Genomic DNA, 143,115 nt, shown 5'->3' with positions numbered 1-143,115 from the left:
GATGTTACATTAACATAATTAAGCTGACGTGTGTTGTGCCCTGCCCCTGTCACCCTAGTGGATGATGTTAAAGAATAAACATTGACAGAAAGCCTGCAGTGGGGATTACATAGCGGTGTATATAAAATTAAGTAACCCTGTATAAAGACCAAAAACAGATGTGAAGGGAGGAGGGCAGTTATGGGGCCTTTTCTTGACAGATATTTCCTCTTGTGTTTGTGTCTTACCTTGTTCTTTTTCTCTTCCTCCTCTTTATGCTCAGTGTCTTCCTCTCCTCCCTCATCTTGTAAAATACGGAGAAAGTTTCGTCTTAATGAAATGCAAAAGCCTGGTGATGTGATTCTGGGTGGGCTGTTTGAGGTCCACTTCACCTCTGTCTTCCCTGAGCGAACATTCACCTCAGAGCCACAAGAGCCCAGCTGCAAAGGGTAAGTTACAAAGACATGTAAGAGACAGTATAGATCTGTACAAGTGAAAATTTCTGCTCATAATAATAGTAAATGGTGATTAATATAACTTTCATGAGAGTTTCAGTGATACTTTGATTTTCTTTAGGATGAAGCCGTAAAAAGTAATTTATTACACCTGGATAATGTTATCAATACAGGTTTAGAGTTTAGTTTTTACAGAGCTGCATTGCTGTTAAGTGGTTAGTGTCATTTTGTGTGTTAGCTTTGACACTCTAGGGTTCAGGCATGCCGTGACCATGGCCTTTGCTATTCATGAGATCAACAACAACTCCAATCTGCTTCCAAATGTGACTCTGGGATACAGTCTTTATGATAACTGTGCGGCACTTGTCGTTGGATTCAGTGCTGCATTGTCACTGGCAAGTGGTCGAGAGGAACAGTTTCTGCTTAAAGAGAACTGTTTAGGAGCCCCTCCAGTCCTGGGCATTGTGGGTGATTCCTACTCAACATTTTCTATTGCCATCTCCAATGTATTAGGTTTATACAGAATGCCCATTGTAAGTTTCTTATTAGCATTTGTATTGTATTTTAATATACTGTATTAGAATTAATGTCACCTGTAAAATTCATACATTGTTGAAATATTCAGACAGGGTCTGACTTGCATGTTTTCTTTTATTTTACAGGTGAGTCATTTTGCCACATGTACCTGCCTGAGTGATCGGCAACAGTTTCCATCCTTTTTTAGAACAATCCCAAGTGATGCTTTCCAGGTGAAAGACTATTACAAGTTGAGAACGCCAAATAATGTCTCTTTTAGGCTACACAGAATGCTTATAGAAATTGTCCTTAAATGAAACAAATCATTTTCTTTTCTCTTTAATGGATTAATTAACATTGTGAAACATATGTAAACATACCGTATAATACATAAAAGTTAAAAGAAATGTAAAAGTTAGCTATTTATGATATTTTAGTCTGTGCACCAATCCCTTAACACTAATATATTCACTCAGGTGCGTGCCATGATTCAGATTCTGAAACACTTCGGCTGGACTTGGGTTGGCCTTCTGGTCAGTGATGATGATTATGGACTCCATGTTGCCCGATCCTTTCAGTCTGACCTGGCTCAGTCTGGTGGAGGCTGTTTGGCCTATTTAGAGGTTTTGCCCTGGGACAGCGAATCAAGTGAACTCAGGAAGATTGTACATTTGATAAAGACATCAACGTCTCGTGTAGTCATTGTGTTTGCACATGAGGTTCACATGATTCATCTAATGGAAGAGGTTAGAATTAAAATATTACAATGAAAACCACCCATTATGCATTGAAAAAACAGTTTATTTAACTTTATAGTTACCTTTCATTGCAATTTGCGGACTCAGTGTTAAAGTGGGCATTTTCCACTTAGTAACTTTTGATCATCTGTACTCATATGACAAACAAAGCCAGACAGAGGCTCTGTTGTCGGTAAATCTATATTTGCTACAAAACATAGTGTATTTTTTTTTCAACAGAAGTCTGAAATATATGTTTAATGACATGATACACAGGTGGTGAAGCAGAATGTGACAGGCCAGCAGTGGATAGCAAGTGAAGCCTGGACAGCAGTTTCTGTGCTCCAGACGCCCCGCTTCATGCCATACTTGAGTGGCACACTGGGCATTGCAATCCGTCGAGGAGACATACCTGGGCTCAGGGAATTCCTCTTGCAAATACGTCCTGACCAAAATGACAACAACTATGAAAATAAAATGGTGAGAGTTGATTCTTATGAATTCATTTCAAATTAATTCATTAATTGATAACATGGATTGTTATTTCTATAAATACTGTCTTTTTATTATCTTTAAGGTGAGACAGTTTTGGGAATACACTTTTCAGTGTAAATTTGATCCAGCAGCTGAAGCTGGGGGGGCACCATGCACTGGACAAGAAGATCTAGAGAATGTGGAGACTGAGATTTTAGATCTTTCTAACCTCAGGCCTGAGTACAATATTTACAAAGCTGTGTATGCTCTGGCATATGCTCTTGATGATATGCTGCGCTGTGCGCCTGGGAGAGGGCCTTTCAGTGGGCACAGCTGTGCTACTTTGCAATCAATGGAGCCATGGCAGGTGCGATATCAGCTTACACTCTACCTCTTTATGTTTTGAGAACACCTGCTAAACCTTGAGGTACTTTCTGAATGTAGTTTTGTGAGTAGGCCCATAACATATAAAAATATGTTGAACCCCCCCCCAGAAAATGTATTCGATGCTAGACATAGCAGGAAAAACAAATTCCCATGTAGTTTTGTGTCAGTAATGACTGATTAATGCTATTTAACCAAGTAAGACAAAACAACAGCCTGGTGTCTCAATCCTTAGACTAAATTAACAAAGTTAAAAATGTTTCAAAATTTAAAATTGTCGTTGAAGTGTTGCAAATGATTTGAAAGTATGATAAACCTTTGTTTGGATGGAATTACTCTTTTTCAGTATTTGTTTCGCCTTTTTTTGCAGCTTGTACATTATTTGCAAAAGGTCAACTTCACCACAGCATTTGGTGATGAAGTGTCATTTGATGAGAATGGTGATGCCTTACCAATATATGATATCATGAACTGGCTGTGGCTCCCTAATGGACGAACTAAAGTTCAGAATGTTGGTGAGGTTAAGAGGTTGGCCTTCAAGGGTGAAGAACTCACAATCAATGAAGACAAAATTTTCTGGAACTTTGAATTCAAGGAGGTTATTTCTGCTATCTTCAGACACCTCTACATTTTGCAGGTAAATCTTGACAGTGTATCAAAAATACAATGATGGATACATATCTCTCCTTACAGCCACCCCGCTCAGTGTGCAGTGAGAGCTGTCCTCCAGGTACCCGCATGGCCAGAAAGAAGGGGGAGCCTGAGTGCTGTTTTGACTGCATCCCTTGTTCTGAGGGGAAGGTCAGCAATATGACTGGTTGGTAGTCAGTTTTATACATCACAGTTTGGAAAAATAATATAAACAGGTATCTCAAGATTTTCCCTGTATTCTCAGACTCCATGGAGTGCACCAGCTGTCCAGAGGATTTCTGGTCCAGCCCCCAGGGTGACCACTGTGTTCCCAAGGAAACTGAGTTCCTCTCCTACCATGAGCCTCTGGGTATTTGTTTGACAACTGCCTCATTGCTGGGCACATTTATATGTACTGCTGTCCTGGTAGTCTTCACCTGTCATCAAAGTACACCCATGGTACGCGCCAACAATTCAGAACTGAGTTTCTTACTCTTGGTGTCACTCAAACTATGTTTCCTGTGTTCTTTGTTGTTTATCGGACGTCCCAGGCTGTGGACATGCCAGCTGAGACATGCAGCATTTGGAATCAGCTTTGTGCTTTGTGTATCATGTATCCTGATGAAAACCATGGTGGTTCTGGCTGTGTTTAAGGCCTCCAAGCCAGGAGGTGGAGCCTATCTCAAGTGGTTTGGTGCTGTGCAGCAGAGAGGAACAGTTTTAGCTCTGACCTGCATTCAGGCAGCAATATGCACTGCTTGGATTGTCTTTGCCTCCCCCATGCCTCATAAAAACACTCAGTACCACAATGACAAGATAGTTTATGAGTGTCTAGTTGGCTCCACAGTTGGTTTTGGAGTGTTACTGGGCTATATTGGCTTACTGGCCATCCTCAGCTTCCTGTTAGCCTTCTTGGCAAGGAATCTTCCAGATAACTTTAATGAGGCCAAACTCATCACTTTCAGCATGCTGATCTTCTGTGCAGTATGGGTGGCCTTTGTCCCTGCTTATGTTAACTCTCCAGGAAAATACGCAGATGCAGTTGAGGTATTTGCCATCCTGGCCTCCAGTTTTGGTCTCTTGGTGCCACTGTTTGGACCCAAATGTTACATAATCCTGCTCAGACCAGAGAGGAACACAAAGAAAGCAATCATGGGTCGCGGAACAACTTAGTCATAGAAGTAGCAGTTACAATAAAATTAACTAGTCTGAACCACTATGTGTTTTGTATTCATTCAGTAGTGATCTGCCTGTGAAATAACCAGTATGTAACAAACGAGTAAGGTTTTTTATATTAATTAATTAAGTAATGAATTTGAAACAAGTACATTCACAAGACACTGGAAGCAATAAAAAATGTCTTTGTAGAACACATGCTCTGTTATTGCCTTTTGTTGGCTTAATCCTGCTCCCTACCCATAAGGAACTACTACACATACACATATTGCATTTCCGTATACAGAATCTGTTTACATATGGAGTAAAACCAAATGCAAGACAAAATGCATCTCCACTGATAAAAGCCATCCAGTGGCCAAAGTGAGAGACACAGCTTTGTCTCTTGTTATCCATTTAACACTTAAGTATCTGGGATAAACGTGTATTGAATAATTATGTCAGAAGCTAAGAATCACCCACAATATTAAATACAACATTATGTCTGTAGAGGTTTCATTTGTCCAGGTCACTAGATATATTTTGGTGTTGAGAGGCTTAATCAGTTTGGAACTAATTGATGAAAATGTCCTTAAAACAGTCAAGTTCAGTTACGTTAAATTAAGGACTTGTGACCTGTAAAACTAGAAGGGTTCTTATGCTTCAAGAACATAAGGAGGGTACTCATTTAATTTACCATTATTATTATTACACTGTTTTGAATGTATTACATTGTTAAACATTTTTTATTTGTCTATAATTTAATAATTTTCTTGTAATCAATCAATCAATCAATCAATTTTATTTATAAAGCCCAATATCACAAATCACAATTTGCCTCACAGGGCTTTACAGCATACGACATCCCTCTGTCCTTATGACCCTCGCGGTGGATAAGGAAAAACTCCCCCCAAAAAAAACCCTTTAACGGGGAAAAAAAACGGTAGAAACCTCAGGAAGAGCAACTGAGGAGGGATCCCTCTTCCAGGACGGACAGACGTGCAATAGATGTCGTACAGAACAGATCAGCATAATAAATTAACAGTAATCCGCATGACACAATGAGACAGAGAGACAGACAGAGACAGAGAGAGAGATGCAGGTAATAACAGTAGCTTACAACAACATTATTGAAAGTAATAATATTATAGTTATAGTTCTGGCTACTGTGGTACAATATGTTGAAAGTATGTATTAATATCTGGCAGTATACATGTGTGACAATAGTCATATGTGTATAATAACAGTAGAAGTATGACTAATGACTAATGATGGCAGCAGCAGCAGGAGGCATCTGGCAGGACCACGGCAGCAGCACAACCACACACGTCACGCTGTCCAGGCACCGCTGCGATATGAGTTAATCTGAGAGACAGTGGAGCACAAAGGCTCCGGAGAAGAAGCTGAGTTAGTGACATCCAGAATGGCCGAGTTAGCAAGATGCAGTAATAGAATACGAGAGAGAGAGAGAGAGAGAGAAGGAGAGAAGGTGCCCGGTGTATTATAGGGGGGTCCTCCGGCAGACTAGGCCTAAGTCAGCTTAACTAGGGGCTGGTACAGGGCAAGCCTGAGCCAGCCCTAACTATAAGCTTTATCAAAGAGGAAAGTCTTAAGTCTAGTCTTAAATGTGGAGACGGTGTCTGCCTCCCGGACCGTAACAGGAAGATGATTCCACAGGAGAGGAGCCTGATAGCTGAAGGCTCTAGCTCCTGATCTACTTTTGGAGACTTTAGGGACCACGAGTAACCCTGCATTCTCAGAGCACAGTGTTCTGGTGGGATAATAGGGCACTATGAGCTCACTAAGATATGATGGAGCTTGACCATTTAGAGCTTTATAAGTCAACAGTAGGATTTTAAATTCAATTCTGGATTTTACAGGGAGCCAGTGCAGAGAAGCTAAAACAGGAGAAATATGATCTTGTTTCTTAGTTCCTGTTAGTACACGTGCTGCTGAATTCTGAATTAGCTGGAGAGTTTTTAAGGACTTACTAGAGCTACCTGATAATAGAGAGTTACAGTAATCCAGCCTAGAGGTAACAAAAGTGTGGACCAATTTTTCTGCATCTTTTCGGGTCAGGATAGGCCTAATTTTCGCAATATTACGCAGATGAAAAAATACAGTCCGTGAGGTTTGTTTTAAATGAGAATTAAAAGACAAATCTTGATCAAATATTACTCCGAGGTTTCTTAAGGTAGTGCTAAGGTAATGCCATCTAGAGAAACTATGTCATCAGATAAAGAGTCTCTGAGTCTCTGTTTGGGGCCAAGAACAATAACTTCAGTTTTGTCTGAATTTAACATCAGGAAATTGGTGCTCATCCAAGTTTTTATGTCTTTAAGGCAGTTATGGAGTTTAGTTAATTGATTACTTTCTTCTGGCTTCATCGATAAATACAACTGTGTATCATCCGCATAACAATGGAAATGTAATAACTTATTACATTATGCACGAAACTATTACTACATTATGGGATCATGGTTTTCTTGACTTTACATTATGAGTTTTGATTTCATATAAGTTATTACATTATGCTGCACACAGTAAGGAACAATGTTTGGCTATACAAATAAAATAAAAGATTTCGACAAAAAAGCACAACCTTATCAGGTTGCTCATAAATTGACCTGAAAATCACCTAAAACATGCACAATCCTCCTTTATCATGCAAAGAGTTTGAATTTGAGATAAAATGCAAAGTATCCATCCATCCATCCATCCATCCATCCATTTTCATCGGCTTAACCAGGGACAAGTCGTGGGAGCAGCAGACCAAGCAAAACACCCCATACATCCCTCTCCCCAGCAACAATTTCCAGCTCCCCCTGGGGACCCCATAGGTGTCCCCAGGCCAGTTGAGATCCATAATCCCTCCAGCATCTTCTGGGTCTGCCTTGGGGCCTCCTACCAGTGGGATGTGCCCAGAACACCCCTAACGGGAGGCATCCTGATCAGATGCCCAAAACCACATCAACTGACCTCTTTCAATGCAAAGGAGCAGTGGCTCTATTCCGAGTTCCCTCTGGATGTCCGAGCTCCTTAGCCTATCTTGAAGGATGAGCCCGGTCACCCCATGGAGGAAACTCATTTTGGCCCTCAGGTGAGAGTTGAGATATAGGTGGACCAGTAAATCGAAAGCTTTGCCTTCCGGCTCAGCTCCCTCTTCGCCATGACCAAAGAAGCCGCACCAAACCACCAATCTATCTCACACTCCATTCTAATCTCACTCATGAACAAAACCCAGAGATACTTGAACTCCCTCGCTTGAGACAGTAACTCTCTCCCAACTCCCAAGGAGCAATCCACTGGTTTCTGGGAGAGAACCATGGCCTCAGATTTGGAGGTGCTGACTCTCATCCCGACAGCTTCATACTCGGCTGCAAACCACCCTAATGCATGCTGGAGGTCATGGTGTGATGAAGCCAACAGAACCACATCATCTGCAAAAAGCAGAGATGCAATTCTGTGGTCCCCAAACCACACCCCTTCCTCCTCCCAGCTGCACATCCTGATCCTGTCCATGAATATCACAAACAGCATCGGTGACAAGGGACAACACTGGCGGAGGTCAACACCCACGGAGAATGTGTTTGACTGATATATATATATATATATATATATATATATATATATAGATATATATATATATGTATATATATATATCTATATATATATATATGAGAGAGAGACCTAGATACACATTTTTGATCAAATGATTGATTGAGGAATAAAAGGGAATCACATATACATATATATATATATATATATGTATGTATATAAAACTTGAATTTATACTGTCACAATTAACAACTAGGGGTGTCCCCGACTAAGAATTTTCATAGTCGAATGTGATTTGACGGATTTTTCCTTTAGCCGACTAATCGTTGAATCATGTTGTTTCCCCCCTCATTGATTAATGAGCTCATTTGCATCAGTTTACGCTCCAGAGAAAAGAGCTAAAACACCCAAATAAACAAATTTAATTCTTCAGTTGGCATAATAAGATAATAATAATATAAGTCCACCAATCACCAAATCATCGACTCATCGACTATTTGGGGTCACCTCTGTTAACAACCACAGCTTTAGTCACCCCACTAAAAGACCAGGCACTAACTGAGATGTTAGGAAAAATGGCAGTTGTGATGTCAGCTGAGGGGAGAGCCCTCAAACAAACACTCGAGAGCAGTCAATAGGCTCTTGCTAAAGCAGAAAGCGATATTAGCGAGCTGAAAGCTCGACCTAATACTTCACAAGAGGACGCTGATGGTGCAACTTCAAAAGATGAAGAGAATGCTGAGTTGCAAGGTAATAACGCAGAGTTGGTCAGCCACCTCCATGACCGTGACAGGAAACTATCTGGACCACACAAAGGCTCACAATAGTAACCCAAGAACGTGATGATGCTGAAAACCTCCTCAAGAAAGCCGCCAAGGAAATAAGAGACTTGAAAGCTCAAGTCAAAATCCAGGCTATGTATAAAGATATAGATCAAGAACAGATTAGCGATCTGCGCCAACAACTGGTAGACGCCAAAGACAGAGTTGCTGAGTTGCAACGCCAACAGTTTATCAAAGAAGAAGAACTTGCAGATGCAAAGAGAAAGTTACAGTACTCCTTAGAACAGAGTCAAAGCCACAGAGTCTTATTTGATGACCCCCCCCCCCCCCCTCGAAGCAAAGAGAAATACCAAGTCTCTGAAATCACCTCAAGAACACTTACCCTTGCAATCTTCTCCAATGTTCTCGCTTGAACATGCCTCCCGTTCCCGGGACATTTGGCCCCCAGCTGAGCAAACCGGAGGGGCCTTGACTTGACATCCTGATCCAGCGACTGGCGCTCACTTTGCGCAGGGACCCTCAGATAGATACCTCAATAAAATCGCACGCAACATAACTTGCTTTGAACTCAATCTTGGTGGTTCACAGCACACCAATCTCAGAGATATTGACTTCCATCTACGGAAGTTTCCGAATGCCACAGTCGACGACAAGATTTATCTTATCAAGGTGACCTCTAGTCGAGACATCAGTGCTTTCATTGACCGCCAGCCTGATTATATCAGGACCGACTATACCCTTCTCTGCCAAACACTGCTTGAAGAATTCTCTGACTACCTCTCACAAACTGGTTTGACCTCTGCCATGGCAGTCAAACAGGGAAGAAACCAATCTCCTCAGCAATACTATTATCGCCTGCGTCTCACCTACTTTGGTTCCAGAAATGAACCTGGGATTGATCAGGACCTGCATTTCAAGGCTCTCCTTATCCAGAACCTCCATCCCACTACTAGCGTCCATCTTGGTGTCGCGGCACGGAGAACCCAACACAATCTTGAGTCTCGAGGCTACAACTTTGGAGTTGGAAGGGGTTTCTAATGGCAAACCCTATAACCACCGCACAACCCCTCCCAAAACTCATCAGCCTGGTCGGACAGAAAAACTACCTCCACCTAAACCAGCCCATCAAAGTAATGGCTACTCACGACCACCTTGGTCGGGTCAGAACCAGAAACCAAAGTTTAAGGGGAATCCCCGTTTCCCCAACTACAGATCAGATAAGTTTTCACCAAACAATCAGGAGAACCGTCCGACCCGGGACCGTAAAGAAAGTGACCGATGTAAAGTACAAGACACTTACTTCCAGGACAAACAACCTCTAAAGCAGGATCCGTCTAAAGAAGAAACAAAGAAGGACAATGACTCCAGAAGTAAGTCTCCTCCACATGCCCTGAACCCTCCCCTCAGGTCACTTTGACCCACTCACCTGAGGCAGAGGCTGAAGGCTGTCTCAGTTAACACCTCCCAGTGCTGTCTTGGTGGTTCAGCTGGACTCAAAAGATAATTCTTCCAAGGAGAACCCCCTAACCACACAGGGTGAACCACCCTTCCAACAGTTCTTGTGCCACCTCACAGAGAAAGGGGTCGCTCGTAAATTCTATCTGTCCATGACACTTGAAGACAAACTTGTGCATGAAGCACTCCTTGATACCGCCGCAGATATCACCCTGATGTCGGCGACCCTGTTCAATACACTACGAGCAATAGCACGTCGCTCCAACAAGGAATTGAAACTGCAGGCCTGCTCTCTCGAGGTCCAACCATACGGTCCGCATAGCACCACTTTGAAAGTCATGGCACTGGTGCAGCTTACTATCAGACCAATGACTCTTGTCCACCCTGTGTATGTGCCATGCCTTGACGCCATTCCTCCTCTAGTTGGCAAGGATCTTCTCAATCGGTTTGAACCATTGATTGATTTCAAGCAGCTAAACATCTGGGCACAGGTTCATCAACCTCTGCCTATCTCCCTTCCCCAACACGGTTGGACTCAGTGCTGTGTCCTTGACACCAAGTCAGTGTCACTCAAGGCCCAAGTCGACCCACCAGAGGTCACTAGGGAAGGCGATACGCCAAGCACAACTGCTGAAACCTTGCCGATATCACCATGGCATCATAATGAATTGTTGGCACAACGAGACACCTTCCTGTGTTCATTCACTGATTCCGATGGGGAAAGTGAATACTGCCCAAAAGTGGTAAACAGCATCAAACTTGAAAATGCCAATGTCAATGACGTAACCTTGGCTCTCTGGGTCGACGTATCAGCTATCACCCAAGAACTTTATGAGTCACTTGACACAACAAAATCCCCATGTGCAGCTGTTACAGGGATCCTCTCATTTCTTTCTTTCTTGTCATCCTGAACCTGCAACGTGTGGGCTGCGTTGGCAGTGACATACTGGTATGATTGGATGTTCAGTTGGAAACAGTCAACAACATTCTCTGGTCTCTGACTGGAGTTCAGGATGAACCTGACTCTCCTAAGCCCGAAAACATAAAGTCGAGCCAAACCATCCCTGAAGTTTGCCAGGTGGGTAACGAACAACATGTGGTGGTACCTGTTAACACTAAAGAGGTGCCCCTGCGCTTAAACATTAAGCGAGGTCAAAACCACCCCCACTCTCAGGCATTCTTCCAACCATCTCTTCTTTTTTTTGAACTGGGACTGTCCTTAGAGGCTACCCCTCTAATGGACGTCAGTTCAAGAGCGACCTACCTTCTGGTGCATAACCGCACTAACGAAGACATATTGATCCCCAAATCCCTCCCTTGGGATGGTTCATCAGCACCAAATTCCATGACTTTGAGCTAAGAATTCCGGTAATAGGACACATGCCCTCCGCACTGCTCCTGAATGATCCCGATGGCGAAGTAGTGTACACTAAACCATCAGGGGCCATCATCGTTTTTCCTTCCACAACACTCTACAATGACTGTGTCTGTTGTGTCGACCTTGCAGATGACAAAGAAATGGCTATAACTGTCACTGTTATGTCTGTTGACTCCGCACCAGACTCCTGCCCTGTGTCACCTCATGAAACATGACAGAGGAGTCCACAGGGGCTTTCTCCGATTCGACGATCAAGTCCAAACCAGACTTTGCATCACAAGTTGAATGAGTTTTAGCCGACGCCGAGCAAAAAGCTCCGCGACGTCCCCCTTCATTATCTAACTTTCTTTGCCAAAGACTCTCTTGACTGTGGCCTGACTGCTATTCACTCGGTGCAGATCCCCACACCTCCAAAGGCACCCCCGACATATGTTCGACAATACAAAATTCCTTTGGCATTCTATGAATCTGTACAGGAAATCATAGATGACTTGTTGGAAAAATGGCCCCTGAGCTCAAGTACACAGACTGCAAAAAAGCACTGCTTGCCACAGTGTGGGCTGTTAAGCATTTCTCAAACTATCTTGGTGGCCAGAAAGTGATTGTTGAGACCAACCACCAACCTGCAACTTTCCTTAACAGTCAACAAATTAGAGAAGGTGTGGTGACCAACGCCATGGCTGATGGCTTTCCAGAGCTTTGACATGGAAGTGCATTACAACAAAAACCAAAAGAACTCCTTAGGCACCAAACTCACTGCCTGTCAACGGTGTGCTGACGCCGCGCCTTCAACTTCCATTCTGACTTGTGAGCCTCCTCCGTCTGAACCCTCACATCACCACTACTTCGATCAGAACATCTGCAAAGATGTGATCACGGCATACGTGGATGGGTGCTCCTTTCATCACAAGGCTCAGGTCCTTACTGGTGTTGGTGTGATATGGGTCAACAACATACCGTATGACCCAAAGAAATTCCAATTGGGTCTGCAAACCTCCCAGTATGCCGAAATTGCGGGCATTCTCGTGGTGCAAAATGTCAAAACCTTTTAATCTGTACTGAATCCAGCTACACGCATGTCAGTTTTTCCTGCCATTTGCCGTCATGGAAACACAATGGCTTCATAACGTCAAACAGGAAACCGGTTAGACACAGAGAGCTCTTCATGGCCTGTGATCACTTGGTCGAACCACATGACATGCAGATCTACTGGAAAAAAGTCAAAGGCCATTCCCGTGAGCCTGGCCAAGACAAAGAGCTCAATGACCAAGCTGACTCTCTGGCTAAACAAGGTGCCATTAATGGGATGCCCTGGCAACTCTGCCCAGAAGCTTTCCCCAACCCACCCACCCCTTCTGTTTATGTGGTCACTTGTGCTCAAGCAGCAGCCCTCACTCCGACTACCGCACCTGTGCGCACTCCTCTCGCAGTCACCCCTGCCTTCTCTGACTCTGATCTGGTTTCACTCCTGTCTCTTGATCCTGCCATCAATAAAATGCTACTTTCCTTGACGGATCCTGCTGTCCATACTATCTCCAGCAATGATCTCGAATCCATTCCCAGCCTGCAACACCTGCACAATGCGCATCCCGCGCTACATGTTGTCAACAGCCTTCTGGTGCATGTCTCTAATACACTCGCTTCACCTGCATTTGTAGTGCCTCAGAGCCACAGGGGGGTGATGCTAATGCATGCCCATGACTCCCCATGCACAGGACACAAAGGAACTTAAGCAACATATAATGTTCTCCAGCAGGTGGCATATTGGCCACACATGCAGAAAGATGTGGCAGATTACATCAGAGGCTGCCTGGTCTGCTGCCAGTTTCAACCATCAAGACCGCTCCACAGAGCTCCCTTACAGCAAAGAGGCATGGCTTTCCCATGGTCAGACTTGCAGATTGACTGGGTGGGGCCTCTAACCAAATCAACCCAAGGAAACAAATAATTCCTCACAGTCACTTGCGCTTTCACCAAATGGGTGGAGGGCCTGCCAGCCCTAAATGACACAGCCAAAACCACTGCATACTTACTGATGAACCACATCTTCTCTTGGTTTGGTTTGGTCTGCCCAGTCGTGTCAACTCAGACAGGGGCACACACTTCACCGCTGAAACCATGCAACATCTCTGGGAGATGTTGGACGTGAAGGCCAACTTCCACGTCAGTCATCACCCTCAGGCTTCGGGACAGGTAGAGCAAGCAAACCTAACGATAGTCCACATACTAAAGAAGTATGTAGCATCCAACCACAAAGATTGGGATGTAAAACTGCCTTTGGTCTTGATGGCCATCAGAGCCACTCCCCACCAAACAACAGGAGTTTCTCTCTTCCAAATGATCACGGGTCGACAAATGACCCAGACTTGAACAAACACCTAAAGGCCACATTTGCCTTTGCCCAGAAAAATCTAGAAAACAGCATGGAAGGACGCAAGGCCTACTATGACCAAAAAGCATCCTATGAAGAACTCCAAGTGGGGGACAAGGTCTGGCACTATATCTTTGCCCAACCGACTGGAGCAAGCAACCAGGGCCCAGGAAAACTCACTCGTAAGTTTCTTCCCCGCTGGGAAGGTCCTTACGTGATCACAGAGAAGCTCTCACCTGTCATGTACCAGATCCGAATCAAAAGAGGTCAGAAAGAACCAACTCTCAAATGGGTTCATCGTAACCAGATCAAGCCTCACAAAACGCCAACATCTCTGTTTAGTTTTTGAAAGGAGTAGTCAAACACTTGGGGGTGACAATTACTAGTGGAAAACAAATCGTGAATTGCTAAACAATAAAACAAAGTGTCAGTATTGTGTAACACTGGTATCAAAACTACCTTAACGTTAGGTGTCTCATACTTCAGTTTGCCACCCATGAGTTATTGTCTCTCTCTCTCCAATCCAATCTTATCATTTTGTTATAAGTGGGGGTGACACTATATTTCACCCACTACTGATTCTTTAATCCAATCCACATAGCACAGTCCAAATTTCTGCCTAACCATGAACATTTTCCTCGTTAGGATGATTTGGCTGCTCACCTTCTTGATCCTCAGCCTGATCACCGCACCGGTGCTCCCCGAGATCATAGAACCAGGACCTGACTCTGGGATTGTTCTGAAGGAACAATCCAGGCTGCTGATCACTGACTGTCACCTACACACACAAATGGTGTTTGGTAGGTTGAACCCCCTGGAGGTATGTAAAAACAACGTCCCTGTCACAGCTGAGCTAACCAGTTGGGCTGGCATGAGCCAGAACAGGGAGGTTATACACCACGCTGAGGCAGACACGACCCACATGTTGCAGCAGCTACAGAAGTTCACAATCACCCAATCAGAACTAGGTGGACACAATAAGAGATCCAAACTGTTTATTGGTGGAGTGCTTACCTCATCTGCCGCCGTCGGCTCTCTTTTCAGCATTGGACTCTCCTCAGTCAATGCAGTAAGCCTGTCCACCATTAAGCGCCACATAGGCGAACTCCAGGCCGAAATTCCAGATATCAGAGCACAAATTAACCAACAACAAAGCCAACTTCAAACCACAGGACAGACAGTGCGAGGCACCGTCCTAGTGGTAAACACCCACAGTGAGACATTAAATGAAACGCTGCATGAGGTTAACTCTCTCCTTTTTGTTTTGCAAGTTGATTATGCTCATACGCAGCACGTTAGTGCATTGATGTCAGACATGCTGCGGGATATTGGATCCTCCGTGGACAGCTTAGCTATAGGTAGGATTCCTCCATACCTCATCCCTCTTTCTCTGGTACAGAGTCTCCTAACTGCGGCTACTCGAGGTCTGGTCATTCCCCTTCAAGCCCATTTGGCCTACACTTTAGGTAATGCGGTCCCAATCTACGTCAATCCTGAAGACAGAGAATTGGCTTTTATTATCAATATGCCAATCGTGGCCTCCAAAAACATCTGTCGACTAAAGGATGTAGTAAATGTCGGATTCTGGCAGGGTGATGTGCACGTTAAAGTGCAGACCCCTCCCGTTATTGCTTACCATGATAATAGCCCGGACCTATACCTAGCCCCAAATTTGCGCATGTGCACCCTGACCAAAGATATCCATTACCTATGTCCCAGTAAGCCGTTTATCCGCGATAGCACGGATGGGATATGTGGCCTCAAGTCTATGGCACCGGACGCCCGATGCCCAACAACGGTAACATCCCGATCTCAGGTCACTAACACTCAGGCAGAGATTGTAGGAGGCCGCTGGCTAGTCAACACTCCAGCTAGCACTGCTGTTCTAACATATGACCAACATGACACTGCTACCTGGCATCGCGCTGCCCAGCCAGACGCTGTGGATCACTGTACCAGAGAATGCCACTTTACATACAGAGGACTTAGCTCTTTACCATCTGAACCCTGATCAGTAGCGAGAGCGAGAGAGAGGTATCCGAGTTCTTCAGCCAGCACACCTTGGAGTTAGATCCAGACACAGTAACTCAGGTAAAATATAAAGGCACTCAAACGATTGATGTAACTCCAGTTGATGAAGTGCTCAAGGAGATTGTCTCATCTAGCCAGGTCCCTAGTCCACCCATCAACCATGCATGGTCGACCCCCGACACCATACTTGCCGTCACAATAGCCCTAGGATACTTCCTGACCTTCGGGATAGCTTTCTTCTATATTAAATGCTCCCAAGCTCTACAGTGCAAACTGGAAAAATGTCACAGAGGTCTACAAACCTTAGCCAAATCCAGAAAGTCATGAAAAGACAATCACTCAACTGAATTGCAGGAGGTTGAGGAAGACAGGGACTACAGTGGAGTTGGTACTCCCATGGCCCCGGCCATCCTGCTTTCTAAGTAGTGAACTCTGTATAGGACTTGAGCATCAGCTCACATGCACTAACCCTCAATATGCACCACCTGGGCGATCCAAGGTTCCCAGGATGGTCAACATTGGAATCGAGTGGGGGAATGTAGGGGCATATTGATAAGGCCATCCTCAGCAAGGCCAGATGTTTATGTTTATGCACGCTACCCCTCTCTGAACAAATGCTTCTGTGTGATAAAATTGAAATGTATGTTGCAAGTGAGATTATTCTTCTTGTTCCTCTTTGTTGGCCGTTTGACATGTCTTGACTTGTACACACACGATCATGTTTTTATCTGAATGATACTTTGCTTCAACCCTGTTAAAACAAAAGATTGATAAGTTGCAGAATTCAATATTAGTTTCAACTCTCTAACATGTAGCCATACTGCCATCTTGTGGTGGAGTTAAGAAGAGTTACCGCAAGGAAGTCAACTTTATATATTTTGAATGAAGATATAATTATGGGATTATTAATCAACTTGTTGCATGAATATGTGCTCCTTCATTTTGTTTTCATTATATATTGTCATTGAGTTAATCTAGAGTGTGTGTATTTGACGTAGGCTAGCTGATATCACGGCATAATAAGTGTATTTTGATTTAATGTTAATCTGTATGTTTAATTGGATGTTAAGAGTCAATGTTGACCATAGTGGGAAGAGTACGCGTCCCTCGCGCATAACATATCAAAGTATACAACCTCGTATCAGGAAAGTATTAAAGTTTCCTCTGAATATATCTCATGGTGATATATTTTTTATCACGAGGGAAGCCTCCCTGATCAAGGCCGCCCACTTTTTGGCCAGTCAAATACCCGTGCGCTCGGCGCGGCTCACTCTCTTGTTTTGTTCCTCTCTTGTTGTTTGCGTCCCTTGTTCTTTTCAGTTCATTCTAGCAGTGTCTTTTTCCGTTTTAGTTATCTGCTCTTCTCTTTTTGCCCTATGTCTTTTGTTACTTATTCCCTATTATTCATACTGTGAATAATAATAACTTTGACAGCGATATCGAACGGCCAGCGATGTTGTTGTCATCATTATTATAAGCGAGTAACCAGAACGAAGTAGACCAGCACCTGCCAACCCACCTCTTCGCTCCAGATTCATCGGAACCAGCTGCCAGCCACTTGCCACAGTCATGGGCGCCTAACTTTGTGTAAAAGTGGGGGGGCAAAATATGGATGTGCGAAAAACCAGAAACAAAACATATTCCAATAAATTTATTGATTATGAGTCTCAATGCTATGTCGCAGGACCAATTAATTTAAAGAAATGAGACATTCAAATACCATTTTAACAATTTACAAATTTCATTACAAAGGCAGAGGTTACACATTTTTTTCAACTGTCCAGAGCAATATAATGCTGGAGGGCTCTGCATTAACGCTGCATTGGTCACAACTGTAGGTAGGGTGACTAGGTCCCAATAAACCAAATGTGGGACAAGGAGCAGGTTTGTGAGGGACAATGTGGGACACCCGCCCCAGCGCGAAGTTTAGTCATCAGAGACTAAAGACATTCATCATAAACTATACGTAGTCTACTGTATATTAACCCTGGACTGTTTTGTTTATTGAAATATTTAGCAACACAGAGACTTGTGGTCACTGGGATTTGATGATTCTTTTAATAACATCTGTAGCCTACAGATGTGAAGCTCTGACTGTATCTGACTGAGCCTTAATGAAAGCTGTTGTCTTGTATTTTTTTTCCTGAAAATATGAACCTTACAGTCAAACACAGTTTATTTAGCCAGTGTAGCTGAGGGGACAGGTCAAACTGATATGATGCTGATTTACAGGAGAGTTCATGTCAAATGGAGGATAAACCATAAACATAAACTACAGATCACCTGTAAAGCATTTTAATAAATTAATCTATCATAATTAAAACAACTGGAGACTGAAAACAAACTGATAGATGGGTGTGATCACTTTTTTAATGAATTGACATCATTCCAGACAGGATGTGAGTGTTTCTGTGACTTCCTGTACAGACTGAAGGCTGCTGGAAACTGTCGGGAAACTGTCCGACTTCACCGCAGCTTTTTGTCACTGCCCCCCGCTGCGGCCGCCTGCTCTCGTCTACTTTCCAGGCGAGGCGCAGTTCATCTCTAACGAGCCTAATGACACTCGCGCCGCACCGCGCGAGTGTCACCTGTTGCGATCAAGGAGGTTGAAATAGTTGCTATATGGGGCGGGAGGGGCGAGCCCTATAGGGCTTAAACACACATGCGGTGTTACTATGACAATAAACAGAGAGCCTACGTGGGCTGGCATGAATGCAAGCGCGGGTGACAACCAATCATGGTCTCAATTTGCATGACGCGTGAAAAGAGACAGAAATGTTGTGCAGTCCCGCACAATGCGGGACGTCTGGTCACCTCACATGTTTTTTTCCTTATCTTATTGTTCCATAAGTTATGGATAGTTAGCTCGCGTTTCATGGTTGGTTTTTCATGTACCCTACAGGCACACTGTGCCGGACTGTACAGCTTCTGCTGCAGTATGCGCGTGCAGAGAGCAGCGCCAGATGTCCGGAGTGAAACACGCAATCAGACAAGCTGCTTCTCCACATCTTTCCCGTTTTTATCATTAATGTGTCTTAAACTACAATGGCGAAAACGTGAAATGCATCCACAACTAAGACACGCAAGCTAACTACCAGTATTTGAAAGCAAATTTACAGAAATACAAGCAATCCAAACTCCTTCTAATAAATGGACATGGCAACCATGGTGCACTTGCTTCCTACCTATGGGGTGCAGATTAATTCAAATACGATTATTTAAATGTAAATAAGATTAATTTATTTAATTTTTAATTACAATTTATATTGAAACTATTCAATTAAATATTATGCAACAATGTTTTGACTTAAAAAGAGTTGAAAAAAGCGGGGGGGGTGGGGGGGGGGCAAATATGAGTTTTGCCCCCCCCACCTTGAAAAGTGGAGGGGCATTTGCCTTACTTGCCTATAGGGGTAGGTGCCAGTGACCACAGTGGTCCTCCTGCCAAGCCCAAAGGCCTTCTGCAGCGTGAACCAGCCCATTGGGCACCCACAGGACATCGCAAACTCAACCGCTCCCCCCTGCTGTGAGACAGCCGTGCCATTCTGCTGGAAAGTCCGGGAGCCGTGGAGCGACAGTCCAGGGGCCCTAAAGGAGCTTCGCCTTTGATCCCCGCTGCTGTGAAAGTGAACCGCTGTGCGGTGAAGAGTGAGGTCGAGCAGGAGGCTTAGTTAATTACCCTGATTTTAATTTAGGTTTCATTAGGTCTAAGTGAATGGTTTTGCGCATTCCTGCGTTCCCCATTTATAATATAGGCTATTTTAATATACTCTCCCACTATCGCCAAACTAAGTAAATCACACGAGTGTTACTTCTCATTTCATTCCATTTATATACTGTTAATTTTGTGTTGTGTCATATAATCAGAATTTGCTATTCATTTATTCAGTTGTTACTTATTTAGTAAATAAATCTTCATTTATCACCAAGCCGTTGTCTGTGTATATATCTATTGGACAGGAGCTGAGATCACTGTATAGAGAATTCATAACCCAGATATTGAAATTGATTCATTATTGATAAGCGTGCTGACAAATTAATAAGTGATTTACAGAGTTATTAATTTGATTAGTCGCTTCCCTCATTACGAGGGTGGTGCCCCAAAATTTACTACGAGTGCAAATATTCTCAAAAAGGTATTTCCCCTACATGACAAACGACGGATGCTTCCGCTGCATCAAGCAGTTTCCAAACTAGGAGTACCACTGGCCAAGACCATGATCAAGGCACATATACTGACTGGAGATGACTGCATGAGCAAGGTGGGGACCAAACATGCAGCATTGGCCTCTGACCCAGTGCAGTATCTGACCAACTTTGGGGAGGCGGACACCTTGTCAGAGCAGGACACAGAACTAGCCGAGAAGTACATAGTACGAGTTTGGGCAGGGGCCAGGTCAAGTACGGCTGCTGAGACGTTTGATGACCTCAGGGTAGAGATCTATACTAGTGCCACTGCTGGGATTGACGCTCTCCCTCCTACAGCTAGTGTTATCGGAGGCCATATCCAACGAGGTGCCTTTCTGGTGCACAGGGCATGCAAACTGCTTACAACAGCCAAAGAACGCGGAGAAAGAGAAGAACCTCTGGAACATGGATGGGAGGAGGACTTTGGCACACTCCTGCCATCAAAATGTATGAAGCCCTTACCACCGAGTCTACTCACAACATGCAAATGTGCAGGCAAGTGTGACACCCGGCGCTGTGGCTGCCGTGCTGCAGGAGTTTGCTGCACTATATTCTGCCACAGAAAAATAGACAGTCCATCTTGTAAAAATGTATCACACTAACTTGTACACAATTACAATATAGTGCACTTAATTGACACTTTTGTTTGATTTTGTGTCATAATTTAATTTTATATCACATTTTTCTTTAGATGCTCTTTGCAAAGTTCAACACCTCATTATAATTTTTCACTCTGTTGTCAGTTACACACACATGCACAAACTGGACCTATACATGCACTAAGTGGAGAGATGTCAGAGTGGGCTGCCCATGACAGGTGCTCTGAGCGGTTGGGGGGTTCGGTGCCTTGCTCAGGGGTACCTCGGCAGTGCCCAGGAGGTGAACTGGCACCTCTCCAGCTAGTCCACGCTCCATATTTTGGTCCGGACGGGGACTTGAACAGGCGACCCTCCGGTTCCCAACCCAAGCCCCTATGGACTGAGCTACTGCCGCCCCTATAATTCCCATGTTCATGTCTCTGAGAAATTGTTATGAAAAATGTGAATAAAAGTGAAAGTACAGAACAAAATCTTGATTGATTTATTGACAAATGACATAGGCATGGGCATGTGATGTGAGTATGTCATTTTTATCTTTTTCAAAAATAGGGCTGCCATCTATGAGGTTAGAGGGAGGTTGGTATAGCAGAGGGAGGTCCACATTGTAAAAGTCTTGACTCTAATATGTCAAGATAGAAAACACATTTTCACCTGTCTCTATCCAGTGTTTAGGTCTGTGGAATTTATGCTAATTAGCGCATACTTAATTAGATTATGCACCATTTGCTCTTGTACACAAACAATTTCAAAAAACTTCCAAAACATTTTTTGTTTGTCTGAATGTGAGTTATCAAATTTCATAGTGATATCTGTTTATTACATTTTTTACCCTATTCACCATGGCAGCCATTTTTGTTTTGGCCACTGCGGCCATTTGCCCACTGTGGCGGACAAGCACCTCCGTGATTTTTCATGTCTAGGGACCCCTTGACTTAGTCCAAGTGAGAAATCGTGTCAACCACAAATTCTGCACAGGACGACATGGCAGGTACAGGACTACTGACCCTAGGCGTCACTCTATATTAATCCAACCAGATTCTGCCACAGTGTCTCCCAAACCAATCATATTGTTTCTGTCTTTCTATATGTTAATCAGATGATTCCACCCAATATACGTATTTTGTATGATAGTAAAACTCCTGTTGGTTCTGGCTGTGTTCAAGGCCTTCAAGCCAGAAGGTGGAGCCAGTCTGAAGTGGTTTGGTGCTGTGCAGCAGAAAGGAACACTGCCGGGGTCTCATTTATAAAACAATGCATAGGATCCATACTAAAAAGTGGAGGTATTTGCCATTCTGGCCTTCAGTTTTGGTCTCTTGGTGGCACTGTTTTGACCCAAATGTTACATAATCCTGCCAACACCAGAAATTAATACACACAGTGAGTCATGGAACCACCACACATAAAAGTCCTTGAAGCAATCTTGTGAAGAAAGTGAAAGCAATAAAGATGTTTGTGTGAAACTCTTTCTTAAGTTCTTTATTTTTGCCCGTTTTGCTTCATCATGTTCCCTACTATTTGAGAAACTGATAACTTTCACAGACTTTGCTTCAGTTTTCACCAGAGTAAGACTCAAAGATTAAATCAAACCACTTTTATGTGACAGTTGTATTTGTTCTAGTACCCCACAAAGGATTATTGAAACTTTGAGGAAGCTACTGTCCATCTCCATACAGTGTGAATTGATGAATTTATTCACTGAATACCATTGTTAGTGCTCGCTTCTGCAAGTGATTCATTTGCATAAATGAACAGTAACAGACAGATGGAACAACCTTAATGGGTTCTTGTCTCTGTGGAAAAAAAAAAGAAATGTTATTCCATTTAATTTAGTCCCCTATACAACAACCCATTGGTGCAGAAACAAACATGTGAAGCACTTAATCAAATCCTCTAAGTTTAGGGATCCTGCCTCTCCACCCAAGTCAATAAATTTTCACACTTTGTGACTGAAACTTTGGATATCAACTGAAGTGAATGTAGTTGCGCTCATAATACCATATAGCTACACCATACCATCACTACAAGAATAAATATAATGTCAAAAGACCATAATTCCTGCCCACAACATGAATGAAAAAGGTGTATCATTGTTTTGCCTTAAAGCATTACAAAAAGGCATCAAAGTACCACCCAAACATATGGTACACATTCAGTTGTACTAACAAAATCTAATTATGGGATATGTAATACCAAATGAATAAAAATAAAAGTTAAAAAAAACTGAAAAAGAAAAAAAATTGTTCTCAAAAAAATGGACTCAAACAAGAGACACCTAATCAATACTGTGTAGCCGATTACAAATCCAAGAGACATTTACAGAGTGTATTTAAAAAATAAATAAGATGAGCCTCAATTTTCTACATAAAAAAAGAAAAGGTAAACAATAAATTTGAAAAAAATCTTTAAGATGGTTGATGGCTAATGCTTGCTGAAACACTTGCTGATATGGCGTAGCATTTACATTACGTTTAAAATGTTACATTAACATAATTAAGCTGACATGTGTTGTGCCCTGCCCCTGTCACCCTAGTGGATGATGTTAAAGAATAAACATTGACAGAAAGCCTGCAGTGGTGATTACATAGCGGTGTATATAAAATTAAGTAACCCTGTATAAAGACCAAAAACAGATGTGAAGGGAGGAGGGCAGTTATGGGGCCTTTTCTTGACAGATATTTCCTCTTGTGTTTGTGTCTTACCTTGTTCTTTTTCTCTTCCTCCTCTTTATGCTCAGTGTCTTCCTCTCCTCCCTCATCTTGTAAAATACGGAGAAAGTTTCGTCTTAATGAAATGCACAAGCCTGGTGATGTGATTCTGGGTGGGCTGTTTGAGGTCCACTTCACCTCTGTCTTCCCTGAGCGAACATTCACCTCAGAGCCACAAGAGCCCAGCTGCAAAGGGTAAGTTACAAAGACATGTAAGAGACAGTATAGATCTGTACAAGTGAAAATGTCTGCTCATAATAATAGTAAATGGTGATTAATATAACGTTCATGAGAGTTTCAGTGATACTTTGATTTTCTTTAGGATGAAGCCGTAAAAAGTAATTTATTACACCTGGATAATGTTATCAATACAGGTTTAGAGTTTAGTTTTTACAGAGCTGCATTGCTGTTAAGTGGTTAGTGTCATTTTGTGTGTTAGCTTTGACACTCTAGGGTTCAGGCATGCCATGACCATGGCCTTTGCTATTCATGAGATCAACAACAACTCCAATCTGCTTCCAAATGTGACTCTGGGATACAGTCTTTATGATAACTGTGCGGCACTTGTCGTTGGATTCAGTGCTGCATTGTCACTGGCAAGTGGTCGAGAGGAACAGTTTCTGCTTAAAGAGAACTGTTTAGGAGCCCCTCCAGTCCTGGGCATTGTGGGTGATTCCTACTCAACATTTTCTATTGCCACCTTCAATGTATTAGGTTTATACAGAATGCCCATTGTAAGTTTCCTATTAGCATTTGTATTGTATTTTAATATACTGTATTTGAATTAATGTCACCTGTAAAATTCATACATTGTTGAAATATTCAGACAGGGTCTGACTTGCATGTTTTCTTTTATTTTACAGGTGAGTTATTTTGCCACATGTACCTGCCTGAGTGATCGGCAACAGTTTCCATCCTTTTTTAGAACAATCCCAAGTGATGCTTTCCAGGTGAAAGACTATTACAAGTTGAGAACGCCAAATAATGTCTCTTTTAGGCTACACAGAATGCTTATAGAAATTGTCCTTAAATGAAACAAATCATTTTCTTTTCTCTTTATGGGATTAATTAACATTGTGAAACATATGTAAACATACCGTATAATACATAAAAGTTTTTTTTTTTTTTAAAGTTAGCTATTTATGATATTTTAGTCTGTGCACCAATCCCTTAACACTAATATATTCACTCAGGTGCGTGCCATGATTCAGATTCTGAAACACTTCGGCTGGACTTGGGTTGGCCTTCTGGTCAGTGATGATGATTATGGACTCCATGTTGCCCGATCCTTTCAGTCTGACCTGGCTCAGTCTGGTGGAGGTTGTTTGGCCTATTTAGAGGTTTTGCCCTAGGACAGCGAATCAAGTGAACTCAGGAGGATTGTACATTTGATAAAGACATCAACGTCTCGTGTAGTCATTGTGTTTGCACATGAGTTTCACATGATTCAACTGATGGAAGAGGTTAGAATTAAAATATTACAATTAAAACCACCCATTATGCATTGAAAAAACAGTTTATTTAACTCCCTTTATAGTTACTGTACCTTTCATTGCAATTTGCGTACTCAGTGTTAAAGTGGGCATTTTCCACTTAGTAACTTTTGATCATCTGTGCTCATATGACAAACAAAGCCAGACAGAGTCTCTGTTGTCGGTAAATCTATATTTGCTACAAAACATAATGCATTTTTTTTCAACAGAAGTCTGAAATATATGTTTAATATGATATGATACACAGGTGGTGAAGCAGAACGTGACAGGCCAGCAGTGGATAGCAAGTGAAGCCTGGACAGCATCTGCTGTGCTCCAGACGCCCCGCTTCATGTCATACTTGAGTGGCACACTGGGTATTGCAATTCGTCGAGGAGACATACCTGGGCTCAGGGAATTCCTTTTAGAAATACGTCCTGACCAAAATGACAACAACTATGAAAATAAAATGGTGAGAGTTGATTCTTGTGAATTCATTTCAAATTAATTCATTAATTGATAACATGGATTGTTATTTCTATAAATACTGTCTTTTTTATTATCTTTAAGGTGAGACAGTTTTGGGAATACACTTTTCAGTGTAAATTTGATCCAGCAGCTGAAGCTGGGGGGGCACCATGCACTGGACAAGAAGATCTAGAGAATGTGGAGACTGAGATTTTAGATCTTTCTAACCTCAGGCCTGAGTACAATATTTACAAAGCTGTGTATGCTCTGGCCTATGCTCTTGATGATATGCTGCGCTGTGTGCCTGGGAGAGGGCCTTTCAGTGGGCACAGCTGTGCTACTTTGCAATCAATGGAGCCATGGCAGGTGCGATATCAGCTTACACTTCACCTCTTTATGTTTTGAGAACACCTGCTAAACCTTGAGGTACTTTCTGAATGTAGTTTTGTGAGTAGACCCATAAAACAACAGCCTGCATTTCAGGGTGTCTTAATCCTTAGACTAAATTAACAAAGTTAAAAATGTTTCAAAATTTAAAATTGTCGTTGAAGTGACTTTGTTGAAAATTATTTGAAAGTATGATAAACCTTTGTTTGGATGGAATTACTCCTTTTCAGTATTTGTTTTGTCTTTTTGCAGCTTGTACATTATTTGCAAAAGGTCAACTTCACCACAGCATTTGGTGATCAAGTGTCATTTGATGAGAATGGTGATGCTTTACCAATATATGATATCATGAACTGGTTGTGGCTCCCTGATGGACGAACTAAAGTTCAGAATGTTGGTGAGGTTAAGAGGTTGGCCTTCAAGGGTGAAGAACTCACAATCAATGAAGACAAAATTTTCTGGAACTTTGAATTCAAGGAGGTTATTTCTGCTATCTTCAGACACCTCTACATTTTGCAGGTAAATCTTGACAGTGTATCAAAATACACAATGATGGATACATATCTCTCCTTACAGCCACCCCGCTCAGTGTGCAGTGAGAGCTGTCCTCCAGGTACCCGCATGGCCAGAAAGAAGGGGGAGCCTGAGTGCTGTTTTGACTGCATCCCTTGTTCTGAGGGGAAGGTCAGCAATATGACTGGTTGGTAGTCAGTTTTATACATCACAGTTTGGAAAAATAATATAAACATGTATCTCAAGATTTTCCCTGTATTCTCAGACTCTGTGGAGTGCACCAGCTGTCCAGAGGATTTCTGGTCCAGCCCCCAGGGTGACCACTGTATTCCCAAGGAAACTGAGTTTCTCTCCTACCATGAGCCTCTGGGTATTTGTTTGACAACTGCCTCATTGCTGGGCACATTTATATGTACTGTTGTCCTGGTAGTCTTCACCTGCAATCACAGTACACCCATGGTACGCGCCAACAATTCAGAACTGAGTTTCTTACTCTTGGTGTCACTCAAACTATGTTTCCTGTGTTCTCTGCTGTTTATTGGACGTCCCAGGCTGTGGACATGCCAACTGAGACATGCAGCATTTGGGATCAGCTTTGTGCTTTGTGTATCATGTATCCTGATGAAAACCATGGTGGTTCTGGCTGTGTTCAAGGCCTCCAAGCCAGGAGGTGGAGCCAGCCTGAAATGGTTTGGTGCTGTGCAGCAGAGAGGAACAGTTTTACTTCTGACCTGCATTCAGGCAGCAATCTGCACTGCTTGGCTTGTCTCTTCCTCACCAGCTCCTCATAAAAACACTCAATACCACAATGACAAGATAGTTTATGAGTGTGTAGTTGGGTCCACAATTGGTTTTGCAGTGTTGCTAGGATACATTGGCTTACTGGCCATCCTCAGCTTCCTGTTAGCATTCCTGGCAAGGAATCTTCCAGATAACTTTAATGAGGCCAAACTCATCACTTTCAGCATGCTGATCTTCTGTGCAGTGTGGGTGGCCTTTGTCCCTGCTTATGTCAGTTCACCAGGCAAATATGCAGATGCAGTTGAGGTATTTGCCATCCTGGCCTCAAGTTTTGGCCTCTTGGTGTCACTGTTTGGTCCCAAATGTTACATTATCCTGTTGAGACCAGAGAGGAACACAAAGAAAGCAATCATGGGTCGAGGAAGTAAGTCATAAAATCAGCACTTAAAGTAAATTCATTAAGTCATCTGACTCGCTCTGTATTTTGTATGCAAAAGATGAAATTAGAAGCAATAAAAAAAATGCTAATAAAAATGAGTCTCACATTATTATTATTTAAATTTTGGTCTGTTCGTTAATTTTAACATTCCTTGCGATGCTCCAAATTCCCAGCCACTCCTTCCACCTATGACCATCTTATCAAGACCTTTGACATGTCCTTCCACATCCCAGGAACCCAGGTTTCCAATTTCAAATGAAGCAAAAATGTCCAGAGTGGCTTATTTCACCCCATATATTTTTCTTCGGCCTCAATTTGTATTTGAGTCCTTTCAAATCTATCCAAAACAACATAAATTGTAGATAAGTTTACCATGCATCTCCACAGGACCTACTTTTCACCATGTCAGGCACAGTTGAAACACACTTCTGGTTCCAACACCACCTCATTTCATTTACAAATCTCTCTGCTGCATTCTCAGGCTTCTACTCCATCAGCTGTAGGTGTCACTCTATATTAATCCAACCAGATTCTGCCACAATATCTCCCAAACCAATCATACTGTTTCTGTCTTTCTATATGTCAATCAGAGCCGCTATATTGTGTGATTCCACCCAATATATGTATTTTGTATGATAGTAAAACTCCTGTTGGTTCTGGCTGTGTTCAAGGCCTTCAAGCCAGAAGGTGGAGCCAGTCTGAAGTGGTTTGGTGCTGTGCAGCAGAAAGGAACACTGCTGGGGTCTCATTTATAAAACAATGCATAGGGTCCATACTAAAAAGTGGAGGTATTTGCCATTCTGGCCTTCAGTTTTGGTCTCTTGGCGGCACTGTTTTGACCCAAATGTTACATAATCCTGCCAACACCAGAAATTAATACACACAGTGAGTCATGGAACCACCACACATAAAAGTCCTTGAAGCAACCTTGTGAAGAAAGTGAACGCAATAAAGATGTTTGTGTGAAACTCTTTCTTAAGTTCTTTATTTTTGCCCGTTTTGCTTCATCATGTTCCCTACTATTTGAGAAATGCTGATAACTTTGATAGACTTTGCTTCAGTTTTTACCAGAGCAAGACTCAAAGCAAGAGAATCAAAGATTAAATCAAACCACTTTTATGTAACAGTTTTATTTGTTCTAGTACCCCACAAAGGATTATTGAAACTTTGAGAAAGCTACTGTCCATCTCCATACAGTGTGAACTGATGAATTAATTCACTGAATACCATTGTTAGTGCTCGCTTCTGCAAGTGATTCATTTGCATAAATGAACAGTAACAGACAGATGGAACAACCTTAATGGGTTCTTGTCTCTGTGGAAAAAAAAAAAATGTTATTACATTTAATTTAGTCCCCTATACAACAACCCATTGGTGCAGAATACAAACTTGTGAAGCACTTAATGAAATCCTCTAAGTTTAGGGATCCTGCCTCTCCACCCAAGTCAATAAATTTTCACACTTTGTGACTGAAACTTTGGATATCAACTGAAGTGAATGTAGTTGTGCTCATAATACCATATAGCTACACCATACTATCACTACAAGAATAAATATAATGTCAAAAGACCATAATTCCTGCCCACAACATGAATGAAAAAGGTATATCATTGTTTTGCCTTAAAGCATTACAAAAAGGCATCAAAGTACCACCCAAACATATGGTTCATATTAAGTTGTACTAACAAAATCTAATTGGGATATGTAATACCAAATAAATAAAAATAAAAGTTAAAAAAAAAACATTGAAAAAGAAAAAAAATCGTTCTCAAAAAAAAGGACTCAAACAAGAGACACCTAATCAATACTGTGTAGCCGATTACAAATCCAAGAGACATTTACAGAGTGTATTTAAATAATAAATAAGATGAGCCTTCATTTTCTACATAAAAAAAGAAAAGGTAAACAATAAATTTGAAAAAAATCTTTAAGATGGTTGATGGCTAATGCTTGCTGAAACACTTGCTGATATGGCGTAGCATTTACATTACGTTTAAAATGTTACATTAACATAATTAAGCTGACATGTGTTGTGCCCTGCCCCTGTCACCCTAGTGGATGATGTTAAAGAATAAACATTGACAGAAAGCCTGCAGTGGTGATTACATAGCGGTGTATATAAAATTAAGTAACCCTGTATAAAGACCAAAAACAGATGTGAAGGGAGGAGGGCAGTTATGGGGCCTTTTCTTGACAGATATTTCCTCTTGTGTTTGTGTCTTACCTTGTTCTTTTTCTCTTCCTCCTCTTTAGGCTCAGTGTCTTCCTCTCCTCCCTCATCTTGTAAAATACGGAGAAAGTTTCGTCTTAATGAAATGCAAAAGCCTGGTGATGTGATTCTGGGTGGGCTGTTTGAGGTCCACTTCACCTCTGTCTTCCCTGAGCGAACATTCACCTCAGAGCCACAAGAGCCCAGCTGCAAAGGGTAAGTTACAAAGACATGTAAGAGACAGTATAGATCTGTACAAGTGAAAATGTCTGCTCATAATAATAGTAAATGGTGATTAATATAACGTTCATGAGAGTTTCAGTGATACTTTGATTTTCTTTAGGATGAAGCCGTAAAAAGTAATTTATTACACCTGGATAATGTTATCAATACAGGTTTAGAGTTTAGTTTTTACAGAGCTGCATTGCTGTTAAGTGGTTAGTGTCATTTTGTGTGTTAGCTTTGACACTCTAGGGTTCAGGCATGCCATGACCATGGCCTTTGCTATTCATGAGATCAACAACAACTCCAATCTGCTTCCAAATGTGACTCTGGGATACAGTCTTTATGATAACTGTGCGGCACTTGTCGTTAGATTCAGTGCTGCATTGTCACTGGCAAGTGGTCGAGAGGAACAGTTTCTGCTTAAAGAGAACTGTTTAGGAGCCCCTCCAGTCCTGGGTATTGTGGGTGATTCCTACTCAACATTTTCTATTGCCACCTCCAATGTATTAGGTTTATACAGAATGCCCATTGTAAGTTTCCTATTAGCATTTGTATTGTATTTTAATATACTGTATTTGAATTAATGTCACCTGTAAAATTCATACATTGTTGAAATATTCAGACAGGGTCTGACTTGCATGTTTTCTTTTATTTTACAGGTGAGTTATTTTGCCACATGTACCTGCCTGAGTGATCGGCAACAGTTTCCATCCTTTTTTAGAACAATCCCAAGTGATGCTTTCCAGGTGAAAGACTATTACAAGTTGAGAACGCCAAATAATGTCTCTTTTAGGCTACACAGAATGCTTATAGAAATTGTCCTTAAATGAAACAAATCATTTTCTTTTCTCTTTATGGGATTAATTAACATTGTGAAACATATGTAAACATACCGTATAATACATAAAAGTTTTTTTTTTTTTTTAAAGTTAGCTATTTATGATATTTTAGTCTGTGCACCAATCCCTTAACACTAATATATTCACTCAGGTGCGTGCCATGATTCAGATTCTGAAACACTTCGGCTGGACTTGGGTTGGCCTTCTGGTCAGTGATGATGATTATGGACTCCATGTTGCCCGATCCTTTCAGTCTGACCTGGCTCAGTCTGGTGGAGGTTGTTTGACCTATTTAGAGGTTTTGCCCTGGGACAGCGAATCAAGTGAACTCAGGAGGATTGTACATTTGATAAAGACATCAACGTCTCGTGTAGTCATTGTGTTTGCACATGAGTTTCACATGATTCAACTGATGGAAGAGGTTAGAATTAAAATATTACAATTAAAACCACCCATTATGCATTGAAAAAACAGTTTATTTAACTCCCTTTATAGTTACTGTACCTTTCATTGCAATTTGCGTACTCAGTGTTAAAGTGGGCATTTTCCACTTAGTAACTTTTGATCATCTGTGCTCATATGACAAACAAAGCCAGACAGAGACTCTGTTGTCGGTAAATCTATATTTGCTACAAAACATAATGCATTTTTTTTCAACAGAAGTCTGAAATATATGTTTAATATGATATGATACACAGGTGGTGAAGCAGAACGTGACAGGCCAGCAGTGGATAGCAAGTGAAGCCTGGACAGCATCTGCTGCGCTCCAGACGCCCCGCTTCATGCCATACTTGAGTGGCACACTGGGTATTGCAATCCGTCGAGGAGACATACCTGGGCTCAGGGAATTCCTTTTAGAAATACGTCCTGACCAAAATGACAACAACTATGAAAATAAAATGGTGAGAGTTGATTCTTGTGAATTCATTTCAAATTAATTCATTAATTGATAACATGGATTGTTATTTCTATAAATACTGTCTTTTTTATTATCTTTAAGGTGAGACAGTTTTGGGAATACACTTTTCAGTGTAAATTTGATCCAGCAGCTGAAGCTGGGGGGGGCACCATGCACTGGACAAGAAGACCTAGAGAATGTGGAGACTGAGATTTTAGATCTTTCTAACCTCAGGCCTGAGTACAATATTTACAAAGCTGTGTATGCTCTGGCCTATGCTCTTGATGATATGCTGCGCTGTGTGCCTGGGAGAGGGCCTTTCAGTGGGCACAGCTGTGCTACTTTGCAATCAATGGAGCCATGGCAGGTGCGATATCAGCTTACACTTCACCTCTTTATGTTTTGAGAACACCTGCTAAACCTTGAGGTACTTTCTGAATGTAGTTTTGTGAGTAGACCCATAAAACAACAGCCTGCATTTCAGGGTGTCTCAATCCTTAGACTAAATTAACAAAGTTAAAAATGTTTCAAAATTTAAAATTGTCGTTGAAGTGACTTTGTTGCAAATTATTTGAAAGTATGATAAACCTTTGTTTGGATGGAATTACTCCTTTTCAGTATTTGTTTTGTCTTTTTGCAGCTTGTACATTATTTGCAAAAGGTCAACTTCACCACAGCATTTGGTGATGAAGTGTCATTTGATGAGAATGGTGATGCTTTACCAATATATGATATCATGAACTGGTTGTGGCTCCCTGATGGACGAACTAAAGTTCAGAATGTTGGTGAGGTTAAGAGGTTGGCCTTCAAGGGTGAAGAACTCACAATCAATGAAGACAAAATTTTCTGGAACTTTGAATTCAAGGAGGTTATTTCTGCTATCTTCAGACACCTCTACATTTTGCAGGTAAATCTTGACAATGTATCAAAATACACAATGATGGATACATATCTCTCCTTACAGCCACCCCGCTCAGTGTGCAGTGAGAGCTGTCCTCCAGGTACCCGCATGGCCAGAAAGAAGGGGGAGCCTGAGTGCTGTTTTGACTGCATCCCTTGTTCTGAGGGGAAGGTCAGCAATATGACTGGTTGGTAGTCAGTTTTATACATCACAGTTTGGAAAAATAATATAAACATGTATCTCAAGATTTTCCCTGTATTCTCAGACTCTGTGGAGTGCACCAGCTGTCCAGAGGATTTCTGGTCCAGCCCCCAGGGTGACCACTGTATTCCCAAGGAAACTGAGTTTCTCTCCTACCATGAGCCTCTGGGTATTTGTTTGACAACTGCCTCATTGCTGGGCACATTTATATGTACTGTTGTCCTGGTAGTCTTCACCTGCAATCACAGTACACCCATGGTACGCGCCAACAATTCAGAACTGAGTTTCTTACTCTTGGTGTCACTCAAACTATGTTTCCTGTGTTCTCTGCTGTTTATTGGACGTCCCAGGCTGTGGACATGCCAACTGAGACATGCAGCATTTGGGATCAGCTTTGTGCTTTGTGTATCATGTATCCTGATGAAAACCATGGTGGTTCTGGCTGTGTTCAAGGCCTCCAAGCCAGGAGGTGGAGCCAGCCTGAAATGGTTTGGTGCTGTGCAGCAGAGAGGAACAGTTTTACTTCTGACCTGCATTCAGGCAGCAATCTGCACTGCTTGGCTTGTCTCTTCCTCACCAGCTCCTCATAAAAACACTCAATACCACAATGACAAGATAGTTTATGAGTGTGTAGTTGGGTCCACAGTTGGTTTTGCAGTGTTGCTAGGATACATTGGCTTACTGGCCATCCTCAGCTTCCTGTTAGCATTCCTGGCAAGGAATCTTCCAGATAACTTTAATGAGGCCAAACTCATCACTTTCAGCATGCTGATCTTCTGTGCAGTGTGGGTGGCCTTTGTCCCTGCTTACGTTAACTCTCCAGGAAAATATGCAGATGCAGTTGAGGTATTTGCCATCCTGGCCTCCAGTTTTGGTCTCTTGGTGGCACTGTTTGGACCCAAATGTTACATAATCCTGCTCAGACCAGAGAGGAACACAAAGAAAGCAATCATGGGTCGTGGAACCACTTAGTCATTGAAGTAGCAGTTACAATAAAATTATTAACTAGTCTGAACCACTATGTGTTTTGTATTCATTCAGTAGTGATCTGCCTGTGAAATAACCAGTATGTAACAAACTAGTAAGGTTTTTTATATTAATTAATTAAGTAATGAATTTGTAACAAGTACATTCACAAGACACTGGAAGCAATAAAAATGTCTTTGTAGAACACATGCTCTGTTATTGCCTTTTGTTAGCTTAATCCTGTTCCCTACCCATAAGGAAATGTAACATATGTACACATAGTGCATTTCCGTATACAAAATCTGTTTACATATGGAGTAAAACCAAATGCAAGACGAAATGCATCTCCACTGATAAAAGCCATCCAGTGGCCAAAGTGAGAGACACAGCTTCGTCTCTTGTTATCCATTTAACACTTAAGTATCTGGGATAAACATGTATTGAATAATTATGTCAGAAGCTAAGAATCACCCACAATATTAAATACAACATTATGTCTGTAGAGGTTTCATTTGTCCAGGTCACTGGATATATTTTGGTGTTGAGGGGCTTAATTAGTTTGGAACTAATTGATGAAAATGTCCTTAAAACAGTCAAGTTCAGCTACGTTAAATTAAGGACTTAACTTGTGACCTGTAAAACTAGAAGGGTTCTTATATTTACATAAGGAGGGTACTCATTTAATTTACCATTATTATTATTATTACACTATGTTTTGAATGTATTACATTATTAAACATTTTTTATTTGTCTATAATTTAATAATTTTCTTGTAATGTAATAACTTATTACATTATGCACAAAACTGTTACTACATTATGGGATCATGGTTTTCTTGCATTATGCCCTGACTTTACATTATGAGCTTTGATTTCATATAAGTTATTACATTATGCTACACACAGTAAGGAACAATGTTTGGCTATACAAAGAAAACAAAAGATTTCGACAAAAAAGCACAACCTTATCAGGTTGCTCATAAATTCTGACATTGTCACCTGAAAATCACCTAAAACATACACAATCCTCCTTTATCATGCAAAGAGTTGGAATTTGAGATAAAATGCAAAGTATCCATCCATCCATTTTCATCCACTTAACCAGGGACAAGTCGTGGGAGCAGCAGATCAAGCAGCAACGATTTCCAGCTCCTCCTGGGGGACCCGTAGGTGTCCCCAGGCCAGATGACAGCCATAATCCCTCCAGCGTCTTCTGGGTCTGCCTTGGGGCCTCCTACCAGTGGGATGTGCCCAGAACACCCCTAACGGGAGGCATCCTGATCAGATGCCCAAAACCACATCAACTGACCTCTTTCAATGCAAAGGAGCAGTGGCTCTATTCCGAGTTCCCTCTGGATGTCCGAGCTCCTTACCCTGTCTCAAAGGATGAGCCTGGTCACCCCATGGAGGAAACTCATTTTGGCCCTCAGGTGAGGGTTGAGATATAGGTGGACCAGTAAATCGAAAGCTTTGCCTTCTAGCTCAGCTCCCTCATCACCATGACCAAAGAAGCCACACCAAACCACCAATCTATCTCACACTCCATTCTAATCTCACTCATGAACAAAACCCAGAGATACTTGAACTCCCTCGTTTGAGACAGTAACTCCCTCCCAACTCCCAAGGAGCAATCCACTGGTTTCTAAGAGAGAACCATGGCCTCAGATTTGTAGGTGCTGACTCTCATCCCGACAGCTTCATACTCGGCTGCAAACCACCCTAATGCATGCTGGAGGTCATGGTGTGATGAAGCCAACAGAACCACATCATCTGCAAAAAGCAGAGATGCAATTCTGTGGTCCCCAAACCATACCCCTTCCTCCTCCCAGCTGCACATCCTGATCCTGTCCATGAATATCACAAACAGGATCGGTGACAAGGGACAACACTGACGGAGGTCAACACCCACAGAGAATGTGTTTGACTTTATCCTGAGTATGTGGATGCAGCTCTCATTTTGGTCATACAGGGACCGGATGGCTCATAGCAGCAACTCTGGTTCCTCATAATCCCATAAGACTTCTCCAAGTTCACAATACACATGTAGGCCAGATGGGCAATCTCCCACAACCCCTACAGCAGCCTCGCAAGGGTCAAGAGCTGGTCCACTGTTCCACGGCCAGGACGGAATCTGTATTTCTCATCCTGAATCCAAGGTTCGGCAATTGGTCAGAGTCTCCTTTCCAGCACTCTGGAGTAAACTTTTCCCGGGAGGCTGAGCAGTGTGATAACCTGATAACTGGAGCACACCTTCTCACACTCTCTGGTCCTCTTTTTTGGAAATGGGGACCACCACCTTTGTCTACCACTCTGCAGGCACCACCCAACCTCCATGCGACACTGAAAAGGTGTTGTAGGAGCATACAGCTTTCCTAAACTCTCCAGATTCTGGACTACAAGTAAATAGACAATGAGAAGGCCACAAGCAAGGGTCAAATATTTATTACCCTGCCCCTGATTTTACTCCAGTCAGGAGGGATGTGTCCTCCAGACATCCGGGCACCAAAAGGGGGCAAAAAGGGTTCATTTGAGGTACTTCAAATGCTTTTTAAGTCATTAACTTGTAAAAGGGTTCCCCGTCCCGGGGCAATGCGCCTTGATTAACAGCCCTGCTAGGACCTTAAGACAATGCTTCTTTTCTCAACCACGTCTTGCCCCCTCCTGTCACCCTGGGGGATCACGCTCTCCCCTCTCTTACCAAATGTTTCTGTGTGACAAAATTGAAATGTCTGTTGAAGGTGAAATTATACATTTGTTTCCTTTTTGTTGGTTGCTTTCCTATGTTCTAAACTTGTACATGGGTATAATCCATGTTTTCTCTCTGAATGATACTTTGCTTTAACCCTGTAAAAAAAAAAGATTGATAAGTTGCAAAATTCAATTTCAATTTCAATTGTTAACCCCTCATCTAATATGGAGCCATACTGCCATCTTGTGGTGGAGTTAAGAAGAGTTCCCGTAAGGAAGTCCACATAGTTAGAATTAAGATATAATTGGGGTTTATTAATCAACTTGTTTTCATGAACGTGTGCTTCTTCATTTTGTTTTTCATTATATATTGCAACTGTAGGTTAGTCTAGAGTGTGTGTATTTGAAGTAGCCTAGTTTAGACGGTACTCCACTTATATACGTGGCATAATAATTGTATTTTGATTTAATGTTAATGTTAATTGGATGTTAAGAATCAATTTTGACCATAATGGGAAAAGTATTTGTCCATCGTGCATAACATATCAAAGTAGACTACCTCGTATAAGAAAAGCATTAAGTTTCCTCCAAAAAAACATAATGAGTAATAATGCTTTTATGTTTTGAGTATGCTCTTTCATTTTTAGTTTAGCTACTTGCTTTTGTGTATCTTATGTTTTAACCAGTTACGTTTGGTTCCTGCATAACTCTTTTGTGCTCACGATCAAAGTTATTTTAAACTTAAATTTTGCTTATCCAGTTTTCTTTTATCTCCAGTGTTTTCGACATTTTTACGCATTAATAATAACTTTGACAACAATATCGAACGGCCAACGATATTGTTTTCACCATTATTATAAGCGAGTAATCATAACGAAGTAGACCAGTGACTGCCAACCAACTTCTTCGCTCCATATTCATCAGAACCAGTGGCTGCCAGTGGCGCTTCGCCATTGATCCCCGCTGCTAAAAAGTAGGCAAAGAACTTCCACAACTTGAGTAAGCCACTGTGCAATGAAGAGTGAGGTCGAGCAGGAGGCTTAGTTAATTATCCTGATTTTAATTGAGGTTTCATTAGATGAATGGTTTTGCGCATCCTTGCGTTCCCAATTTATCGTAACATACTCTCTCACTATTGCCAGATTAAATAACTCACACGTTACCTCTCATTTCATTCCATTTATATACTGTTGATTTTGTGTTGTGTCATATAATTATCATTTGCTATTCATTTATTCAGTTGTTACATATTTAGCTAAATAAATCTTTATTTATCACCAAGTCGTTGTCTGTGTATATCTTTTGGACAGGGTCTGAGATCACTGTAAAGAGAATTCATAACCCAGATATTGAGATTGATTCATTATTGATAAGCGTGCTGACGAATTAATAATTGGTTTACGGAGCTATTAATTTGATTAGTCGCTTCCCTCATTAGGAAGGTGGTGCCCCAAAATTTTATTACAAGTGCAAACATTCTCTAAAAGGTATTTCCCCTACAGTGTGTCAGCCAAGACAGTCCAACAATGTCCAGAGTCCTTTAGCATCTCAGGGAGAATGCAAAATATCATCTGCATACAATGTGATTTGTTCCCAGGTTGATTTCCTGACTATCATGGTGTTTTCTAACTTCTGCAAGAGGCCCACTATTGGTGCAGAACACAAAAGTCTGAAGCAATTCATGAAATCCTGTAGGTTTCCGGTATCGTCAGCTAAGTACATTTTTACATTGAAACATTAATAATTAACGACATTAAGTTGAAAAAATTAATCGAGTCATTTTAATTGAGCCTATGATAATGCCATAGAGTTACACCCTACCATCACTACCAGAATTCCTGAAGTGTCGAAAGACCACCTTTCCTGTGACTAACATGGTTAAGTACACTATGATTCTTGATCTGCCTTAATGCATTACAAAAACAGATGTTAGTCTACCACACAAGTGTGGTAACTTGTATTGACAAAATTAAACTATGGGATGTGTAATACAGAGAGAATTAAAAAGAAAAAAGAAAAAATTGAGAAATCTTTCTCACCTGAGATAAAGGGTCTAAAACAATAGACTCGAGATCAGTGCTAGTCCTTTAAAATTGCTAGAAATTACAAAATGTATTTACATAATAAACAAAATGGGCTTTAGGTGTCAAAAAAAACAAAACAAGACATTAAAATTTGTTGGATAATTATGATGTTATAGATATGTAATATCCATGAATCATATTTGCTGAAACATTTTTAATATGGCATGGCATTTACATTATATTAACATAATTAAGCTGATATGTGTTATGCCCTCCCCCTGTCACCCTAGTGGATGATGTTAAAGAATAAACATTGACAGAAAGCCTGCAGTGGGGATTATATAGCAGTGTATATAAAAATAAGTAACCCTGAATGAAGACTAGAAACAGATGTGAAGGGAGGAGGGCAGTTATGGGGTTTTACCTTGACACATATTTCCTCATGTGTTTGTGTCTTACCTTGTTCTTTTTCTCTTCCTCCTCTTTAGGCTCTCTGCCTTCCTCTCCTCCCTCATCTTGTGAATTACGTAGAACTTTTCATCTTAATGAAATGCACAAGCCTGGTGATGTGATTCTGGGTGGGCTGTTTGAGGTCCACTTCACCTCTGTCTTCCCTAAGCAAACATTTACCTCAGAGCCGCAGCAGCCCAGCTGCAAAGGGTAAGTTACACAGACATGTAAGAGACAGTATAGATCTGTACAAGTGAAAATTTCTGCTCATAATAATAGTAAATGGTGATTAATATAACTTTTCAGCACAGTTTCAGTGATACTTTAGAATTTTCAAGACACAGCTGTAAAACAACAATTTATCACACCTGCATAATGTTATCAATATAGGTTTAGAGTTTAGTTTTCACAAAGCTGTATTACGTTTAATAAGTGGTTAATAGTGTCATTTTGTGTGTTAGCTTTGACACTCTAGGGTTCAGGCAAGCCATGACCATGGCCTTTGCTATTCATGAGATCAACAACAACTCCAATCTGCTTCCAAATGTGACTCTGGGATATAGTCTTTATGATAACTGTGGTGCACTCGTTATTGGATTCAGTGGTGCTTTGTCACTGGCAAGTGGTCGAGAGGAGCAGTTTCTGTTTGAAAATAAATGTTTAGGAGCCCCTCCAGTCCTGGGGATTGTGGGTGATTCCTTCTCAACATCTTCTATTGCCATCTCCAATGTATTAGGTTTATACAGAATGCCCATTGTAAGTTTCTTATTAGCATTTGTATTGTATTTTAATACATTGTATTTGAATTAATGTCACCTGTAAAATTCATACATTGTTGAAAGGGTCTGATTTGCATGAGAAGGTTTTGTTGAGATTTTATTTTTTTTTGCTTGTACAGGTGAGTTATTTTTCCACATGCTCCTGCCTGAGTGATCGGCAACAGTTTCCATCCTTTTTTAGAACAATCCCAAGTGATGCTTTCCAGGTGAAACATTATAACCAAGTTGAGAACTTAAGAACTTCATTGTGAAACATACGTAAACATACAGTATAATACATTAAGTCAGCTGTTAATTTTATTTTAGTCTGTGCACTAATCCCTATACACAATTATATCCACTCAGGTGCGTGCTATGATTCAGATTTTAAAACACTTCGGCTGGACTTGGGTTGGCCTTCTGGTCAGTGATGATGATTATGGACTCCATGTTGCCCGATCCTTTCAATCTGATCTTGCTCAGTCTGGTGGAGGTTGTCTGGCCTACTTAGAGGTTTTGCCCTGGGATGGTGATACGAGTGAACTCAGGAGGATTGTACATTTGATGAAGACATCAACGGCTCGTGTGGTCATGGTGTTTGGACATGAGTTTAACATGCTTCATCTAATGGAAGAGGTTGGAATTAAAATATCATTTAATGTTAAAATCCATTTTTTTTTTTAAATGTAACATGATGAAATATTTCCATGGTTCATTTGAAATTCACTGACTAATCCTGTTGTGTCAATTATTATCAGTTTACACTAACAACCAGGTCAAACTCTTTCATAACATTTAATAATGTTACATGTTTCTGTGTCAAAGAATCCAACTAGTGGAAGATTCAGCTCAGCTCAAAAAAAAAAAAAAAAAAAGCACCAGCTGTGGAAGGACCACTACCTAACCGTGAAATGAATTACTAAATTATTCAAATAATTAGATATAATGGCTTAGGTTACAAAGGGAAACTAGAATGGTAGTTTTTAACTTCAGTAATGCATTTTGAGAAAGCATAAACCACCCATTATGCATTAAAAAAGGGAAAAACTGTTTATTTAACTTGCTTTATAGATACTGTACCTTTTATTGATATTTGCAGACTCAATGTTAAAGTGGGCAATTAATGACTTTTGATCATCAAACGACAAATAAAGCCAGACAAAGGCATAGTGCATTTTTTTCAACAGAAGTCTGAACATATGTTTTATATAATGTGATACACAGGTGGCTAGGCAGAACGTGACAGGCCAGCAGTGGATAGCAAGTGAAGCCTGGACAGCATCTGCTGCGCTCCAGATGCCCCGCTTCATGTCATACTTGAGTGGCACACTGGGTATTGCAATCCGTCGAGGAGACATACCTGGGCTCAGGGAATTCCTCTTGCAAATACGTCCTGACCAAAATGATGATATCTATGAAAATAAGATAGTGAGAGTTGATTCTCATGAATTCATTTAAAATTGATTCATCAATTGATAACATGTATCGTTATTTCTATAAATACTGTCTTTTTATCATCTTTAAGGTGAGACAGTTTTGGGAACACACTTTTCAGTGTAAATTTGATCCAGCAGCTGAAGCTGGGGGGGCACCATGCACTGGACAGGAAGAGCTAGAGAATGTGGAGACTGAGATTTTAGATCTTTCTAACCTCAGGCCTGAGTACAATATTTACAAAGCTGTGTATGCTCTGGCCTATGCTCTTGATGATATGCTGCACTGTGTGCCTGGGAGAGGGCCTTTCAGTGGGCACAGCTGTGCTGCTTTGCAAACACTGGAGCCATGGCAGGTGGGATATCAGCTTACAATTCACCTCTTTATGTTTTGAGAACACCTGCTAAACTTTGAGGTACTTTCTGAATGTAATTTTGTGAGTAGGCTTATAAAACACGATGGAAAAAAAACACAATGTAAATCATGAGTTGGGTACAGTGACTATTATTGTCATATTTAATACAGACATATCAGGAAAAAACACGTTCTCATTTAGTTTTGTGACAGTAATGACTGATTAATGCTATTTAACAAAACAACAGCCTGAGTTTCAGGGTGTCTCAATCCTTAGACTAAATTAACAAAGTAAAAAATAATTGCATGGAGTCACTCCTTTTCAGTTTTTGTTTCATCTTTTTGCAGCTTGTACATTATTTGCAAAAGGTCAACTTCACCACAGCATTTGGTGATGAAGTGTCATTTGATGAGAATGGTGATGCTTTACCAATATATGATATCATGAACTGGCTGTGGCTCCCTGATGGACGAACTAAAGTTCAGAATGTTGGTGAGGTTAAGAGATTGGCCTTCAAGGGTGAAGAACTCACAATCAATGAAGACAAAATTTTCTGGAACTTTGAATCTAGAGAGGTTATTTCTGCTATTTTCAGACACCTCTCCATTCTGCAGGTAAATCTTGACAGTGTATCAAAATACAGATTGATAGATTCATTTTTCTCTTTGCAGCCACCCCGCTCAGTGTGCAGTGACAGCTGTCCTCCAGGTACTCGCATGGCCAGAAAGAAGGGGGAACCTGAGTGCTGTTTTGACTGCATCCCTTGTTCTGAGGGAAAAATCAGCAATATGACTGGTTGGTTTTCTGTTTTAAGCATTGCAGTTTGTAGATATAATATTAACATGTGCCTCAACACTTTACCTATTTTCACAGACTCCATGGAGTGCACCAGCTGTCCAGAGGATTTCTGGTCCAGCCCTCAACGTGACCACTGTGTTCCTAAGGAAACTGAGTTTCTCTCCTACCATGAGCCTCTTGGTATCTGCTTGACGACCACCTCATTGCTGGGCACATTTATATGTACGGTTGTCCTGGTAGTCTTCACCTATCACCGCAGTACACCTATGGTACGCGCCAACAATTCAGAACTGAGTTTCCTGCTTTTGGTGTCACTAAAATTATGTTTCCTGTGTTCTCTACTGTTTATTGGACGTCCCAGGCTGTGGACATGCCAACTGAGACATGCAGTATTTGGGATCAGCTTTGTGCTTTGTGTATCATGTATCCTGGTGAAAACCATGGTGGTTCTGGCTGTGTTCAAGGCCTCCAAGCCAGGAGGTGGAGCCTATCTCAAGTGGTTTGGTGCTGTGCAGCAAAGAGGAACAGTTTTAGCTCTGACCTGCATTCAGGCAGCAATCTGCACTGCTTGGCTTGTCTCTGCGTCACCAGTACCTCATAAAAATGCTCAATATCACAATGACAAGATTGTTTATGAGTGTCTGGTTGGCTCCACAGTTGGTTTTGGAGTGTTACTGGGCTATATTGGCTTACTGGCCATCCTCAGCTTCCTGTTAGCCTTCTTGGCAAGGAATCTTCCAGATAACTTTAATGAGGCCAAACTCATCACTTTCAGCATGCTGATCTTCTGTGCAGTGTGGGTGGCCTTTGTCCCTGCTTATGTCAACTCTCCAGGCAAATATGCAGATGCAGTGGAGGTATTTGCCATCCTGGCCTCCAGTTTTGGCCTCTTGGTGGCACTGTTTGGACCCAAATGTTACATAATCCTGCTCAGACCAGAGAGAAATACAAAGAAAGCAATCATGGGTCGTGGAACCACTTAGTCATAGAAGTAGCAGTTACAATAAAATTATTAACTAGTCTGAACCACTATGTATTTTGTATGTGAAATAACCAGTATGCATCAAATTAGTAAGTTATTATTATGATTATTATTATGTATTTATTTGTAAAGAATACATATACATAAAACTGGAAGCAATAAATAATGTTTTTAAAAAACACATTCTTTGTTGTGCCCTTTCTTTTTTTTCTCTTTTTTATTTGCTTCATCCTGTTCCCTACCCATGAGGAAATGTAATATATGCATATATAGTGAATTTTCACGTACAAAATCTGTGTACATATGAAATAAAATCATGTGCAATATGAAATGTATCTACACTGAGAAGAGCCATCTCATGACAAAAGTGAGAGACATAGCTTTATATATTGTCATAGATTTAACATTTAAGTAACCGTAATTATTATGTATGGAATAATCACTTCACAATCTAAGAATATTCCAGAATATTAAATAATATATGAAGTTCAGTTGCCTTAAATGAAGGACTCAACTTGTGGCTTGCAACCAGAAGGGTTCTTATGCTTCAAAAACATAAGGAGGGTACTCATTTCATTTATCATTATTATTATTATGACACTATGTGCTGAATTTATTGCATTATTAAACATTTTTTATTTGTGTTTAATGTTATAATTTTCTCGTAATGTAAGAACTTATTAAATTATGCTGCACACATTCAGGAAAAATGTTTGGCTATACAAATAAAACAAACAAATTTGAGAAAATTTGACCAGAGGCACCAATGTGTAAGCAAGGAAGCACAACCTTATCAGGTTGCTCATAAATTCTAACATTATCACCTGAAAAGCAGCTAAAATATGCACAATCTTCCTATACCATGTATAGTGTTTGAATTTGAGATAAACTTCAAAATATCCATCCACACATTTTCATCTGCTTATTCAGGGCCGGGTCATGAGGGCAGCAGGCCAAGCAAAGCACCTCCCTCTCCCCTGCAACGCTTTCCAGCTCCTCCTGGGGGACGTCAAGGTGTTCCAAGGCCGGATGAGATATTTAATTCCTCCAGCATCTTCGAGGTCTGCCCCAAGGCCTCCTACCAGTGAGATGTGCCCTAAACACTTCTAATGGGAGGTGCCCAGGAGGCATCCTGATCAGATGCCCAAACGTTTCAACGTGAAGGAGCAGCAGCTCTACTCCGAGTTCACTCCAGATTTCCAAGCTCCCTACCCTATCTCTAAGGCTGAGCCCAGTCACCCTTCTGAGGACACTCATTTCACCCACTTGTGTCCATAATCTCATTCTTTCGGTCACTACCCAGAGTTCATGACCAAAGGTGAGGGTTGGGACATAGATGTACCAATAAATCGAAACCTTTGCCTTTCAGCTTAGATCCCTCTTTACCACAATGGTCCAGCACAGTGCCCGCATCACTGCAGAAACCACACCAAACCACTGATCCAACTCATGCTCTATTCTACCCTCACTTGTGAGCAAGACCCTGAGACACTTGAACTCCCTCGCTTGAGACAGTAACTCTCTCCCAACCCACAGGGAGCAATCCACCGGTTTCTGGAAGAGAATCATGGACTCAGATTTACTCTCATCCCGACCACTTCACACTCTGCTGCAAACTGCCCCAGTGCATGCTGGAGGTCTCCGTGTGATGAAGCCAAAGGAATCACATCATCTGCAAGAGATGCAATTCTGAGGTCCCCAACGTCCCCAAGTCAAACGTGTTTGACTTGACACTGAGTCTGCAGATGCAGCTTTCACTTTAGTCCAACAGGGACTGGATGGCTCGTAGCAGCGACTGCCGTACCCCATAAACCTGTAGTATCCCCCACAAGACCCCCCCCTCCCCCAAGGGATGTGGTTGTAAGCCTTCTCCAAGTCCACTATACACATGTAGACTGGATGGGCAAACTCTCACAACCCCTCCAGCAGTCTTGCAAGGGTAAAGACCTGGTCCACTGTTCCACAGCCAGGACAGAATCCAGATTGCTACTCCAGAATCAGAGGTTCGACAATCGGATGGAGCCTCCTTTCCAACACCCTGGAGTAAACTTTTCCTGGGAAACTGAGCAGAGTGATACCCCAATAATTGGAGCACACCCTCTGTTCCCCTTTTGTTTTCTTTTTTTAAATGGGGACCACCACCTTGGTCTGCCACTCCACAGGCACTGTTCCCAACCTCCATGTGACACTGAAAATGCGTGTCAGCCAAGACTGCCCAACAATGTCCAGAGCCTTCAGCATTTCAGGGAAAATGCAAAATATCATCTACATACAATGTGATTTGTTCCTATATTGATTTCCTGACCATCATGGTGTTTTCTAGCTTCTGCAAGAGGCTCACTATTGGTGGAGAATTCAAAAGCCTGAAGCAATTCATGAAACCCCCTTAATTCAGGTGTCCTCTATAGACAGCTAAGAAGATTTTTACATCTAAACATTAATAAATTAAGTAATTTCATTATTTTATTTTTTTTTTAATTTGAGTTTATGACAATGCCATAGAGCTACAAGCTACCATCACAACAAGAATTACTAAAAAGTCAAAAGACCATCATTCCTGCCATTAACATGGTTAAGTATATGGTGATCCTTAACCTTATGCATTACAAAAAAAACACTGTTAACCTACCACACAAGTGTGGTAACTTGTATTGACAAAATTAAACTATGGGATGTGTAATACAGAGAGAATTAAAAACAAAAATGAAAAAATTGAGAAATCTTTCTCACCTGAGATAAAGGGTCTAAAACAATAGACTCAAGATCAGTGCTAGTCCATTACAATTGCCAAAAATTCCAGAATGTATTTACATGATAAACAACATGGGCTTTAATTACCAAAGAAAACAAAACCAAAAAAAAAACAAGATAAAAATTGATTGATAATCATGATGTTATTAATATATAACACCCACAAATCACATATGCTGAAACATTATTCCAATGGCACAGGATTTACATTCTGACTAAGATGTCATATTAACATAATTAAGCTGACATGTGCGTTATGCCCTGCCCCCACAGACCTGATGGGCGTTCTTAAAGATTAAACAGTGATTTAAAACATGCAATTGGGATTACATAGCACTTCATATAAAACTGAGTAACCCTGAAAAATAGAAATGTGTGAAAGGAGGAGGGCCATTATGGGGGCTTTACTTAACATATATTTGATCTTGTATATCTATCATATCATGTTTTTTTCCTCTTCCTCCTCTTTATGCTCTCTGTCTTCTTCTCTTCCCTCATCTTGTAAATTACGGAGAAGGTTTCATCTTAATGCAATTCACAAGCCTGGTGATGTGATTCTGGGTGGGCTGTTTGAGGTCCACTACACCTCTGTCTTCCCTGAGCGAACATTCACCTCAGAGCCACAAGAGCCCAGCTGCCAAGGGTAAGTAAGTAAGTAAGTAATATTCACAGGTGAATATAAAGACTTTATTACTTTGTAGTGGTAAATAATGATGTTATGTTGTTAGCTTTGATCCTCCAGGGTTCAGGCATGCCATGACCATGGCCTTTGCTATTGATGAGATCAACAAAAACTCCAACCTGCTACCAAATGTGACTCTGGGATACAGTCTTTATGATAACTGTGCTACACTTGCTATTGGGTTCTGTGCTGCGTTGTCACTGGCCAGCGGTCAAGAGGACCAGTTTCTGCTTCAGGAGAACTGTTTAGGGACCCCTCCAGTTCTGGGGATTGTGGGCGATCCCTTTTCAACATTTACTATTGCTATCTCCAATGTTCTAGGTTTATTCAAACTGCCAATTGTAAGTTTCCTGTCTCTAATTTCTTATGTGCTTTTGACATATGTAAATGAATTAAACATTGTTCCAATACGTAAAATATATTTTGAATGTCTATATGAGCTTGCAGGAGATGCACAACCTGTTTGCGTTATGTGTGTTTGGTTATAGGTGAGTTATTTTGCCACATGTTCCTGCCTGAGTGACCGGAGAAGGTTTCCATCCTTCTTCAGAATGATCCCAAGTGATGCTTTCCAGGTAAAACACTATAAGCAAAATAAGAACTGCACATATGTCTCATGTAATGACTAGAAAACTTGAAATTAATGTTGCCAATAAACAAATAGTGTGCTCACAAAATATAATTCCTCTGTGCACCATTGATGAAACTGTTTGTATTTAGGTGAAAAGCTTAAAGGAATGAATTAAAAATGATTCCATTATGAGACATGCAGAGGCAAAAGGAATATTCTACCTATGCACTAATCCATCCACTCTCTATTCACTCAGGTGCGTGCCATGATTCAGATTCTAAAACACTTTGGCTGGACTTGGGCAGGTCTGCTGGTCAGTGATGATGATTATGGACTCCATGCTGCCCAATCCTTACAATCAGACTTGGCTCAGTCTGGTGGAGGTTGTCTGGCCTACTCAGAGATTTTACCCTGGGGTGACAACCCTGCTGAAGTCAAGAGGATTGTGGAAGTGATGAAGAAATCCACAGCTCGTGTGGTCATTGTGTTTGCACATCAAATACACATGATTCAACTAATGGAAGAGGTTAGGGGATGAACATTGATATGTATGAATCCAAAGCATGAGCATAAAATCTTTTCATTTTCCTGGTAATGTAATTTCATCTGTTCACACCAGATTCTGTGAATTATCATCTGTTCATTTTGAATTGACCCAGTTTCTATTAGAAAACAGTACTTACATGACTTGTTTGGAATTGGGATTTAAAAACTTAAGAGTGGTCAAAATATTGGTATGGTATTCTTGCCCATTATTAAATCTTGCAACATCTATACACATATTTATGTTCCCCTATAAACTTGAGTTCTATATTCATGATCTTATATGCTATTTATGCTTTACTTCCTTTTCTCAGCAGTTTTTGCACATAAATCAAAAAAGCAAAAGTGGTTTACTTCAATCTCCTTGGCTGGAACAATGTAATAACATCTAAGCTTTTATAACAAATGAAACAACTTTACCAGAGAATTATAGTGTAGTTTTGTTTTAATTTATTAAATATCACAAAATAGACTATAATTGTTTCACAGAAATCTGAAAAAGGTAATGCAATGCACAGGTGGTGAGACAGAACGTAACAGACCTTCAGTGGATTGCCAGTGAAGCCTGGACATTAGTTGACGGGCTCCATACTCCTTCCTTCATGCCATACCTGCGTGGCACACTCGGCATGGCTATCCGTCGAGGAAAAATACCAGGACTGCAGGACTTCCTATTAAGAATTAATCCTGACCTAAACCAAAACAACAGCTATGAAAATAGCATGGTGAGAGTTTAACCTTGCAGTCTGATGACAAATTGCAAAAATAATATTTATTGTGTCTGTGAACATGTGTTTTTTTTTTTGTTTTTGTTTTTTTTTTTATGTGTTGTAGGTGAAGCAGTTTTGGGAATACATATTTCAGTGTAGATTTGCTCCTCTTCCAGCTGGTTGGGTGGAGGCTGGGGGAGCACTATGTACTGGACAGGAAGATCTTAAGAATGTGGAGACTGAGATGTTGGATGTTTCTAACCTCGGGCCTGAGTACAATATTTACAAAGCTGTGTATGCTCTGGCGTACGCCCTTGATGACATGCTGCGTTGTGTGCCTGGGAGAGGGCCTTTCAGTGGGCACAGCTGTGCTACTTTGCAAACACTACAGCCATGGCAGGTGTGATATCAGTTTACACTCCACCTTTAATGTTTGAAAACAACTGCTACACCTTGAGAAATGTAACTAATACACTTTTGTGAAAGCAGGTTATTATGGAAAAAGACATTGTGTGAAACTGATATCAGTATGCCAGCTATTAGGTTAATGATTTTAACACTTGAGTATAAAAGGACGTACTGAATCTCAGAAATATATTGTTTGTTTTGACAATTCTAATTAACCTGTGGAAATATTTTGATAAAAAGAAAAAACTAAGCAACTACTGGACTAAAAGTCAGGGTGCCTTACTACTTACTGAAGATAAAATGAAGAGTACAGATAACCTTAATTTGTACACAAGGATGAAATCCAGCAAGCCCTCCACACAGAATCCAATCAAGAACATTGAATCCAACCAAGAACACTCGTCATTATGAGTGTGTCATTGAATTTATCTCTCTGATTTTTAGCTTGTGTATTACTTGGAAAAGGTAAACTTCACCACACCATTTGGTGAACTAGTGTCATTTGATGAGAATGGTGATGCCCTACCAATATATGATATCATGAACTGGCTGTGGCTCCCTGATGGACGAACTAAAGTTCAGAGTGTGGGGGTTGTTAAGAAGTTGGCCTCCAAAGGTAAAGAACTCACACTTGATGAAGACAAAATCTTCTGGAACTTTGAATCCAAAAAGGTAAAATCTCCTTATTGTTGTGTTTCCTTTAGTATTATGTGCAGTAACAGAATCACATGGTATAGAATAAGTTATTTTGCTATTCTTTGCCTGTAGCCACCCAGGTCAGTTTGCAGTGAGAGCTGCCCCCCAGGTACCCGCATGGCCAGGAAAAGGAGAATGCCTGTTTGCTGTTTTGACTGCATCCCTTGCTCTGAGGGAAAGATCAGCAATGAAACTGGTTGGTAACCATTTAAAAATTTTATGATTTGGTGTGTAGTATTACTTTGTACTCAGTAATGCATGCCCTTGTGGATCCTCCACTGGTGCTGAGGGAAAAGCACATGCTCATGACTGTTCTTGAAAGAAACCATTCAACAGTAATTGAAAATTGAGAATTGGAACTAGGTATATATAAAGCCTTCCCACCTTGTGTTTAACACGTAGAGTTTTGCTTATTTTTATGTATTTTAATTTGCCCTATAGAAAAATTTTACAAACTGCATGTTTTATTCAAAATAAATATATTTTCTTCCAAACACTTTTTTAAAAACATGGTTGCTTTCTTCCCACATTTGATAAGAAGAAAGTTTTTAAGCAAATGCTGGAAAATCAAATGACCTTGCTCTCTGTCATTTCATAACTTGTGTGGATATCAATTTTTTGTCAACCCTTGAACAAGAATCATTCCTCAGCAAATGGACGTTAAGTCAGGAGCATAATGTTCAGGAGGCCAAAACAAAAAAGTTGCACTCAAAAGAGAGGAATGACAAAAAACAACAGGATGAGTGAACTGCTAAACTAGTCTTTATATTTTTTTATTCACACTCGTGTCATTGAATGCTAGCAATGCAAATGCAGCAGGAGGTTAACGTTTGCTGACCAATGTCATGTAGCTCCACAAATAAAGCTGTATCAGCCAAACCACAACCTCCTTCTCCAGCCAGCCAGAAGTAGATTTCCTTGCCACCACAGCCTCAGAGGTCAAACTTGTCTATGTCTGGTGGTGGTCCTACAAGGATTGCTCCCAAAGATGGGAACTCTACGGAGAGTGGCTCAGACCACATATTTCTGTCCATACCTGACTACTTTCTCGAGAGTAGTAACTGAGCCCGATCCGAATCGGACAGGTCTTTCTTTTTTCATGTCTACACCCGACCCATGTCAGATGCAGATAATTTAGGAAAAAGACTCTGCTCAGGTGCTGCTACTGAAACACGCAGGTGAATCCCTTTTCATGGCTTCTCTGTTTTCTTGAGCCACTTTGACAACAAACCGAAATGCAAGGAAGTGGATATTAACTGAAAAGCAAAGCCTGAAGGATCATGTCAAATAGAATGAACCTGACCCAAACCTAAACGTCATTTAGTAATATTTGTCTGAAACTGCTTGGCCCATCAGGTCCCATTGGGTCGCATCGGGCTATGGTCAGGTATCCACATTGTTGTCCTACAATGGTACTGTGCCACCTAACATCAAAATCAAGAGCTATATTATAGCGATCGTTCATTTAGGCCTTCCGGGCCTCTCTCCAGAGAAAAAAGGGAAGGGAGAAGGTGTTGAGCCATGCCATTGCATCCAGGGCAGGCATAAAATTGCAAGGCTAATGGGCTCTATTGGTGTGCAGGCTGGGATCATGGACATAGAACACTATGGCAAGCCGTTTTAACATTTAATCGCTAGACTGGATATTCATTACTGATATCTGCAACATAATTTTGCCTAGTCAAAACTCTAATTACAGATATCTGTAATTCAGTTTTGACTAGTAAGATTCAAACTATTTTTGCCATTCATGTGTATGGGGTTTGTCATTATAGATATCTCCAATGTAGTTGCGGATATCTGCAATTGTTATTGCGGATATCTGCAACTGAATTGTGGATATCTGTAATTCCAGTTTGAGATATCTACAATTTAATTTTGACTAGTCATAATTCAAGTTCAAGATATCTTTAATTATCATCAGTTGAAGATATCTACATGGTCCTTTCTAGATATCTTGAATTGAGTTTCAGATAGTCAGAATGACGTTGTAGATATCTTGAATTCGAATTATGACTAGTCAAAATGACGTTGTAGATATCAGTAACTGAATTATGACTAGTCAAAATGACGTTATAGATATCCGCAACTGAATTATGACTAGTCAAAATGACGTTGTAGATATCTGTAACTGAATTATGACTAGTGAAAATGACGTTGTAGATATCTACAACTGAATTATGACTAGTCAAAATGACGTTGTAGATATCTATAATGACAAACCCCATACACATGAATGGCAAAAATAGTTTGAATCTTACTAGTCAAAACTGAATTACAGTTATCTGTAACTGTAGTTTTGACTAGTCAGAATGATATTATAGATATCTGTAATTCAGTTTTGACTAGTCAGAATGACGTCATAGATATCTGTAATTCAGTTTTGACTAGTCAGAATGTAGTTAGAGATATCTGTAATTCAGTTTTGACTAGTCAGAATGACGTTGTAGATATCTGTAATTCAGTTTTGACTATTCAGAATGACGTCATAGATATCTGTAATTCAGTTTTGACTAGTCAAAATGATGTTACAGATATCTGTAATTCAGTTTTGACTATTCAGAATGACGTCATAGATATCTGTAATTCAGTTTTGACTAGTCAAAATGATGTTACAGATATCTGTAATTCAGTTTTGACTAGTCAGAATGACGTTACAGATATCTTAAATTAAAATTCATACTAGTCACAATGACATTACTACTAGTCAAAATGACGTTATAGATATCTATAATGGTAATTCCACATAGTCAAACTTAGTGATTAAATGTTAAAACGGCTTGCCATAAGAACACTGTGTAGCACACAACCTCAATCTGACACGAAATTACTCCATAAAAAAATTGGCAGAAGTGCCAATAATATGGTTGGGACTCTTTACACTTTTTTCAGCCAAAGTACTGAGAGATGGTGACTTCATTCCATCATCCATTCATTTCATTTGATCTCTCAGAGCATTGTAATGTTACCCTGAAGGCTACGTAACGGGGAGAACCATTTCAGAATTATTGTTTTCAACACCAGCCTGGACATCATTATCAGCCACCTTTCACAGAGGTCAATTTCTTGGCTATACTCTCAATAGAGATGAGCAGAACCAGAAATTTAGACATGAGCATGACCCAGTTAATGACTTTGTTGAGCACAAGGCCCATGGAATAAACTTCTAATAGGTTAGTAGAGGTTTCTCTTTGTTATGGAATCAGATGAAGCATTTAACTCCATAGCAATGCAATTGTTACCTCTCTTATATGTTGGAAAATATGCACCTACTATAAAATTTGTCTGTGATAACATTTGGCATTTGGCCTCAGAACTCATCAGGGAAAGAATAAGTGTGTGGCAAAGAAAGGGCAGAGTAGCTGCATTGATCAGTACTTCCTAAGAAGTCAGTCGAGTCAGTCGGATGAAGTCCAGCGGCAGGTAGAAAACCACAGTTCGCAGGATATCAGTAACGCTGCCACTGAGGAGGAGGGGGTAGTAGGAGAGGATGTAGGTGACACTGAGGCCAGTATGCCAGTCAGCGAAAGAACCATGGAACAAAAGGTCAGAGTTAGATGGCCTAGGGCAAATGACATTAAAGAATGGGAGATATTTAATAGAGATTTGTCAGTAATCTTGAGTAGGCTTAGAGGAAATGCAATAGAAAGGTTAGAAAAGATGGGAGATATAATGTATTCATATGGTGTAGAGAGGTTTGGGGTGCATGAGAGAAAGAGGAGTGAGAGGGTACAGTCAGGTAAGTCTAGGCAGCAAAAAGAAATAGAGAAGTTAGTCAAGGAAAGGAGACAGTTACAAAAGCAGTGGAAAAAGGCTACAGAAGAAGAAAGGGAGGGAATTAATGTGTTGCAAGAGGACTTGAGAAGCAGGATAGCAGTTCTTAGAAGGGCAGAGCATCTCAGGAAAAAGAGGAGAAAGAAGGAATATGCTAGGACAGGTTTTTTCAGGGACCCTTTTAAGTTTGTTAAAGGATTGTTCAGCCAGGAAAAGGGAGGGCAGTTTAAAGCAGAAAGGGCAGAGGTTGAAGAATATTTGAGAAACACATATTCAGATTTAGAGAAGAATAGGATAGTAGGTTTCCCACCCGATATCCCTCCATTAGGAGGGATAGAGCATGAGATGGATGTCAGGCCACCGAGGTGGAAGGAAGTTCAGGAGGTGGTCAGGCGTGCAAAGGCTTCTTCAGCATAGGGCAGGGGGTGTCCTCATTCCTAAGGAGAAGGAGTCTGTGGACCTTAGCCAGTTTCTCTCTTGAATGTGGAGGGGAAGATTTTCTTTAGTGTAGTTGCGCAGAGATTAGCTAGCTACTTAGAAAGGAATAGCTTAATAGATACTATGGTGCAGAAGGCAGGAATACCAGGGTGTTTAGAGCATACTAGCATGATCTGGCACCAGATTCAGGCAGCGAAGATTAACAAAAGGGACCTACATGTAATATTTTTAGATCTTGCAAATGCGTTTGGTTCAGTACCCCACAGCCTCATTTGGAGTGTGTTTGACTATTTCAGAGTGCCACAGGTAGTTGTCAACTTAGTGAAAGCATACTTTGAGGATATTAGGTTGTGTCTAAGTACGGCAGGCTTCACAACAGGTTGGCAGAGGCTAGAAATAGGCATCATGTCAGGGTGTACAATTTCTCCATTAGCATTTACTATGGCGATGGAAGTAATCATCAGGGCTTCTAAGTGGGTGGTAGGTGGAGAGAGACGACAGATCGGGTTGCATCTTCCACCAGTTAGGGCTTACATGGATGACAGGACACTGGTGACCACAACAATGCCATGTACAAAGAGGCTACAAGAGAAGGTAAATAAGAACCTCAAGTGGGCCAGCATGAAGATCAAGCCTAGTAAATCTAGAAGCATCTCGATATGTAGAGAGAAGTTAAATGATAGGAAGTTTGTCATAGATGATGAGGACATCCCAACAATTAGGGAAAAGTCAGTAAAGAGCTTAGGTAGGTGGTACAATGTAGAGTTGAATGATAAGGAACAGGTGGTGAAATTTAGAAAAGATGTGGCTGAAGGATTGGATAAAATAGATAAATCAGAACTTCCAGGAAAGTTGAAGTTGTGGTGTTTGCAATTTGGGCTATATCCTAGGTTAATGTGGCCATTGTCAATTTATGAAATTCCAATATCCGTTGTGGAGAGAATTGAAAGGTCGGTTAGCTCCTATATTAGGAAGTGGTTGGGCGCTCCTAGGTGCCTAAGTAGTGTTGCATTGTATGGCAAAGGGATACTTCAGCTGCCAGTATCTAGTTTAACAGAGGAATTTAAATGTACCAAGGTCAGGACAGAGCTCTTGTTATCTGGGAGTAAGGACGTTGTAGTTAGGAGTGTGGTTCCAAATCCAACCAAGGGGAGGAAGTGGAACCCACCATCAGCAGTTCAGGAGGCAGAGGCAGCTCTTAGACACGCAGAGATTGTAGGTAATGTTCAGTTTGGCCGGGGAGGCCTGGGGCTTGGCTCAGGTAAACCGGTATGGAATACAGCAGGTCTCAAAGATAAAAGAAAGCTGGTTGTGGAACAGATACATAGACAGGAGGAGATAGTAAGGGGTGCAAAGGTAGTGGCCCAGGCTAAACAGGGACAGTGGTTGAAGGGAAGTTGGAGGGACCTGTGGAGTATGGAGGAGAATCGTATTAGATTCCTGGTAGGGGCTACATATGATGTGTTACCAACCCCCCAGGACCCCTCATGCCCATTGTGTTCATGTACCGCAACCTTAAAGCATATTTTGTCAGGCTGCAAAGTTAGCTTGTCACAAGGCCAATATACATGGCGACATAACCAGGTGTTGAAATGTTTAGCTGCAGGAATCGAAGGGAAACGAAGACAGGTGAATTCAGAAGGTGTTAAGGATAGGAGTTTAGCAATTCAGTTTGTCCGTGAGGGAGGGAAATACAGAAGAGATAAGTTAGTGAAGAGGCAAGGGTGTGGCCGACTAGAAGGTGCTTGTGACTGGGAAATGCAAGAAGATTTGGGGGGAAAGCTTGTTGTTCCCCAGGAAATAGTTTGTACCAAGCAGAGGCCTGACATAGTGTTGTGGTCAGTGAGTCAACGGATAGTTTATTTCATTGAGCTGACAGTTCCTTGGGAAGACTCAGTGGAAGAAGCCTATGAAAGAAAAAAAGCTTAGATATGCAGACTTAGGAGCAGAAGCTGAGCAGCTAGGATGGAAAACTAGGATTTGTCCAGTGGAAGTGGGGTGTAGGGGATTCAGAGTAAGATCAGCTGTCTCACTCCTGGGGGAACTCGGAGTGCGGGGACAGAGTTTGAGGAAGACAGTGAAGGAAATGTCAGATGAAGCAGCCAGAGCTAGTCAGTGGATTTGGATGAGGAGGAATAATGTCAGTTGGGGGCCAGCAGGGGGAACTACTAAGCAGGGTACATAACTCCTTGAGATCAGGTGGAGAGATCCACTTCCTCTCAGGAGGAAATCCAGGAAGAGGAAGGTTATTTAAGTGTGGGAGTGGCCTATTTGAATCCCTTTTGTTTGAGACTATGCGGCAAGGTGAGTGTGTTTGCTGATCCTGTGAGTTTATTTATCTCCTTTAACTTTAGCTTATATTGTAGTTATGCTATGTAGCATGTGAAATAGAGTATGGTGAATGTGCTAGGAAAGGTAGTATCAGCACTACTTCTACCTGGAGCTTGCATGTATGGAGCCTGGGTTTGGTTGAAGGTGGCAGTGCTGTTTGGGCTGAGAAAGCCATGTGTAAGTAAGGAGGAAATCCAGGAAGAGGAAGGTTATTTAAGTGTGGTAGTGGCCTATTTGAATCCCTTTTGTTTGAGACCATGCTGCAAGGTGAGTGTGTTTGCTGATCCTGTAAGTTTATTTATCTCCTTTAACTTTAGCTTATATTGGAGTTATGCTATGTAGCGTGTGAAATACAGTATGGTATGTGCTAGGAAAGGTAGTTTCAGATTTGCTTCTACCTGGAGCTCGCATGTACAGAGCCTGGGTTTGTTGAAGGTGGCAGTGCTGTTTGGGCTGAGAAAGCCATGTGTAAGTAAGGTAAAGGAGGTTATTGGGTTGGTGTGGAGAGCGGGGGGCCTGGCATTAGGGGAGTGTCTCTGGGACGCCAGAGATCACTGTCTAGCCTCCTGGAGGTGATGTGGGACCAACTAGACGAAACACCAGTGAAAGGAGGTTCCCACCCGATGACCCCAAAGACATGTTAGTTATCACTGCTCACTGGTCTGTATAGTTAAGCCTTGCCATAATAGTTTATCATAGGGCTTAGGAGGTTATTCACTGAGTGCTGATCCTTTCTCTAGAGCACAAACTTCTTGTGTTTATTTGAATTGAATGGCAACTGTGATGATGAATGATAAATATTGAATTCTATTAATGCAAGTTTGATCAGATGTGGACATCCATTCATACTGTGTGAGCAGAAATAAAATTTTAATCTTCCCCTTTTTTACAGACTCCATGGAGTGCACCAATTGTCCAGAGGATTTCTGGTCCAGTCCCCGGCGTGACCACTGTGTTCCTAAGAAAACTGAGTTCCTGTCCTACCATGAGCCTCTGGGTGTCTGTTTGACAACTGCCTCATTGTTGGGCACATTTATATGTGCTGTTGTCCTGGGAATCTTCACCTATCATCGGCGTACACCCATGGTACGCGCCAACAATTCAGAACTGAGTTTCCTGCTCTTGGTGTCACTCAAACTATGTTTCCTGTGTTCACTGCTGTTTATCGGACGTCCCAGGCTGTGGACATGCCAACTGAGACATGCAGCATTTGGGATCAGCTTTGTGCTTTGTGTATCATGCATCCTGGTGAAAACCATGGTGGTTCTGGCTGTGTTCAAGGCCTCCAAGCCAGGAGGTGGAGCCTATCTCAAGTGGTTTGGTGCTGTGCAGCAGAGAGGAACAGTTTTACTTCTGACCTGCATTCAGGCAGCAATCTGCACTGCTTGGCTTGTCTCTTCCTCACCAGTTCCTCATAAAAACACTCAATACCACAATGACAAGATAGTTTATGAGTGTCTGGTTGGCTCCACAGTTGGTTTTGGAGTGTTACTGGGCTATATTGGCTTACTGGCCATCCTCAGCTTCTTGTTAGCCTTCTTGGCAAGAAATCTTCCAGATAACTTTAATGAGGCCAAACTCATCACTTTCAGCATGCTGATCTTCTGTGCAGTGTGGGTGGCCTTTGTCCCTGCTTATGTCAACTCTCCAGGCAAATATGCAGATGCAGTGGAGGTATTTGCCATCCTGGCCTCAAGTTTTGGCCTCTTGGTGGCACTGTTTGGTCCCAAATGTTACATAATCCTGCTGAGACCAGAGAGGAACACGAAAAAAGCAATCATGGGCGGAGGAACTGCTTAGTCATAGAAGTAGCAGGCACAGTAAAATGATCAGCTAGTCTGACCCAGTATGTATTTTGCTTTCATTCAACAGTAAGTGGACCTTGAAATGGCAAATATATAACAACTAAGTAAGCTATTTTTACTGTGAAGAATACATTTATAATTAACTGGAAGCAATACAAATAAAGTGTATGTGAGCAGATTATTTGTTACTGCCATTTTTGCTTTATCCTGTTTCCTAGTATAGAGAAACTTTAATAATCTTTTCCTCAGTGTCCACCTAAGACTCAAAGATTAATCAGCTATTAATGTGACTGTTGCAGCTGTTCTAGTAGGCAAGTCATAAATGGTTATTTAAATATTGTGGAAGCTGTTTTCCTGAAGGTAAGTAAAACAGCAGATGTCAAACAAAAGCAGCTTATGCTTTTAAGAATGTGTTTATATTTAATTCAAACAACTCTGACAAAGTTGGGGAAAACCTTTATATATACAAATAAGACACACTATATTGAGAAATTATGTTAGGAGGCACCATTGTATAAGCGAAGTAGCATGACCTTTTTTAATGTTGCTCTACATTCTTACATTACCACCTGAAGACAGACAAAAACAACTAAAACATTGCACAGTTGTCCAATATCGTGCATAGTTTTTGGATATATGACAAATAACAAAATATCATCTGCATACAATGTGATTTTGTGTGTTTTTGTTTCCAGAAGTATTCTCTGAATAACCTCATGAGTTCTAGCTTATGCAAGTGGCTCATTTGCAGGAGCTAACAGTAATACAGAAAAGGGACAACCTTTATGGGTTCTCTCTCCATAGGAAAAAATAAATAAATGAATTAAAGGTTTATTATATTATCTTTATTCCTGTTCACAACAACCCTCACCCTTAGTGCAGAGCACACATGTCTAACGCACTAAATTTCTCTAAATTTGGGTATCCTATCTCTTTAGACAAGTAAGTTAAGTTTTACACTTTGTGATTGAAACTTGAAACATTAATCAAAGCAATTTTGATTGAGCACATATTAATGTCATTGCTACACCATACCATCACTACAGGAATAACCATAGTGTTATTAGAACACCTTTAATGTCTATAACACAGTTTAGTAAAGTATGATCCTTGGTCCGCCACCTCACAAACACATGGCATATACATTATGTTGTATTGGCAAACTTATACTAAGACAATAAAAAAGACAAGGAAAAATCTTTCCCACCTGAAAAAAAGGGTACCAAAAAGAGAGACTCCTAATTAATGCTATGCTGTCAATTACAATTATCAGATATTTACAAGATAGGCCTTAATTTTCCATTAAAGTGATTGTAAAATACATATAATTTATTTTTTTTTTTGGCTTATATTTACTGAAGTACTTGCTGATATGGCTTATCAGTATGTGTAATATGTGGTATCAACATAATTAAAGTAATATGTGTGTTATGTCCTGCCCCCATGGCCCTGATGGGTGTTATTTAAGACTGAACAATGACAGAGAGCCTGCAATGGGATGACATAATCCCACATATAAAATTAAGTAACCTCATGCACAGAATAGAAAGACATGTGAAAGGAGGAGGGTGGTTTCAGTATGGGGGCTTCACTTGACATGTATTTGCTCATGTGTTTGTGCCTTACCTTGTTCTTTTTCTCTTCCTCCTCTTTATGCTCTGTGTCTTCCTCTCCTCCCTCATCTTGTAAATTACGGAGAAAGTTTCATCTCAATGAAATGCACAAGCCTGGGGATGTGGTTCTGGGTGGGCTGTTTGAGGTCCATTACACCTCTGTTTTCCCTGAGCGAACATTTACTTCAGAGCCGCGGCAGCCCAGCTGCAAAGGGTAAGTTACACAGGCGTGCAGGTGACTGTGTGGATCTGTAGAAGTTCAGATGTGTGTATCTATGGTAAGTGGTGAACAATATGACTTTTCATTACAGATTTTGGGTGATACTTTTAATACATGAAGTCTATTATTACAACAGAACAATAGGTTTAGATTTTTTGTAAATATCTACAGATCTTAAAGTGACATATTAGTTTTTGGTGGCTAATAGTGTCATTTTGTGTGTTAGCTTTGACACTCTAGGGTTCAGGCATGCCATGACCATGGCCTTTGCTATTGATGAGATCAATAAGAACTCCAATCTGCTTCCAAATGTGACTCTGGGATACAGTCTTTATGATAATTGTGGTGCACTTGTCGTTGGATTCAGTGGTGCATTGTCACTGGCAAGTGGTAGAGAGGAGCAGTTTCTGCTTAAAGAGAACTGTTTAGGAGCCCCTCCAGTCCTGGGCATTGTGGGTGACCACTATTCAACATTTTCTATTGCCATTTCCAATGTGCTGGGTTTATACAACATGCCCATCGTAAGTTTCCTATCCTCTGTCTTTTGTACTGTTGTATGTTTGTGTACCATATTTGATTCAATGTAATTTGTAATTTTTAACGTAATACATTGTTGAAATATAAAAATAATTTGGCTGGGTCTGACTTACATGAGATATGTAATTTGAGTTTATATTGAATGTTTCTTTACAGGTGAGTTATTTTGCCACATGCTCCTGCCTGAGTGATCAGCAACAGTTTCCATCCTTCTTTAGAACAATCCCAAGTGATGCTTTCCAGGTGAATCTCCATAAGCAAAATAAAAAACTTCAAGAATATGTGTCACAGACAGTGCAGGAAGCTTGTGAAAAATGTCCCAAATGACTTAAAGTAATAAATGTGATGTTATTCCACTGTGAAATGTATATAAAATGTATTAAATTTGCAATAACTGAAGTTAGTTTTATATCTTGTTTTAAAATATTAAACTTGCCTTGGCAATAATCCGTTTGCACAAATATATCCACTCAGGTGCGTGCTATGATTCAGATTCTAAAACACTTTGGCTGGACTTGGGTTGGCCTTCTGGTCAGTGATGATGATTATGGACTCCATGTTGCCCGATCTTTTCAATCTGACCTGGCTCAGTCTGGTGGAGGTTGTCTGGCCTACTTAGAGGTTTTACCCTGGGACAGCGAATCAAGTGAACTCAGGAGGATTGTACATTTGATAAAGACATCAGCGGCTCGTGTGGTCATGGTGTTTGCGCATGAGATTCACATGATTCAACTGATGGAAGAGGTTCATATCAGGTTTTTGTATTTCTTATATAAAGAAGTATGTGGTCATGTGCTTGTGCTTATATGTTCATATAATGCTGAAAACAAGTAGATATTTGCTACAAAACACACTGCACTTTTTAATAGATGTCTGAAGATATAGTTTATTTGTATCTATACATTAATTTTTTAAAAAACTATATATATATATATATATATATATATATATATATATATATATACCCACACACACACACACACACACACACACACACATATGTGTATTTTTTTTATTTATTTATTTTTCAATATATATAATGCAATGCATAGGTGGTGAGGCAGAATGTGACAGGCCAGCAGTGGATAGCAAGTGAAGCCTTGACAACAGCTACTGTGCTTCAGACACCTGACTTCATGCCATACCTGAGTGGCACACTTGGAATTGCAATCCGTCGGGGAGAAATACCAGGACTCAGGGAATTCCTTTTACAAATACGCCCTGACCAGAATGACAATGACACATTTGGAAATAGTATGGTAGGAGTTTAATCTTAGAAATTGATCTAAAAATGCAAGAAGTCATTTTATTTAACAAGGAGTTTATATTTATACATATGTATATATATAAATATATGAATATATTTCAGGTGCGGCAATTTTGGGAACACACATTTAAGTGTAGATTTGCACCACTTCCAGGTTGGGTTGAAGCTGGGGGAGCACCATGCACTGGACAGGAAGATCTTACAAATGTGGAGACTGAGTTTTTGGATGTTTCTAACCTCAGGCCTGACTACAATGTTTACAAGGCTGTGTATGCCCTGGCATATGCTCTTAATGACATGCTGCACTGTGTGCCTGGGAGAGGGCCCTTCAGTGGGCACAGCTGTGCTACTTTGCAAACACTGGAGCCGTGGCAGGTGTGATATCAGCTTACACTTCACCTCTTTATGTTTTGAAAACAGCTGCTAAACCTTGAGGTACTGACTTAATTAAGTTTTCTCCATACAGAATATTATTTAATATACATTTTTGTAATAATTACATTGATAAATTTGACATTCATTTAATTACTTTCGTTCAAAAGTAAAAAAATTAATACAAGACATAGGAGAAAATACATTTCAGTTTTGTTTTGTTACAGTGGTGCTATAAAACCAGTTAAAAACAAACAAAAGCCTGAATTTCAGAGATACAGTTTTAAAACATAAAACAATGTGTGCTTTTGTTGAAAATGATTTGAATAGTAGGATAAACTTCAGGATGCAGTCTGACACAACATTTTTCTTTACTTTTTCCTTTTATTTGTTTGTTTGTTCGTTCACTTTTTGCAGCTTGTTTATTATTTGCAAAAGGTCAACTTCACCACATCATTTGGTGATCAAGTGTCATTTGATGAGAATGGTGATGCCTTACCAATTTATGATATCATGAACTGGCTGTGGCTCCCTGATGGACGAACTAAAGTTCAGAATGTTGGTGAGGTTAAGAGGTTGGCTTTCAAGGGTGAAGAACTCACAATCAATGAAGACAAAATTTTCTGGAACTTTGAATTCAAAGAGGTTATTTCTGTTTGTTTGTTTGTTTGTTTTTTAAACTGTCCTTTGTACTATAGATCTTTGCAGTGTATATAACATAGAAAGACAAAATAATGTTTCTCTCTGCAGCCACCCCAGTCAGTGTGCAGTGAGAGCTGTCCTCCAGGTGCCCGCATGGCCAGAAAGAAGGGGGAACCTGAGTGCTGTTTTGACTGCATCCCTTGTTCTGAAGGAAAGATCAGTAATAAGACTGGTTGGTATTTTGTTTTAAATATTGCAGTTTTAAGATTTAACACAAACAAGTACCTCATCATCTTTCTCTTTTTGTCAGACTCCATGGAGTGCAACAGTTGTCCAGAGGATTTCTGGTCCAGCACCCATCGTGACCACTGTGTTCCTAAGAAAACTGAGTTCCTGTCCTATCATGAACCTCTAGGTATCTTTTTGACAACCGCCTCATTGCTGGGCACATTTGTCTGTGCTGTCGTCCTGGCCATTTTCATCTATCATCGCAGTACACCCCTGGTACGCGCCAACAATTCAGAACTGAGTTTCCTGCTCTTGGTGTCACTCAAACTATGTTTCCTGTGTTCTCTGCTGTTTATTGGACGTCCCAGGCTGTGGACATGCCAGCTTAGACATGCAGCATTTGGAATCAGCTTTGTGCTTTGTGTATCATGCATCCTGGTGAAAACCATGGTGGTTCTGGCTGTGTTCAAGGCCTCCAAGCCAGGAGGTGGAGCCTATCTCAAATGGTTTGGTCCTATGCAGCAGAGAGGAACAGTTCTGGTTCTTACTTCTATTCAGGCGGCTATTTGCACTGCTTGGCTTGTCTCTTCCTCACCAGTTCCTCATAAAAACATTCAATACCACAATGACAAGATCGTTTATGAGTGTCTGGTTGGCTCCACAGTTGGTTTTGCAGTATTACTGGGCTATATTGGCTTACTGGCCATCCTCAGCTTCCTGCTAGCTTTTCTGGCAAGGAATCTTCCAGATAACTTCAATGAGGCCAAGCTCATCACTTTCAGCATGCTGATCTTCTGTGCAGTGTGGGTGGCCTTTGTCCCTGCTTATGTCAACTCTCCAGGCAAATATGCAGATGCAGTGGAGGTATTTGCCATCCTGGCCTCCAGTTTTGGTCTCTTGGTGGCACTGTTTGGACCCAAATGTTACACAATCCTGCTCAGACCAGAGAGGAACACAAAGAAAGCTATCATTGGTCGGGGAGCCATGAAGTCATAAAATCAGCTCTTGAAGTATAGTTATCATCAAAGTGTATTATTATTGTATTCATCAAATAAAACAAGAAGCAATAGATAAAACGTTAATTTAAAAATTATTATTATTTCTGTTTTTGCCTGATCTCTAATGTATTAATTAATTTATTTATTTTTTACAAATCCCTCAGAATTGAAGCAAACTAACAAACAACAAAACATGACTCTTTTTTTGTTTTCATTCTACTGCTTTTAATGAACTCCATCATCATCACACCCTCTCTGTAGGTGGGAATGGTATTAAAAGGTCATCCTTAGCCTTATGAAAATCTTTTATTCTATTCTATTCTATTTACTATTAACTATAACCTAACTAACCTATACAGCAATTAATTTACTTGTAACTGTTACCTAGCTAACAATGAATTAGCTTTTAATTAATTAATAACTTACTAGCTTTATAACTATTAATGAAGGTTACAATATTGTATCCTTAGTAGTATAAGCACATGCAGAGCCAATATTGTATCCTTAGTAGTATAAGCACATGCAGAGCCCACTACTGGGATTTTATTAACTGATATTTGTATACATTTAGTCGGTCAGTAGAGACATGCCTACCCAAATACGTGTGGACCCCACAGTATAAATGCAGTACATGAAACTGTCCGCTATCCTACGTCTTCTTCAGTGAGTGGTATCGAAGCGACAGGGTCACTCAGGACATGTCTACCAAAATATGTGCAGTGGCTACAGTAAATATAGGAGGCATTTGATGGCATCCACTATCCTACACACTCTCCAGAGAGCAGCATAGGAGTGATAGGGCCCCTAGGTAGAGGGCTCCATCTGTGCTAATAGAACAGGGGTTACAATATCGTAACCTCTGTTCTTTCTCGCACAGGCCAAGCCCTCTATTGGATTCTCTTGGTACAGTGGTAGGAGCCTGATGAATGAACATCCAGTCACAACATAGCATTGACCCAGCTACACTGATCCTGACCAGCTAAAGGTTAGTCATTGCAGCCTCCCTACTTCTTTTTAACCTAGACCACTGCAGCAGAAAAGTAAGGGGGGCCCCTTACTTGCCAACCCTGGCAGTATGTAACCAAACTGGGTGGAGCCATGGTCTAACCTTGCAGGGGTCAAAAGACAAGCAATAGACACTCTGCATGCCACATTTCACAGGTCATCAAGGGGTAGGGAACATGGAGGCGTATCATGCCCATGACGGAGTCAGGGGCAACACAGCAGACACACCCCCAACCCTTTTTCACCAGTCCTGTTTCTTGCCAGTGAGCACAGATGCTGAAAAGAAAGAACCTGAAAGGGCACGACAAATCCAGGAATAAGACAGGTATGAATGGGCAGGGCATAGAGCACAACACCACTGTGCTTATGTTCTAAGCACTCAACCAGCTGAGTAAAGTTGTCACAAAGTGTAGAGTGTGCTGGAACCACAGTCTGTGGGCTAGGGAAATACACTCACAAAGCATCCCTCATGGGATTTCTTGGACAGAACCTTATCGGCAGCAGCAAAGCTGTGTTAAATGAAAACGCCTTCAGAGAGGTGTGCTCTGAGGGCTTGAATGGATCCTTCACCAGTGGCACTTCCTATTGCAGGGAAGAGGCAGCCATCACTAGGTGATGTTCCCTGAAGACCCGCAAGAATCACTGGGCAAGACAAAAAAGGTAAGCAAAGACATCATATACACAGTCTATGCCCATGTGGATAAGCCTGAATGGAAATTGAGATCAATATTTAGACTGGTATGATCTGTTTGTTGTTATTTAAAATGCTGGCCGTGTAATTTTCATCAGTAATTTTATTCAAGAGATTATCAAATTCATATTATGAGTTAGCCTCTTTTCTGGTGTCATGTATAAATAACTATATTTACAAATTTGGGTTTTGCTAGTAATTCAGTAAAAGGGAGTGAACATGTTCTTGTGTGTTCATGGCTCCTGAATAAGATGCTTTCTGGGGCTTGGGTCAAACAAAACCAATGATGAACACATGATATGATATGACTGTTGTGCAAATCTCAGTAGGACATCAATCAAATTGGTCATCCCAGCCCAGGTACCAGAAGAAATTGGTTGTACGTGTCTGCAAACCACAGATATGGTACATTTGTACATTTCATACATTCAAATAAACACAAGAAGTTTGTGCTCTAGAGAAAGGATCAGCACTCAGTGAATAACCTCCTAAGCCCTATGATAAACTATTATGGCAAGGCTTAACTATACAGACCAGTGAGCAGTGATAACTAACATGTCTTTGGGGTCATCAGGTGGAAACCTCCTTTCACCAGTGTTTCGTCTAGTTGGTCCCACGACACCTCCAGGCTAGACAGTGATCTCTGGCATCCCAGAGACACTCCCCTAATGCCAGGTCTCACTGCTCCCCACACCAACCCAACAACCTCCTTTACCTTACTTATACATGGCTTTCTCAGCCCAAACAGCACCGCCACCTTCAACAAACCCAGGCTCTGTTTATGCAAGCTCCAGGTAGTGACAGTGCCGATACTACCTATCCTAGCACATTCACCATACTCTGTGTCATACGTTACATAGCATAACTCCAATATAAGCTAAAGTTAAAGGAGATAGAGAAGATAAACTCACAGGATCAGCAAACACACTCACCTTGCAGCATGGTCTCAAACAAAAGGGATTCAAATAGGCCACTCCCACACTTAAATAACCTTCCTCTTCCTGGATTTCCTCCTGAGAGGACTGATTGGTGGATCTCTCCACCTGATCTCAAGGAGTTATGTACCCTGCTTAGTAGTTCCCCCTGCTGGCCCCCAACTGACATTATTCCTCCTCATCCAAATCCACTGACTAGCTCTGGCTGCTTCATCTGACATTTCCTTCACTGTCTTCCTCAAACTCTGTCCCCGCACTCCGAGTTCCCCCAGGAGCGAGACAGCTGATCTTGCTATGAATCCCCTACACCCCACTTCCAATATCATACATATCATATCAACGTTTCTAAGGTGACGTAGTTCTACATGTGTACGAGCTAACGATCTCATTGGAAGGTAGAGGAGATGGAGATGTGACACTTAGGTGAGACAGCCTCCAAGCTGCAGACCTCTGCAGCCAACTGTTCAAGACCAGCAAACAACAACACCAGTTGTATTTTGGTAAGACTTCATTGCGTTTCTAGAAGATGTTGACCAGTTTATTGGTTTGGCTGATTAATCGGTGCTCATAGAACCCTTTACAAATGATTGTTATCAGCAGAATTTGCCTCTGATAATGGCTGCACAGCCTGCACCAGTCATGCGAGGACGTACATGTCTGACTGGAGCTGAAGTTGGGACGCTTGTGTTAAATCGGGCAAAAAGAGTGTGTACAGCTCCACAGAAAGAAGGTCCCTCCTGGTGTGTGACCATATCTAAGTGTTTTGTACTAATTTTACATGGAATTACATTAATGTTTTGCCTGAACCGCAACAGCTGGTCCAGTGATAGAGCACTCTTAGCGTTACTTAACAGTCCAGCCATATACTAGATTTTGACTTAGTCTTGTTTTTTTATGCTTCATGAGTCACCGTGAAAGTGTTTTGAGTATTTCAAAAATACAAAACTACTCCATTCAGTAGTATTTTATTTGAATTACATTTGAACTTTGTATGAATTACTTAAAAGTAAATAGAATGCATATTTAAAATACAAGTAACAGAAATGTGGCCCATCTCTAGTAATTGTTTGCCGACAGCCAGTGAATCATACCAGCAGTTATTCGGCTGTTGGCTTTTCTTGTGGCAAACTATCATTTCCATATTGGCCTTTAAAGATCCAATATTGGTCAGCCTCAAGTTTCCTGTATCAATTGTGCCAGTAAAAGTGGATATCTTTTAGCAATGCATAGCTGTGCTTCCAACAGGGATTGAGACACCAAAAGCAGGCATTTTTTTGGGAAGTCATTGCTACATTTACAAAGGTGATTTTGGCACTAAAACCAGGTACGTTAAGCCAAAACCCTAGATTGTATAAAATTAATAGACATAGCCACCATGACATCACCCATAGGTTTGTGGATTCACCTTTTGAAGCCTTGATTTCAGTATTTTGGCAGTCACGATCTTGGATTTTTGGAGCCACAAGTGACGGATGTTGGAAGACAGGGTGGAGCATGAAACATTCAATGTTAACATTTATTTTGGCGATAGGTTGGGTCATCCACAACTTAAATTTGGGTTGGAAAAGTAGCCAAAATTACCTTGATGTGATGTTATTAAAAGTGTTTAAATTGATTCTGCCTCAAAACAAAATTAATGTCAAATTTGAAGAATATATTAAGCCCTGCCCCTACTTTTGCTTATGCCCTGATGGGTGGTGTGCAACATTAAACAAGTCAATAAAAGGAGCTGACGCCAGGTCAGAGAGGGGTAAACTGGAGGAAAGTCATGTCTGTATTATTAGATATCAACTTGTTCTTCCTCCTGTATTTCATATTGTTTTATTCCTACATTTTCTCTGTCATGCCCACTCCTCTTTTTTCCACCTCCTGCCAGTTACTGGGACAATTTCATCTAAATGGGATGCACAAGGCTGGAGATGTGGTTCTGGGTGGGCTGTTTCAGGTCCACTTCTTTTCTGTCTTTCCTGACTTGTCTTTTACCTCAGAGCCACAACAGCCTTCCTGCCACAGGTCAGTTTGTCAGGGAAACAGCAAAAAGGAGAAATTGGGCGAAATCAGTCCCATTAGTTGAATGTATTTTTGATAATAAATATTACTCTGACAGTATTACATTGTGTATTTATGCCATTTTGGACCTATCACTTCATATTGTCTCCTTTATTCATTTCATATTCAAGTATTATAAAAATTGTTGCTGCTCAACTGTTTAATTTTCAGTAAAGTCTGTATTTGTGCATGTACATGTCAGAACAGTTGTCGTATTTTCCAACAGTGGTATTTTTGTGTTAGTTTTGATGTTTTAGGATTTAGGCGGGCCCAGACCATGGCTTTTGCTATTGATGAGATCAACAGAAACTCCAACCTGCTGCCTAATGTGACTCTGGGCTATAGTCTTTATGACAACTGCGCCAAAGTAGGAATTGGATTTCGTGCAGCGCTGTCGTTAGCCAGTGGTCGAGAGGAGCAGTTTATGTTAGACAAAACCTGTGCAGGAAACCCTCCAGTCCTAGGCATTGTGGGTGATTCTTCCTCTACACGTTCTATTGCCATCTCCTCTGTCTTAGGTTTGTACAGAGTACCTATGGTAAGTTTTTCACAGTAATTATTTTTCATCAGTCTGATTTAATTTCAAATTTAATGTCATTTATAAACATAAACTAATCAGGCTTAAAAGGTTGAAGGAGTTGATAAAGAATTTAAATGGTTTTAAGATATACAGTCTGTCTTTCACAGGTGAGTTATTTTGCCACATGTTCGTGCCTGAGCGACCGGCAGAAGTTTCCATCCTTTTTTAGGACGATACCAAGCGATGCTTTCCAGGTGACCATCTATCAGCAAAATATAAATGGATTTGAAACAGCATGTCCAGTTAAACAATTGTCAAATTCCCTGTACTGCAATGACCAATTTATTACATCTGTGTACAATTTATGTAAAACCTCTCACATTCTTTGTGCCACCTGAGCTGTTGGTTTCAGGTAACAAGCAGCTTCTCCACTTAAAGATTTTTCCAGCCTGTGCTCTAATCCCTCCATTCTGTATTTACTCAGGTGCGTGCTATGATTCAGATTCTCAGGCGCTTTGGCTGGACTTGGGCAGGTCTGCTCATCAGTGATGATGATTATGGACTCCATGCTGCCCGATCCTTCCAATCTGACCTGGCTCAGTCTGGTGGAGGCTGTCTGGCCTACTTAGAGGTTTTGCCTTGGGGTGACAACCCAGCTGAAGTAAAGAGGATTGTTGAAGTGATGAAGAAATCCACAGCTCGTGTGGTCATTGTGTTTGCACATGAAAGCCACATGATCAACCTCATTAAAGAGGTTGGGTTTGAAATGCAACTCAATTGTAACTTTAAATGATTTTCCAAATTTATGTTTTAACAGTTTGACCAAAGGATTCCAATAAATCTTTGTCCCGTTAAAAATAGATTTATTTGAATAAATCACAACTCTTATTTGTTAAAGGCACTGCAGGGTTTTTAAGTGAAATCACTTACTCAGACAAATTACTTTGACCTCCAATTTTGATGACATGCATCATTTTATACATAATACTGTGTAAAACACAGGATTACACCTGTTATCAAATGGAGTACGACAAGATACCAACTGTGTCATGACATTATAAATTTATGTAATACAATTCACAGGTGGTGAGGCAGAACGTGACAGGCCTGCAGTGGATGGCCAGTGAAGCCTGGACTGCAGCTACTGTGCTTCAGACTCCTCAGCTCATGACATATCTGGGTGGCACTCTGGGCATTGCTATCCGTCGAGGGCACATACCAGGGTTCAGGGACTTTGTGCTACAAATACATCCTGACCCACAACACAACACCAGCTATGAAAATTACCTGGTGAGAGTTTATCCTTGCTATTTAATATGGTATTTGTAAGCTTGAGTACAAATGAAATGCGGGAGCTTGAAGACTGAGAGTTCCCTGACAGCAGCGACAGAGAGAGATAGTTATAATGTCTTTCTAATGCACATGTTTTAATATGTTTTAATCGATTTTACAATTTTCAATTTCAGTAGTGCAGTGCTCATTCAAAATGTACCTGTTGAGAACTGGCCGACCGCTTGGCCTCTGGCAAGCCAGATATGCCCATTGAAAAAAAAGGGGAAAAAAATCCTTATGTATTTGGGTTTAATTCTCAACCTACCAAACTTGCATCAAACCATGGCAGGGTATGAAAAAAACTGTGACTTTTGTTTAACATTATACCCCTATTTTTAATACGTCAGGTAAATCAGTTTTGGGAACACACATTTCAGTGTAAATTTGCACCACCTCCAGCAGGTTGGATGGAAGCTGGGGGATCACTATGCACTGGACAGGAAGATCTAGAGAATGTGGACACTGAATTGTTGGACATTTCAAACCTCAGGCCAGAATATAATGTGTACAAGGCTGTGTATGCCCTGGCATATGCTCTTGATGACATGCTGCAGTGTGAACCAGGGAGAGGACCTTTCAGTGGGCACAGCTGTGGCAGTTTGCAAAGACTGGAGCCATGGCAGGTGTGATATCATTTTACACCCCCATCATCACCACCACCACCCCCCCACTATTTATTTGGCTAAATGCAATGCTTTGGTAATTACTGCAGAATAACATTTAGGGTGTATGACTGAATACAAAGCTTTGAGATTACTAATCATAAACTGCATAGCAGTGGGCGTCACCGCTGGGTGACAGCATTTCATAGTATGAGACAACATGTAGTGGGACAACAGTGTCTTGGCACTGGGAGCACACTATTGTTAGTGATGGTATTTCACTATAAAAGAAATGCTTTACATGAATTGTTAATGTGTTCATATGTTCATAAGTGTAGTATGCAGTTAAATTTCTGAGTACTGGATTCCACTGTGTTCACGATGGTCATAACAGAATTGTTTCCATTTTCAGTCTTCCACTATTTCTTATTCTGATATCCATAGCTTGTGTATTACTTGGAAAAGGTCAACTTCACTACATCGTTTGGTGATCAAGTGTCATTTGATGAGAATGGTGATGTCTTACCAATATATGATATCATGAACTGGTTGTGGCTCCCTGATGGACGAACTAAAGTTCAGAATGTAGGTGAGGTTAAAGAGTCAGCAAAAGGTGAAGAACTCACACTTGATGAAGACAAAATCTTCTGGAACTTTGAATCCAAACAGGTTACTTCTGATTTTCAGTCACCTATTTGGTGTCCCATGGATAACTCCTTCTAGCAGTGTAAAGTAGAGTGGAATGACACATATTTATTTTCTACAGCCACCCCGGTCAGTGTGCAGTGAGAGCTGTCCTCCAGGTACCCGCATGGCCAGAAAGAAGGGGGAACCTGAGTGCTGTTTTGACTGCATCCCTTGTTCTGAGGGGAAGATCAGCAATATGACTGGTTGGTATTTAGTTTACAAATTGCAAATTAAAGAGATAACAAAATTATGTATTTCAACACTTTCCCTTTTTTTTTACAGGCTCCATAAAGTGCACCAGTTGTCCAGAGGATTTCTGGTCCAGCCCTCAACGTGACCACTGTGTTCCTAAGAAAACAGAGTTCCTCTCCTACTATGAGCCTCTGGGTATCTGTTTGACAACTGCCTCATTGTTGGGCACATTTATATGTGTTGTTGTGCTGGGAATCTTTATGTGTCATCGTAGCACCCCTATAGTACGCGCCAACAATTCAGAACTGAGTTTCCAGCTTTTGCTGTCTCTTAAATTATGTTTCCTGTGTTCTCTGCTGTTTATCGGACGTCCCAGGTTGTGGACATGCCAACTGAGACATGCAGCATTTGGGATCAGCTTTGTACTTTGTGTATCATGCATCCTGGTGAAAACCATGGTGGTTCTGGCTGTGTTCAAGGCCTCCAAGCCAGGAGGTGGAGCCCATCTGAGGTGGTTTGGTCCTTTGCAGCAGAGAGGAACAGTTCTGGTTCTTACTTCTATTCAGGCAGCAATCTGCACTGCTTGGATTGTCTCTTCCTCACCAGCTCCTCATAAAAACACTCAATACCACAATGACAAGATAGTTTATGAGTGTGTAGTTGGGTCCACAGTTGGTTTTGGAGTGTTACTGGGCTATATCGGCTTTCTGGCCATCCTCAGCTTCCTGTTAGCATTCCTGGCAAGGAATCTTCCAGATACTTTCAATGAGGCCAAACTCATCACTTTCAGCATGCTGATCTTCTGTGCAGTGTGGGTGGCCTTTGTCCCTGCTTATGTCAGTTCACCAGGCAAATATGCAGATGCAGTTGAGGTATTTGCCATCCTGGCCTCAAGTTTTGGCCTCTTGGTGTCACTGTTTGGTCCCAAATGTTACATTATCCTGTTGAGGCCAGAGAGGAACACAAAGAAAGCAATCATGGGTCGTGGCATTCAGTCATAAAACCAGCACTTAGTGTCATAAGACAGAATGAATCGTCTCTGTACAGTACAAAAATACAGGCAGAAAATAAGTTTATAGTAGTTCAGTTCTTGAGAAAGAATAGCTCATGACAAAAAAATGAATACGAGCGAGAATACTTAAACATACCACATTATTCCATTTATTCCCTAGGATGCAGTTAATTATACAAAGAAATTGCACTTTTCAGTTAATATAAAATATCAATAAACTTTATTATATGCTTGATTTGCTTTCTCTGAATAAATGACACAGACTTTGTTGGTTCATCCGTTTAAATTATATGCATTTAGTTTATTCAAGTTTTAATGTTTCCCCCAAATTCAAGAAGCCATTCAGTTTTTTACAAGAGGCAATGTGAAGTGACAGAGCAACCTTGTTTTTACATTTCACATTAAAACAAATTAATCAAATCACTGCAAACCAGTTAATCAATTTCAGCACCAGTTTATATTGCATATTTTTCTAAACCTCCATGACCAACTGCAATATCACATGGCAAAACTGAAAACACACAGCAGGTACTCGCTCTGCCTACATGATGTGTCGTGTCCGTGTCTCATGTGATTTCAGCAGATAGAGGGGTGAGCTCTGCACCATAGAACTAGAGCTACAATTTGGAATTTTTCCTTTATTGATCGCTAGCTTTGCTGGCACTACAACCATAAAAAGGATAGAGTCATTTTGTCTTTTTAATTTTAGCAATATAATGCTTGATAACAGTTATTAGGATTATTATCCATGCCATAGAATGAAGGTTACGATATTGTAACCCTAGTTCTATTAGTGCAGGTGGAGCCCTTTACTGGACTCTTTGGATACTGTGGGAGGAGCCCAATGAATGAATGCCCTGTCATGAACTAACATTGACAGATGCCTACTTTTCTTCTGAGAGGTAGCACGGCCCAGCCAACACAGGTGGTAAGCAACCTAACTGGGTAGAGTGTTAGCCTAACCTTGCAGGGGTCTAAATACAAGCACACCACATTTCCTGGGTCATCAAGGAGCACAGAAACATGTTGGTGTATTACGCACAGAGGAGAGTCAGGTGCAACACAGCCGGCATACACTCTTCCCTTTTACCAGTCCTGTGTTGTTCCAGTGAGCACAGTCCTCGAAAAGGAACTCAACGTGTCCGAGAGATAGAACCATATAGATGGGCAGGGTGTAGAACACACTGTTGCCATATGTATGAACTGTACAACTGAACAGGACTGCCAACACTGCCACTCCACATGTGGAGTGTGCACGGACCACAGTGGAAGGGTCTCCGCCCACCTGCCTGTAGGCTTGAGAGATGCACTCACAAAGTCATCTTGCAAGGAGTTTCTTCGATAAGGCCTTAACAGCCATTCCATCACCAAAGTACACAAACAGCTGTTGAATACATGTGATAGGGGCCATGCATTCAACATTAACATGCCAACACATGAACTGGGCAGAGCAGATGCAATTTTGCCTCCCTCTCCCCCTCATGGGAACTGAATTACTCTAAACCTGAACAACCTCCTTATGATTTTAGGAACAAATTTAAAATTTGGACACTTTGGTCACTACGGTGCACTGATAGGATGTTCTGACACTCTCTTAGCTGATGTCATCACTAGCAGCAAATCTGTCTTGAATGGCATCACTCTCAGTGACAAGTGCTCCAGAGGCCCGATGGGATAGAGGGCTGCATTGGGATTGGGTCCCGCAGGACCCAACCCAAATCGTGTGGGAGCGGGCGGTTTGAACTTTGCTGTGGGCGGGAACGGGCAGCTAAAAAAAATACTGCGGGATCGGGATGTAGCCTGTAGCGACAGGATGGAGTTAACAAATGATGTGGAAAAGAAGCTCAAACAAGGTCTGAAGGCGCACTGAGCCCTCTACTTCCCAACGCTCTCAAAGCTGGCGCGTTTCATCTTCAGTATCCCCGCATCCAGTGTGCCTTCAGAGTGGGCCTTTAGTGTCTGTGGGCGCATCTTGGAAGAGAGATGCACAGGATTGGGACCACAGTCGGTCAGCAACATTCTCTTCCTCCACAGCAATATTATGGCCAAGTGATTCGTCTGTTAAATTCATTCGTGTCATTCGTTAACTTTGTTTATTTTATGTTATTTAGTAGTGTTATTTGAGCCACTCACAGCCTACTCTCGTTGCTATTTGTTAATTACATAAAGAGGCGTGATGATGATGCCGGTGTTATTGAGCATAGGCTTTATCTTTATCTCATTAATGTTTCTTATTCAGGTCTCTCTTAGAAAAGAGACCTTAACCTCAATCACTGCGTGATTATTTAAAGGTAGAAAAATAAATAAAATACAGAGGAGGAGAATAGAATATGAAACAGCCTTTATTTCATTAAAAACTAAATGAAAACAACGAAATAGGAGTGCTATTCTTGACCAGTGCGTCAAAAGACATGCAGGCCAGGGAAACGAAATAAACAACCCCATGAATTTCTTTATTAATAGCCTATAAAACGACGTGTTTTCTCCTGTGGGACAGGAGAAGACACAAAATCAATGCATCTCTATTATTGTGTGGGCATAAATTCTCAGACTTTTGTGGGAGCGGGCGGGAGTGGACATATACATTGCGGGAGCGGGCGGGAGCGTAACACACACGTTGCAGTTGCAGGCGGTAATGGTCATCACCTAGCATTGTCTCCAGACCCTCTGCAAGAACATCTTCATGCGAGGGTGGGCAAAGACTGGTCTGTCGCCAGAACCCTCATGGCAGGAAGAGATAGCTGCGGTGTACACATAATAGTGGCATGTGATAGCCCTCTATCCATCAAACACTGCAAAAAGGAAATAATAGAGCCAACTACACACAAAAGGGGATCAAGCCTCCTTTTCTCGCATAGCGTTGCAACCCCAATCACTTTTCCTTGTAACAGGCAATGGTGGACCCAGCTCTTGCTGTCTGGATGGTCTGCGCAACCTGCACAGACAATCCAGCCCTTCTTACCCTGCCTCCTGAAACAGCGCCCCCCAGAACACTGGGGATGGTCAAGGGCTGGGCGGCCACCATTTGTGTTATTTATGCATACTACGCAACTGAATGCTGACTCTGGGTTACCAGAATGACCAACAACTGCTCCTGACTCACTCTCTCCAACAGGGGAGGAATGAGACAGAGTGGTGGAAAAGTGTAGAGCAGCTTTTTTGGCTGTGGCTCATGTGCAAATTGTAGGAAATATTGATGTTACATAATTTATAATTTATTCTGTGGCAGCATTTATTAAATAAATGCTCGCTGAAATTCTCCACCATTACATATGTAAATTTTGATTTGATTATAAACAGTTTATTCAGGTGCCTATGTTTTTCACCATGAATACAGTAGAGTTTGATTAGCTCAATATTAGCAAAAAGTGACATTAATAAGAATTATTAAACATAACCACTTTAACCCTATGGGCCCGAACGACGCATAGTGCGTCCAAATTCACACCTGTTCTTCTCTGTGGATTTTCTCCGCAACCGTGCATCATAGCGAGATATCACATGAAACAGCGGAACTGTAGCTTTCCGAGAAGGCCAAGCACTTGTCAGTAGTCCAATGTTTTCACAGCGAAAAAAAATGATGATTTCATACAGCTTTGCACACACATTACTCTTGGATGGATTACTCGCTCAGAAATGCCACGCATATCACATGAAAGCGCAGGAGCAGAGCTTTCCAGGGATACCACACACATCATTGTACTGTCATCCCATCATGCTATAAATACAGATTGATTGTCTACAAAATAAAAACCTGACGAATTTCTTTACAATCCATTATACAGAGCTTGTTATCAGTCACTAGTGAGGAATATGTATCTTACCACGTCTTAGGCTTGCGTGTGTTTCTCCCTGTCTATCCACATTTGTAGTCCAGCTTTCAAGATGCAAATATCTCCATATTGTCCAGTTGACACTCTATCAAACTTTGTATGACAAGACAAGCGCACTTCACCTTTGCACACCCAGACAACTGCAGCCTAATTATGACAGGGGCCGTAGTCACCATATACATTGAGGGGGACACGTGCCCCCCCCACCAATTGCCAAAATGTTCCCCCAGTATATAACTGAAATTGAAAAACAAATATTATCTTGGAGGACATCATTGCACTTGGTTGACTATTTTTCTATGATCTTAGATGTAAATATTGCATGTTTCTTTCAGATAAAACACATTTTTGACTTGTGAATGAGTCAATGGAATTTCTTGCAATAATGAAAAAATACTGGCAATTATGTCCGCCTGGCACAAACCACATGTTTTGGACAACTGTGAAGTGACAGAATGTCCCAGCATCATGGTCCTTATATTGCCAGATTCCAGAGAGTCTCCCCTCTTCATATATGGCAGAATATGTCTTCTTCCAACTTGCTATGGTGAGATACATGTAAAAATGTAAGAATTTAGTCACACAGATTTGTTTTTTAAAAATTAATATAAAATACAGGCACATAGAAGGACATGGAATGATGGCAAATCTGGTTAGCCCAGATTGTCGTGAAAAAAAAAAACAAGATATAGCATGTGTATGTAGCCTTTATAATGACTGTGATATGAGTTTAAAAGTAAAGGCAGTAAAAATACCCCAAAAATGCCTAAGCAAAAGCTGACAAACCACCTCTGCAGGTACTACATGTGCAAAGGCTCAAACGGTACCACCAGGTGGGCCTCTGCCATGAACCGTAGTGTCTACACCGTCACCATCTAATTAAGCTGCAGTTTAGAAACTGCTTGCCGCCAACCCTTCCATCTGTGTTCAAACAGAGTGGCCTGCAGACTGCGTACATTGAGTACAACCCCCAAATACTCCATCCGTTGGTGCGGTGGGGGTCTGCTCTTCTTTCACTTGATTCCCATTAGCGGTCCCTCTCTGGGCCCTCTCTGCTGCCAGCCCCAGAACAGAAACTTTTAAAAGTAAAGACATATATATATATATATATATATATATAGATAGATAGATATATCCTTCAGTTCAAGAAAAAATGTTAAATTCCAATGATGCTGCATTTTCTCATATTTCAACTGTGGCCATAAGTTCTGGAATCTATGACTATGCAATGGTCAAATATTAAACAGAAAAAGTAATACCCTGTTGTGATTTTGTATTCATCGTTACAATTATTTTCTAAAGCCTGCCTGCAATTTCACTCAAAGGGCCCTATTTAGATGGTCTAAAGTGGACGGCGGAGGGTGTATAATCCATGTCGCAAGTGTCATTGCTATTTAGATGCAGACGCAGTTGTCATTTTCACGCCCTGTGCCCTCTTCGTCTAGCTAGCAAATGAACTTGCGTTTCTCTGGGTGTGTTGGTCTAAAAATGAGGAGTGGTCAGGTGCAATCATGGCACGTTGCTAGTTAAAAAGCAAATGCGCCAGTGACCAACAAAAACCTGGTCTAAAGTCAACGGCGCAGTATTTCGCTGTTAAACAAGTTAGTAATATGCGTCTCTAGGCGGGTGCACAACGCGTCCAAGCTCGCAGTGTCCGAATATACGGAACTGCGAGCTTGGACCTCCACGGGCTGATGATGCATAGCCTGTAAAATGAACTTGTCTTTCCCAATTGAATTGTGATCATTTTGGCATGTAAATCACAAAATCAAAGATATGAAAACATTTGATAAACCTTATTTTGACATAAACACAACAATAACCAGCTTCTGTGAACTAAAAACATAAACTTATAGCCGTACAAGTGAAAATGTATATGTAAAAAAAACAAGCTTTTAGAACGTAAAACTGAAGATCATCTTGTCAGGAGGAGGAGGAGGAGGACCCCAGCTCCGCAGCCAGCACACAGCCAGACTAGACGGACCCGTGTGCAGCCACGGGACCAGCCCTTCCTGCACCTTCAGGCAGGGGGGTTCAGGATGCTGGAGAGGGAGCTTGGCTCTCTAACCTCCCGGGTTAAAATAAAATAAATTGAATAATTTACAATTTGTTGACAGTGTTTCTCTTGTGCGCGCGCGTTCTCTCTTTCTCTCTTGCAGTCTCACTCTGTTTCTTTTCATTTGACTTTTCTAAGATGACAGATGCTGAATATATACTCCCTATATGATGCTGTGGCTGTTTGTGGTTGGCTGAGAGGGATGTGAACTTATTAGATTGCAGCTGTGTTAATCAAATCAGGTTGGGTTTCCATTATGCGTGCCAAACGTGCCAAATGGTGCCAATCCCCTTTGATCTGACATCAGATATTACGGGACAGTCGATATAGAGATACATTTATGTGCTGATTGCAGATAGTTGCATTGAATAGTGTTTTTTGGCTATTTATTGCATTGTTAATGTGCCTGACATTCTGGAAACCTGCCTGTGAGGTTTTGGTGACGTGTGCGCACTGTCCGCCAGTCAGCCAAACTTCGGCTTACACCGGCTGCTCTCCCCCTGCGCTGACAGTAGATCTGGTTTCAGCTGGCAAGCTTTTAGCGCACCTTTGGCAAAGCCTTTTGGCACGAAACTGTCACTGCATCAAGCTTGATCTGTCGACACCTCCCCCTGCTGCACCGCCACACCTATCTCAGCGCACCTCGGTCTGCCAAACTACCAAACTGAGCGTGCCTCGGGCTGCGCTGCTCGAAACTAGCTCTGTGCGGGGTTCGCCACCCTGCGCCGCGCCGGGAAACTAGAGCCCACAATGTTAACATTTATTTTGGTGATAGGTTGGGTCATCCACAACTTAAATTTGGGTTGGAAAAGTAGCCAAAATTACCTTGATGTGATGTCATTAAAAGTGCACAAATTGATTCTGCCTCAATACAAAATTAATGTCAAATTTGAAGTATATTATGCCCTGCCCCTACTTTTGCTTATGCCCTGATGGGTGGTGTGCAACATTAAACAAGTCAATAAAAGGAGCTGACACCAGGTCAGAGAGGGGTAAACAGGATGACAGTCATGTCTGTATTATTAGATATCAACTTGTTCTTGCTGGTGTATTTCATATTGTTTTATTCCTATGTTTTCTCTGTCATGCCCACTCCTCTTTTTTCCACCTCCTGCCAGTTACTGGGACAATTTCATCTAAATGGGATGCACAAGGCTGGAGATGTGGTTCTGGGTGGGCTGTTTCAGGTCCACTTCTTTTCTGTCTTTCCTGACCTGTCTTTTACCTCAGAGCCACAACAGCCTACCTGCCACAGGTGAGTCTGTCAGGAAAACAGCAAAAAGGAGAAACTGGGCGAAATCAATCCCATTAGCTGAATGTATTTCTGATAATAAGATGATACTCTGACAGTATTACATTGTGTTTTTATGCCATTTTGGACCTATCACTTCATATTGTCTCCTTTATTCGTTTCATATTCAAGTATTATAATAATTGTTGCTGTTCAACTGTTTAATTGTTTACAAAATCTGTATTTGTGCATGCACATGTCAGAACAGTTGTTGTATTTTCCAACAGTGGTATTTTTGTGTTAGTTTTGATGTTCTAGGATTCAGGCGGGCCCAGACCATGGCTTTTGCTATTGATGAGATCAACAGAAACTCCAACCTGCTGCCTAATGTGACTCTGGGTTATAGTCTTTATGACAACTGCGCCAAAATAGGAATTGGATTCCGTGCAGCGTTGTCAGTAGCCAGTGGTCGAGAGGAGCAGTTTATGTTAGACAAGACCTGTGCAGGAAACCCTCCAGTCCTAGGAATTGTGGGTGATTCTTCCTCTACACGTTCTATTGCCATCTCCTCTGTCTTAGGTTTGTACAGAGTACCTATGGTAAGTTTTCCACAGTAATTTTTTTTGATCAGTCTGATTTAATTTCAAATTTAATGTCATTTATAAACATAAACTAATCAGGCTTGGAAAGTTGAAGGAGTTGATAAAGAATTTGAATGGTTTTAGGATGAACAGTCTGTCTTTCACAGGTGAGTTATTTTGCCACATGTTCGTGCCTGAGCGACCGGCAGAAGTTTCCATCCTTTTTTAGGACGATACCAAGCGATGCTTTCCAGGTGACCATCTATCAGCAAAATATAAATGCATTTGAAACAGCATGTGCAGTTGAACAATCATCAAATTCCCTGTACTGCAATGACCAATTTATTACATCTGTGTACAATTTATGTAAAACCTCTCACATTCTTTGTGCCACCTGAGCTGTTGGTTTCAAGTAACAAGCAGCTTCTCCACTAAAAGATTATTCCACCCTGTGCACTAATCCCTCCACTCTGTATTTACTCAGGTGCGTGCTATGATTCAGATTCTCAGGCGCTTTGGCTGGACTTGGGCAGGTCTGCTCATCAGTGATGATGATTATGGACTCCATGCTGCCCGATCCTTCCAATCTGACCTGGCTCAGTCTGGTGGAGGCTGTCTGGCCTACTTAGAGGTTTTGCCTTGGGGTGACAACCCAGCTGAAGTAAAGAGGATTGTTGAAGTGATGAAGAAATCCACAGCTCGTGTGGTCATTGTGTTTGCACATGAAAGCTTCATGATCAACCTCATGAAAGAGGTTGGGTTTGAAATACAACTCAGTTGTAACTTTAATTGATTTTCCAAATTTATGTTTTAATAGTTTGACCAAAGGATTTCAATGAATCTTTGTTCTGTTAAAAATAGATTTATTTGAATAAATCACACCTCTTATTTGTTAAAGGCACTGCAGGGTTTTTAAGTGAAATCACTTACTCAGACAAATTACTTTGACCTCCAATTTTGATGACATGCATCATTTTATACATAATACTGTGTAAAACACAGGATTACACCTGTTATCAAAGTAAGAGTAAGTATCAAAAAGAGTAAGACAAGATACCAACTGTGTCATGACAATATAAATTTATGTAATGCAATGCACAGGTGGTGAGGCAGAATGTGACAGGCCTGCAGTGGATGGCCAGTGAAGCCTGGACTGCAGCTACTGTGCTTCAGACTCCTCAGCTCATGCCTTACCTGGGTGGCACTCTGGGCATTGCTATCCGTCGAGGACACATACCGGGGTTCAGGGACTTTGTGCTACAAATACATCCTGACCCACAACACAACACCAGCTATGAAAATAACCTGGTGAGAGTTTATCCTTGCTATTTAAAAGGGTATTTGTAAGATTCAGATTTGTGAGCACAAATGAAATGCTGGAATTTGAAACCATCCTGAGAGTTCCCTGACAGCAACAACAGAGACAGTGAGTTGTGTGTAATGTTAAAGTCTTTCTAATGCACACGTTTTAATATGTTTAATTTAATTTACAGTTTTCAATTTCATAGCAGTAGTACAGTGCTCATTCAAAATGTACCTGTTGAGAACTGGCCGACCGCTTGGCCTCTGGAAAGCATGGTAGGATAGCTTGGCGGTGGGCCCAAGATATGCCTGTTGAAAAAAAAGGGGAAAAAAATCCTTATACATTTGGGTTTCTGTCTCAACCTACCAAACTTGCATCCAACCATGGCTCCAAAAACAAAACTGTGACTTTTGTTTAACATTATAATCCTATTTTGAATACATTATAGGTAAATCAGTTTTGGGAATACACATTTCAGTGTAAATTTGCACCACCTCAAGCAGGTTGGGTGGAAGCTGGGGGATCACTGTGCACTGGACAGGAAGATCTAGAGAATGTGGACACTGAATTGTTGGACATTTCAGACCTCAGGCCAGAATATAATGTGTACAAGGCTGTGTATGCCCTGGCATATGCTCTTGATGACATGCTGCAGTGTGAGCCAGGGAGAGGACCTTTCAGTGGGCGCAGCTGTGGCAGTTTGCAAAGACTGGAGCCATGGCAGGTGGGATATCATTTTACACCCCCATCATCACCACCACCACCCCACCATTCATTTGGCTAAATGCAATGCTTTGGTATTTACTGCAGAATAACATTAGGGTGTAGGACTGAATACAAAGCTTTGAGATTACTAATCATAAACTGCATAGCAGTGGGCGTCACCGCTGGGTGACAGCATTTCATAGTATGATAAGGTCTGAGACAAAAGTGTCTTGGCACTGGGAGCACAATGTTGTTAGTGATGTTATTTCATTATAAAAGAAATGCTTTACATGAATTGTTAATGTGTTCATATGTTCATAAGTGTAGTATGCAGTTTAATTTGTGAATACTGGATTCCACTGTGTTCACGGTGGTCATAATAACTTTTCCATTTTCAGTCTTCCTCTATTTCTTATTCTGATATCCATAGCTTGTGTATTACTTGGAAAAGATCAACTTCACTACATCGTTTGGTGATCAAGTGTCATTTGATGAGAATGGTGATGCCTTACCAATATATGATGTCATGAACTGGCTGTGGCTCCCTGATGGACGAACTAAAGTTCAGAATGTAGGTGAGGTTAAAGAGTCAGCCAAAGGTGAAGAACTCACACTTAATGAAGATAAAATCTTCTGGAACTTTGAATCCAAACAGGTTACTTCTGTTTTTTCAGTCACCTATATCATGTCTCGTGGATAACTTATTATGGCAGTGTAATAGAAGAGTAGAATAACACATATTTATTTTTCCTTCTACAGCCACCCCGGTCAGTGTGCAGTGAGAGCTGTCCTCCAGGTACCCGCATTGCCAGAAAGAAGGGGGAACCTGAGTGCTGTTTCGACTGCATTCCTTGTTCTGAGGGGAAGATCAGCAATACGACTGGTTGGTATTTAGCTTAAGAATTGCAAATTGAAGAAATAACAAAATCATGTATTTCAACACTTTTCCTATTTTTTTTACAGGCTCCATAAAGTGCAACAGTTGTCCAGAGGATTTCTGGTCCAGCCCTCAACGTGACCACTGTGTTCCTAAGAAAACAGAGTTCCTCTCCTATAATGAGCCTCTGGGTATCTGTTTGACAACTGCCTCATTGTTGGGCACATTTATATGTGTTGTTGTGCTGGGAATCTTCATCTGTCATCGTAACACCCCTATAGTACGCGCCAACAATTCAGAACTGAGTTTCCAGCTATTGCTGTCACTTAAATTATGTTTCCTTTGCTCACTGCTCTTTATTGGACGTCCCAGGCTGTGGACATGCCAACTGAGACATGCAGCATTTGGAATCAGCTTTGTGCTTTGTATATCATGCATTCTGGTGAAAACCATGGTGGTTCTGGCTGTGTTCAAGGCCTCCAAGCCAGGAGGTGGAGCCCATCTGAAGTGGTTTGGTCCATTGCAGCAAAGAGGAACAGTTCTGGTTCTTACTTCTATTCAGGCCACTATTTGCACTGCTTGGCTAGTCTCTTCCTCACCTGCTCCTCATAAAAACACTCAATACCACAATGACAAGATAGTTTATGAGTGTGTAGTTGGGTCCACAGTTGGTTTTGGAGTGTTACTGGGCTATATTGGCTTTCTGGCCATCCTCAGTTTTCTGTTAGCATTCCTGGCAAGGAATCTTCCAGATACTTTCAATGAGGCCAAACTCATCACTTTCAGCATGCTGATCTTCTGTGCAGTGTGGGTGGCCTTTGTCCCTGCTTATGTCAGTTCACCAGGCAAATATGCAGATGTAGTTGAGGTATTTGCCATCCTGGCCTCAAGTTTTGGCCTCTTGGTGTCACTGTTTGGACCCAAATGTTACATTATCCTGATGAGGCCAGAGAGGAACACAAAGAAAGCAATCATGGGTCGTGGCATTGAGTCATAAAACCTGCATTTAGTTTCATAAGACAGAATTAATCAATTGTCTCTGTACAGTACAAAAATACAGGCAGAATATAAGTTTATCGTAATGTCAGTGGTCAGCTCTTGAGAAAGAATAGCTCATGACAAAAAATGAATATGAGCGAAAATACACATACCACATTATTCCATTTTTTCCCTAGGATGCAGTTAATTATGCAAAGAAATTGCACTTTTCATGGTTTAAGTTAATGTAAAATATCAATAAACTTTATTATATGCTTGATTTGCTTTCTCTGAATAAATGACACAGACTTTGTTAGTTCATCCATGTTAATTATATGCATTTAGTTTATTCAAGTTTTTATGTTTCCCCCAAATCCAAAAAGCCATTCTATTTTTTTTTACAAGAGGCAATGTGAAGTGACAGAGCAACCTTGTTTTTACATTTCACATTAAAACAAATTAATCGAATCAATGCAAACCAGTTAATCAATTTCAGTACCAGTTTATATTGCATATTTTTCTAAACCTCCATGACCAACTGCAATATCACATGGCAAAACTGAAAACACACAGCAGGTTGTGACAGCCTGTGAGCCAGGTGCCCGACGTACCCTCTGGACACACCTATTTACGCACCCACTACTCACTGATTTGTCCGTGGTTTGCGGCTTCATTCAAAGTAATCTGCTTCCGTGTTCAGTCCTGGCACTCTGTGAGAGGAGTCGGAGAAGGACCGAGAGCACCAGTTGAAGTATGAACTGAGACAGAAAAAGAACTTTTAAGCCTGCTGCTCCTGTATCTGCTGCTCTGCCTCCTTCCCAAGAGAATCCAGTGCGACCAAGCCAAACCAGCCCTACTCAACCTGCCCAAGCATTCTGCTGGCGCTGTAAGGGAAGCCATGCCCCCAAATCCTGTCCCAGGTGGAAACCAAACACTGCTGGTTTTCCCAAACCCCCTCAGCAACCAGATGTTAGGCCGTACCATGATCCCGACAGACAAGGTACACTGAGTGCGCTCACTCACTCAGGTGACCTGGGAATATCAATTTCTGTGAAACCTTTTACTTTACCATCTGAAAAGTCTCCTCCCCTTCAGTTAATGGTACCACTGAACATCGGTCCGTGGAGGGGAATTGGCCTCCTTGACTCTGGTTCATCTTACACCTTGATAAACGAGAATGTATGGACAGGAGTGAAAGGAGAGCATGATGTATTGCAACCGTGAACAAGAGGGTTCCTGTACCTAGCGGATGGGGAACCACGACAACCTTTAGGCTGGAGTGAAATGAAGCTCACCTTGCAGTCCCAGTCGGTAACCTTGCCTTGTGTCATTATGCCTGCTCACAGTCTCACTTTCCCTGTCTTTGTGGGGCTGGACTACATCTACTTTTCCGGCCTGCAGTTTCATATCACGGAAAACAGCTACTGGTTCAAGTCCAACAAGAACCACACCCACCAATTCTTGGAGGATGTGGCAGGGGGAAGAGTGGGGTTGCCATCACATCTTTCCTTCTTCTCTGCCGTCCCTCCAGTGGAACAGGTTCTGCTGCCGCCATGCCCCGATGTTCTGCATGCGGCTGCTGATGGTGCACACTTGGATGAGTTTGGGAAACGTCATTTGTTACATCAATTACAAGGAAACTCCAATGTCTGCACTGAAAAACTGGGTTGTACCAGTGTGCTCACCCACAAGATTTTTCTTAGCCATGAAGTGCCCATTAAGCAGAAGCCCTATCGTGTGTCACCATCAAAGCTTCAGATCATTAAGTAGCATGTGGAGGAAATGCTGCAAAACTACGTAATAGAGCCATCAATTTTGCCATATGGTGCTCTGGTAGTTTTGGTCCCGAAAAAGAACAACCCGAAGCCAAGATTCTGTGTGGATTATCGTAAGATCAATGCGGCGACCCACACGGACCCAAATGGATGAAGACAGCCGGGAGAAGACTGCCTTTATTTGTCCATTTGGGCTGTACCAGTTTAAGGTAATGCCGTTTGGACTCAAGAATGCCCCTGCGACCTTCCAACGCCTGATGGAACGCGTTCTTGGGGAGCTACGGGGGGGAAGCATGTTTTGTCTATCTGGATGATATCATCATTTACTCTGCTAACATCAGTCAGCACAGGTCTGACATTCAAGCTGTCTTGGACAAACTGCGTGAAGCTAACCTCACAGTGAATGTGAAAAAGAGCCAGTTCTTCCAGACCTCACTGACTTATTTGGGCCATGTTGTGTCTGCGGCTGGGGTTGAAGTTGATACGGGGAAAACCGCAGCTGTACGGAACTTCCCTGTTCCCCAAACCATCAAGGAACTTCAGAGGTTTCTTGGCATGGCTGGTTGGTACCATCGTTTTGTGCCTGGATTTTCTCAGGTGACTGAGCCACTCAACGCCTTGAAACGGAAAGGTGCCAAGTTCTTCTGGACTCCCCAGTGTCAGGAAGATTTTGAGACCCTGAAAGAACATCTTGTCTCCCCACCGGTACTGGGCCATCCGGACTTCAACCTCCCATTAATCGTTTACACTGATGCCAGTGATGTTGGCTTGGAGGCTGTGCTCGCTCAACAAACTGGTCTGGGAACTGAGCAAGTTCTCGCCTTCACCAGCCGCACTTTAAATCAGGCAGAGCGGAATTACTCCACAACAGAGCAAGAATGCCTCGCAGTCGTCTGGGCCCTGGAGAAGTGGAGGTATCACCTGGAGGGCAGGCATTTCACAGTGGTGACGGACCATTCATCTCTTGTTTGGGTCTTCAGGACTCAAAAGCCCAGCACTAGCCTCATTCGGTGGGCTCTTCGCCTCCAGGAGTTTTCCTTTACGGTTGAATACCGTAAGGGGAAGTATAACACTGTCCCAGATGCTCTGTCCAGAGCTCCTGTAGGAGCACCCCAGTACCCACTTGTCACTTGTGCTGCTGTGCTTCGTTCCACGAGGGGCACCTCCAAAGATCTCCAAGTCACAGACGAGGACATCTGGAAGGCTCAAAAGGATGACTCTGTCAGGGGAGGTGCGTGAAAATCCAACCACCAAGTTCACTGTATTGGAGGACAAGGTGTACCAGGTGGTATAGTTCCCTCACAAGACCCTCTGTCAAATATACATTCCATTTTCACTCCGTAAACAGCTTCTTCACCATTACCATGATGGTCCTCTGTCTGGCCATCTGGGGAGATATAAGACATACAAGAGGCTACAATCCCTTGTATACTGGCCGAAGATGAGCCTGGATGTGAGAGAATATGTGCAGTGTTGCCATGTTTGTCAGCTCTACAAACCGGAGACCCGGAAACCTCCTGGGAAGCTCTAACAGACCATGGTGAATGGACCCTGGGAAATGTTAGGAGTCGACCTTATGGGACCATTCCCTCGAAGCTGCAATGGCAACCTCTATCTTGTTGTGTTCGTGGACTACTATACCTGATGGGTTGAGATGTTTCCCCTTCGTAAAACGACAGCTGAGACCGTATCCCAGATTCTCATCAGGGAAATTCTGACTCGTTGGGGGGTGCCGACTTACATCATGTCCAACTGAGCCTCACCCTACCATCCTCAGACGAACCTGACAGAGAGAGTTAACCGCAACGTTAAGGCCATGGTTGCTTCCTATGTGGAGGAGAAACACAAGAGCTGGGACAAGTACTTGCCTGAATTCCGTTTTGCCTTGATTTCAGCAGTATATGAGTCAACGGGAGTCACCCCTGCAGAGCTCAACCTCAGGCGTCCTCTGAAAGGGCCCTTGGATGATGAGCTGAGGCCACAGTTCAGTAACCCTGACACTCTTGCATATACCACTGCTGACCAGATATCAGAGTTCAGGAATATTGTCAGCAGCAACCTGGGGAAGGCAAAACAAAGTCAAAAACGTAACTACGATAAAGGAAGGAGAGACAGCGAGTATGCAGAGCAGGATCGTATCTGGATTCGGACTCACCCTTACTCGAGAGTTGACCAGTCCTATTCAGCCAAACTCGCCCCCCGGTGGAAGGGTCCTTATCGGGTCATCCGGAAAACCGGACCTCTAAACTTTCAGGTAGTCCAGGAGGACTCTGGAGAGGACCTGCGTGTGGTTAATGTGGCACAGATCAAAACTTGCTACCCCACTGCGGAACAGCTTGACCAGGAACAACGTCGGCGGGTTCTTGAGATTTTCCAGGAGGAGAGTGATGACGATGAGTTCCAGGGATTCCCTGCCTCCGATGTGAAGGACGGCATGGTCAGGGACAGAAACACATGAGCTGTCATGGAAAGCAAGCCTTCCCTATGTTCAGGCTTTTCACAAGGGGGAAAGACTGTGAGAGCCTGTGAGCCAGGTGCCCGATGTACCCCCTGGACACACCTATTTACACACCCACTACTCACTGATTTGTTCGTGGTTCGCGGCTTCATTCAAAGTAATCTGCTTCCGTGTTCAGTCCTGGCACTCTGTGAGAGGAGTCGCTGCAGCAGCACGTAGCAGGAGACTGAACCACGCAGGAGGAGGAAGAAACCCGTGGTGAGACTTTTTCTTACTGGTTATGTCTGACAAACCATCTGACAAACCATCATCCTATGATCAGGCTGCTCACAACTTAATATTGCCTCACTACCTCTAGCGCCGTATCGCTCCAGCTGTCAGCTGACATCACCATCTGCGGAGTCAGTCTAAAGGCACCAGCAGAAGGAAAATCCGGAGCGGATTCCGTACTGACTGATGTGACTGACAACCGTGAGTGAATGATTTTGTGTTGACTTAAAAGTAATGCTTTTGTTTTGTACTGTGTATCTTGTTAAAATGTGTTTTTCACACTGTGTTGGTGTATTGCTCAAATGGCCCTCCAAACTGAGGTTGTTTGGTTGTGTTTCCTGTAGGCACCGGGTTTACCCCTGGAGTGCTGAGGTCTTCAGGAAAACCTGAACTGGAGTATTCTTTTTCTTCTTCTATTTTGTTTTTTGGGCACTGGAGATGAACTGTGAATTAATCCTGCATGAACTCTGAATGTTCCACAACGGTGGAGATTTTCTGAATACACTGGATGTGCAATGAAATATTGTGTTTGTGTGTTTCCTGTGATCATATTGTGTTCTTGTTTCATGCTGGGTTATTTATTTATTTATTCAATGTTGAGGGTGCATATTGTGAGTGTGTGTCCTGGTGTGTCTGTTTGACTGAAACAAACAAACAAACAAACAAAAACAATCCTAAATGTCAGGAGGGATACCTGACTGGCACCCCTTAAAAACCAATCTCTCAAGTCAAACCATCACAAGGTACTCGCTCTGCCTACGTGATGTGTCTTGTCCATGTCTCGTGATTTCAGCAGATAGAGGGGTGAGCTCTGCACCATAGAACTAGAGCTACAATTTGGAATTTTTGCTTTATTTATCACTAGCTTTGCTGTCACTACAAGCATAAAAAGGATAGAGTCATTTTGTCTTTTTAATTTTAGCAATATAATGCTTGATAACAGTTATTAGGATTATTATCCATGCCATAGAATGAAGGTTACAATATTGTAACCCTAGTTCTATTAGTGCAGGTGGAGCCCTTTACTGGACTCTTTGGATACTGTGGGAGGAGCCCAATGAATGAATGCCCTGTCGTGAAATACCATTGACAGATGCCTACTTTTTTTCTGAGAGGTAGCACGGCCCAGCCAACACAGGTGGTAAGCAACCTAACTGGGTAGAGTGTTAGCCTAACCTTGCAGGGATCTAAAGACAAGCACACCACATTTCCTGGGTCATCAAGGAGCACAGAAACATGTTGGTGTATTACGCACAGAGGAGAATCAGGTGCAACACAGCCGGCATACACTCATCCCTTTTACCAGTTCTGTGTTGTTCCAGTGAGCACAGTCCTCGAAAAGAAACTCAACGTGTCCGAGAGATAGAACCATATAGATGGGCAGGGTGTAGAACACACTGTTGCCATATATACTGTACAGGCCAAAAGTTTGGACACACCTTCTCATTCAATGCGTTTTCTTTATTTTCATGACTATTTACATTGTAGATTCTCACTGAAGGCATCAAAACTATGAATGAACACACGTGGAGTTATGTACTTAACAAAAAAAGGTGAAATAACTGAAAACATGTTTTATATTCTAGTTTCTTCAAAATAGCCACCCTTTGCTCTGATTACTGCTTTGCACACTCTTGGCATTTTCTCGATGAGCTTCAAGAGGTAGTCACCTGAAATGGTTTCCACTTCACAGGTGTGCCTTATCAGGGTTAATTAGTGGAATTTCTTGCTTTATCAATGGGGTTGGGACCATCAGTTGTGTTGTGCAGAAGTCAGTTAATACACAGCCGACAGCCCTATTGGACAACTGTTAAAATTCATATTATGGCAAGAACCAATCAGCTAACTAAAGAAAAACAAGTGGCCATCATTACTTTAAGAAATGAAGGTCAGTCAGTCCGGAAAATTGCAAAAACTTTAAATGTGTCCCCAAGTGGAGTCGCAAAAACCATCAAGCGCTACAACGAAACTGGCACACATGAGGACCGACCCAGGAAAGGAAGACCAAGAGTCACCTCTGCTTCTGAGGATAAGTTCATCCGAGTCACCAGCCTCAGAAATCGCAAGTTAACAGCAGCTCAGATCAGAGACCAGATGAATGCCACACAGAGTTCTAGCAGCAGACCCATCCCTAGAACAACTGTTAAGAGGAGACTGCGCGAATCAGGCCTTCATGGTCAAATAGCTGCTAGGAAACCACTGCTAAGGAGAGGCAACAAGCAGAAGAGATTTGTTTGGGCCAAGAAACACAAGGAATGGACATTAGACCAGTGGAAATCTGTGCTTTGGTCTGATGAGTCCAAATTTGAGATCTTTGGTTCCAACCGCCGTGTCTTTGTGAGACGCAGAAAAGGTGAACGGATGGATTCCACATGCCTGGTTCCCACTGTGAAGCATGGAGGAGGAGGTGTGATGGTGTGGGGGTGTTTTGCTGGTGACACTGTTGGGGATTTATTCAAAATTGAATGCACACTGAACCAGTATGGCTACCACAGCATCCTGCAGCGACATGCCATCCCATCCGGTTTGCGTTTAGTTAGACGATCATTTATTTTTCAACAGGACAATGACCCCAAACACACCTCCAGGCTATGTAAGGGCTATTTGACCAAGAAGGAGAGTGATGGAGTGCTGCGGCAGATGACCTGGCCTCCACAGTCACCGGACCTGAACCCAATCGAGATGGTTTGGGGTGAGCTGGACTGCAGAGTGAAGGCAAAGGGGCCAACAAGTGCTAAACACCTCTGGGAGCTCCTTCAAGACTGTTGGAAAACCATTTCAGGTGACTACCTCTTGAAGCTCATCGAGAGAATGCCAAGAGTGTGCAAAGCAGTAATCAGAGCAAAGGGTGGCTATTTTGAAGAAACTAGAATATAAAACATGTTTTCAGTTATTTCACCTTTTTTTGTTAAGTACATAACTCCACATGTGTTCATTCATAGTTTTGATGCCTTCAGTGAGAATCTACAATGTAAATAGTCATGAAAATACAGAAAACGCATTGAATGAGAAGGTGTGTCCAAACTTTTGGCCTGTACTGTATATGTTCTCGACACTCATCCAACTGAACAGGACTGCCAACACTGCCACTCCACATGTGGAGTGTGTATGGACCACAGTGGAAGGGTCTCCGCCCACCTGCCTGTAGGCTTGAGAGATGCACTCACAAAGTCATCTTGCAAGGAGTTTCTTCGATAGGGCCTTAACAGCCATTCCATCACCAAAGTACACAAACAGCTGTTGAATACATGTGATAGGGGCCATGCATTCAACATTAACATGCCAACACATGAACTGGGCAGAGCAGATGCACTTTTGCCTCCCTCTCCCCCTCATGGGAACTGAATTACTCTAAACCTGAACAACCTCCTTATGATTTTAGGAACAAATTTAAAATTTGGACACTTTGGTCACTACGGTGCACTGATAGGATGTTCTGACACTCTCTTAGCTGATGTCATCACTAGCAGCAAATCTGTCTTGAATGGCATCACTCTCAGAGACAAGTGCTCCAGAGGCCCGATGGGATTCTTCACAAATGCATTAATCACCAGTTTCAGGTACCATCTCAGCGAGCAGGCATGCATCACCTAGCATTGTCTCCTGACCCTCTGCAAGAACATCTTCATGCGAGGGTGGGCAAAGACTGGTCTGTCGCCAGAACCCTCATGGCAGGAAGAGATAGCTGCAGTGTACACATAATAGTGGCATGTGATAGCCCTCTATCCATCAAACACTGCAAAAAGGAAATAATAGAGCCAAATACACACAACAGGGGATCTAGCCTCCTTTTCTAGCACAGCGTTGCAACCCCAATCACTTTTTCTTGTAACAGGCAATGGTGGACCCAGCTCTTGCTGTCTGGATGGTCTGCGCAACCTGCACAGACAATCCAGCCCTTCTTACCCTGCCTCCTGAAACAGGCCCCCAGAACATTGGGGATGGTCAAGGGCTGGGCGGCCACCATTTGTGTTATTTATGCATACCACGTAACTGAATGCCGACTCTGGGTTACCAGAATGACCAACAACTGCTCCTGACTCACTCTCTCCAATAGGGGAGGGATGAGACAGAGTGGTGGAAAAGTGTAGAGCAGCTTTTTTGGCTGTGGCTCATGTGCAAATGCAACCACCCCCTGGAGGGATCATCTTTTGGGGCCAGGGAGAACCATAGCAGGCAGTGGGTATTGCGTTGGCAGACAAACACATCCACTTCCACTTTCCCAAACACATGAGGTCAGCACCACTGTTTTCCAGTCCCGGAATGTGAAGAGCCTTCGGAGACAACAACCCTTTTTAAACAGGAATTGTGCAAATTTGCAGCAAAGCCCAATCAGTCCTCTTTCAGCATTGGCAGTATAAAAACAAAATCGGGGAGTGCCTACCAATGGCGATTTTGAGGGGTGGCCTGGGGTGGCCGGGGCCACCCCTGAAAACTCATTGGCCACCCCTGTGGCCACCCCAGATCTGATAGGTAGTTGGTCAAGTCCGTCAACAAAAGAAACAAGAGAAATGCTGCCAATCAATGATGACAGGTAATCAGCTGATTTAGGGCCTGTTTTACATTTTTAACTAACACAGTAATGGTCGTACTGAGGCTGTGAGAGCTGATTTCTGCTCAGCGGATGTTTGGCCAATGGCCATGCAGGTGTGATAGGTGAGCCATCAGCCATGAGATGAGCACGCCGCATCTGCTGCTGCTGCTGCTGCTACTGCTAATGAAACAGGAGGATGGTCACAGTGAACATTTCAATTTATGCCTTCATCAGGGCCCTGGACATGAATACTGTCTGGGTTGAAAACCACTTTTTGCACATTTTCATACGGTGCCGTAGCATTGTTTCGACCTCTCATTGTTCGGACCTCATTAGTCCGACGTCCCGTTGTTCCGATATGTGATTATTACTATGGTATTTGTGTACCATAGAGGATCAGCAAGGCAACAAAAGTAGGCTACTGGTCGAGATATGAGTGTCATAAAGAGAGAGAATGAAACACCATAACCTCCTGTTATTAACTCTGGGGTCCGGGTTGTGTGGGGAGCTCTCCGCAGTGCTGAACGGCTCCCGGCGGCTCCGCGACCAGCTCTGAGTCAGCTTGGAAAGGCTTGAGGCGAAGCAGGCTCACGGCTTATATGTTTGCCACTTTCTTTTTCATTTTAACCCACACCATGATCTTTGCCTGACCCTAACCAAGTGGTTTTTGTGCCTAAACCTAACCAGACCTTAACCACAGGACATCATGATGATTTCGGGACTTTGGAACAATGGGCTTAATATGGTCGGAACAATGGGATGTTGGACGAATGGGCTGTCGGAAAAACGGGCAGTTCCCCTTTTCGTACATCATAAGGCATCATATAATGACATTATTCAGTCATCAGGCCTTCAACTGTGTCACCTGTATTGTTACCTATGTTTGCTTTACTAATTTAGGCCCCATTTTGTGGTTAAATAAAAACACACCTGGCAAAGAACAAAACAAAAAAAATCTAATTCCTGTATCTCCAACAAATTATATCTATATATAATTATATCTGTAAAGAACAACAAATATTCCTTTCTTCCTTAGGCTACAAGCTTATTTTATCTTTTTGCTTACAGATAAACCTTTTAATAAGGCCTATCTTTAAGTATAAAGCTTTTATTTGAATTTTTTGGTTTGTTCTGTTGCTTGGATTGCTGTGTTTTGATGTAACCACAAGATGGCGCCTCAATTAGTAGAGCAAACACAGGTAACAATACAGGTGACACAGATGATGAGCTGATGCCTGATTAATGTTATTCTATAGGATGAGTTAAGATCAGTTGAATATTGCTACCCTAATCTAACTTGTGAAGAGATGAGGACTTTAATCCACTATAAGGAAATGGCTTTTAGAAAATTTGTACCCTATTCTGAACATAATTACTGATTAAAAATCGACATGTTAAAATAACCAGAGATTCCTGAGGACTGTGAAAGGTGGAAATGGAATAAAAAAAATGACTATTTTTTTCAAATATTTTTTTACCTGCATAAACACCTTTATTTGACAGTTACAAGACAGGAAATCATGGGAGAGAGAGGGGATGTGACATGCAGCAAAGGTCCTCCGGCCAGGATTCGAACCGGGGTTGCTGCATACGTGGCATTATACTTCGCAATGCCATGGCCACCCCACACTAGCTTTGTGTCCCATCTTGGCCACCCCAGTAAAAATGTCCTGGATACGCCACTGCTGCCTACTTTTGTTTATACAGAATGTGCCTTTTTTGGGGCAATGGGGGGCGTGAGCAAGTAACAAAACGTGTAGCTCAGCGTGTGACGTAAACAGTGATGTGGGAGGGAAGCCCCAGCTAGTCAGTCCTTCGGCAATTTTCTCATAAGTCAGCCCGTTCTTCACTGTTCCTGTCATCTGACGGTTAATGGCCTCGTCGTTTGCGAGGGCAAGAAGGGTGCACAATTCCTTGTCTCCACAGTTACTCATCTTTACAGTGTCTGTCAGGTTTGCGTTTCCCTCTTGCTACTAGCTGCTCGCTAATTCCTGCTATCAGCTGTTTCCTGTTTATCCACCGCCAGTGGGTCACACGTGCGGTGTCATCAACAGCTCCTCCCACAAGTCTTCAACAGCCCCTCCCGTTGCGGAAGGTCGCATTGGTCTTCTTAAGCTAAAAGGGTTCCGCCAATATGACTACCCAACGAGGCGGAAAATTCGCGGAAAACCTTGGATCAACTCGCCAATCCGGCTCTGTGTGTCTAAACGCTCGCAGCTTGCTGATAAAACAGCCCAATATTCGCGGAAAATCTGGCAGTGAAAAAGGGTCAGCCACACAGCCACAGGCTCTGCCATTTCTCAACAGGGCAGCAGACTAAAATCCACCCTGCCTGTTGATGTAAGCCACTGGGGTTTGGTTGTCAGTCCTCAGCAACACATGCTTTCCCTATGTCAGGGGCCTGACATGTTGGAGGACCAGAAACATTGTCTGTAGTTTGAGGAGGCTTAGGTGTTGGACCTCTGTCAGAGGTAACACACCACCTACCACTCTCCCCAGGCAGATCCCTCCACAACCCATCAGGGACGCGACCATGAACAGTGTGACATAGGAGGTCACTCCTCCCAGCCACATCTCTGCAGCAGTTGTTGTGTGTTGTGTTGTCCTGTTCTGAGGGTGCAATGGTAATTGAGCGTCGCTTGTGCTTCTTGTCATCTAAGCAAAAGCTGACAAACCACCTCTGCAGGTACTACATGTGCAAAGGCTCAATTGGTACCACCAGGTGGGCCTCTGCCATGAACCGTAGTGTCTACACCGTCGCCATCTAATTAAGCTGCAGTTTAGAAACTGCTTGCTGCCGATCCTTCCATCTGTGTTCAAACAGAGTGGCCTGCAGACTGCGTGCATTGAGTACAGCCCCCAAATACTCTATCCGTTGGTGCAGTGGGGATCTGCTCTTCTTTCACTTGATTCCCATTAGCGGTCCATCTCTGGGCCCTCTCTGCTGCCAGCCCCAGAACAGAAACTTTTAAAAGTAAAGACATATATATATATATATATATATATATATATATATCCTTCAGTTCAAGAAAAAATGTTGAATTCCTAATACCTGCCAAGTTACTATGGAGACCAACCAGAAACAATAAACCAACATCAAACAGACAATGTGCAAGGGGGTATGTATTGCTTTACCAAATGTGTTGGTATGATGCTACCATCTAGTGGATATACTCAGGCCTGATTTGAGCTTTTGGTGAGTTCAACTTGGTATGTTTGTCACAGAAATTTTGGGTTACACACATTATAAAGTAGCTCTTCTGATACACATTTGTATTAAACTGCAAAGTTATTCCGAAGAAAACGTGTTTCGCTTTACATATGCCAACATGGCAAGTAGATGTTTTACTGAAAGGTGAAACAGTCTATCAACTTTATCTACAACTCAATATACATCCATATACAGTCAGGTCCATAATTATTTGGACAATGATACAGTTGTCATCATTTTGGCTCTGTACACCACCACAATGGGTTTTAAATGAAACAATGAATACCTGCTTAAAGTGTAGACTCTCAGCTTTCATTTAAGGCTTTTTTCAAAAATGTAGTATGAACTGTGTAGGAATGACAACCATTTCTTCACACAGTCCCCCAACTTTAAGGGCTCATAAGTATTTGGACAAACTAACATAATCATCAATTAAACAGTCAGTTTTAATACTTGGTTGCAAATCCTTTACAGTCAATGACTGCCTGAAGTGTTGGACACATAGGCATCATCAGATGCTGGGTTTCTTCCTTGGTGATGCTCTGCCAGCCCTTTCCTGCAGCCATCTGCACTTCCTGCTTGTGTTTTGGGTGTTTTGCCCTCAGTTTTGGCTTCAGCAAGAGAAACGCATGCTCAATTGCATTCAGGTCAGATGATATGACTTGGCCATTGCAGAACATTCCACTTCTTTGCCTTAAAAATGTCTTTGGTTGCTTTTGCAGTATGCTTCAGGTCATTGTCCAACTGCACTGTGAAGCATTGTCCAATGAGTTTTGAAGCATTTGGTTGAATCTGAGCAGATAATGGTGCCCCAAACACTTCAGCTTTCATCCTGCTGCTCTTGTAAGCAAGACAAGACTTCACTAGAATAAATACAGAGGGTTTATCACAAGATGCAAACCATTGGTTAGCCTTAAAAATGGAAGGCCAGATTAGAGTTTGTCAAAAACCATCTAAAAAGCCTGTACAGTTGTGGAACAGCATACTATGGACAGATAAAACAAAGATCAACTACCAGAATGATGGCAAGACAAGAGAAGGAAGAAGGGAAGGAACTGCTCATGATCCAAAGCACACCACCTCATCAGTGAAGCATGGTGGAGGTACTGTTATGTCATGGCCATGTATGGCTGCCAGTGGAACTGGTTCTCTTGTATTTATTGATGATGTGACTGCTGACAAGAGCAGCAGGATGAAAGCTGAAGTGTTTGGGGCACCATTATCTGCTCAGATTCAACCAAATGCTTCAAAACTCATTGGACAATGCTTCACAGTGCAGATGGACATTGACCTGAAGCATACTGCAAAAGCAACCAAAGACATTTTTAAGGCAAAGAAGTGGAATGTTCTGCAATGGCCAAGTCATATCATCTGACCTGAATCCAATTGAGCATGCGTTCCTCTTGCTGAAGCCAAAACTGAGGGCAAAACACCCAAAACACAAGCAGGAAGTGCAGACGGCTGCAGTAAAGGGCTGGCAGAGCATCACCAGGGAAGAAACCCAGCATCTGATGATGTCTATGTGTCCAACACTTCAGGCAGTCATTGACTGTAAAGGATTTGCAACCAAGTATTAAAACTGACTGTTTAATTGATGATTATGTTAGTTTGTCCAAATACTTATGAGCCCTTAAAGCTGGGGGACTGTGTGAAGAAATGGTTGTCATTCCTACACGGTTCATACTACATTTTTGAAAAAAGCCTTAAATGAAAGCTGAGAGTCTGCACTTTAAGCAGGTATTCATTGTTTCATTTAAAACCCATTGTGGTGGTGTACAGAGCCAAAATGACGACAACTGTATCATTGTCCAAATAATTATGGACCTGACTGTATACATATCAATATAATCACCTTTTGAAGCCTCGAATTAAGCATTTTGGACAAAAAAGTGGAGCAGTGAAGGACGGATGATTGGATTTATTTGACTTAGACTGTGGTGACACCTCGCAGACAGCCTGTCTCTCAAAGAGGCCATGTCCTTAATGATGTGTAACTTTAATCCTTAATATAATTTAAGTGGGTGAGACTAATAAAAATGTAACCCACATACAGTCATTATGAATATTGAATATTTATTTATTTATTTTTTTTTGTACAAGGTTGTAAACGTGTTTATTTCTATAGTGAAGTTAAACATTTTGACATAGGGATCTGACAAGACTCTCTCGGAGCCAGCCTCAAATGGCACCATTTGAGGAACTGTAGTTTTTCTCACTTGTGATCTCTTCCCAACCAAGTTGTTTTTGTGCTTAAGCATGACCACATTGTAACCACAGCATTGTTGAAATGTAAAGTTTCAACATATCAACTACACAATAATTTACGAATGTTAAATATCCGTGGTTTGCAAAAATATTCAATGCCAACTAAAACCCCCAACTAAAATTTGGCTTAGAAGGTAGCCAAAATGACCTTGGTGAGATGTTCTAAAAAGTGCACAAATTAATTCTGCCTCAATACAAAATTAATGTCAAATTAGTTGTAAATTAGGCCCTGCCCCAACTTTTGCAATTGCCCTGATGGGTGGTGTACAACATTAAACAAGTCAATAAAAGGAGTTGACACCAGGTCAGAGAGGGGTAAACAGGAGGACAGTCATGTCTGCATTTTTAGATATCAACTTGTTCTTGCTGGTGTATTTCATGTTGTTATATTTCTACTTTTCCTGTGCCATGCGCTCTCCTCGATATTCCACCTCCTGCCAGTTACTGGGACAATTTCATCTAAATGGGATGCACAAGGCTGGAGATGTGGTTCTGGGTGGGCTGTTTCAGGTCCACTTCTTTTCTGTCTTTCCTGACCTGTCTTTTACCTCAGAGCCACAACACCCTACCTGCAACAGGTGAGTCTGTCAGTCTGTCATTTAAGACCTATTTCTTTGATTGGTCGTCTTTATTCATTTCATGTTCAAGCTGTTGTTCAATTGGTTAATTGTTTACAAAATCTGTATTTGTGCATGTACATGTCAGCACATTTATTGTATTTTCCAAAAGTGGTATTTTTGTGTTAGTTTTGATGTTGTAGGATTCAGGAGGGTCCAGACCATGGCCTTTGCTATTGATGAGATCAACAGAAACACCAACCTGCTGCCTAATGTGACTCTGGGATATAGTCTTTATGACCATTGTGTCAAACTAGGAATTGCATTCCGTTCAGCATTGTCATTAGCCAGTGGTCGAGAGGAGCAGTTTATGTCAAACAAGGCCTGTGCAGGAAACCCTCCAGTAGTAGGAATCGTGGGTGATTCTTCCTCTACACATTGTATTGCCATCTCCACTGTCTTAGGTTTGTACAGAGTACCTATGGTAAGTTTTCCACCATAATTCTTGGATCATTTTGATTTAATCTCAGGTTTAAAGTCATCTGTAAACATCAAGTAATCAAACTTGAAAAGCTGAAGGAGTCAATAAAGGCTTGAATGTTTTTAGGATGAACATTCTGTCTTTCACAGGTGAGTTATTTTGCCACATGTTCGTGCCTGAGCGACCGGGAGAAGTTCCCATCTTTCTTTAGGACGATCCCAAGTGATGCTTTCCAGGTGACCATCTATCAGCAAAATACAAATACATTTAAAAAAGCATGTGCACTTAAACATTCTTCAGAAATAACGTCCCTGTCCCGAAATGAATTATATATTCCTTCTTTGTAAAATGTGTCACAGTCTATGTGTCACTAGACCTATTTGGTCTCAGCTAACAAAGCTGAAAGACAATAATTAAACATGATCCATTGTGGTACGTGTTTAGCAGCTTCTCCACTTAAAGATTATTCCAGCCTGTGCACTAATCCCTCCACTCTGTATTTACTCAGGTGCGTGCTATGATTCAGATTCTGAAACACTTTGGCTGGACTTGGGCAGGTCTGCTGATCAGTGATGATGATTATGGACTCCATGCTGCCCGATCCTTCCAATCTGACCTGGCTCAGTCTGGTGGAGGCTGTCTGGCCTACTTAGAGGTTTTGCCCTGGGACAATGATCCAGCTGAACTAAGGAGGATTGTGGATGTTATGAGGAAATCTACAGCTCGTGTGGTCATTGTGTTTGCACATGAAAGTTACATGATCAACCTCATTAAAGAGGTTGGGTTTGAAATACAACTTAATTGTAACTTCGTCTAATTTTTCAACTTTGTGTTTTAATCGTAAAACCAAAGGTTTTAATCTCCAATAAAATGTTGTTATATAACAAATAGATTTATGAATCACACTTCTTATTTTTAAAAAGTGCTGCATGGTGTTAGAGTGAGATCAGTAACAAAAAAATTTCACTGACGTCCAGTTATGATGACGTGCATCACTTTGCTCATAATACTGTGTAAAACACACGATTTCACCTGTTTATGTACTGAGTAAGACAAGATATCAACCCTGTCATGACAATATGAATTTATGTAATACAATGCACAGGTGGTGAGGCAGAATGTGACAGGCCTGCAGTGGATGGCCAGTGAAGCCTGGACTGCAGCTACCGTGCTTCAGACTCCTCAGCTCATGCCGTATCTGGGTGGCACTCTGGGCATTGCTATCCGTCGAGGACACATACCAGGGTTCAAGGACTTCCTGCTTCAAATACGTCCTGACCTACAACACAACAACAGCTATGGAAATAACCTGGTGAGAGTTTATCCTCACTTTTTAATCTGGTATTTGTAAGATTAAGATTTGTGAGCACATACACTACCAGTCAAAAGTTTGGACACACTTTCCCATTTACTTGGATGAAAAACTGTGTCCAAACTTTTGACTGGTACTGTATGTAATGCTGGAGCTTGAAGACCCACTTGCAAGTTCCTGGTCAACAGCAACAGAGAAAGAGTTGAGTAATGTTATAAGACAAGGACAGTGTGTCTGCAATGCCTGCCATTATAGGGTCTGTGAATGTAAACGTCACCCAGATGTGCTGATCACTTTTATGATTATGTTTGGAAGCTTTACATTTTAAATATAGCCAAGATATATGGGGTGCCGTTTGTAAAGTGGCTCACGCTGAAAATAACATCAACATTTTGCCACATTTAGCTTCAAACAATGTTTAAAAAAGTGTTGTGAATTTTTTTAACGTCACCTTTTACCACATTTACAGCAATATTTGTTAACTTAGAAATAAAAATAAGTAAACTAAATAGTTCAATCTAAATATTAAATGTGGCACCTAAATGTTAAATGTTAAATCTAAATATTAAATCTAAATCTAAATCTAAATATTAAATCTAAATCTAAGTATTAAATCTAAATCTAAATCTAAATGCTAAATCTAAATCTAAATCTAAATATTAAATCTAAATCTAAATGCTAAATGCTAAATGCTAAATCTAAATCTAAATGTTAAATCTAAATATTAAATCTAAATCTAAATCTAAATGCTAAATCTAAATCTAAATGTTAAATCTAAATATTAAATCTAAATCTAAATTTAAATCTAAATCTAAATGTTAAATGTTAAATCTTAATGTTCTAGGTGAAACTAAATATTTAGCTAATATTTGCAAATTCACACTGCCGGTCACCAGAAGTACCAAAATAAAAGCTCGAGATGGTCAGACTGTGTTTATAGAATCAAATAACGAATTAAAACAGACTTACCGGGGGAAATGAACACTTGAACATACATTAGCGTGATAATAACTACCTAAAATAACAAGAAACATGTTTGGAGAAATTTTATTTGACGTGTACTTTGAGTTGTCAGTGTCCCTTCGGAGGGACTAACAACCTAAGCTAAGTTAGCAACCGTTAGCTCTTAGCCCCGTTAGCGGTGTCTGTAATGACTCATTAACTCTTAAACGGTCCGTGAAAAAAATATTTCTTTCCAGCAGATGTCTTAGTTACAACATGATTGAGCTAGCAAAGCAGTTTTGTGTTGCGATGTGTGGTATTTATTCAGTTTTGGGAAATCACAATGTCTAGAAAGCATCAGTGGCTGCAGCAGCAGCAAAGCTAACATCAGGACGTCATCTGTTAAAAGTCTCCCGTTGTCGGATACAACATGAAACTACTCCAGTTAGCTCAATCATGTTGTAACTAAGATATCCACTGGAAAAAAATATTTTTTTCACGGACCGTTTAGAGTTAATGAGTCATTACAGACACTGCTAACGGGGCTAACAGCTAACGGTTAGCCCAGCTAATCTACGATAACCATGTTATTAATTTCAGAACGTGATAGTAATGTTTGTTCAATCATTGTGTTTATAGACTTTACAAACACCAGATTAGTCGAAACGGTGATATAGTGATGTGAAAAATGTGAGATATTCATATATATATATATATATATGTAGCTAAACTCTGCTGGTTTTCTACCCAGAAGTATTTGTTAACAACAAGGCGATTCCCTCCTAAGGGACACTAACAACTCAAAGTACACATCAAATAAAATTTCTCCAAACATGTTTCTTGTTATTTTAGGTAGTTATTATCATGCTAATGTATGTTCAAGTGTCCATTTCCCCCGATAAGTTGGTTTTAATTCGTTATTTGATTCTATAAACACAGTCTGACCATCTCAAGCTTTTATTTTGGTACTTCCGGTGACCGGCAGTGTGAATTTGCATATTAGGTAACTATTTAGTTTCATCCAGAACATTTAGATTTAACATTTAACATTTAGATTTAGATTTAGATTTAATATTTAGATTTAGATTTAAAATTTAGATTTAACATTTAGATTTAGATTTAACATTTAGATTTAGATTTAATATTTAGATTTAGATTTAGCATTAAGATTTAACATTTAGATTTAGATTTAGATTTAATATTTAGATTTAACATTTAGATTTAGATTTAATATTTAGATTTAAAATTTAACATTTAACTGCCACATTTAATATTTAGATTTAACTATTTAGTATATTTCTACGTTAACAAATATTGCTGTAAATGTGGGAAAAGGTGACGTTAAAAAATTCACAACACTTTTTTAAACATTGTTTGAAGCTAAATGTGGCAAAATGTTGATGTTATTTTCAGTGTGAGCCACTTTACAAACGGCACCCCATAAAGGTAGAACTACCTGGAAAAGTCTTTATAATACACAACTTTTATTCTATTTCATTCTATGTATTTTGGAATTTTTCATTCATTTCATTGTGTTACTGCAGTGCCTACTCAAAATGTGTCTGTTCGGACTGGCTGATTGCTTGGCCTCTGGCAAGCCCCATAGAATTGTTGGGCTGGGGGCCCAAGATATGAAATATGTGAATATGCATTGCTTATATGGATAAAGACATGCTTGAGCCAGTCTGCAGAGCCCTGAAACGCTGCCCGCACTGCAGCTAAGAGTGCTGTTCACTTGTTTATTTGAAGTTTAATGTTACACCCCTATTCTGAATATATTTCAGGTAAATCAGTTTTGGGAACACACATTTCAGTGTAAATTTGCACCACCTCAAGCAGGTTGGATGGAAGCTGGGGGATCTCTATGCACTGGACAGGAAGATCTAGAGAATGTGGACACTGAATTATTTGACATTTCCAACCTCAGGCCAGAGTATAACGTGTACAAGGCTGTGTATGCCCTGGCATATGCTCTTGATGACATGCTGCAGTGTGAGCCAGGCAGAGGACCTTTCAGTGGGCACAGCTGTGGCAGTTTGCAAAGACTGGAGCCATGGCAGGTGTGATATTATTTTACATTCCCACCACACCACCCTACCATTCAAAAATCCTATAAGATTATCAATCATAAACTGTGTAGCAGATAGTTGAAAGGATTTTCCCTGCAACTGGGTGACAGTATTGTATAGTGTTATAAGGTCATAGACAACAGTATCTTGGTACTGGGAACACAATAATGTTAGTGATGTGATTTCACTACAAAATAATGTGTAGTATGCAGTTTGATTATTGAATACTGGATTCCACTGTGTTCGTGATGGATAATCATAATAAAACTGTTATCATTTCTGCTCTTCCTCTGTCTCTTATTCTGATATCCATAGCTTGTGTATTACTTGGAAAAGGTCAACTTCACTACACCATTTGGTGATCAAGTGTCATTTGATGAGAATGGTGATGCCTTACCAATATATGATGTCATGAACTGGTTGTGGCTCCCTGATGGACGAACTAAAGTTCAGAATGTAGGTGAGGTTAAAGAGTCAGCAAAAGGTGAAGAACTCACACTTGATGAAGATAAAATCTTCTGGAACTCTGAATCCAAACAGGTTACTTCTGATTTTCAGTCACCTATTCTGTGTCCCATAGATAACTCATAATAGCATTGTAAAGTGGAGTGCAGTAACACATATTTATTTTTCCTTCTACAGCCACCCCAGTCAGTGTGCAGTGACAGCTGTCCTCCAGGTACCCGCATGGCCAGAAAGAAGGGAGAACCTGAGTGCTGTTTTGACTGCATCCCTTGTTCTGAGGGAAAGATCAGCAATACAACTGGTTGGTATTCAGTTTAAAAATTGCAGTTTGAATAAATAACTTAACCATGTATATCAACACTTTCCCTCTTTTCACAGACTCCATGGAATGCACCAGTTGTCCAGAGGATTTCTGGTCCAGCTCTCAACATGACCACTGTGTTCCTAAGGAAACAGAGTTCCTCTCCTATAATGAGCCTCTGGGTATCTGTTTGACAACTGCCTCATTGTTGGGCACATTTATATGTGTTGTTGTGTTGGGAATCTTTATCTGTCATCGTGGCACCCCTATAGTACGTGCAAACAATTCAGAACTGAGTTTCCAGCTATTGCTGTCTCTTAAATTATGTTTCCTTTGCTCACTGCTCTTTATTGGACGTCCCAGGCTGTGGACATGCCAACTGAGACATGCAGCATTTGGGATCAGCTTTGTGCTTTGTATATCATGCATCCTGGTGAAAACCATGGTGGTTCTGGCTGTGTTCAAGGCCTCCAAGCCAGGAGGTGGATCCCATCTGAAGTGGTTTGGTCTTTTGCAGCAGAGAGGAACAGTTCTGGTTCTTACTTCTATTCAGGCAGCAATCTGCACTGCTTGGCTTGTCTCTTCTTCACCAGCTCCTCATAAAAACACTCAATACCACAATGCCAAGATAGTTTATGAGTGTGTAGTTGGGTCCACAGTTGGTTTTGGAATCTTCCAGATACTTTCAATGAGGCCAAACTCATCACTTTCAGCATGCTGATCTTCTGTGCAGTGTGGGTGGCCTTTGTCCCTGCTTATGTCAGTTCACCAGGCAAATATGCAGATGTAGTTGAGGTATTTGCCATCCTGGCCTCAAGTTTTGGCCTCTTGGTGTCACTGTTTGGACCCAAATGTTACATCATCCTGTTGAGGCCAGAGAGGAACACAAAGAAAGCAGTCATGGGTCGTGGCATTGAGTCATAAAACCTGTATTAGTTTCATGAGACATTAATCTATTTTCTTTATGCAATACAGAAACACAGGCAGAAAAGAGGCTAATAGTAATAGCAATGTTCAGTTATTGTGAAAGAATAGCTGAGGACAGATAACTTGGATAATATGATCGAGAATATTTTAATACAACAAATTATTCATTTTTTCCCTAGGTTGCTTTAAATAGTACAAAGGATCTGCACTTTAAGTGCCATTATTGCCTTTGTGACTTTCATGGTCTACATTAACGTTCAACTTGAAAAAACTTTATTCTATGCTTTATTTATTTTCTCAGAATAAATGGCACAGACTATGTGGTTTATCCATCTTCATTATATGCATTTAGTTTAGGCCTGTTTGGAGCTGATGTGGATACACTCAAAAGTTCTTATGATGTCCCCAAATTCAAAAAAGCTCGTCTCAGTTCCCAAATTTAAAAACATCAACAGAAACAAAATCAGCCTTTAAAAGATGCAGTTATCTATAGCTTTCTTCAGTGCAATATAAAGGAAATGCAGATAGCATTGATGGAATTAGTACAGTAAATTGATGGAAACAGTACCAAATACAAGCATCTGAGAAGCTGGCTGTGATAGCTTTTGCCTATTCTGATGAATAGCCAGGGCCTCTAACTTCCACTGATTCAGAGACTTTAGGAACTGTTACATGGTTACAACCAAAGTACATGGGACATGGACAGCTGTCCTCCAGGTACCCGCATGGCCAGAAAGAAGGGAGAACCTGAGTGCTGTTTTGACTGCATCCCTTGTTCTGAGGGAAAGATCAGCAATACAACTGGTTGGTATTCAGTTTAAAAATTGCAGTTTGAATAAATAACTTAACCATGTATATCAACACTTTCCCTCTTTTCACAGACTCCATGGAATGCACCAGTTGTCCAGAGGATTTCTGGTCCAGCTCTCAACATGACCACTGTGTTCCTAAGGAAACAGAGTTCCTCTCCTATAATGAGCCTCTGGGTATCTGTTTGACAACTGCCTCATTGTTGGGCACATTTATATGTGTTGTTGTGTTGGGAATCTTTATCTGTCATCGTGGCACCCCTATAGTACGTGCAAACAATTCAGAACTGAGTTTCCAGCTATTGCTGTCTCTTAAATTATGTTTCCTTTGCTCACTGCTCTTTATTGGACGTCCCAGGCTGTGGACATGCCAACTGAGACATGCAGCATTTGGGATCAGCTTTGTGCTTTGTATATCATGCATCCTGGTGAAAACCATGGTGGTTCTGGCTGTGTTCAAGGCCTCCAAGCCAGGAGGTGGATCCCATCTGAAGTGGTTTGGTCTTTTGCAGCAGAGAGGAACAGTTCTGGTTCTTACTTCTATTCAGGCAGCAATCTGCACTGCTTGGCTTGTCTCTTCTTCACCAGCTCCTCATAAAAACACTCAATACCACAATGCCAAGATAGTTTATGAGTGTGTAGTTGGGTCCACAGTTGGTTTTGGAGTGTTACTGGGCTATATTGGCTTACTGGCCATCCTCAGTTTTCTGTTAGCATTCCTGGCAAGGAATCTTCCAGATACTTTCAATGAGGCCAAACTCATCACTTTCAGCATGCTGATCTTCTGTGCAGTGTGGGTGGCCTTTGTCCCTGCTTATGTCAGTTCACCAGGCAAATATGCAGATGTAGTTGAGGTATTTGCCATCCTGGCCTCAAGTTTTGGCCTCTTGGTGTCACTGTTTGGACCCAAATGTTACATCATCCTGTTGAGGCCAGAGAGGAACACAAAGAAAGCAGTCATGGGTCGTGGCATTGAGTCATAAAACCTGTATTAGTTTCATGAGACATTAATCTATTTTCTTTATGCAATACAGAAACACAGGCAGAAAAGAGGCTAATAGTAATAGCAATGTTCAGTTATTGTGAAAGAATAGCTGAGGACAGATAACTTGGATAATATGATCGAGAATATTTTAATACAACAAATTATTCATTTTTTCCCTAGGTTGCTTTAAATAGTACAAAGGATCTGCACTTTAAGTGCCATTATTGCCTTTGTGACTTTCATGGTCTACATTAACGTTCAACTTGAAAAAACTTTATTCTATGCTTTATTTATTTTCTCAGAATAAATGGCACAGACTATGTGGTTTATCCATCTTCATTATATGCATTTAGTTTAGGCCTGTTTGGAGCTGATGTGGATACACTCAAAAGTTCTTATGATGTCCCCAAATTCAAAAAAGCTCGTCTCAGTTCCCAAATTTAAAAACATCAACAGAAACAAAATCAGCCTTTAAAAGATGCAGTTATCTATAGCTTTCTTCAGTGCAATATAAAGGAAATGCAGATAGCATTGATGGAATTAGTACAGTAAATTGATGGAAACAGTACCAAATACAAGCATCTGAGAAGCTGGCTGTGATAGCTTTTGCCTATTCTGATGAATAGCCAGGGCCTCTAACTTCCACTGATTCAGAGACTTTAGGAACTGTTACATGGTTACAACCAAAGTACATGGGACATGGACACAGCATGTTATGTCAGTCGGGGCATGCCCGCAGCAAACCGTAACCATTATAACCAACTCTAGCCGCTTCAGTGAACATGGGAGCAGTGCCTGCTCAACCCCATTATGGTATGGCTGGTCTATTTTTCCCTGCGCAGCACCAAGGCCCACCAACAGGTAAAAACTACAGTGAACTGTGTAAAAAACAAGTACAGTTTGTTTAAAAATTATAAAGATGAATACCTCATTGTACCAGAGGCAATGCAAAGTAGTACAGCAGCCTTGTGGGTGTTTTTACATTTCATATTAAAATAAATTAATGAAATAATGCATCCTGTTGTTAAGTGATCCAGTTAATTAATTCTTTACCAGTTTATATAGCATATGTTTCCGTACCCTCCATAACCAACTGCAATATCACTTGGCAAAACTCAATACACACACAGTGAAGTTGGCAGCAACCAGATGGATGACCGCAGCTGGTACTGCTACTCTATCAGTTGGTGTAAAAGGGGGCTGCTCTTCTTCCAGTTGATTGTGAGATCAACTTTGCTGTGTGGAACATATCCAGCTCCTCGGACTTGGCCATGATGATGAGGTCATTAAGATAAAAGAAGATTCCCGGGGGCGTCGGTGGCTTAGTAGTAGTCGCTGTTGTCGCAGTGGCCCGGGCTCGACTCTAGCCTGTGGCCCTTTGCTGCATGTCACTCCCTCTCTCTCTCTCTCCCCCTTTCGCACTTGTCTGTCCTATCCATTAAAGGCTGAAAATGCCCCAAAAAATATCTTAAAAAAAGAAGATTCCTAAAAGAAGACCCTCAATTGCCACATCCACACATTTGCTGAAGGTGCGAGGTGCCAGGGAATAGCCCAGCGGCAGTCTGTTGTACTAATAGGCTATCCCATGGAAGGCAAAATGCAAGAATTTCCTGTGCTTTGCAGCCACCTCATCATGAAAGTGTATGTCTTTAAGTCAACAGTGGTCAACCAATTGCCTAGCAGGAGCAGTTCCAGCAGTGATAGGGAGTAGTTAGCATATGATATATTCTGCAGTCAATGCATCGGTTTAGGGTGCAGAGATCCAAAATGGGTCTTAACTCTCCCATGTTTTTTGGGACCCAGGTGTACACCTATAAACCCCCTTCTATCTGTCGTGAGTGGGAATGACAAACACAGCCTGTTTCTGTAACGCCCTGGATGTCTGCTGAGAGGTAATTTTATCTGGAGAACTGAAGAGAAAAGCCCAGTCTAAGAGTCTTGTCCATTCCAGCTCCCTGTAAAACTGGGCCAGGGGATGAGCAACCAGCTGCAGGGAGGGAGGCTAAAAAGCTGTGATAATTTGCCTGGCCCTGCTCTGCCCCAAGCTCCTCCACAAATGATAAGCTGGCCCATGAGGGGCTGACATGAAAAGGGCCGAGCCAACACCAGCCGACACGAAAGAGGCTGAGAAATCTATGAACAAATCGCCACCTGCTTTCACGTAAGTGGACATACTCTGTCCTGATTTGACCAATGGTAATTTGGTGTGCTTGTCACAAAAAATTGGGGTTGTACACAGTATGAAGTAACTCTTCTGATACATATATGCATCAACCTACAAAGTGATTCAGAAGAAAACTTGTTTCCCTTTTCATTTTCCTTTCAACAACCCCAGGATATTTTTTTTACTGGAAGGCGAAACGATCTATCTTCTTTATCTACAGCTCAATATACGTACGTATTTAAGTCCATTTTATGACATAATATAACATAACTATTGTGCAAATATCAGTAGGTCATTAATCACAGTGGTAAACCCAGCCCTGTCACCAAAACAAAATGTTGACATTTTAAGTTTCTGCAAACCGTGGACACATTACAATTGTACATTTCATATATATTAACATCTATAAGTGACATAGTTCTGATTACATGTATATAAGCTAACCTCGTTGTCAAACAGCGGAGGAAATGGTGGATGGTGAGATAATTAGGTAAAACAGCTGCCAAGTGACCGACCAATACACACTGCTGTTTGAGACCAACAAACAATTACAGTACACTGGTTGATTTTTGGTGAGACATTGCTGTGTTTCCTGTGTTGTGCCCGGCACCTCTGGTGCTGTGTAGCGCAGCCTTTTTTCTCCCTCTCTGCACCTTCTCTCTCCCTCTCGCTCTTCCTCTTTCTCTCTCTCTCTCTCTCTCTCTCTCCCAGGCAGCGTGCAGGCGGCGGCGGCGGCGGCACAGGTGTGGTGAATCTGCAATCAGGCTGCCGCACACCGGCGGCAGCGCTCCAATCAACTCACTCTGCTGCAGCGTTTATGAGGAGACAGAAGCCCACTACTCGTCGCCAGTCCGTAAACCGACAAACGTCAGTGCTTTGGCTCTGTAAGTGTTTTTGATTCTGAGTATTTTCCTTGAAGTAATCCTAGTTTGTTCCGTGTGTAGATTCCTCGCTTCAGTGCTCATTCCTGTCCTGCCTTACCTGCAAACGTCTCCTCCGGATCATCTCCTTGCCTCTCGCCATACTCCACACCTGCCTGGTTTTCGACCTCCAGCCACAGGTGCCGCCGCCTGCTCCACCACGCTGCCAGCTCCTGTCTCCTGTCTCCCCTCTGGCCTCAGTTAAGTCCCTCAGTCCGTTCATTCTTAGCTTCCATAGTTCCTAGGTTATCTTGTTCATTTATTTCCCTAGCATTACTTCTAGTTCCCATAGGTCCTAGTCAGGTTTGTAGTCAAGTAAAGTATAGTGTAGCTAGTTTCGTGTAGAAGTATCTTTGAGTTCTATTACCAGATCAGCGTTCCCCTTGACCCCTAGGTGGTACCCTTGTTTCCTTCTTGTTTCACCCCAGCTATCCTGGGTACAATTTGTTAACTTTTCTTGTAAATAAATATTACTTTTTTATACTCGTACTGTGTGTGTGTTGCTTGCACCTGGGTCTCGCGTGGTTCCCGCAACACTACGGACTGGCCAATATGAACCCAGCAAGCGATACCACCGGTACTGAGCGGCCCAGTCCTATAGCAACCATTCAGGATGCCATGGCTCATCAAGGAGCCCAGTTAAAACAGCATGAAGAGCTTTTGTGCCATCTCGTGGACAGTAACAACTCTTTGTTAAAACAAGTGTCTGCATTAACTACTAGTGTATCTGATTTGTCTGCTCATTTTACTCAGCCTGCAGGGACCTACCCCGCGCAGTTAGCCGCTACTGCTAGTAATCCGGTTTCCAAGCAATGTGTTGTTACTACCAATGTAGTTCGAGAACCATCAGTCCCGGTTCCTGAACGTTACGCTGGTGATCCTGGTTCATGTAATGCTTTCTTGTTACAAGTTTCGCTTGTTTTTGAGCTGCAGCCCAATTCCTACGCCTCTGATAGAGCCAGAGTAGCTTACATTATTAGTCTTTTGACTGGACGGGCGAGGGATTGGGGTGCAGCTGTGTGGAGTAAACAGCCTGAACTGAGTGCATCCTATGCTGCTTTCACTGCAGAGATGAAGCGAGTGTTCGACCATCCTGTACGCGGAAGAGACGCCAGCAACCGTCTGACTAACCTCCGCCAGGGGGCTCGGAGTGTGGCTGACTACGCCATTGAATTCCGCACACTGGCAGCTGAAAGTGGATGGAATGATCCAGCGCTGCAGGGGGCGTTCTACCGTGGACTCCAAGAGACACTCAAGGACGAACTCGTCCTCCTCCCTCGACCATCTGATCAGCACCGCCATCAAACTTGACAACCGCCTCAGAGAACGCCGTCAAGAACGAGGGTCTCGGTCTTACACTCCCAGCTTCCGAACCACACCTCCTCCAGAAAGTCTGTCCGCCGATACCTCGTCTGACACCGGACCTGAGCCCATGCAGCTGGGAAGAGCCAGACTGGCGCCGCAGGAACATGAACATTGTCGTGCTTCTAATCTCTGCCTGTATTGTGGAAAGAGTGGACACTTCATCGCTGCCTGTCCCGCTCGTCCAGTAAAGATCTGGCTCGCCGTTAACCGGGGGGCTAACGGTGAGTCGGGCCTCCACCAGGACCCCCCAGCGTTTCCAGATGACCGTTTCCTTGTGTTGGAAAGATCAAACAGTACCTGTCCTCGCCTTAGTGGACTCTGGGGCAGAAGAGAACTTCATTGACAGTGAGTTAGCCAAGCAGCTTTGTGTCCTTTCTGATCCTCTACCAGTACCCCTAGAGGCCAGAGGCCTCAATGGACTAAATCTCACTCAGGTCACCCACAGAACAGTTCCAGTATCCCTAGTCATTGCTGGTAACCACCGAGAAGAAATCAGTCTTCACCTCATCGATCACCCCTGTTCTCCTCTGGTGTTGGGTTATCCCTGGTTGAGACTCCATAACCCTCACCTGGATTGGATCAAGGAAGAGGTTTGTTCCTGGAGCCCGTTTTGTCATGCTAACTGTCTTCGTTCAGCTCTGACTCCCTCCGCTCCTGTTAAGACTGCACCTGTTAAACCCATAGACTTGTCCCTAGTACCACGACCTAGCCGTTGCCTTCAGTAAAGAAGACGCCCTGTCTCTGCCTCCGCATCGCCCCTATGACTGCGCCATAGAGTTGCTCCCTGGCACCACCTTGCCCAAGAGTAGGCTGTATAACCTGTCCAAGCCTGAGCACCAATCCATGGAGGAGTATATCCGTGACTCCTTGGCTGCTGGCATCATTCGCCCTTCTTCGTCTCCTGTAGGAGCTGGCTTCTTCTTCGTTGGAAAGAAAGATGGCTCCCTCCGTCCCTGTATCGACTTCCGAGGTTTGAATGAGATCACCGTTAAGAATACTTACCCACTTCCTCTGATTAATGCAGCTTTCAATCCTCTCCACGACGCCTCTGTCTTCATGAAGTTAGACCTGAGAAATGCATACCACCTCATCCACATCAGAGAAGGTGACGAGTGGAAGATGGCCTTCAACACCCCCTTGGGACACTTCGAATACCTGGTGATGCCGTTCGGCCTCTCCAACGCCCCAGCTGTCTTCCAGAACCTGATAAACGACGTCCTCCGAGATATGATCAACCGCTTTGTGTTCGTTTACCTCGATGACATCTTAGTCTACTCCAAAGATCTCCAAGAACATCGCCAGCATGTATGCCAAGTACTAGAAAGACTCTATAAGAACAGACTCTTTGTGAAGGCCGAGAAATGTGAATTCCACGCTGCCACAGTTTCCTTCCTCGGCTACATCATCTCCCCAGGGGAGATCAAGATGGACCCCGCCAAAGTGGCAGCAGTCAAAGAATGGCCTCAGCCAGAGACCAGAAAGCAACTACAGCGTTTCCTAGGATTCGCTAACTTTTACAGACGTTTCATTAGAAATTACAGTAAGATTGTTGCACCTCTAACTGCTCTTACCTCCACAGCCAGAAGTTTCAGCTGGTCCCCGGAAGCCACCCAGGCCTTCCAGGACCTCAAGGAGGGCTTCACCGCTGCTCCTATCCTCGCCCAGCCTGACCCGACCCTACAGTTCATCGTGGAGGTAGATGCTTCTGACACAGGAGTTGGAGCAGTCCTGTCTCAACGTTCCCTAAAAGATGGAAAACTTCACCCGTGTGCCTTCTTCTCTCGCCGCCTAGCACCTGCGGAACGCAACTACGATGTAGGAAACCGGGAGCTGTTGGCCGTCAAGATGGCGCTTGAGGAATGGAGACACTGGCTAGAGGGCGCCGAACATCCATTCATCGTCTGGACTGACCACAAGAACCTCGAGTACATCCGCTCCGCTAAAAGATTGAACCCTCGCCAGGCCAGGTGGATGCTGTTTTTTGAAAGGTTCCAGTTCACCCTCACCTATCGACCTGGCACCAGAAATATCAAGTCCGACGCCCTCTCCCGTCAGTTTTCCCCGGATGAACTCCCAGAAGAGCCTGAGACCATCCTGCCCAGAAGCTGCATGGTGGCCTCCCTTACCTGGGAGGTCGAAGCCCAGGTTCGTCAAGCTCAAGCGCAGCATCCTGCCCCAGAAGATGTTCCTCCTAACCGACTCTTCGTTCCTGATCCTGTCCGATCCCAAGTTCTTCAGTGGGGTCACTCCTCCTGCATCGCCTGCCATCCTGGGTCCAACCGCACGCTGGAGGTCATCAAAAGAAGATTTTGGTGGCCTACTCTAGAGAAGGACACCAAGGACTTCGTGGCTGCTTGTTCTGTCTGTGCCCGGAACAAGACCCCCCCATCAACCCAGCTCCAGCCTGCTTCAACCACTCCCTGTTCCTAGTCGACCCTGGTCACACATAGCTGTGGACTTCATCACAGGTCTGCCCCCCTCTCACGGTCACACCGTCATTTTGACCAGTGTTGACCATTTGTCTAAGTCAGCCCATTTTGTGCCTTTGCCCAAGCTTCCTTCCACCAGAAAGACTGCTGACGCCCTGATCCAACACGTCCTCAGAATCCATGGTATCCCCTCCGATGTGATGTCTGATCGTGGACCCCAATTCATTTCAGAGGTCTGGAGAGCCTTCTGCGGTGCGCTGGGGGCTACGGTCAGCCTCACCTAGGGGTTCCACCCTCAGTCTAATGGGCAAACGGAAAGAACCAACCAGACACTTGAGACTTTCCTCCGATGCATGTCCTCAGAAAACCCTGGCTCCTGGAGTACTCAGATTCCCTGGATTGAGTACGCCCATAACTCCATGACCAACTCCTCTTCGGGACTCTCTCCATTCCAGTGCTCCTTGGGTTATCAACCCCCCATGTTCCCGGACCAAGAAACCGAGCTCTACATTCCTTCAGTGCAAGCTTTTATCGCCAGATGCCGTAGAACCTGGAAAAAAGCACGAAAGTCCTTGCTCCAAGCCACCCAGAAGATGAAAGTACAGGCCAACCAACACCGACTCCCTGCACCCACATACACTCCAGGCCAAAGAGTGTGGCTCAAGGCCAAGGATCTGCCATTGAAAGTGGAATCCCGTAAGTTGGCACCTCGCTTCGTGGGACCTTTTGAGATCGACAAGATCGTCAACCCCACCACTGTTCGCCTGAAACTCCCGCCCTTCCATGAAGGTTCACCCGACGTTCCAGCTCTCTCAGCTCAAGCCTGTGATGGACAGCGCTCCGGCCCCCCCTAGCCATCCCCCTCCTCCACCCAGGGTCGTCGATGACGCTCCTGCCTTCACGGTCCATCGGCTTCTGGATGTCCAGAGGAGAGGTCGGGGTCTCCAGTACCTCGTGGACTGGGAGGGATATGGTCCGGAGGAGAGGAGTTGGGTTCCACGACGCCAGATCCTGGATTACTCCCTGATCCAGGACTTCTATCGGGCCCATCCTGAGAAGCGCATTCGTGCCCCTGGAGGGGCACGTGGAGGGGGGGTACTGTTGTGCCCGGCACCTCTGGTGCTGTGTAGCGCAGCCTTTTTTCTCCCTCTCTGCACCTTCTCTCTCCCTCTCGCTCTTCCTCTCTCTCTCTCTCTCCCAGGCAGCGTGCAGGCGGCGGCGGCACAGGTGTGGTGAATCTGCAATCAGCCTGCCGCACACCGGCGGCAGCGCTCCAATCAACTCACTCTGCTGCAGCATTTATGAGGAGACAGAAGCCCACTACTCGTCGCCAGTCCGTAAACCGACAAACGTCAGTGCTTTGGCTCTGTAAGTGTTTTTGATTCCGAGTATTTTCCTTGAAGTAATCCTAGTTTGTTCCGTGTGTAGATTCCTCGCTTCAGTGCTCATTCCTGTCCTGCCTTACCTGTAAACGTCTCCTCCGGATCATCTCCTCGCCTCTTGCCATACTCCACGCCTGCCTGGTTTTCCACCTCCAGCCACAGCTGCCGCCATCTGCTCCACCACGCTGCCAGCTCCTGTCTCTTGTCTCCCCTCTGCCCTCAATTAAGTCCCTCAGTCCGTTCAGTCTTAGCTTCCATAGTTCCTAGGTTATCTTGTTCATTTATTTCCCTAGCATTACTTCTAGTTCCCATAGTTCCTAGTCAGGTTTGTAGTCAAGTAAAGTATAGTGTAGCCAGTTTCGTGTAGAAGTATCTTTGAGTTCTATTACCAGATCAGCGTTCCCCTTGACCCCTAGGTGGTACCCTTGTTTCCTTCTTGTTTCACCCCCGCTATCCTGGGTACAATTTGTTAACTTTTCTTGTAAATAAATATTACTTTTTTATACTCGTACTGTGTGTGTGTTGCTTGCACCTGGGTCTCGCGTGGTTCCCGCAACATCCTGAGGTGATTGCGAAACCAAAACTGGGTATTTTAAGCCAATACAATGGACCGTATAAAAATAATGGACGTAGCCACCTTGACATCACACATTGGTTTGTGGCTGTCACCATCTTGGATTTTTGGAGCCAGAAGTGACCAATTTTGGATAAAAGGGTGGAGAGGTGAAGGATGGAGGATTGAATTTGACTTACTGACTGTGATGCCTGTCAATCAAAGAGACCACACCCTTGATGATGTGTAACTTCAATCCTTAATAAAATCTGAATTGTTGAGTCATATAAAACTTTAGACCCCATGCAGTTGTCATGCTTATTGAAATCAGCTTTAGGGACCAAAACTTTTTCTTTGTTTGTTTTGGTACAAAGCTGTGAACATGTTTATTTTTGGAGTACAGTTGGGCATTTTAACATAGGAGTCTAATGGGACATTCCCTTGGAGCCAGCCTCAAATGGCACCATTTGAAGAATTGTGGTTTTGACACTTTTGATCTTTTCCCAACTGCAACCAAGTTGTTTTGTGCCTAAGCATGACCACATTTTAACCACAGCACTGTTGGAATTTGAAATTTCAACATATCAACTAGATATTCATGTACAAATGTTACATATCTGAGGTTTGCAGAAATATACAATGGCAAAATTGATTTTGGCGAGAGGTTGTGTATTCCACAACTTAGATTTGGGTTTAAAAAATTAGCCAAAATGACCATGCTGAGATGTTGTTAAAAGTGCACAAATTAATTCTGTACATATAATGTCAAATTATGTGTATATTATGCCCTGCCCCTACTTTTGCTTATGCCCTGATGGGTGGTGTGCAACATTAAACAAGTCAATAAAAGGAGCTGACACCAGATCAGAGAGGGGTAAACAAGAGGACAGTCATGTCTGCATTTTTTTATTTCAACTTGTTCTTACTCATGTATTTCATGTTGTTATATTTCTACTTTTCCTGTGCCATGCGCTCGCCTCGTTATTCCACCTCCTGCCAGTTACTGGGACAATTTCATCTAAATGGGATGCACAAGGCTGGAGATGTGGTTCTGGGTGGGCTGTTTCAGGTCCACTTCTTTTCTGTCTTTCCTGACCTGTCTTTTACCTCAGAGCCACAACATCCTACCTGTCACAGGTGAGTCTGTCAGGGAGACAGCAAAAAGGAGAAACTGGGGGAAATCAATCCCATTAGCTGAATGTGTTTTCGATAATAAGATATTACTCTGACATTGTGTATTTATGCCATTTCGGACCTATCACTTCTTATTGGCTCCTTCAATCATTTCATATTCAAGTATTATAATAATTGTTGCTGCTCAACTGTTTAATTTTCAGTAAAGTCTGTATTTGTCCATGCACATGTCAGAACAGTTGTTGTATTTTACAACAGTGGTATTTTTCTATTAGTTTTGATGTTGTAGGATTCAGGCGGGTCCAGACCATGGCCTTTGCTATTGATGAGATCAACAGAAACCCCAACCTGCTGCCCAATGTGACTCTGGGTTATAGTCTTTATGACAACTGCCTCTCATTAGGAATTGGATTCCGTGCAGCGTTGTCATTAGCCAGTGGTCGAGAGGAGCAATTCATAACAGACAAGGCCTGTGCAGGAAACCCTCCAGTCCTAGGAATTGTGGGTGATTCTTCCTCTACACATTGTATTGCCATCTCCACTGTCTTGGGTTTGTACAAAGTACCTATGGTAAGTGTACCACCATACCTCATTCGAATCATTCTGATTTAATTTCAGATTAAAAGTCATTTCGAAACATGAACTAATCAAACTTAAAAAGTTGAAGGAGTCAATAAAGGCTTGAATGTTTTTAGGATGAACAGTCTGTCTTTCACAGGTGAGTTATTTTGCCACATGTTCGTGCCTGAGTGACCGGCAGAAGTTTCCATCCTTTTTTAGGACGATACCAAGTGATGCTTTCCAGGTGACCATCTATCAGCAAATACAAATGGAATTAAAAAAGCATGTACAGTTAAACATTCTTAAGAAACAGCTTCCTTGTACTGCAGTGATAATATATTCCTTTTGTGTAAAACCTGTCACATTCTATGTGTCACTGGACCTGTTTGGTCTCAGCTAACAAAGCTGAAAGACAATAATTAAATATGGTCCAATGTGGAACGTGTTTAGCAGCTTCTCTACTAAAAGATTTTTCCACCCTGTGCACTAATCCCTCCACTCTGTACTTACTTAGGTGCGTGCTATGATTCAGATTCTCAGGCGCTTTGGCTGGACTTGGGCAGGTCTGCTGGTCAGTGATGATGATTATGGACTCCATGCTGCCCGATCCTTCCAATCTGACCTGGCTCAGTCTGGTGGAGGCTGTCTGGCCTACTTAGAGGTTTTGCCCTGGGACAATGATCCAGCTGAACTAAGGAGGATTGTGGATGTTATGAGGAAATCTACAGCTCGTGTGGTCATTGTGTTTGCACATGAAAGCTACACGATCAACCTCATTAAAGAGGTTGGGTTTGAAATACAACTTAATTGTAACTTCATCTAATTTTTCAACTTTGTGTTTTAATCATCAAACCAAAGGTTTTAATCTCCAGTAAAATGTTGTCATGTAACAAATAGATTTATGAATCACACTTCTTATTTTTGAAAAGTGCTGCATGGTGTTAGAGTGAGATCAGTAACACAGACAAATTTCACTGACGTCCAGTTATGATGACATGCATCACTTTGCTCATCATACTGTGTAAAACACACAATTTCACCTGTTTATGAATTGAGTAAGACAAGATATCAGCCATGTCATGACAGTATGAATTTATGTATTTTGTACAATGCAATGCACAGGTGGTGAGGCAGAATGTGACAGGCCTGCAGTGGATGGCCAGTGAAGCCTGGACTGCAGCTACTGTGCTTCAGACTCCTCAGCTCATGCCATATCTGGGTGGCACTCTGGGCATTGCTATCCGTCGAGGACACATACCAGGGTTCAGGGACTTCCTGCTTCAAATACGTCCTGACCACAACAGCAGCTATGAAAATAACGTGGTGAGAGTTTATCCTTGCTATTTAATGGGGTATTTATGAGATTTTTGAGCATAAATGAAATGCTGGAATTTGAAGACCCACCTGACAGTTCCTGGTCAACAGCAACAGAGAAAGAGTTGATTAATGTTATAAGACAAGGACGGTGTGTCTGCATTGTTCCATCATTGGAGAGTCTGTGAATGTAAACACATCCAACATGCTAATACACATTTGACAGCATCACCCAGATGTGCTTATCACCATTATGATTATGTTTGGAAGTTTTAAATATTTTAATATAGCCAAAGTAGACCTAACTGAAAAAGTCTTTATAATGTACAACTTTTATTCTATGTATTTTGGAATTTTTCATTCCATCGTATTACTGCAGTTCCTATTCAAAATGTGTCGGTTCAGACTGGCTGATTGCTTGGCCTCTGGCCAGCCCCATAAGATAGCTGGGCTGTCGACCCAAGATGTGAATATGCATTGCTTATATGGTGAAGACATGCTTGAGCCAGTCTGCAGAGCCTGCTGTTCACTTGTTCATTTGAAGTTTAATGTTACTCCTCTATTTTGAATATATTTCAGGTAAATCAGTTTTGGGAACACACATTTCAGTGTAAATTTGCACCACCTCAAGCAGGTTGGGTGGAGGCTGGGGGATCTCTATGCACTGGACAGGAAGATCTAGAGAATGTGGACACTGAATTATTTGACATTTCCAACCTCAGGCCAGAGTATAATGTGTACAAGGCTGTGTATGCCCTGGCATATGCTCTTGATGACATGCTGCAGTGTAAGCCAGGGAGAGGACCTTTCAGTGGGCACAGCTGTGGCAGTTTGCAAAGACTGGAGCCATGGCAGGTGGGATATCATTTTACACCCCCATCATCACCACCCTACTGTTCATTTGGCTCAATGCCATTAGATTATTAATCATAAACTGCATAGCAGATAGTTGAAAGGATTTTACCTACCACTGGGTGACAGCTTTGTATAGTGTTATAAGGTCAGAGACAAGACAATGTCTTGGCACTGAAAACACAAAATTGTTAGTGATGTGATTTCACTATAAAAGGTATGCTTTGTATAAATTGTCAATGTGTTCATATGTTCATAAGTATAGTATGCAGTTTGATTATTGAATACTGGATTCCACTGTGTTCACGATGGTCATAAAATAATTGTTTTCATTTCTGGTCTTCCTCTGTCTCTTATTCTGATATTCATAGCTTGTGTATTACTTGGAAAAGGTCAACTTCACCACACCGTTTGGTGATCAAGTGTCATTTGATGAGAATGGTGATGTCTTACCAATATATGATGTCATGAACTGGTTGTGGCTCCCTGATGGACGAACTAAAGTTCAGAATGTAGGTGAAGTTAAAGAGTCAGCAAAAGGTGAAGAACTCACACTTGATGAAGATAAAATCTTCTGGAACTTTGAGTCCAAACAGGTTACGTCTGATTTTCGGTCACCTATTTGGTGTACCATGGATAAGTCATAATGCCATTGTAAAGTAGAGTGCAATAACACTTATTTATATTGCTCTCTACAGCCACCCCGGTCAGTGTGCAGTGAGAGCTGTCCTCCAGGTACCCGCATTGCCAGAAAGAAGGGAGAACCTGAGTGCTGTTTTGACTGCATCCCTTGTTCTGAGGGGAAGATCAGCAATACAACTGGTTGGTATTTAGTAATTGTGGTTTGAAGAAATAACTTAACCATGTACATCAACACTTTCCCTCTTTTCACAGACTCCATGGAATGCACCAGTTGTCCAGAGGATTTCTGGTCCAGCTCTCAACGTGACCACTGTGTTTCTAAGAAAACAGAGTTCCTCTCCTATAATGAGCCTCTGGGTATCTGTTTGACAACTGCCTCATTGTTGGGCACATTTATATGTGTTGTTGTGCTGGGAATCTTTATCTGTCATCGTGGCACCCCTATAGTACGTGCAAACAATTCAGAACTGAGTTTCCAGCTATTGCTGTCTCTTAAATTATGTTTCCTTTGCTCACTGCTCTTTATTGGACGTCCCAGGCTGTGGACATGCCAACTGAGACATGCAGCATTTGGGATCAGCTTTGTGCTTTGTATATCATGCATCCTGGTGAAAACCATGGTGGTTCTGGCTGTGTTCAAGGCCTCCAAGCCAGGAGGTGGATCCCATCTGAAGTGGTTTGGACCATTGCAGCAGAGAGGAACAGTTCTGGTTCTTACTTCTATTCAGGCAGCAATCTGCACTGCTTGGCTTGTCTCTTCTTCACCAGCTCCTCATAAAAACACTCAATACCACAATGACAAGATAGTTTATGAGTGTGTAGTTGGGTCCACAGTTGGTTTTGGAGTGTTACTGGGCTATATTGGCTTACTGGCCATCCTCAGTTTTCTGTTAGCATTCCTGGCAAGGAATCTTCCAGATACTTTCAATGAGGCCAAACTCATCACTTTCAGCATGCTGATCTTCTGTGCAGTGTGGGTGGCCTTTGTCCCTGCTTATGTCAGTTCACCAGGCAAATATGCAGATGTAGTTGAGGTATTTGCCATCCTGGCCTCAAGTTTTGGCCTCTTGGTGTCACTGTTTGGACCCAAATGTTACATTATCCTGTTGAGGCCAGAGAGGAACACAAAGAAAGCAATCATGGGTCGTGGCACTGAGTCATAAAACGTGTACTTGGTTCCATTAGACAGACTTAATCCATTTTCTTTATGCAGTTCAGAAACACAGCCAGAAAATAGGCTGATAGTAATAGCAATGTTAAGTTATTGTGAAAGAATAGCTGGGGACAGATAACTTGGATAATATGAGTGAGAATACTTTAACACAACACATTATTCTATTTTTCCTGAAATGCCATTATTGCTTTTGCAACTTCTAATTGTGTAAGTTAACATTCAACTGGAATAAACTTTATTCTATGCTTTATTTACTTTCTTAGAATAAATGGCACAGACTATGTGGTTCATCCGTCTTCATTATATGCATTTAGTTTAGGCCTGTTTGGAGCTGATGTGGATACACTCAAAAGTTTTTATAATGTCCCCAAATTAAAAAAAAGCTTGTCTTAGTTCCTGAGTTTCAAAATATCAACAGAAACAAAATCAGTCTTTAAAAGATGCAGTAATCCATAATTTCCTTAGCACAGTATGAAGGAAATGCAGACAGCATTGATTGAATTATACAATACCAAATACAAGCATCTGAGAAGCTGGCTGTGATAGCTTTTGCCTATTCTGAATATACAGGGCCTCTAACTTCCACTGATTCAGAGACTTTAGGAATGGAACTTTCTCAAGATTACAACCAAAACACATGGGACATAGACACGGCATGAAACGTCAGCCAGGGCATGGCTGCAGCAAACCGCAACCATTATAATCACTTCTATCTGCTTCACTGAACCTGGAAACATTGCCTGCGCAACCCTATTATTGCATGGCTGATCTATTTATCCATGTGCAACACCACTACCCAAAGACTAGAAAAAATTACTCAGAACTGTGTAAAAATCAAATACAGTTTGACTTAAAATGATAATAATGAATACCTCATTGTACCAGAGGCAATGAAAGCAGCAGAGCAGCCTTGTGTGTGTTTTTATATTTCATATTAAAATAGATTAATGAAATAATGCATCCTGCTGTTAATGCAACTCTTACCTTTCTTGCATTTCACACAGCACTTAGAAAAAATTTGAACATCCACAACTCCCACCTCCCTCCAAAGTCCCATCCTCCTCCTCCTGCAACTCCACCTCCCTCCATTACGTCCTCATTATAGACGTAGCCATTGGCAAGGTAACGTTAGATATACGGAAGAGGAGAGCCAGTGTAATGTTACAACAACGACAGTCAAATGCAACCCCAGAGTTGAGTTTTAAAACTCAACCGGAGTCAGTGATGACTGATGAGTTTTAGAATAAGGTTACAGTGCTAACATTAGATAGTAGCGTTAACGTTACTAGTAAGTGGAAACGCACAAGGAAGATAACGTTAATGTTTCAGAGGCTACGCTACAGTAGGCTAATGTTAGCCATTAGCAACTGGATGCTGTGTTGTCATAATGTTATAAACTGAACTGAACCAGCACAAAAACGAAATAACATTTTGCATACCCCAAGCAAACAGAAACAAAACATATTTGTGCAACATATAAGAAAGAACATATAGTGCAATAGTAAGATGAAAAGGGTCGACATTTCACAGTCAAAAACTCCACATCCTGAGAGCAGAACTGGGAGATCCTCTTCACATCACAGCACCATGAATTGTTTGTGTATACACCACAGAGTTTACCAGATGATGCTGCCGTGCTGTCTGTTCTGTGTAGTGTTAGCCCCGTTAGCTCAACACTGGAGTCTGATATGTTACCATTCATCCATGTCTCAGTGAACACAAGGACGCAGCAGTCCCTCTCTCCTTGGTGAGTGGATCTCCATAGTCGGATGTAATCCATTTTCGTGTCCAGTGAGCGGACATTCGCCGGAGGACACTGGGAACAGCTGGTTTGATGGGGTTAGCTCTTAGCCTAGCTAACCCCTCCACGCTTCCCTCGCTCCCGCGTCCTGTCACAGCGCTGCCGGCGTCTCCCCGTCGGGACAGCTCCAGGCGAAACCACGGTCATCTCAGGGCTAGCTTGACGTAGCAGGCCAAGCTTGCTACACATCCTGAGCTCGCTTGGTTGTAGCGTTAGATCTCTGCAGCAGTTTCTAATGTCTCTTAGAAACTCGCAACTGTATTGCACTGATGAATTTATTTCTTGTTGCATCATTTCTTTCTTTTGCCAACTGATTTCCCTGTTGGAGCGGCTGGAGTTGGAAGCGGTGGTCTGCATTTGTTTGCTTTTGTTACGGAGAAAAGTTTATATCCACAAGGGTCCCTGTCACTAGTTTATATCCACAAGCGTCCCTGTTACCAACCTGTTTATTGTCTCAGACTCAGGGGTGGAGGGTGTGGGGGGTGGTTAAACGAGTGGTTACGTCAGTCGGAGGCCTCCACGTGGGGAAGACAGACAGGACAGGACAAATCTCTGACCAATCATTGCATTCGGTCTGAATGCAATGATTGGTCGGAGTTTTCTTAGAACCATATGAGAATGGTATAATTATGAGTTTTCATCTCTGGTGGAATTCACTTACATTTTAGTGTGCCATCAGCGTATTAATAGCATTTTAACCTAAACAAAGAAAAGTGTAAAATTTTCAGAAAGGTAAGGGTTGCTTTAAGTGATCCAGTTAATTAATTCTTTACCAGTTTATATAGCATATGTTTCCGTACCCTCCATAACCAACTGCAATATCACTTGGCAAAACTCAATACACACACAGTGAAGGTGGCAGCAACCAGATGGATGACCACAGCTGGTACTGCTACTCTATCAGTTGGTGTAAAGGGGGCTGCTCTTCTTCCAGTTGATTGTAAGATCAACTTTGCTGTGTGGAACATATCCAGCTCCTTGGACCTGGCCATGATGATGAGGTCATTAAGATAAAAGACCCTCAATTGCCACATCCACACATTTGCTGAAGGTGTGAGGTGCCAGGGAATAGCCCAGAGGCAGTCTGTTGTACTAATAGGCTATCCCACGGAAGGCAAAATGCAAGAATTTCCTGTGCTTTGGAGCCACCTCAACATGAAAGTGTATGTCTTTAAGTCAACAGTGGTCAACCGATTGCCTAGCAGGAGCAGTTCCAGCAGTGATAGGGAGTAGTTAGCATATGATATATCCTGCAGGCAACGCATTGGTTTAGGGTGCAGAGATCCAAAATAAGTCTTAACTCTCCCATCTTTCTGGGACAACCTGATCTCACAGAAATATGTGAAATGACCACGACCTCTTAACACCGCATTCCGTGGTGGCAGCACATAATGGGTTGAAATTACGTGCCGGTACCACGGAAACAATGCCAATGTAAAGTCAATTAGGATCCATTGTCGTGGTGCCCACACCGATTCCCTGATTCAATAGCATCACGTCAACCTTGTTTTCCTCAGTGATATCTTTAACATTCCTGTATACATACAAAAACACGGAAGTGTCCTTGATAACTCAACAATATGACAGGTTAATGTCAAGGCCATGAAATAAAATAAATGTATTTTGCCAGCTTTTGATAGCGTAGGGCTTTAAGAGCATTGTGCTGTGGGCGGATGGGGCGCGTTCGACTACTGTTTTGTACTGTCTGCCCTGGGCTTCATTCCATTTCAAATTGCCGCCTGTCTGCCATAACCAAATCCAAACGGCACTAATAAATCAGAAAAAAATTAGGCTGAGCACGGAAGAACCAGAGAGGAAACACCATCACATGGAGCCGTCCGCCCCCGGCAATCCGGCCACCGTCCACTCCACCAGGGGATAGCGGACCCTAGGCCAGCGCCACAGAACCAGTGGCCGCCACCGCTACTTTGTTGTAGAGCTAAACCAAATACATCATTGGAAAGGTCTCAACCTGGAGAGTAACATTTGTCAGTATGAAGATTCTACATGGTTCCTGCTTTCAGCCATTCACCTTTGAACCACCTTGACCTCAGTGCACGTTTGAGGGCTTATAACTCAGCAACGAAAGGGGGTACAGACATGGGACCAACTGTTATAGAGAGCTCTTGACCTCAGCTATCATGTGAGTGTAGTCAACAACTGAGGGTGCTGTCAGATATGGATAAAATATGGATAAAATTAATTTTCACCCATTTAGAAATTAGACATTTAAAATCTGATTACACAAGTGTATTTACCATCCCCTTAAAGTCCACAGTGTACTCTCAATTCAATATTTACAACTTGCAAATCTAGGAAAAAAAATTATATTCTTTAAAAACTACAATTCCCTGGGACCGCGCCATGCAGCTTGATACATATCAGCAGTATAGTTGTAGTTCTTCTGATTTGCAAAGTAGGGTTCTAAATAGGGTTGTAAAAAGATATATCTACTGAATATATCTAATATCAAGTAAAGCCGAACGAGTTATTACACTCCACCTAGATGAACTATGGTAAGAAAAAGTAAAGATGTCGGCTAATTTTCGATATTTGACTGAAGTGTTCCTGACTGAACTGGGTACTTAAAGCCAATACAATGGACTGTATAGAAATAATGGACGCAGCCACCACATCCCCCATTGGTTTGTGGACTCACCTTTTGAAGCCTTGAATTCAGCATTATGGCTGTCACAATCTTGGATTTTCGAATCCAGAAGTGACCAATTTTGGATGAAGGGGTGGAGAGGTGAAGGATGGAGGACTGAATTTGACTCATAGACCATGGTGACACCATGCAGACAGCCTGTCACTCAAAGAGGCCACGCCCTTGATGATGTGTAACTTTAATCCTTAATAAAATCTGAATTGTTCAGTTTTATAAAAGTTAATCCCCCGTGTAGTTGTCATGAATCTTGAAATTGGCTGTAAGGACCTTTTTTTTTCTTGGTACAAGGCTGTGGACATGTTATTCATATAAACTTTAGGGACCAAAACTTTTTCTTTGTTTGTTTTGGTACAAGGTTGTGAACATGTTTATTTCTGGAGGACAGTTGGGCATTTTAACTAATGGGACATTCCCTTGGAGCCAGCCTCAGATGGCACCATTTGAACTGCAACTGCAACCAAGTTGTTTTGTGCCTAAGCATGACCACATTTTAACCATAGCATTATTGGAATGTAAAGTTTCAACATATCAACTAGATATTCATGTACAAATGTTACATATCTGAGGTTTGCAGAAATATACAATGACAAAATTGATTTTGGCGAGAGGTTGGGTATTCCACAACTTAAAATTGGGTTACAAAGTAGCCAAAATGACCTCCCTGAGATGTTATTAAAAGTGCACAAATTAATTATGTACAGTACAGGCCAAAAGTTTGGACACACCTTCTCATTCAATGCGTTTTCTTTATTTTCATGACTATTTACATTGTAGATTCTCACTGAAGGCATCAAAACTATGAATGAACACATGTGGAGTTATGTACTTAACAAAAAAAGGTGAAATAACTGAAAACATGTTTTATATTCTAGTTTCTTCAAAATAGTCATCCTTTGCTCTGATTACTGCTTTGCACACTCTTGGCATTCTCTCCATGAGCTTCAAGAGGTAGTCACCTGAAATGGTTTCCACTTCACAGGTGTGCCTTATCAGGGTTAATTAGTGGAATTTCTTGCTTTATCAATGGGGTTGGGACCATCAGTTGTGTTGTGCAGAAGTCAGGTTAATACACAGCCGACAGCCCTATTGGACAACTGTTAAAATTCATATTATGGCAAGAACCAATCAGCTAACTAAAGAAAAACGAGTGGCCATCATTACTTTAAGAAATGAAGGTCAGTCAGTCCGGAAAATTGCAAAAACTTTAAATGTGTCCCCAAGTGGAGTCGCAAAAACCACCAAGCGCTACAACGAAACTGGCACACATGAGGACCGACCCAGGAAAGGAAGACCAAGAGTCACCTCTGCTTCTGAGGATAAGTTCATCCGAGTCACCAGCCTCAGAAATCGCAAGTTAACAGCAGCTCAGATCAGAGACCAGATGAATGCCACACAGAGTTCTAGCAGCAGACCCATCTCTAGAACAACTGTTAAGAGGAGACTGCGCCAATCAGGCCTTCATGGTCAAACAGCTGCTAGGAAACCACTGCTAAGGAGAGGCAACAAGCAGAAGAGATTTGTTTGGGCCAAGAAACACAAGGAATGGACATTAGACCAGTGGAAATCTGTGCTTTGGTCTGATGAGTCCAAATCTGAGATCTTTGGTTCCAACCGCCGTGTCTTTGTGAGACGCAGAAAAGGTGAACGGATGGATTCCACATGCCTGGTTCCCACTGTGAAGCATGGAGGAGGAGGTGTGATGGTGTGGGGGTGTTTTGCTGGTGACACTGTTGGGGATTTATTCAAAATTGAAGGCACACTGAACCAGCATGGCTACCACAGCATCCTGCAGCGACATGCCATCCCATCCGGTTTGCGTTTAGTTGGACGATCATTTATTTTTCAACAGGACAATGACCCCAAACACACCTCCAGGCTGTGTAAGGGCTATTTGACCAAGAAGGAGAGTGATGGAGTGCTGCGGCAGATGACCTGGCCTCCACAGTCACCGGACCTGAACCCAATCGAGATGGTTTGGGGTGAGCTGGACCGCAGAGTGAAGGCAAAGGGGCCAACAAGTGCTAAACACCTCTGGGAACTCCTTCAAGACTGTTGGAAAACCATTTCAGGTGACTACCTCTTGAAGCTCATGGAGAGAATGCCAAGAGTGTGCAAAGCAGTAATCAGAGCAAAGGGTGGCTATTTTGAAGAAACTAGAATATAAAACATGTTTTCAGTTATTTCACCTTTTTTTGTTAAGTACATAACTCCACATGTGTTCATTCATAGTTTTGATGCCTTCAGTGAGAATCTACAATGTAAATAGTCATGAAAATAAAGAAAACGCATTGAATGAGAAGGTGTGTCCAAACTTTTGGCCTGTACTGTACATATAATGTCAAATTATGTGTATATTAGGCCCTGCCCCTACTTTTGATTATGCCCTGATGGGTGGTGTACAACATTAAACTAGTCAATAAAAGGAGTTGACACCAGGTCAGAGAGGGGTAAACAGGAGGACAGTCATGTCTGCATTTTTAGATATCAACTTGTTCTTACTCATGTATTTCATGTTGTCATATTCCCACTGTTCCTCTGCCATTCTCTCTCCTCTTTATTCCACCTCCTGCCAGTTACTGGGACAATTTCATCTAAATGGGATGCACAAGGCTGGAGATGTGGTTCTGGGTGGGCTGTTTCAGGTCCACTTCTTTTCTGTCTTTCCTGACCTGTCTTTTACCTCAAAGCCACAACATCCTACCTGCAACAGGTGAGTCTGTCAGGGAGACAGCAAAAAGGAGAAACTGGGCGAAATCAATCTCATTAGTTGAATGTATTTTTGATAATAAGATGATACTCTGACAGCCTTACATTGTGTATTTATGCCATTTAAGACCTATCACTTTTATAGTCTCCTTTATTTATTTCATATTCAAGTATTATAATAATTGTTGCTGCTCAACTGTTTAATTTTTAGTAAAGTCTGTATTTTGCATGTACATGTCAGAACAGTTGTTGAATTTTCCAACAGTGGTATTTTGCTATTAGTTTTGATGTTCTAGGATTAAGGCAAGCCCAGACCATGGCTTTTGCTATTGATGAGATCAACAGAAACTCCAACCTGCTGCCTAATGTGACCCTGGGATATAGTCTTTATGACAACTGCCTCACACTGGGAATTGGATTCCGTGCAGCGTTGTCGTTAGCCAGTGGTCGAGAGGAGCAGTTTATGTTAGACAAGACCTGTGCAGGAAACCCTCCAGTCCTAGGCATTGTGGGTGATTCTTCCTCTACACGTTCTATTGCCATCTCCTCTGTCTTAGGTTTGTACAGAGTACCTATGGTAAGTTTTCCACAGTAATTTTTTTGGATCATTTTGATTTAATTTCAAATTTAATGTCATTTGTAAACATGAACTAATCAAACTTAAAAAGTTGAAAGAGTCGAAAAAGGCTTTGAATGTTTTTAGGATGTACAGTCTGTCTTTCACAGGTGAGTTATTTTGCCACATGTTCGTGCCTGAGTGACCGGCAGAAGTTTCCATCCTTTTTTAGGACAATCCCAAGTGATGCTTTCCAGGTGACCATCTATCAGCAAAATACAAATGCATTTGAAACAGCATGTGCAGTTAAACGTTCTTCAGAAATAATATTTCTGTAATGCAACTAATACTGTATTTGTTTTGTGTAAAATCTTTCACATTCTTTGAGCTGTTTGGTCTCAGCTAACAAAACTGAAAGACTATAATTAAACATGATCCATTGTGGAACCTGTTTAGCAGCTTCTCTACTAAAAGATTATTTTTTATTATTTTAAAAGATTCCACCCTGAGCGCTAATCCATCCACTCTGTATTTACTCAGGTGCGTGCTATGATTCAGATTCTCAAAAAAGTATGTGCAGTTAAACATTCTTAAGAAACAGCTTACTTGTACGGCAATGATTTATATATTCCTTTTGTGTAAAACCTGTCACATTCTACGTGTCACTGGACCTGTTTCGTCTTAGGTAACAGAGCTGAAGACAATAATTAAACATGATCCATTGTGGTACGTGTTTAGCAGCTTCTCTACTAAAAGATTTTTCCACCCTGTGCACTAATCCCTCCACTCTGTATTTACTCAGGTGCGTGCTATGATTCAGATTCTCAGGCGCTTTGGCTGGACTTGGGCAGGTCTGCTCATCAGTGATGATGATTATGGACTCCATGCTGCCCGATCCTTCCAATCTGACCTGGCTCAGTCTGGTGGAGGTTGTCTGGCCTACTTAGAGGTTTTGCCCTGGGGCAATGATCCAGCTGAACTAAGGAGGATTGTGGCTGTTATGAGGAAATCTACGGCTCGTGTGGTCATTGTGTTTGCACATGAAAATCTCATGATCAACCTCATGAAAGAGGTTGGCCTTAACATACTACTCCACTGTCACTTTATTATTGTTTTTTAACTTCATGGTTTAATGGTCAAACCAAAGGATTTAAGTTCAAATAAAATATTGTCCTGTTACAAATACATTTATTTGAATAAATCACACCTCTTATGTGTTAAAGGCACTCCAAGGTTTTTCAGTGAGATCACTAAGTCAGCCAAATTACACTGACGTCCAGTTTTGATGACATGCATCACTTTGCTCATAATACTGTGTAAAACACAGGACTGCACCTGTTTATGAATTCATTAAGACAAGATATCAACCATGTCATGATGGTATCAATTTATGTTTTTTTTTTTGTTTTTTTTTTGTTACAATGCAATACACAGGTGGTGAGGCAGAACGTGACAGGCCTGCAGTGGATGGCCAGTGAAGCCTGGACTGCAGCTACTGTGCTTCAGACTCCTCAGCTCATGCCGTATCTGGGTGGCACTCTGGGCATTGCTATCCGTCGAGGGCACATATCAGGGTTGAGGGACTTTGTGCTACAAATACGTCCTGACCTACAACACAACAACAGTTATGAAAATTACCTGGTGAGAGTTTATCCTTGCTAATTAATCTGGTACTTGTAAGTTTAAGATTTGTGAACGTAAATGAAATGTCAGAGCTTGAAGACCTGCCTGCAGGTTCCAGGTCAACAGTGACAGAAAGAGAGTTGTGTAATGTCATAAGGCATGGACTTTTGTTCCATCATTGTGGAGTGAGTGATGATTATGGGGTGATTATGTTTGGGTGATTTGAAGTTGAAGTTTTTACATATAGCAAGTTTCATTCTATTTTATTATATGTATTTTGGAATTTTCAATTTCATGGCACGAGTGCAGTGCCCATTCTAAATGTATCTGGCCAATTGTTTGGCCTCCAGCAAACCTGGTAGGATAGTTGGGTTGTGGGCCCAAGATTTAAGCTATGTGAAGGATATACATACATTGCTTATGTGGGTTAAGACGTCCTTGATTCAGTACACAGTGCACTGAAGCTTAGCCCACACTGCTGTAACGAGCGCTTGAAAAAGCCTTGAGATTATGGAGATTATATTATATATTAGATTATATTCTTATTTTTATAATGAAATTTTTTTTACCAAAATTGTCAGTGGGCAAATTGCCTTAGACCCCATGCACTTCTGTCAGTTGAAAAAATGAAAGAAAAAAGAAAATCCTTGTGCATTTGGGTTTTTTTTTTACCCCCACCAAACTTGCTTGTTTATTGAAAGGTTACTTTGAGATTATAGGTCTATGTAATTGTTGAGTGAACCGCAAAGAATTCTCAATCAGCTGTGGTTTATAAGGCAAATTATTATTGGATCTTAAATCTTGAAATATTGAGCATGTCATGTGACATAATTCCACCAAAATTGACATGACATGTCCTTGGGTCATCAGCAATACACCAAGGGTGTTGTAGATCAGATGAACAGTTCTTGAAAAATTTGAAGGACATACAGACAGACAGACAGACAGACAGAGAGTCCTTGCTTTAAAGGAAGATAAAAAAAATAGGCTTATCTTACTATAATGTAAGATAACATACATTATAGAAAGATATAATACATTATAGATAATGTGTAAGTTTGCTATGCCTATCTTACTATAAATCTTACTATAAATTTCAGTTTTATGGCCTATTGTGACCTCTTACCATCTGGAAGAGTGTACAGTGTTTATACAATGTAGGACATAAGTGTTTGTAATGTTTCTCATTTTAATAATGAAAACCGTTTACGAAAGTTGTCAGTGGGCAATATACTTAAGTTCCCAGCAAGAGCATTTTGTCTGTCTGTTGACACATGCACTTCTGTTGAGAATAAACAAAATAAAATCCTCTTGCATTTGGGTTTCTTTCCCCCCAAACCAAACTCGCACCGAACAATGACTCTTAAACCAGGGTATGAATGAAACTGACTTTTGTCTAATGTTATACCTCTATTCTAAATATGTTTTAGGTAAATCAGTTCTGGGAACACACATTTCAGTGTAAATTTGCACCACCTCAAGCAGGTTGGGTGGAAGCTGGGGGATCTCTATGCACTGGACAGGAAGATCTAGAGAATGTGGACACTGAATTGTTGGACACTTCAGACCTCAGGCCAGAGTATAACGTGTACAAGGCTGTGTATGCCCTGGCATATGCTCTTGATGACATGCTGCAGTGTGAACCAGGCAGAGGACCTTTCAGTGGGCACAGCTGTGGCAGTTTGCAAAGACTGGAGCCATGGCAGGTGGGATATCATTTTACATCCCCATCACCACCACCACCACTGCCACCCCACCATTCATTTGGCTAAATGTTATACTTTAATATTTTGTGCAGACAAACAATTAGAATACAAGACTGAATATGAAGCTATTAGATTACTATAGCTGAAAGGATTTCCCCTGCCACTGGGTGACAGCAGAGTATAGTGTTATAAGGTCAGAAACAACAATGTCTTGGTACTGTGGACACAATAATGTTAGTGATGTGATTTCACTATGAAAAAAATACTTTGTATGAATTGTTAATGTGTTCATATGTTCATAAGTACAGTATGCAGTTTGATTATTGAATACTGGATTCCACTGTGTTCACGATGGTCATAAAATAATTGTTTTCACTTTTGGTCTTCCTCTGTTTCTTATTCTGATAATCATAGCTTGTGTATTACTTGGAAAAGGTCAACTTCACCACACAGTTTGGTGATCAAGTGTCATTTGATGAGAATGGTGATGCCTTACCAATATATGATGTCATGAACTGGCTGTGGCTCCCTGATGGACGAACTAAAGTTCAGAATGTAGGTGATGTTAAAGAGTCAGCCAAAGGTGAAGAACTCACACTTGATGAAGATAAAATCTTCTGGAACTTTGAATCCAAACAGGTTACTTCTGATTTTTTCAGTCACCTATTTTGTGTCCCATGAATAACTCATTATGGCAACTATCCTTTGTACTATAGATCTTGGCGGTATACATTAACATAGAAAGACACAATAATTTTGCTCTCTACAGCCACCCCGGTCAGTGTGCAGTGAGAGCTGTCCTCCAGGTACCCGCATGGCCAGAAAGAAGGGAGAACCTGAGTGCTGTTTTGACTGCATCCCTTGTTCTGAGGGAAAGATCAGCAATACAACTGGTTGGTATTCAGTTTAAAAATTGCAGTTTGAATAAATAACTTAACCATGTACATCAACACTTTCCCTCTTTTCACAGACTCCATGGAATGCACCAGTTGTCCAGAGGATTTCTGGTCCAGCTCTCAACGTGACCACTGTGTTCCTAAGAAAACAGAGTTCCTCTCCTATAATGAGCCTCTGGGTATCTGTTTGACAACTGCCTCATTGTTGGGCACATTTATGTGTGTTATTGTGTTGGGAATCTTTATCCATCATCGTAACACCCCTATAGTACGCGCCAACAATTCAGAACTGAGTTTCCAGTTATTGCTGTCTCTTAAATTATGTTTCCTTTGCTCACTGCTCTTTATTGGACGTCCCAGGCTGTGGACATGCCAGCTGAGACATGCAGCATTTGGGATCAGCTTTGTGCTTTGTATATCATGCATTCTGGTGAAAACCATGGTGGTTCTGGCTGTGTTCAAGGCCTCCAAGCCAGGAGGTGGAGCCCATCTGAAGTGGTTTGGACCATTGCAGCAGAGAGGAACAGTTCTGGTTCTTACTTCTATTCAGGCAGCAATCTGCACTGCTTGGCTTGTCTCTTCTTCACCAGCTCCTCATAAAAACACTCAATACCACAATGACAAGATAGTTTATGAGTGTGTAGTTGGGTCCACAGTTGGTTTTGGAGTGTTACTGGGCTATATTGGCTTACTGGCCATCCTCAGTTTTCTGTTAGCATTCCTGGCAAGGAATCTTCCAGATACTTTCAATGAGGCCAAACTCATCACTTTCAGCATGCTGATCTTCTGTGCAGTGTGGGTGGCCTTTGTCCCTGCTTATGTCAGTTCACCAGGCAAATATGCAGATGTAGTTGAGGTATTTGCCATCCTGGCCTCAAGTTTTGGCCTCTTGGTGTCACTGTTTGGGCCCAAATGTTATATTATCCTGTTGAGACCAGAGAGGAACACAAAGAAAGCAATCATGGGTCGTGGCACTGAGTCATAAAACTTGCACTTAGTTTCATAAGACAGAATTAATCACCTTTCTCTGTACAGTACAGAAACACAGGCAGAAATCAAGTTTATAGTCATATCAATGTTAAGGTATTGAGAGAGAATAGCTAATGACAATATCCTATTTTCCCCCCCTAGAATGCAGTTAATAGTACAAAGAAATTGCACTTAAAAATGCCATTATTGCTTTTGTGACTTTTCATGGTGTAAGTTAATGTAAAATCTAAATAAACTTTATTATGCTTTATTTACTTTCTCAAAACAAATATCACAGACTACTGGGGTTACTCTGTCGTAATTATATAAATTCAGTTTATTTACGTTTTTATGTTTCCCCAGAATTCAAAAAGCTATTCTTTACAAGAGGCAATGCAAAGCAGCATAGCAACCTTGTGTTTATTTTCACATTTCAGATTATAACAAATTAATCAAATCCATGGGTTTCATTGTTAAAGGGAACCCGTTTATTAATTCGGTAACAGTTAATATAGCATACATTTCCAAACCCTCTCACCAACTGCAATATCATATGGCAAAATTGAAAACACACAGCAGGTAAAGAACCTCACTCTGCCTATATGATATGTTGTGTCCGTGTCTCGTGATTTCAGCCAATAGAAGGGTGAGCTCTGCACCATAGAACAGGAGCTACAATGTGTAATTTTTGCTTTATTTATCACTAGCTTTGCTGTCGCTACAAGCATAAAAAGGCTCAAGTAATTTTGTCTTTTTAATGTTAACAATATGATATGATATCAGTTGTTAGGCTTATTATCCATGACATAGAATGAAGGTTATGATATTATAACCCTAGTTCTATTAGCACAGGTGGAGCCCTTTACTGGACTCTTTAGATACAGTGGGTGGAGCCCGATGAACACTCTGTCGTGAAATAACATCAACCCAGCCACACTGATCCTGACCAGCGAAAGGTTCATCACCATAGCGTGCCTACCTTTTCTTCCTAAAAGCTGAGCACCCCAGCCAACGCAGGTGGTAAGCAACCTAGCTTGCAGGGGTTGAAAGACAAGTAATAGTCACCCTGCACACCATATTTCCAGGGTCATTAAGGACCATAGATACATGTTGATGTATAACGCCTAGAGGGGGGTCAGGTGCAACAGAGCCGACATACACTCAACCCTTTTCACCAGTTCTGTGTTGTTCCAGTTAGCACAGACCCTGAAAAGGCACCCGACATGTCAGAGAGATAAAACCATGTAAACGGGCAGGGCGTAGACCACTACGTTGCCATATATATGTCCTTGAAATGCAAACTGCTGAACAAGGCCACTGACACTGCCGCACCATGTGTGGAGTTCATGCAGCCCACCTGTCTGTAGGCTTTGTAGATGCACTCACAAGCCATCTCGCAAGGTGCTCCTTGGTTAGGGCTTTAACACCCATGCCACTCCACTCCCCATAAAGAGACAGGAAAGGTTGCAGTGAAACTTCACATTCACCAGCGCTGCCCCCAGAAATGTTTCATAAGGGGTGGCCAGATGTGGTCACTGATAATCTTGGGATGGCACATCCAAACCAAAAGCCATAATGCTATTCAAAGTGTATTGTAGAGGTGTACAGAGGTGTCACTGCTGTTTCTGTACAACCAACAAAATCATCTGTATCTGTCTCTGTATTTGTATTCCAACAGAAGCCTGAAAGTGGGTGTGATTAAGGGTGAAAGTCTAAATAAAGTATGCCTGTATTTTCTAACCTGTATTTATTGGTAGTTAAATTGTTCTGCCTTCTATCTGATTTTGTATTAATTGTTACAATTATTTTCTAAAGTTTGCATTGAATCACACTCAAAATTTAGACTAGTTTGAAATGTATGCCATATTTGTGATATCACATGCTGTCAGTCTCATTTTCATTAGTAATTTTTTTCAACATCACATTTGTATCATAAGTTTCCTTATTGTTTGGTTTTTGGGTATGAATTACAACATATTCACTCCTGGGTCCATTCACATCAGTAACTGAGTGAAATGGAGTAATAATGGATGCAATATTCTGCTGTATTTCAGGTAAGGGGGAATAGAGATAAGTAAGTTCATTCTGCCTTGAAAAGTATTTGCCTGCACTCACTAAGCAACTGAGGTAAATGAGTGTCTGCACTCTTTGACATCTGTGTCTGTATCATAGAAATAGTACCAACAATAACCCAATCTATGACATTGCAAATTGAACAGAATAAGGTCTAATGGGGAAATCTGTCCAGCACACTTTTCTGTAGAACTGATTGTATCTAATACCTGCCAAGTTACTATGGGGACCATCCAGATACAATAACTCTCCATCAAACATACACAGTGCAAGGGATGTTGTGTTATTTCACCAAATGTCTTGGTATGCTGCTACCATCTAGTGGACATACCCAGGCCTGATTTGAGCATTTAGTGAGTTCAATTTGGTATGTTTGTCACACAACCTTTGGGTTATACACAGTATAAAGTAACTCTTCTGATACACATATGTATTAAACTGCAAAGTGATCAAGAACTTGTTTCCCTTTGCATATTCCTTACAACAAGGGAAGTCGATGTTTTACAGTCTTTCTACTTTATCTGCAGTATAATATACATAGCCTATCAAACTCCAGTTATAATAAACACATAATATGACATAACTATTGTGCAAATTTCAGTAGATCATTAATCACAGTGGTCATCCCAGCCCAGTCGCTAGAAGAAAATGTTGGCATTGTAAGTTTCTGCAAACCAGGGATACATTACAATTGTCATTGGAAAGTGGGGGTGGTGGTGGATGGTGAGACACCTAGGTGAGACAACTGGTCAAATGGCCGATCAGTACATACCACTGTTTAAGACAAACAAACGATTACACCAGTTGTTTTTTGGCGAGACACTGCTGCGTTTCCAGAGGTGATTGTGGCACCAAAACTGTGTATTTTAGGCCAAAACAATAGACCATATAAAAACAATCAACAAAGCCAAAGTGACATCACCCATTGTTTTCTGGACTCACCTTTGGAAGCCTTGAGTTGGTCACTTTGGCCTTTGTCATCTTGGATTTTTGGAGTCAGAAGTGACCGTATTTGAACAAGAGAGTGGAGCTGTGGAGGAGAGAAGATTGGATTTCACTCATAGTCTGTGGTGACACCTTGCAGACGACTTGTCACTCACAGAGGCCACACCCTTAATTTTGTAAACTTTAATCCTTAACAACATTTAAATGGCTGAGTTATACCAAAATGTACCCTCAGTACAAGTGTCATAAATAGATGAATGGGCTATAGACCAAAACCGTTTTTTGTACCAGGCTGTTTATTTCTGCTGTAAAGTTGGGCATTTTAACATGGCTGGCCATAGGAATGGACAATCTCTTGGAATTAGCCTCTAGTGACCATTCCAGGAATTGCAGTTTTTAAGCACTTGGATGTTGGCTTCATTTTTTTAGCTCCGGATAACGCTGCTTGGTCAAACCAGCATCTTTACCCAACCATAATCAAGTGTTTTTGTGCGCAAGCATAACCAGTCATAACTACAGTTCTATTATATCCCCTAGATAATGATATACAATTGTAACATCTCTGTGGTTTGCAAAAATATCCAATGTTATTTTTTAATTTAATTTTATTTTATTTATTTATTGAATTTTTTTTTTTTTTTTTTTTTTTGGAGAGGGTTGCTAAAATGACCCTGAGGAGATATTCTTAAAGGTACACAAATTAATTCTGCCTCAATTCAAAGTTGATCTAAATTTAATTATATATTAGACCCTGCCCCTGCTAATGCTTATGCCCTGATGGGTGGTGTGCAACATTAAATAAGTCAATAAAAGGAGCTGACATCAGGTCAGAGAGTTGTAAACAGGAGGACAGTCATGTCTGCATTTTTAGATATCAACTTGTTCTTGCTCATGTACCTCATGTTGTTGTATACCTACTTTTCCTCTGCCATGCCCTCTCCTCTTGTTTCCATCTCCTGCCAGTTACTGGGACAATTTCATCTAAATGGGATGCACAAGGCTGGAGATGTGGTTCTGGGTGGGCTGTTTCAGGTCCATTTCTTTTCTGTCTTTCCTGACTTGTCTTTTACCTCAAAGCCACAACACCCAACCTGCCACAGGTCAGTCTGTCAGGTCAAAATCTGTATTTGTGCATGTACATGTCAGAACAGTTGTTGAATTTTCCAACAGTGGTATTTTTCTATTAGTTTTGACGTTCTAGGATTCAGGCAGGCCCAGACCATGGCCTTTGCTATTGATGAGATCAACAGAAACTCCAACCTGCTGCCTAATGTGACTCTGGGATATAGTCTTTATGACAACTGTGTCAAACTAGGAATTGCATTCCGTGCAGCGTTGTCATTAGCCAGTGGTCGAGAGGAACAGTTTATGTTGGACAAAACCTGTGCAGGAAACCCTCCAGTCCTAGGCATTGTGGGTGATTCTTCCTCCACACGTTCTATTGCCATCTCCTCTGTCTTAGGTTTGTACAGAGTACCTATGGTAAGTTTTCCACCATAATTCTTTTGGATCATTTTGATTTAATTTCAAATTTAATGTCATTTGTAAACATGAACTAATCAAACTTGAAAAGTTGAAGGAGTCAATAAAGGCTTTGAATGTTTTTAGGATGTACAATCTGTCTTTCACAGGTGAGTTATTTTGCCACATGTTCGTGCCTGAGTGACCGGCAGAAGTTTCCATCCTTTTTTAGGACAATCCCAAGTGATGCTTTCCAGGTGACCATCTATCAGCAAAATACAAATGCATTTGAAACAGCATGTGCAGTTAAACGTTCTTCAGAAATAATATTTCTGTAATGCAACTAATACTGTATTTGTATATGTAAAATCTGTCACATTCTTTGAGCTGTTTGGTCTCAGCTAACAAAACTGAAAGACAATAATTAAACATGATCCATTGTGGAACCTGTTTAGCAGCTTCTCTACTAAAAGATTATTTTTTATTATTTTAAAAGATTCCACCCTGAGCGCTAATCCATCCACTCTGTATTTACTCAGGTGCGTGCTATGATTCAGATTCTCAGGCGCTTTGGCTGGACTTGGGCAGGTCTGCTGGTCAGTGATGATGATTATGGACTCCATGCTGCCCGATCCTTCCAATCTGACCTGGCTCAGTCTGGTGGAGGCTGTCTGGCCTACTTAGAGGTTTTGCCCTGGGGCAATGATCCAGCTGAACTAAGGAGGATTGTGGATGTTATGAGGAAGTCTACAGCTCGTGTGGTCATTGCGTTTGCACATCAAAGTCACATGATCAACCTCATGAAAGAGGTTAGCCTAAATCATTGTCCTGTTACAAATAGATTTATTTGAATAAAGTACTCCTCTTATATGTTAAAGACACTGCAGGGTTTTTGAGTGAGATCACTAACTCAGACAAATTCACTGACCTGCTGTTATGATGACACATGCATCACTTCGCTCATAATACTGTGTAAAACACGACTGCTTAAAATTACAACTCAATTGCAACCCTTATATATATATATTTTATATATGTTTTAATGGTCAAACAAATAGATTTAGGTTCCAATAAAAAATTGCCCTATTTGAATAAATCACACATCTTATTTGTTAAAGGCACTGCAGGGTTTTTGAGTGACTAACTTAGACAAATTTCACTAACGTCCAGTTATGATGACATGCATCACTTTGCTCATCATACTGTGTAAAACACAGGACTGCACCAGTTTATGAATTGAGTAAGACAAGATATCAACCATGTTATGACAATATGAATTTATGTTTTGTTTTGTTTTTTTAACATTACAATACACAGGTGGTGAGGCAGAATGTGACAGGCCTGCAGTGGATGGCCAGTGAAGCCTGGACTGCAGCTACTGTGCTTCAGACTCCTCAGCTCATGCCGTATCTGGGTGGCACTCTGGGCATTGCTATCCGTCGAGGACACATACCAGGGTTCAGGGACTTTGTGCTACAAATACGTCCTGACCTTCAATACAACAACAGCTATGAAAATTACCTGGTGGGAGTTGATCCTTACTAATTAATCTTGTATTATAAGTTTAAAATTTGTGAGCACAAATGAAATGCATGAATTTGGCGACCCGCGTGCGGGTTCCAGGTCAACAGGAGTTGTGTAATGTTGAGACAAGGATGGTGTGTCTTCGTTGTTCCATCGTTGTAGAGTCTGTTAATATAAACACATCCAACATGCTAATACATATTTGACAGTGTCCCCCAGATGTGCCTATCACTGAAATGATTATGTGTGGGTGTTTTAAAGGGCCATTGTGTAATATTTGACATGGTTTATTGTCAAATTGGAATCTGAATCTGAATATTCTACCCATTAACATGTTTATATAAGTGTATAATCGCTATAAAATAAAATTCGTTTGGTTTTCATAGCCTTATAATTATGCTTTTATATATATATATATATATATATATATATATATATATATATATATATATAGCAAGGGCCTTGCTTTAGAGAGGTCACTTGCACTGCCATGTATGTAAGGCAGCCGGAGCGGACAATCCAGCCAGCCAGAGAATGCGTTTCGCGTGTATAAATAAACCAACGAAGACAGCGGAGAGTGTTAGTAGTTCGTCGATAGAGAGTAGTGAAAAGTTTTTTTAGTTCTAAAGTTTGCGAATGGACCACACTTACCACGCAACAGGAGAGAATGAACCCGAACCGTCATCTGCGAGGAAAAGAAGACGCAACTTCACTCCTTGTGATGCACTCTCTGCGGCGCTTTTCGTCCTGATGATATATCTCCCCAGCGATGGTAGCACCGAATCCCATTCTGTGCAGCAAAATGGGAGCGGAGGATTCAGCCTCTCTTCTCGCCTGCTCAGTGTACTCCGGCTCTCATCTGTATGCTCCGGCTCAAACAGGTATGCCTCTGGATCTGTGTCCGCTACAAGAAACTCTTCAAAATCGCGTTCAAAGTCGTCCATTGCAGCTACTATAGTCCGGAGATATTGCTAGGCTAAATAAACAGCTGAGCTCTGTTTACCGGCTACGCTGTCAGTCAGTGTGTGGGCTGGAGATTGGCGGAGCAGAGAGGGGAGGGGGTCCCCACTTGGTATTGTAAATGAGTATGTGTGTATGAAGTGTGTGTGTTTCGCCAGAAGAGTCAGAGTTTGGGACAGAGTCTTTTACACGCTGGAGTGTTACCGGAGTTTTTGGAGTGCTCAAATGAACTGGCCTTTTTCCCGAATGCTCCTCTGGTCTCCTGCTCGAGAGGGATTCATTACAATATCGTAACATGGCTTAGATTTCTAAATAAACATTCACCTCATCAGACCTACTCCTGAAAAACTTGTGTCTGCGCAAGGCTTTTTGTCCCTACAAGGCCACTGTCATTTACCCGACGGGAGGGGTGAGTGAGTGAGCCCTGCAATCTAGAATTTGACCACTGATGTCACTGTTTTCAACCCATTTTACACACTGGCCCTTTAAATGTTTTATATAGCAAAGGTAGAACTAATTGAAACAGTCTTCCTAATATACAAGTTTTATTCTATTTTATTGTATGTATTTTTGAATTTTCAATTTCACAGCGTAGTGTGGTGCCCATTCAAAATGCATCTGTTCAGAATGGGCTGATTACTTGACCTCTGGCAAACCTGCTAGGATAGTTGGCCAGTTAGATTTAAGATATGTGAAGGATAAACATGCATTACTTATGTGGGTGAAGATGTGTTTGACTCAGTACACAGAACCCTGAAGCTTAGCCCACACTGCTGCAAACAGCACTGTTTACTAGTTTATTGAAATGTTACTTTGAGATTATAGGCTCTTCTTATTGTTGAGTGCACCACAAAGAATTCCATTATGAGGCAAAAAAATATTGATTCTTAAATCTTGAAATATTGAACAGTTCCTAAGAAATTTGAAGGACATTTAAACAAACATTCAGAGAGTCCTTGCTCATAAGTAAGATAATAAATGCTTTTGACTCTTATGGCCTATTGTGACCTGTTGTCTTCTGGGAAAGTGTTCAATGTTTAAACAATGTGGAACAGAA

General features: G+C 41.8%; 10 protein-coding genes and 2 pseudogenes across 10 annotated transcripts in view; all 12 read left to right on the top strand.

Annotated features, from left to right (window-relative positions):
- Positions 1-38: 38 nt before the first annotated feature.
- Positions 39-4,348, top strand: LOC144462853 (extracellular calcium-sensing receptor-like). Its single transcript, XM_078167501.1, has 9 exons — positions 39-428; positions 673-967; positions 1,097-1,183; positions 1,427-1,696; positions 1,964-2,173; positions 2,265-2,528; positions 2,916-3,143; positions 3,239-3,362; positions 3,441-4,348. The coding sequence occupies exons 1-9, from the start codon at positions 181-183 to the stop codon at positions 4,346-4,348; spliced, it is 2,634 nt and encodes an 877-aa protein (XP_078023627.1). The 5' UTR covers positions 39-180.
- An 18,368-nt stretch (positions 4,349-22,716) lies between these two features.
- On the top strand, positions 22,717-27,413 carry LOC117260113 (extracellular calcium-sensing receptor-like; annotated as a pseudogene).
- A 1,953-nt stretch (positions 27,414-29,366) lies between these two features.
- On the top strand, positions 29,367-33,662 carry LOC117260153 (extracellular calcium-sensing receptor-like; annotated as a pseudogene).
- Positions 33,663-38,917: 5,255 nt separating this feature from the next.
- On the top strand, positions 38,918-43,145 carry LOC117259193 (extracellular calcium-sensing receptor-like). The gene is made up of 9 exons (XM_078166785.1): positions 38,918-39,027; positions 39,279-39,573; positions 39,716-39,802; positions 39,942-40,211; positions 40,800-41,003; positions 41,101-41,364; positions 41,712-41,939; positions 42,036-42,159; positions 42,238-43,145. The coding sequence occupies exons 1-9, from the start codon at positions 38,918-38,920 to the stop codon at positions 43,143-43,145; spliced, it is 2,490 nt and encodes an 829-aa protein (XP_078022911.1).
- A 3,193-nt stretch (positions 43,146-46,338) lies between these two features.
- Positions 46,339-57,848, top strand: LOC117260036 (extracellular calcium-sensing receptor-like). The gene is made up of 9 exons (XM_078166784.1): positions 46,339-46,538; positions 46,624-46,918; positions 47,066-47,152; positions 47,405-47,674; positions 48,210-48,416; positions 48,526-48,801; positions 49,254-49,481; positions 49,578-49,701; positions 56,941-57,848. Exons 1-9 carry the CDS (start codon positions 46,339-46,341, stop codon positions 57,846-57,848), a joined length of 2,595 nt encoding a protein of 864 aa, XP_078022910.1.
- Positions 57,849-59,450: 1,602 nt separating this feature from the next.
- On the top strand, positions 59,451-63,728 carry LOC117260035 (extracellular calcium-sensing receptor-like). The gene is made up of 9 exons (XM_033631903.2): positions 59,451-59,680; positions 59,913-60,207; positions 60,380-60,466; positions 60,698-60,967; positions 61,276-61,482; positions 61,593-61,865; positions 62,280-62,507; positions 62,613-62,736; positions 62,815-63,728. Exons 1-9 carry the CDS (start codon positions 59,451-59,453, stop codon positions 63,726-63,728), a joined length of 2,628 nt encoding a protein of 875 aa, XP_033487794.2.
- A 4,401-nt stretch (positions 63,729-68,129) lies between these two features.
- Positions 68,130-72,744, top strand: LOC117250683 (extracellular calcium-sensing receptor-like). The gene is made up of 9 exons (XM_033632072.2): positions 68,130-68,374; positions 68,654-68,948; positions 69,098-69,184; positions 69,415-69,684; positions 70,014-70,220; positions 70,610-70,885; positions 71,309-71,533; positions 71,631-71,754; positions 71,834-72,744. Exons 1-9 carry the CDS (start codon positions 68,130-68,132, stop codon positions 72,742-72,744), a joined length of 2,640 nt encoding a protein of 879 aa, XP_033487963.2.
- A 6,910-nt stretch (positions 72,745-79,654) lies between these two features.
- On the top strand, positions 79,655-84,338 carry LOC117260174 (extracellular calcium-sensing receptor-like). Its single transcript, XM_033632085.2, has 9 exons — positions 79,655-79,899; positions 80,180-80,474; positions 80,624-80,710; positions 80,941-81,210; positions 81,558-81,764; positions 82,208-82,483; positions 82,895-83,119; positions 83,224-83,347; positions 83,428-84,338. Exons 1-9 carry the CDS (start codon positions 79,655-79,657, stop codon positions 84,336-84,338), a joined length of 2,640 nt encoding a protein of 879 aa, XP_033487976.2.
- A 10,133-nt stretch (positions 84,339-94,471) lies between these two features.
- LOC117260155 (extracellular calcium-sensing receptor-like) lies at positions 94,472-107,678 on the top strand. Its single transcript, XM_078167500.1, has 10 exons — positions 94,472-94,493; positions 99,257-99,410; positions 99,579-99,873; positions 100,020-100,106; positions 100,379-100,648; positions 100,976-101,182; positions 103,909-104,184; positions 104,509-104,733; positions 104,836-104,959; positions 106,768-107,678. Exons 2-10 carry the CDS (start codon positions 99,301-99,303, stop codon positions 107,676-107,678), a joined length of 2,505 nt encoding a protein of 834 aa, XP_078023626.1. The 5' UTR covers positions 94,472-94,493; positions 99,257-99,300.
- A 9,812-nt stretch (positions 107,679-117,490) lies between these two features.
- On the top strand, positions 117,491-122,159 carry LOC117260222 (extracellular calcium-sensing receptor-like). Its single transcript, XM_033632161.2, has 9 exons — positions 117,491-117,630; positions 117,903-118,197; positions 118,346-118,432; positions 118,703-118,972; positions 119,311-119,511; positions 120,082-120,357; positions 120,726-120,950; positions 121,053-121,176; positions 121,249-122,159. Exons 1-9 carry the CDS (start codon positions 117,521-117,523, stop codon positions 122,157-122,159), a joined length of 2,499 nt encoding a protein of 832 aa, XP_033488052.2. The 5' UTR covers positions 117,491-117,520.
- A 6,945-nt stretch (positions 122,160-129,104) lies between these two features.
- On the top strand, positions 129,105-135,111 carry LOC117260189 (extracellular calcium-sensing receptor-like). The gene is made up of 9 exons (XM_033632110.2): positions 129,105-129,349; positions 129,628-129,922; positions 130,072-130,158; positions 130,704-130,973; positions 131,336-131,542; positions 132,955-133,230; positions 133,645-133,869; positions 134,000-134,123; positions 134,201-135,111. Exons 1-9 carry the CDS (start codon positions 129,105-129,107, stop codon positions 135,109-135,111), a joined length of 2,640 nt encoding a protein of 879 aa, XP_033488001.2.
- A 3,887-nt stretch (positions 135,112-138,998) lies between these two features.
- The window catches only part of LOC117260156 (extracellular calcium-sensing receptor-like), a 6,442-nt gene continuing 2,325 nt past the window's right edge, over positions 138,999-143,115 (top strand). Inside the window, exons 1-5 of the mRNA XM_033632061.2 lie at positions 138,999-139,213; positions 139,301-139,595; positions 139,745-139,831; positions 140,114-140,383; positions 140,892-141,098. Of these exons, the coding sequence (XP_033487952.2) occupies positions 139,005-139,213; positions 139,301-139,595; positions 139,745-139,831; positions 140,114-140,383; positions 140,892-141,098 (1,068 nt within the window). The 5' untranslated portion in view covers positions 138,999-139,004. The remainder of the gene's footprint in view (positions 139,214-139,300; positions 139,596-139,744; positions 139,832-140,113; positions 140,384-140,891; positions 141,099-143,115) is intronic.

This window comes from Epinephelus lanceolatus, chromosome 4 (genome assembly GCF_041903045.1).
Source record: "Epinephelus lanceolatus isolate andai-2023 chromosome 4, ASM4190304v1, whole genome shotgun sequence".
Taxonomy (NCBI): Eukaryota; Metazoa; Chordata; class Actinopteri; order Perciformes; family Serranidae; genus Epinephelus; species Epinephelus lanceolatus.
This window is presented reverse-complemented; position numbering and strand designations above follow the sequence as displayed.

Coding starts and splice junctions, on each gene's coding strand:
- LOC144462853 (XM_078167501.1), top strand. CDS start 181: ATGGGGCCTTTTCTTGACAGATATTTCCTCTTGTGTTTGTGTCTTACC. Junction 1,697..1,963: donor TGATTCATCTAATGGAAGAG/GTTAGAATTAAA, acceptor CATGATACACAG/GTGGTGAAGCAGAATGTGAC. Junction 2,174..2,264: donor ATGAAAATAAAATGGTGAGA/GTTGATTCTTAT, acceptor ATTATCTTTAAG/GTGAGACAGTTTTGGGAATA.
- LOC117259193 (XM_078166785.1), top strand. CDS start 38,918: ATGCACAAGCCTGGTGATGTGATTCTGGGTGGGCTGTTTGAGGTCCAC. Junction 39,028..39,278: donor CAGCAGCCCAGCTGCAAAGG/GTAAGTTACACA, acceptor TTTGTGTGTTAG/CTTTGACACTCTAGGGTTCA. Junction 39,803..39,941: donor TCCCAAGTGATGCTTTCCAG/GTGAAACATTAT, acceptor ATATCCACTCAG/GTGCGTGCTATGATTCAGAT.
- LOC117260036 (XM_078166784.1), top strand. CDS start 46,339: ATGTTTTTTTCCTCTTCCTCCTCTTTATGCTCTCTGTCTTCTTCTCTT. Junction 46,919..47,065: donor GTTTATTCAAACTGCCAATT/GTAAGTTTCCTG, acceptor GTTTGGTTATAG/GTGAGTTATTTTGCCACATG. Junction 47,153..47,404: donor TCCCAAGTGATGCTTTCCAG/GTAAAACACTAT, acceptor CTATTCACTCAG/GTGCGTGCCATGATTCAGAT.
- LOC117260035 (XM_033631903.2), top strand. CDS start 59,451: ATGTATTTGCTCATGTGTTTGTGCCTTACCTTGTTCTTTTTCTCTTCC. Junction 61,483..61,592: donor ACACATTTGGAAATAGTATG/GTAGGAGTTTAA, acceptor AATATATTTCAG/GTGCGGCAATTTTGGGAACA. Junction 62,508..62,612: donor GGAACTTTGAATTCAAAGAG/GTTATTTCTGTT, acceptor TTCTCTCTGCAG/CCACCCCAGTCAGTGTGCAG.
- LOC117250683 (XM_033632072.2), top strand. CDS start 68,130: ATGTCTGTATTATTAGATATCAACTTGTTCTTCCTCCTGTATTTCATA. Junction 69,185..69,414: donor TACCAAGCGATGCTTTCCAG/GTGACCATCTAT, acceptor GTATTTACTCAG/GTGCGTGCTATGATTCAGAT. Junction 70,221..70,609: donor CCAGCTATGAAAATTACCTG/GTGAGAGTTTAT, acceptor TTAATACGTCAG/GTAAATCAGTTTTGGGAACA.
- LOC117260174 (XM_033632085.2), top strand. CDS start 79,655: ATGTCTGTATTATTAGATATCAACTTGTTCTTGCTGGTGTATTTCATA. Junction 79,900..80,179: donor CAACAGCCTACCTGCCACAG/GTGAGTCTGTCA, acceptor TTTTTGTGTTAG/TTTTGATGTTCTAGGATTCA. Junction 83,120..83,223: donor GGAACTTTGAATCCAAACAG/GTTACTTCTGTT, acceptor TTCCTTCTACAG/CCACCCCGGTCAGTGTGCAG.
- LOC117260155 (XM_078167500.1), top strand. CDS start 99,301: ATGCACAAGGCTGGAGATGTGGTTCTGGGTGGGCTGTTTCAGGTCCAC. Junction 100,107..100,378: donor TCCCAAGTGATGCTTTCCAG/GTGACCATCTAT, acceptor GTATTTACTCAG/GTGCGTGCTATGATTCAGAT. Junction 100,649..100,975: donor TGATCAACCTCATTAAAGAG/GTTGGGTTTGAA, acceptor TACAATGCACAG/GTGGTGAGGCAGAATGTGAC.
- LOC117260222 (XM_033632161.2), top strand. CDS start 117,521: ATGCACAAGGCTGGAGATGTGGTTCTGGGTGGGCTGTTTCAGGTCCAC. Junction 118,433..118,702: donor TACCAAGTGATGCTTTCCAG/GTGACCATCTAT, acceptor GTACTTACTTAG/GTGCGTGCTATGATTCAGAT. Junction 120,951..121,052: donor GGAACTTTGAGTCCAAACAG/GTTACGTCTGAT, acceptor TGCTCTCTACAG/CCACCCCGGTCAGTGTGCAG.
- LOC117260189 (XM_033632110.2), top strand. CDS start 129,105: ATGTCTGCATTTTTAGATATCAACTTGTTCTTACTCATGTATTTCATG. Junction 131,543..132,954: donor ACAGTTATGAAAATTACCTG/GTGAGAGTTTAT, acceptor AATATGTTTTAG/GTAAATCAGTTCTGGGAACA. Junction 133,231..133,644: donor AAAGACTGGAGCCATGGCAG/GTGGGATATCAT, acceptor TGATAATCATAG/CTTGTGTATTACTTGGAAAA.